At 39.6% G+C, this 144,179-nt stretch overlaps 1 protein-coding gene and 1 pseudogene across 2 annotated transcripts; both read left to right on the forward strand.

Annotated features, from left to right (window-relative positions):
* The first annotated feature begins 8,247 nt into the window (after positions 1–8,247).
* Positions 8,248–81,422, forward strand: RBBP7 (RB binding protein 7, chromatin remodeling factor). 2 transcript variants are annotated; one of them, XM_053707399.1, is made up of 12 exons: positions 8,248–8,456; positions 11,242–11,386; positions 15,782–15,927; positions 22,892–23,065; positions 23,172–23,287; positions 26,595–26,755; positions 37,763–37,889; positions 43,593–43,670; positions 43,772–43,848; positions 44,326–44,383; positions 80,884–80,994; positions 81,149–81,422. In XM_053707399.1, the coding sequence occupies exons 1-12, from the start codon at positions 8,441–8,443 to the stop codon at positions 81,215–81,217; spliced, it is 1,278 nt and encodes a 425-aa protein (XP_053563374.1). In that variant the 5' UTR covers positions 8,248–8,440; the 3' UTR covers positions 81,218–81,422. The 2 variants fall into 2 exon arrangements, with proteins under 2 accessions (XP_053563374.1, XP_053563375.1); XM_053707400.1 differs by having other exon boundaries at positions 8,249–8,456; positions 15,782–15,924.
* A 21,075-nt stretch (positions 81,423–102,497) lies between these two features.
* LOC128654852 (uncharacterized) lies at positions 102,498–102,616 on the forward strand (annotated as a pseudogene).
* The last annotated feature ends 41,563 nt before the right edge of the window (positions 102,617–144,179 follow it).

Raw genomic sequence — 144,179 nt, forward strand, 5'->3', positions numbered from 1 at the left:
AATTGGCATCATTTGAATTAAGGTATTGGATGAATTCCAGTAGCTTGGATGGACCTCCTGTCCAAATGAACAGGAGGTCATCGATGTATCTTTTGTACATTGTAATATGATCCCTGAAGGGATTTGAATCTCCAAAAACGTGACACGCCTCCCACCAACCCATACACAGGTTGGCGTAGGCTGGGGCAAATTTTGCCCCCATAGCAGTGCCACGTCTTTGGAGATAGAAAATTCCCTCAAATTGAAAAAAATTATGAGATAACAAAAAATCTAGAGTTTGGATCAAAAAAGTTTTAAGATTACTGTCATAGTTACTGAACCTATCCAACATATATGAGATGGCTTCTAGACCTTTTTTATGAGGAATGGCAGAATATAAACTCACTACATCTATTGTTAGCCATTCCGCTGTTTCAGTCCAGCATATCTCATTTAGACAGCTTAAGAGATGCTTGGTGTCTTTAAGATAGGACGGAAGACCATATACAATTGGCTGTAATAAGGATTCAACCCATGTCGATATATTTTCAAATAAAGATCCTATACCTGCCACGATTGGCCTTCCTTTCACCTCCTCCAAGGATTTATGTACCTTGGGGAGGTGATGGAATATAGGAGTAACTGGGTTTGAAACATAAAGATAGTCTGCAGTACCTTGGTCTAATATCCCAATCTCTAATCCATCATCCAACAACCACCCTTATCCGCTCTCTTGATTACAATATCTTCCCTGGATTTTAAATTATTGAGGGCTTTAAATTGTTTGTCATTTAGATTTTTATAGGGGTGTTTAGTTTCATTAGAGAGTATGATGAGATCTTCTTCGTGTGATCTATTAAAGGCACATGACCTGGCTAAGGAATCAGTGATATACGAAATTCCACTTAAATGCACACATGGAGGATATACACCAAAGTCCATATTCTACCCAACTAGGGATAGAGGCCCGTTCTTAGAAGCTTTTCATCACAGAATTGAAGAAGATCTCATCATACTCTCTAATGAATGTAATCAAGAGAGCGGATAAGGGTGGTTGTGTGGTGGTGCAGGATAGGCAGTCATACATAGAGGAGGCTTACAGACAGCTAAATGATACTGATGTCTATGAAATTCTTAGGCATAATCCCACAGAGAAATACAGACAACAGCTTGAATCACTGTTGGATGATGGATTAGAGATTGGGATATTAGACCAAGGTACTGCAGACTATCTTTATGTTTCAAACCCAGTTACTCCTATATTCCATCACCTCCCCAAGGTACATAAATCCTTGGAGGGGGTGAAAGGAAGGCCAATCGTGGCAGGTATAGGATCTTTATTTGAAAATATATCGACATGGGTTGAATCCTTATTACAGCCAATTGTATATGGTCTTCCGTCCTATCTTAAAGACACCAAGCATCTCTTAAGCTGTCTAAATGAGATATGCTGGACTGAAACAGCGGAATGGCTAACAATAGATGTAGTGAGTTTATATTCTGCCATTCCTCATAAAAAAGGTCTAGAAGCCATCTCATATATGTTGGATAGGTTCAGTAACTATGACAGTAATCTTAAAACTTTTTTGATCCAAACTCTAGATTTTTTGTTATCTCATAATTTTTTTCAATTTGAGGGAATTTTCTATCTCCAAAGACGTGGCACTGCTATGGGGGCAAAATTTGCCCCAGCCTATGCCAACCTGTATATGGGTTGGTGGGAGGCGTGCCACATCTTTGGAGATTCAAATCCCTTCAGGGATCATATTACAATGTACAAAAGATACATCGATGACCTCCTGTTCATTTGGACAGGAGGTCCATCCAAGCTACTGGAATTCATCCAATACCTTAATTCAAATGATGCCAATTTACAGTTTACATACCAGAATAGCAAGGAGTCTATTCCTTACTTAGACCTCTTATTAATAGGACAAACTGACACCCAACAGATAAAGACTACTATATACCGAAAACCAATTGCGGCAAATGCTATATTACACGGCCGCAGCAATCACCCAAAACATATGGGTTTTGGCATTGCCAAAGGACAATTCATAAGATTGAAACGGAATTGTACCGATAACAAAGTCTTTACCACAGAGAGTATAAAAATGAGAAAAGATTTACTAGAGAGAGGTTATCATGCAAAAACAGTTGATCAAGCTCTCCTAGAAGTTAATAGATTAGATAGAGAAACCCTCCTCCTTGACCATAAAATCTCAGCCCCAGTTGGTTTGTTTGGAAGTATGCATTGTGTGGGTGCTGGTTAGGGTCCCAGGAAGGGGGAGACCTTGTCGTGGTCCTGGGCTTGATCCTTTGGCGCCAAATGTAACTGACTTCCCCCAGTTTTGCTTTTAAACATTGCTGTGAATCTGCTAGTGAGTGCTGGGTTTTTTGTGTTTTGTGTTAATGATTGTAATGCTCCCCTGCGGACCTGACACCCAGGTTGCTCGGGGGTTAACTGCCTGGGTTGCTGGGAACTTTGCAGCTGTCTGTCAGTGTTCAGGGCTGTGGAGTTAACAGTGGCTTAGGATGTGTACCCAGTCCAGTCTGTGAGTGCGGTCCATTCCTGTGTTTTGTATTTACATAGGGGAGGTTACAAAAGCCTGTGTCACCCTGGGAGGTTCCCAGTTGGTTTGTTTGGAAGTATGCATTGTGTGGGTGCTGGTTAGGGTCCCAGGAAGGGGGAGACCTTGTCGTGGTCCTGGGCTTGATCCTTTGGCGCCAAATGTAACTGACTTCCCCCAGTTTTGCTTTTAAACATTGCTGTGAATCTGCTAGTGAGTGCTGGGTTTTTTGTGTTTTGTGTTAATGATTGTAATGCTCCCCTGCGGACCTGACACCCAGGTTGCTCGGGGGTTAACTGCCTGGGTTGCTGGGAACTTTGCAGCTGTCTGTCAGTGTTCAGGGCTGTGGAGTTAACAGTGGCTTAGGATGTGTACCCAGTCCAGTCTGTGAGTGCGGTCCATTCCTGTGTTTTGTATTTACATAGGGGAGGTTACAAAAGCCTGTGTCACCCTGGGAGGTTCCCAGTTGGTTTGTTTGGAAGTATGCATTGTGTGGGTGCTGGTTAGGGTCCCAGGAAGGGGGAGACCTTGTCGTGGTCCTGGGCTTGATCCTTTGGCGCCAAATGTAACTGACTTCCCCCAGTTTTGCTTTTAAACATTGCTGTGAATCTGCTAGTGAGTGCTGGGTTTTTTGTGTTTTGTGTTAATGATTGTAATGCTCCCCTGCGGACCTGACACCCAGGTTGCTCGGGGGTTAACTGCCTGGGTTGCTGGGAACTTTGCAGCTGTCTGTCAGTGTTCAGGGCTGTGGAGTTAACAGTGGCTTAGGATGTGTACCCAGTCCAGTCTGTGAGTGCGGTCCATTCCTGTGTTTTGCATAAAATCTCATCTAATAAGCAGAGTTTTGATAGCTCCAGAGCTACATTTGTAACCACATATAGTGCACAATTTAATGCAATATGTGATATTGTAAAAAAGCATCTTCCTATTCTGACTGCTGAAGATAGCCTTAAAGACCTTGTGCAAAAGGGATGTAATTTTGTTTCCCGTAGAGGTTACACAATAGGTAATGCGGTTTCCCCAAGTCTACTAAGAAATACACAATCAAGGGGTAATAGATGGTTAAATGTAAAAGGGCATTATAGGTGTCACTACAGCAATTGTATTGCCTGTGGTTTTACCAAAGTCACTAAGAACTTTCAATCATACACTACACAGAAGATCTATGATTTGGACACATACATCAACTGTCGCTCTGTTTTCGTAATCTATCTGATAGATTGAGTGGAGTGTAAGAAACAGTATATCGGGTGTACCTCTAGGGAGTGTAGGAACAGGATCAGGGAGCACCTTAAAAATATAGAGCATGGTATTGAATGCTCTGATCTTGCTAGACATTTTATACATGTCCATAATAAAATGGTGAACAGTCTAAAATGGCAAATTATAGATCATATCAAACCACATGTACGTGGTGGAGATAGGGTATCTAAACTTTCACACAAAGAGGCTTTCTGGATTTTCAAAATGAAAATCAGGACTCCTGATGGCTTTAACATAGTGGGAGATGTCATTAATTTCTGGAGACATTAATAAATAAATATTACACATATTACTTAATATTTTCTACTACGTTGGAACCATGTGGACACCTTTATACAAGTGGTAATATGCTATATACTGAGATGGCTACATAGGAGTAGTACCTAGTCCAAGCTTTCGGTATTATTTTTCTGTTATAAGTTATTTGGCTTTGAGTTACTTTGATTCACTTTAATTCATCTAATATATAGGCTAGTACAAGAATAGTAAAAATAGGGCTTGGATTAATGGAATATATGCATACACATTATCCTATGCCCCAACTTTTTATGTTACTCTATTGATAAGCTCATATATGCATAACAGATGCAAGATTTTTGAGGGAGTTTAAATAATACTCCTTAAAAGAGGATAAACAGTATTATGCAGTTATATTTTCATGTAGTTAATATCAATACATACACACACATCATAACTATTATCTCCTCTTAACTCTAAGTAGGGACTTTATAACAATTAAGACAACTCTTCGATAATAATTTGTTACTATAAGTATTCTTTTGGAAAATACAAGCTGAAGACAAGTCAATTGAATTTTTTTTACATATTTAGTCCAACATGTTAAGAAATATTGAGGATTTGACATTTTATGATTGAATAGTTATGCTTAATTGAGTTTGTGTGAAAATGTATATACAGGGAGTGCAGAATTATTAGGCAAGTTGTATTTTTGAGGATTCATTTTATTATTGACCAACAACCATGTTCTCAATGAACCCAAAAAACTCATTAATATCAAAGCTGAATAGTTTTGGAAGTAGTTTTTAGTTTATTTTTAGTTATAGCTATTTTAGGGGGATATCTGTGTGTGCAGGTGACTATTACTGTGCATAATTATTAGGCAACTTAACAAAAAACAAATATATACCCATTTCAATTATTTATTTTTACCAGTGAAACCAATATAACATCTCAACATTCACAAATATACATTTCTGACATTCAAAAACAAAACAAAAACAAATCAGTGACCAATATAGCCACCTTTCTTTGCAAGGACACTCAAAAGCCTGCCATCCATGGATTCTGTCAGTGTTTTGATCTGTTCACCATCAACATTGCGTGCAGCAGCAACCACAGCCTCCCAGACACTGTTCAGAGAGGTGTACTGTTTTCCCTCCTTGTAAATCTCACATTTGATGATGGACCACAGGTTCTCAATGGGGTTCAGATCAGGTGAACAAGGAGGCCATGTCATTAGATTTTCTTCTTTTATACCCTTTCTTGCCAGCCACGCTGTGGAGTACTTGGACGCGTGTGATGGAGCATTGTCCTGCATGAAAATCATGTTTTTCTTGAAGGATGCAGACTTCTTCCTGTACCACTGCTTGAAGAAGGTGTCTTCCAGAAACTGGCAGTAGGACTGGGAGTTGAGCTTGACTCCATCCTCAACCCGAAAAGGCCCCACAAGCTCATCTTTGATGATACCAGCCCAAACCAGTACTCCACCTCCACCTTGCTGGCGTCTGAGTCGGACTGGAGCTCTCTGCCCTTTACCAATCCAGCCACGGGCCCATCCATCTGGCCCATCAAGACTCACTCTCATTTCATCAGTCCATAAAGCCTTAGAAAAATCAGTCTTGAGATATTTCTTGGCCCAGTCTTGACGTTTCAGCTTGTGTGTCTTGTTCAGTGGTGGTCGTCTTTCAGCCTTTCTTACCTTGGCCATGTCTCTGAGTATTGCACACCTTGTGCTTTTGGGCACTCCAGTGATGTTGCAGCTCTGAAATATGGCCAAACTGGTGGCAAGTGGCATCTTGGCAGCTGCACGCTTGACTTTTCTCAGTTCATGGGCAGTTATTTTGCGCCTTGGTTTTTCCACACGCTTCTTGCGACCCTGTTGACTATTTTAATGAAACGCTTGATTGTTCGATGATCACGCTTCAGAAGCTTTGCAATTTTAAGAGTGCTGCATCCCTCTGCAAGATATCTCACTATTTTTGACTTTTCTGAGCCTGTCAAGTCCTTCTTTTGACCCATTTTGCCAAAGGAAAGGAAGTTGCCTAATAATTATCCACACCTGATATAGGGTGTTGATGTCATTAGACCACACCCCTTCTCATTACAGAGATGCACATCACCTAATATGCTTAATTGGTAGTAGGCTTTCGAGCCTATACAGCTTGGAGTAAGACAACATGCATAAAGAGGATGATGTGGTCAAAATACTCATTTGCCTAATAATTCTGCACTCACTGTATATATATATATATATATATATATATATATATTTCTGTCTGTTTATAATCAATATATTTTAATTGGGCATACTGAGTAATTTGATACCATTTTTCTAAATGAAAGGCTAACAATGGTGTGTCTGTCTTTAAATTCAATAGATGTTATAAGTCTGTCCCTTTAAAATTAGTACCTGGAGCCTACACACCTGATGACAAGGGTGGGTTTAAAAAGGCTTGCTTGTGAGGAGCAAAATATGTCCATGAATAAGGCTAATACTATTTGCTGAAACGCGTAGGACGATTTCTTTTTTTGTTCCAGGTTGCTGGGACTTTTTCTGTATTTTTACTTTTTTTACTTTGCACGGTTTTTCCAATAAATTTAAATTTTGAACTCATGCCTGGGAGGTTTGCTGGATTTCTTTTGCTATTCATGGTGGGAGTTGTAGCCCACAACAGACATACACAGTTGTCTATATTTATCTTGTGTTGTGGGTGCCAAGTGAAGTGATCATTCTGGAACTGTATAACAATGCCAAAAGTGACATTTATACAAGCAGTGCATAGTGGGAGTATACACTGGACTCGTCTTTATATTTATCTTTTGAGTGCCTATATAAAACACCAACTAGTTACACCTCTTAGATCCCTAAAAAAATGACAGCCCAAATTAATGGTTTACCTTAAACAAGGGAGGGCCACATGAAACTATCTTGGGGGCCCCATGTGGCCCCAGGGCCTGTAGTTTAAGACCACTGTTTTAGAGAGTTTAACTCATCATAACATTCTACTGTACATCCTATCTGTTCAATCTAAATTATACACAAGTGAGCCTTATTCTTCTCCAGATTTCATTTTACACTCTAATACATACCGGGCTTTGAGAACATAAAGGCTGATGCCCTGCTCCACATTTCACCACAGAGGACAACTTTTAAAAGAATCCACACTCATCGCAGCACCTAATAAGAATAACGTTCAGCTTTCTACTCTTACTCTTACATTGGAAAAGTCACAGAAAGCTAAACAAAACTATTGTCTTAATTTGATTAAAAAAAAGACAAACAATAATTGTATTTTTATACCAAAGACTCTGTGTAGACAAGTCTCTTGGGGTCATGACTATCCACTTTCTAGTGATGCTGAATCTTTTGGTTTTACAAAAAAAAAAAAAATAATGTCTTCAACTATGAAATTTAAAGGGCCATGGAACACAATTCTTTTCTTTCATGATTCAGATAGAACATACAATTTTAAACAACTTTCACATTTACTTCTATTATCTCATTTGGTTCATTCTCTTGATATCCTTGGTTGAAAAACATATCTAAATAGGTTCCGTAGCTGCTGATTGGTGGCTGCACATAGATGCCTCCTGTGATTGGCCCACCCATGTGCATTGATATTTCTTTAACAAAGGATACTTAAATTATGAAGCAAATGAGATAATAGAATTAAATTGGAAAGTTGTTTAAATTAAAATGGTATTCTCTATCTGAATCATGAAATTTTTTGGGTTTCATGTCCCTTTAGACATAATATGAAACATTTTAAATGATAAGCAATAAAAGTATATTCTATTTTAAATACAAAGTATTGTTCAACTGAATTACTAAAGGAAAAACCCAATCTGAAACAATGTTTCTAACAGCATATTAAATTCACTGCGCTGCAACAATGTCCTCAAGCGGGACTGCAGCAGAACTAATCTACCAAAACATGTGAAGATAAAACAGGAATCCTAATAGTGGCTAACGATAGATTTAAAACGTGTTTTTGTATTAATCAGAAGATATTATAGTACCAAAATAAATATTTTTTTATTAACTATGTAAAATATAGATATGTCTACCTTGACCAATTTTTGCCAAATTTAAAGATGGCCACTGCACCTTCAGCGTCCATATTTTCAGGCGTCCCTGCCATTGGATTCATTCAGTCTCCTACACTCAGGTTAGCCAGTAATGCTGCGCGCAGTACGCTTTTGCGTGTGAACGGTGACAGCAGCAGCGTGCCAGTGTTACAAGTAACTGCAACTTTGGCGGGGGATTCTTTGGCTGCGTCACTAGAGCTTTCTTATCCTCTGGCGCGCGGGAAGCTGTTTTAGTGACTGACACAGAGGGGACCGTGTCCCCGACTTCTTCAGCTATTGTTTTCACGTGAGCCCAGAAGATGGCGACAAAAGAGAGTAAGCGTGGGCTGTGGCTGGTGTATTATATTTTTTCAGACCTTGTGGCTCGGTGCCACTGGGTAGTGGGTTTTCTAGCGCAATATGACGTGAGAGGGAGGTAGAATGTATAGAAACACTGGTTCGTACAGTATAGGGCCCATGTGTTTAACGTTATCTTAGTGAGGCAAGGATGCTTTGATTTACAGATCTAGTCTCTGTTCTATGTTCTCTTCCTTGAAAGGCTAGTTGAGTTCAAGCTCATTTGCCTTATATGAAAGCAGCTAACGTTTGTATAAAATAAGTATTCATATGTTAGTTTTGCTACCCATCACTATAAACATAAGTGGTCAATTTTATTAGAATTCCATACTACAAAATAGACTGTAAAAGGTCATTAAGTTTGTGTGTGTGTATAATAACGTTTGTTCTCATCCCTTTTTAAAGGGACAGTATACACTCTTTTTCATATAACTGCATGTAACAGACACTACTATAAAGAATAAGATGCACAGATACTGATATAAAAATCCAGTATAAAATGGTTTAAAAACTTACTTAGAAGCTGTCAGTTTAGCTCTGTTGAAAAGGCAGTCGGAAAGCCCACTGCAAGTGGCAAATAAGACCCCCCCCTTCCTCTTCTTTTGCATATGAAAAGACCCTTTACACAAACAGGAGCAAGCTGGAGTAGGTAGCTGACGGTATTCAAATAAAACTTTAGGGCTTGGTTAGGAGTCTGAAAATCAGAGCAATGTTTAAAAATAAGCAAAATTATACATTTAAAAAAAAACAGAAAACTTTATGGGCTTTATAAATAGATCTACAAAACATTTATGCAAAGAAAAAATTAATGTATAATGGCCCTTTAAAGGACCAGTCAACACATTAGATTTGCATAATCAACAAATGCAAGATAACAAGACAATGCAATAGCACTTAGTCAGAACTTCAAATGAGTAGTAGATTTTTTTATAACAAATTTCAAAGTTATCTATATTTCCACTCCCCTTGTACCATGTGATAGCAATCAGCCAATCACAAATGCATATACGTATATTCTGTGAATTCTTGCACATGCTCAGTAGGATCTGGTGACTCAAACAGTGTAAATATAAAAGACACTGCACATTTTTTTTAATGGAAGTAAATTGGAAAGTTGTTTAAAATTACATGCTGTATCTAAATCATGAAAAATTAATGTAACCTGAGTGTCCCTTTAATGGTGCTTTAGACAGCCACAGTGACAGTTTTGGGATAGACAACAGAAGTCCAGTGACTGACCGAGAAATTGCTGGGGACAGTGACACAGGCTGCAACATCAGCTTCCAGGGATAATCCTAAATTACAGCGTCAGTAATACACAGGGAATAACTCATCACCTCACACACCTAAGCTTGCTGTGCATGAGGATTGAAGTTTCCATTAATAGGACAAGCATTGTCTCATCTGTGTCAATATCTGGCGCCTTCTCCCGGTTAAACGCTGCTCGGAGTAGTCTAATAACACAGAGGGGACAACGTGTGGTGCTCCAGGACCCCAAAATGTTAATGCACGTGCCTAGGAAAATTGAGGGCTGCCTTATGGGAAATGTAGTTTGGCGCGTAGACACAACATAAGGGGATGAGACTGGAGCCCTGCTTGCCCATCAAACTATTTAAATAGTACTGCCTGTCTGGCAAACAGAACTTAAAGGGATATGAAACCCATTTTGTTTTTTCTTTCTTTCATGATTTAAATAGTGCATGCAATTTTAAACTTTTCAATTTATTCCTATTAACTTTTCTTCGTTCACTTGGTATCTTTGTTTCAAAAGGCAGGAAGGTAAGCTTAGAAACCAGACAAATTTTGGTTCAGCACCCTGGGTAGTGCTTGCTGATTGGCTATATCTAAGTGTAACCAGCAAGTGTAACCCAGGGTACTGAACTTAAAATGGTCTGGCTCCTAAGATTACATTCCTGTTTTTTTTTTTTTTTTTCCAAATAGATACCAAGAGAACGAAGAAAAATAGTAGAAAATTATAAAGTTACTCACTGCAGTACAATTGCATAATTAACAAGTGCATAATAAAAATATTTAACACCTACTCTGAACTTCAAATAAGCAGTAGAATTGTTTCTCCTATATTATGTGCCCTTTATCATGTGACAGATATCAGCCAATCAGACTAGTATACGTATACCCTGTGAGCTTGTGCACATGCTCAGTAGGATCTTGTTCCCCAGAAAGTGTTAATATAAAGACTGCAAAATTTGATAGCGGAAGTAAATTGGAAAGTGTCTTGAAACTGCATGCTCTTTCTGAATCAAATGTTTATTTCGACTTGAGTGTCCCTTTTTAAAATTGCATGTTTTATCTGAATCGGGAAAATAAAAAGTTTGGTTTTCAAATCCCTTTAATGTCTCGGGCGAATAAAATTCACACAACCCTGTGCTTTACTTTACACCCCACTCCACCCTTTAAAAAACAATAAAAAATACTCTTTCTGGTGGAATAAGTCTTGTGATGGCAATATGATTTTAAAGGAAATTAATGCTATGTGACTAGATTTAAGTCCTTAGCTACACATGCGTCTGATTTTCCCAAGATGTTTCATTCAAAATATTCTGGGTTATACCTTTAGGCAATGTCATCCCTTAAATTGGAGATTTTACTAGTTAGTAGATAATTATTGGTACAGCAACGTGTAAGATGTACAGTGTAGCTTGTTTTTTTTTTTTTTATTATATATACATACTTTACATTAAGGGTTAAGTACAGACTATAACTTTACGGTTAATCATAACTATACTATTTCTCCAATTGTTAGTGTTTGAAGATACTGTTGAAGAGCGGGTCATCAATGAAGAGTACAAAATCTGGAAAAAGAATACTCCTTTTCTATATGACCTTGTGATGACACATGCTCTTGAGTGGCCAAGCCTTACAGTGCAGTGGCTCCCTGATGTTACCAGGTAAATTAGTTTGTTATGGTCTTGCCCAGTGAGGTTTGCTAGCAAAACACCAAACCCTTAGAACACCAAGCAATGCAGTGTTCTCCACAGAAATCTTTGCCAGCCGGGTTGGTATTATGAAGTAGCCGGGTGGGGGAAGTATATTTTCTAATATTATAGTTTGTAGTTATTTAAAGTTAATTGAACATTTTTGTAATACTGGCTAATTATTGCATAATATTGGCTAAAATTTTAGCTGGGTTGTAATTAAAATCAGCTGGGTGGTGTACCCTCTAAAAAGGTCCTGGAGTGAACACTGCAATGGTTTGATTACACTGCAAACCCAGTATAGTCACAGGTGGACAAAATTTAGTAGCTAAAGTTAAGAATATGAAAATATTTAATCCAACCCTTGATTGTGTAGGAAGTTTTTTTTTTTTTTTTTTTTTTTTTTAAATGTTTATACAGTTATTTTATAGCTTCTAAATTTCATATATACAGTACTTTGCAAAAGTCTTAGGCCGCCATTAGATTTGTTGTTTTAGCAATGGTATAATGACCATATATAATTTCTCAGATTCTTTATTAGAATACAACCAGAAAATAAAGGATATTTGTATGCCGTATTAAAAAAAAAAACTGAAGAAAATCAGAAAAACAGCTTCTATAGGCTAAAGTGACAAGTATTTAGTGTGACCTCCCCTTACATTTGAACAATAGCAGGAACCTGGCTCTCGTCAAACTAAATGGAACCCTAGTTAATGTCATTGCTAACACCTGTATTTGTCCTATTTCATGTGAAAATGACTGCTGTGAAAAAGGTCTATTACACCACGTTTGTGCAAGACGTGCTTGAGCATTACATACACGTGGTATGAGTTTAATTCATTGGAAGCTTGCTAATAAGACAAACTTTCAATCACATCATTCCATTTAAAATGCCAAAGATCACATAATTTGACAGACCTAAATCATTCTTTTGCATCAGCGAGGCCACTATCAATGGGAAATCAGCCAACAATTGGATACTCAAGATGTGGTATTCAAGTTATAAAGAAATTTGAAGAATCAGGAGAGATCTAGGACAAAAAGGACTGGAAAGGCAAGAAAACTTTCAAAATCTGATTAGAAGTTTCTCAGAATTTCTTCTTTGAGAGACCAGAAGAAATCCAGCAAGGACCTGGCTCACCATCTGGCAGCTTCATCAGGATGCCAAGTTGACCCTTCAGTCCGAAGAAGCTTGATCAAGAATGGCCTTTGTGGAAGGGTAGCAGCCAAGAAACTTCTTTTTATAGAAGGGAAACAGGGTAAAAATGCTAATATATGCTAAAGCTCACAAAGATTGGAATAAAGATCAGTGGAAAAGAGTATTATGAAGTGACAAATCAAAGGTTAAAATGTTTGGGTCCAATCGAACAAACCCTTTGAAAAGTCTCTTGAGTGTTTATCATCTTTGGTGTACTATATCAGACCAATATTACCAAACACTGTGCAGCTTGTAGGAGGAGGGGTTTCTGGATGCTTCATTTCATTGAATGCACCCAAACCTGCGTGAGGAACGGCTTAGTTATGCCCCAAATGTTGCAGATATTTGTTGACCCATGTTTTAATATTAATAAAGGTCTTTTATTATTGGAAGTGCTGGATGACTTGTTGTTTACATATGCACTCCAACCTCTCGGGGAGGGCGAATTGTGGCAACGCAACAATTTTAGGAGTTAAAAGGGACATTAAAGTAAAAATTCCATTCACCAAACTAAAAATGCTATTGTTTGCCTGCATTTCGTTAAATTTAAGTGTCTGTCTTTCATAATGCAGAAAGTCACACACTATCAAGATGAGTGTAACATCTAGTTTCTGTATTTTCAACAAAATTTGAGAAGTAATTGTTTTACCCTTGCAAACTTGCTAAACTGCATTTACACAGGGCTTGACAAACCCAAGCTCCATGGAACCACTTGTGATTTAAAATTACACCCTAACGTCCTGATTTAGAGTCCTCAAGACATCCATGAGTGCCCCTCACTTCCCTCCTGCTGCCACCAGCCGCACCTAAACTTTAGCTTGGTGCGGCTGGATCCTTTCTAGGCAGCTGTAAAATAGAAATCAACTTTTATTGGTTATATAATGTATGAGTGATATTATGTATGCAAAATTATCAGTTTCTCTGGTTTTACTATTTATAGGTAAGTGCTTATAGAATTAAAACAAATGTTCATTTTGCTCAAAATACTACAATTTCTCAATTCCAAATAAAAATATTTTCATTTACAGCATATATTTATATATCACTGCTGTGGTCACACTATCCTTTTGCAATATTACCTGTCAGATGGCAAAAACAGTACCTCCAAAAGTAATTGAAATCAAAATATAATTATTGACCATGCCAAGAGGTGAAAATAAGTTTTGAGTGAGGAAAACTGTTAAATTCTGGCTTTACTGGCAGAGGGATACAGTGAGCGTCAGGTTGCTTTCTTCTTTAATTTCAAAGAATGCAAATCATAAGGTCAAGCAACAGACTTTGTAAACAATAAAGCTACAGACTGGCAGAGGGCGACAATTACACTCCATTGCTGGGGATGACTGCCAACTAATTCAAATGTCACTTAATTGAAGAATGACCAAGTGATTTACAAAAAGAATGGCAGCTGGGATGAAGTGCACGTCAAAGATGGTTTGAAACAGGCTCATAGAGGCAGGGCTGAAGTTGTGCAAAGCTAGATAAAAGCCCTTCATCAATTAAAAGCAAAGAAGATTCAGGCTGAGGTTTGCAAAAGAACATAAGGATTGGACTGTAGAGTACTGGAGTAAGGTCATCTTCTCTAAGTCCAATTTTCAACTTTGCCATACACTTGGTCGTCTAATGGTTAGACTGAGACCTGTAGAGACCTAAAAGCCATTGTCTCTCACCCACTGTGAAATTTGGTGATGGATCAGTGATTTGGGGGTGCTTCAGCAAGGCTGGAATCGGGCAGATTTATCTTTTGTCAAGAACACATGAATAAAGCCACTTAAAAGGTTATTCTGGAAGAAAATGTGCTTCTTTCTGCTCTGACAATGTTCCCCCAACTCTGAGGATTGTTTTTTTTCCAGCAGGACAATGCCCCATGCCACAAAGCCAGGTCAATTAAGATGTGGATGGAGGACCACCAGATCAAGACTGTCATGGCCAGCCCAATCTCAAGACATGAATCCAATTGAAAACTTCTGGAATGTGATCAAGAGGAAGATACATGGTCACAAGCAATCAAACAAAGCTGAGCTGCTTGCTTTTTTCATTTTTTTAAAAAAAAAAAATTTTTCACCAGGAGTGGCATAAAGTCACTTAAAGGGACAGTCAAGTCCAAAAAAACCTTTCATTTTTCAAATAGGGCATGTCATTTTAAACAACTTTCCAATTTACTTTTATCAACAATTATGCTTTGTTCTCTTGGTATTCTAGTTGAAAGCAAACCTAGGAAGACTCATATGATTATTTCTAAGCCCTTGAAGCCCGCCTCTATTTTATTTACTTTTCACAGCAGGGGAGAGCAAGCTCATGTAGGCCATATAGATAGCATTGTGATCACGCCCGTGGCTAGTGGCAGACACTGCATTAATTGGCTAAAATGCAACTATATGCAAAATAACTAAGTCATGTGATTAGGGGCGGTCAGAAGATACTTAGATACCAGTTAGTCACAGAAGTAAAAAGTGTATTAATATAACAGTGTTGGTTTTGCAAAAAACTGGGGAATGGGTAATAAAGGGATTATCTATTTTTTTAAACAACAAAAATTCTGGTGTTGACTGTCCCTTTAACCAGTGAGAGACTAGTGGAGAAAATGCCCAAGACAAATGAAAGTTGTGATTAAAAATCAGGGTTATTCCACCAAATATTGATCGCTGAGCTCTTGCCAATTTAAAACATTAGTATTGTGTTAAAAATTAATATGAACTTTGTTTTCTTTGCATTATTCATAGTCTGAAAACACAGCATTTTGTTATTTTGACCAGTTGTCAATTTTCTGCAAATAAATTTACAATGTTACATAGAAAAGTCAAATTTCCTACTTGCCTGCTGCAATTTCTTATTTGACTGGGACTAGTGGAAATTTCAAGACAAATATTTTGTGGTGGGATGGCCAAAAGTTGCTGGCCCTCCTGTATTTTGTCCAAATTTGTCAAACTCTGATTTAGCATGCAATCGTGTTCAACTTATCTCGTCAGTTTAATTTTTTTTTATATCTGGTTTCCTAGACTGTCAAACTGTTTGCGTGATTATAGTGAATCCCCCTTTATTTTTATGTAGAAACTTCACTCTTTTAGATCTTACAAATTTGAGCTTGAAATTGCCATGAAGATTTTTTTTTTTTTCTGTGCAGGTATCTTATACTGCTTATAAACTTGAAATGTACTTATTTTTGTTCTTAGACCAGAGGGTAAGGACTATGCCCTGCACTGGCTTGTTCTAGGCACTCACACATCAGATGAACAGAATCACCTTGTTGTGGCTCGTGTACAGATTCCTAATGATGATGCCCAGTTTGATGCTTCACATTATGACAGTGAGAAAGGTGGTAGGTTTGACTTAATTTATCCTTTTAACCCTTTTTCTGCTAAGCCTTTTTTCACCCTGTTGCTGAACCAATCTTTATGTATGTTTTCTTCTATCTTTATTTCCTTTTTCTTCTTTCTATATCTACTTTTAAACCCTGTATGTAGTAAGTCAAATTTCATTGAGTGACCCACACAAATTAGGTGTTTTTTTTTTTTTTTTTGTGTGTGTCCCCCCCAGCAGATTCCGAATATGCCATTTATTTTATATACATACATAAAAAAATAAATAGTTGATCGTGCTGTGATCTGAGATGTTGCAGAAAATGCAGCACATCTGCAGAAAGAGCATGACACATGCAGGACCGGTTGGCGCTTTCACTTTGCAGCACTGTTCCACATCAGGCTTTTCTCTTCAAACAGTGATGTACTCTGGCTGCATTGTGTAAGTTTTCCTTAACAGTGCAGCCAGAGCCAGTACGGTTTTAAAAGAACAACCAAATATGGGGCAGCGTATTGATTGGGATTTTTTTTAACCTGCCCACTAGCCTTTCCTGGTCTGCAAAGCTGTGATTAATGAATGTAATATAGATTCAACACACTCATAGAAAAGTTCATCAAACTTTTACGTTTGTATGGGGTGCTCGCACGTCGGAGGCTTCTGCACACCTCTCATACATAAAGCAAGAAAACCAAAGAGGAGACGTCGGCACCGCCAATTCATCAAGGTATCATCTTTATTTACAGTAACATGAAGACAAAGCAGCAGCGACGTTTAGAGTCCATCTGACTCTTAATCATGCTATGGAATGCTACCATTCAATCCCTTATATAACACCTGTGTAACACTTAATTCACCTGTTCATTATATGAAAGCACATACATTTCATATTCCTCTCTCGCCACCTACTGGCTGTATATAATTATTGCTCAGTTTAAATGAACTTTTTTCCTTTTCACTTTTTAATCTTTTTTTTTTGTGGGGTTATTACTGAAATGGTAGTTTGGATTATGTACATAATATATAAACTCTATAAAATACTAAATAATTAAAAAAAACTCTAAATGCATATACAAAGTATCTAAAATATACTTATAAAAACAAATGTAGGTCATAATCCCTATTTAATCCTACTGTATGGAGAGTTTACTTTTTGTATCCACCAGACTTCTCTCCTTTTTTAGTAGCAATTCCCGATCACCACCCCTTCTTAATTTTGGAATGTGATCAATTACTTGAAACCTAAGTTGGCTCACTGTATGACCTGCCTCAATAAAATGGGCCGATACTGGGAGGGATTTGTCTTCACATCTAATAGATGATTTGTGGGCACTGATTCTATCTTTAATACGATTTATTGTTTCACCGACATAGCCCCGCCAACATGGGCATTTTAGTAGGTACACTACATATTCTGTATCACATGTGTACAAACCATTTACAGGTAACCCTCAGTTTACGCCGGGGTTAGGTTCCAGAAGGAATGGTTGTGAATCGAAACTGTTGTAAATTGAAACAGTTTATAATGTAAGTCAATGGGAAGTGAGGGAGAGAGGTTCCAGGCGCCTCTCAAAATTGTCATAAGTAACACCTAATACATTATTTTTGAAGTGAAAACTATTTTATTAGGTTTATAATGCTGTCTAGCATTTAATCACACAACACAGACTTCACTTGCATTTTTCTGCAAACAGTTCTTTCTATGCATTCCAATCTGGACTGAGTTATAGACAGGAAGATCTTGTTCCTTTGAAATCTGCTCAATAGCTCAGGTCTGGTTAAACGGATTAATTTCAGCTTGCTTAGCTTTGCTGCAACACAAGCGGACAGCTCCACCTACTGGCTATTTTAATAAATGCAGTGCTTCTCAATGCTTTTAAATAGCAGTCACATACCTGGAAAAAAAGGTTATTCTGAAACGGTGTAAATTGAACCGTTGCAAAACGAGGGCCACCTGTATATCGTTTTTTTCTTTCATTTATTTGTGCTACATGTTTGCCCTTGATCATAGAGTTGCACTGTGCACAATGTAGGCAGGGATATGATCCTTTTGTTGGAACTGGTTAAATAGTTAACTTTCTCTTCCTTCTTAGTGCCATTATCAGCCTTAACCAATATATCATGGTTTTTTTACCCTCTTATAGGCATGTATAGGGGGATCTTGAAATTCCCTAATGTTGGGATTGTATTTGTTTAACAAATACCAATTTTTTTTAATATTAGAGATTTTTTCACTATACATGCTATGTTCTGTTGTGAACACAATCTAATTCCCTTCTTTTTAATTGTATTTTTTTTGTAAACCTTGGTCTCTTATTTCAATAAGCACATCTTGTTTACAGTTTGTTATTAATGGGTTAGGGTAACCTCTTTTCTCAATTTTTTTTTAGCCATTTGTTCTAATCTTACTGACTAGATTTTTATCCTTTACGTTCCTTACTGTTCTGACAAATTGACTTCTAGGTATAGACTTAACTCGTTCAGGGTGGTAACTATCAAAATGTAGGAGGGTATTACGATCAGTGGGCTTATTAAATAGATCAATAATCAGGGCACCATCTTTCTTGTATACTACTGTATCTAAATAACTTACATGATTTTCAGAAAAAATTCAATGTGAATTTAAAAACTATTGGTGCTCTTGTTTAATTCATCCACAAATGTTTGCAATGTGGTCAATGGTGGTCAATGGGCCCCTCCATATGCCAAACTCATCGTCGATAAAACGAAGCCAGAGTTTACAGCTTGTTTGAAAAAGAGCATTAGTATATACATATCTTTTCTCAAATTGGCTGACTAATATGTTGGCGTATGAAGGGGCCACATTAGAGCCCATGGCCGTACCCTTTTTTTGAATGTAAAGTGTCCTGAAAAAGAAAATAATTCAAGTACAATACTATATTCAACAAATCCTCAATGATTTGACATTTGGGAATAGAAAAGTCAGTTTCTTGTTTTATCACATCCAATACTGATGCTATGCCAGCTTCATGGGGAATTGTTGTATATAGACTAACATCAAGTGTGAAGAGGATATCTAGTTCTTCACTTTGTATCCTACTTATTTGTTCAAGAAAATTGCCAGTATCTTTTAAATAAGATTTTTGAACTGCAGCCAGTGGATTTAGAATCTTATCTAGGAAGATGGCTATATATTAGAAAATGCTGAATCTGTACTGGCCACGATTGGCCGACCTGGGGGTGTGGGGGGGGGGGAGTGTATGTATATAGTGTGTGTGTATATGGTACATACACTGGCTGTACATGAACCTGTCCTCATGCACACCGAGTAAGGGTAACAAACACAGCAACACCAGCTTCTTAAAGACACTGCAGAAAAATTTTCACTAAAAAAAAAATCTCATCGCAGAAAATGAAAAAAAGTTCTGCCCCTGGGCACAGGTGTTGTATAAGGGATTGAATGGTAGTATTCCATAGCATGATTAAGAGTCAGATGGACTTGAAACGTCGCTGCTGCTTTGTCTTCATGTTACTATAAATAAAGATGATACCTTGATGAATTGGTGGTGCTGACGTCTCCTCTTTGGATTTCTTGAGAGAGAGATTTATCGCGGATGTGTGTTTAAACGATTAATCGCCCCGGTTTTAAAACCGCAAGAGTATGTGATTTTTAGCCATGCCCCTTTTGACGTACAGGAGGGCCGCCGACTTGTCATGCCCGCCTTGCGACATTGAGCCGACTTACTGGCGCTTACAGGCGGTGCGGTACTTATGATGTTAAATGGGGTGCTTATTGGGAGGGGGTTACAGTGGGAGCTGATGGGGCTTATGTTGATTACTCAGGTGGTGCTAATGGGGGTTACAGTGGAGCTGATGGGGCTGTGGCTGATGTGGGTTACAGTGAGGGGAGTGCGCACTGTGGTTGATGCGGGTTACAGGGAGGAGGGTGTGCTGGGATTAATGTGGGTTGGGGGCTGATGGTGGTAACATGCGGTGCTTATGATGTTAAAGGGGGTGGTTTATTGGGGGGTTACAGTGGGAGCTGGTGTGGCTTATGTAGGTTACAGAGGGGGCTTATGGGGGTTACCGGGGGTGCTGACGTGAATCACATTTTGATCGCCCCCCCATATCGACTTGTGTATATATGTGTGTGTGTATGTGTGTGTGTGTAGAGAGATATAGATATAGATAGATAATATAAAATGTTTTTCCACATTTTTACCTGTTATAATTTTGATAGACCAAGAGAAAATGACACATTTATTCATAAGGCATTTTAAAAGCTTAATGTATTTTTATTTATTTTTTCTCCAAATTTGCAATGAAATTTTCAACCGCTGCAATATATTATAAAACTTAAAATGCTTTATTCTCCAGTTAAAGGACAATTAGACTTGACATTTAAACATATAAAATGTTAAATGACTGTATACTGCAATGTTTCAAATGCAATAATTAATTTTGCTGCCCTTTGCTGTAAAATCTAAAAATTGTGCTTGTTTCACTTTCTCCCAGGGAGGTTTAGGTTTAATATTTTTAGGCTATTTGTGACATTTTGTTTACTTCCCCCTCCACTAAGATTCTCAGCAGTCGCGTTTGGAAAAAGTGAATTATCAGTTTTTGCATCAACAATCATGATAGAAGCATTCTTTGCAATAGTAACTTAAGTTGGAAGAGGGAAGAGATAAGTGCAGGCTTCCCTAGTCTGTCAACTTCACATGTGCAGCAAAGTTCATGCTATATCTGACTATTTGATTGGTTAGCAAGGATTTTATTTTGTTCTGGGGACAGGGAAATCAGTGAAATGAATAAACATAAAACAATATACTTTAACAAAATAAACTGCAGTTTTCATTGCAAAATTATTCTCAGATAGGAAGGTTCAAAATCGTGTAGTTTACAATTTGTTTTGTTTTTGTTTCTTGCTAGGCGTTTGCTTTTGCCACAAAGATCACCTGATTATACAGACAACATTCCTCTTTGAGAGGGGCTTGTCTACTAGAAAATAAACTTGTATTAGTGTGTCTAGATATACCAGATTTTATTGTACATATAATGTAGTACTGCTCCAAGACCACTATCATCTTAGATGGTTTTTAGCTGCTAAAGGAGCAGGTATTGAGGGGTTTGTAGAACCTCCACCCATCACGCTCGCTTGCAGCTACCGGTGCATCCTGGTTCAGCTCTCTATCACCACGTGCATATGTGGTGATATCACCGGCACTCTCATAAAGCCTGGGAGTGCTCCCTACTATGTGGGGGGTCCTCTGAAAATGGTAAATAAAAAGGTACCTGTTAAAGTGTTATCAAAATGCTGCATTAACCCCTTCAGTTTCGGTTGACAAAACTTTCAGTTTAACTCCCCTCAGAGGCTCTCTTAATTAGGAAGGTGCCTATCTGGCCTTTGTCTACGGCTGAATGCATCTGACAACGAGCATTAGTAGGTAAGTAAAAAAACAGGAACAAGGCACTTTTTATTTATTACGACATATATTTATATAAATTTATTTTATGCCTGGTTTACATTTTGTTAATGGTAGTTTACACTTTTGGGGTTTATCTAGGCTGCCACTTTCAGTGTACCTTGTAAAGTTGCCACCTTACATTTTTGATATGAATATGAGTTGTAGATTTGTTGGAGATTGTTTGCCAGTATCAACCTCTGTATTCTCCCCAGGGCCTTTAGAGTAAGTTATTGATTCATGGGTGTAGTGATTTGTATAGTACTTATTGTTGCAATTAATAGTTGACCTTTAATGTAGGTTGTGGCAGAATCTGTCTTTCTCGGACTAGTGGCTACAGTTTACAGAGCTGTCATGGCTCTCTCGGGTGTATGCTAAAGTACTCCTGCTAGTGCATGAGCGCGCCCCAGACATTGGAAACAAACGTGCACTATATGCACGCACACAAACTGTTTGACACCTGGCACAGCAATAAACCACCTAGCTTGCTGATAAGTGGAAGGGGGTAGATTGTTAAAGGGATTCCGAACCCAATTTTTTTTTCATGGTTCAGATAGAGCATGCGATTTGTAAGCAACTTTTTTTAATTTACTCCTATTATAAAAAAATCTTTCTTCATTCTCTTGGTAACTTTATTTGAAAAAGCAGGAATGTAAGCTTACAAGCCAGCCCATCTTTGGTACAGCACCTGGGTAGCGCTTGCTGATTGGTGGCTAAATGCAGCCACCAATCGGCAAGCGCTATCCAGGATTCTGAACCTAAAAAGGGACGGCTCGTAAGCTTTTATTTCTCAAACCAAGAGTAAATTAAAAAGTTGCTTAAAATTGCATGCTCCATCTGAATCGTGTGAGGAAATAAATTGGGTTCTGTGTCCGTTTAAGCTCGTGGCTCTACTTAAACTTAAGGAATTTTGCTATTCTTAATTTTGAAAAATTATTCAAAGGCACATTCACTTTTTTATGTATCGCCAGCTCATAATGCTCTGTAGCAAAAATTAAATCCACTTTAAAACTTTTAAAGTAAGTGTTTTTTACTTACGTTTTTGATTCTAATAGCTGGCTATGCTCGTTGATGGAAAGGTAAGTAAATGCTGCCTTTAAAAACCGTCATGGTGTTTGAATTCTGCAAAGTGGTGGTCTAAAGTAATTTTATTTACTTATTACTTATTTAGGGACTGAGATTTTTTTTGTGTGTACTATGATAAATGTAAATAGTTATTCCAGGATTCACTCTAGTGTGCATGTGGTGCATTTAAAACTTGCTCTGGTGCATGTCTGAGTGCTTACAATACCTCCATACTGACCTGTATGTGTTTTTGCATTGTCTTTGTATTATGTCTTTGTTGTTTATGCATCTAATTTTTAATGTTAAGTAACTCTTTTAGAATATAGTTAGTTAACACAGCAATTCACCATAATTTTTAAATAAATATTTTGGTCACATTAGAAGACTAAATATGAGTACAAATGGGTGCTGCACTGAATAATTTACTGGAGTGTAAACAGATTATCCTTTTCTTTCTGCAAAAAACCATCCTCTTTACACTATTCAATTTCATTTCAGAATTTGGGGGCTTCGGCTCAGTAAGTGGAAAAATTGAAACTGAAATAAAGATCAATCATGAGGGTGAGGTAAACAGAGCTAGATACATGCCACAAAATCCTTGTATTATTGCAACAAAAACTCCTTCCTCTGATGTGCTGGTATTTGATTACACCAAGCATCCATCTAAACCAGGTAAGTAAAACAACTAAGTGTTCGTCGTTTTAACTACAATGGGTGTCTTAATTTGTTAAACTATACTAGTGGGTTTTTTTTTTTGTCTCTTCTTTCTACTACCTAGACCCAAGTGGAGAGTGCAACCCTGACCTACGATTAAGAGGCCACCAAAAAGAGGGTTATGGTCTGTCCTGGAATTCTAATTTGAGTGGACATCTACTCAGTGCATCAGATGATCATGTAAGTAAGCTCTATCCTTGCCTCAATTTGCACTTAGAAAAAAACAAAACTAATTTTGTCCAAAAAAATAGCATAATGTCCTCAAGTGTTAGGGACCATACCAAATATTGATTATTTTGTACATTAATTGTACACATTTTGTGCAGAATTTTACAAATTGCATTATTCATTTAGAACATCCCAGTGTGTTTGGAGATGTCAGTGTGTATCAACCTTTTTTTTTTTTTTTTTTTTTTTTTTTTTTTTTTTCTTTTCAAATGTTCCCAAAGGCCTTCAGTGGGGTTGAGACTCAATGATTGTAGAGGGAAAGCCATATAAATTGGCATTCCTTGGACTTCAGATATGCACAGCTTCAATGTGTGTTACATAGAACCATTGTCCTGATGGAAAGTGAATCCTTTTCCACACAACTTAGTTCTGCAGGAGCATGCCATCCCTTCTGGCTTAGTGGTATTTTTTTTTTATTTTTTTTTTCAGTTTTAATTGATTTTGTGAAAGTTACCAAATGCAAAACATGGATCATATTCCCTGCAGCTTTTTTTTAATTGTGAGTTTTATGCAATGTGAAAATTGTACCATTTAGATTTGTCTATTAACAGGATGGCTTTACAGTCAATACTGTATTGCTTGGCCTATGCTAAATGTTTACAGTGTGGTTGTGTTTTTTTTTTTTTTTTTTTTTTTTTTTTTTTTCTCCTCTCCCCCTTAGACGTAGCGGTTTAAACACTGCTACTTTCACATAAAAACCACACTTTGCCAGCGTTTGCTTACTGGGGTAGGACATTCCTGGTTCAACTTGTCTTAAAGGGACACTAAACCCAAATTTTCTCTTGTGGTTCAGATAGAGCATGCACTATTAAGCAACTTTCTAATTTACTCGCATTTTCTTCTAAGCTTTTTTTTTTTTTTTTTTTTTTTTTTTTTTTTTTTTATTGGTGGATAAATTCATCCACCAATCAGCAAGAACAACCCAGGTTGTTCACCAAAAATGGGCCGGCATCTAAGCTTACATTCTTGCATTTCAAATAGATACCAAGATAATGAGGAAAAGTGTTAATAGGAGTAAATTAGAAAGTTTCTTAAAATTTTATGCTGTATCTGAATCGCGAAAGAAAAAATTTTGGTTAATTGTCTCTTTAAATTATGGTTGCATGTCATGTGTTCAATATTGATATCAGTTGGATTTACTGGTCTGATGCCTGATCTTAAGATTATTTTGGTTTCACAAAATCTCCTCGGATATTTAACATAGCTGCAATTTGGTTCTGGGAAACTTTTACACCACTTAGGACTTGCCCTAAAATTGCTTTACTAAACTCATTTGACATGCTTACAAAAGGTAATAAAACTAATGTCCTCCTTAGGCCCTAACTGAAGCACTAGCAGAACCATACTAATATAATATCAGGTGTTATTCGTTAAATCATTTATAATGCATATACAGCATAGTTTTAAACAACTTTACAATTTACTTCTCTAATTTGTTTTACTATCCTTTGTTGAAAAGCACACCTAGGTAGGCTCAGGAGCTTAGTTGTGCGAGAATACATTAACAAATCACTGCAATATTACATCATAAAAAATTACAAGTTAATGGTGTATAGTCTATTGAACCCTACTATATCTAAATGTGATTATAAAGATTTGTCAAGACTATTTTTCTAATGCATAATCTGATCTGTGTATATCCTTCAGTATATGGCATGATGTAGACTGATGACCTTATGCACACGCACAAAGTGTTGTTGTTTTTTTCTGCAGTGCTGAAACCTGGCCTGCAACTTTATAAATATATTGCTTAATCATTTGCAGTAGCTCATTTATGAACATCCCTAGCTGGCAAAGGTTGTAAACAATCTTCCTGAGGTGGTTGTTTTTTTGTTTATATTATAATTGTTATATTGTGTTTAATTGACGATTATGTAATGTATATATTAAATACCACAAAAAAAAACTTGTCACACTATAGTACTAGTCTTGTTTTTGTTCCACCAAATTTTTTGGCTGATTGGCCCAAACTAAAATGTGTTTTTTTTTTTTTTTTTTTGTTTTTTATTATAAAACCTTTAGCATTGCTGTTTACTTTTCTAGGTTGTTTATTTTATTTATATATTTTCAGCAATTGAATGTGATTCATGTGGCTTTAATCAGAGCTTGATGTTCCTGTGCCATTTCTTTTTTAACAAGACAATGTATACCTGTTTAGTAGCAGACACAAAGGACACAATTCTCCTAATGGTTTCTGGATTTGTGAGATTTTATAAGTAATCTTCCCAGTACTATGGAACCCGTCATAATTCTCTAAAGGCAGTTGAGAATAGTTTGTCTTGTAAAGTGTTCTCTGCATTTAAAGGGACAGTCTAGTCAAAATTAAACGTTCATGATTCAGATAGGGCGTGCAATTTTAAACAACCTTCCATTTTACATTTTTCAAATTTGCTTTGTTCCCTTGGTATTTTTTAAAGCTAATCCGAGCTAGGCTCAAATTGATTTCTAAACTGTTGAAAACTGCCTCTTAGCTCAGAGTATTTTGAAAGTTTTTTTTCACAGTTAGATAGTACTAGTTCATGTATGTCATATAGATAACATTGTGTTAACTCCCGTGGAGTTATTTAGCAGTCTGCACTAATTGGCTAAACTGCATGTCGGTCAAAAACAGATATAAGGGGGCAGTCTGTAGTCATAGATACAAGGTAATCGGAGGTAAAACATTAATATAACTGTTGGTTATGCAAAACTGGGGAATGGGTAATAAAGGTATTTATCTTTTTAAACAAATTCTTGTGTAGACTGTCCCTTAAGTGTGAAGGTGATGCACACGTTACAATATGACAAACAAATCATAATTTAAAAAGAACAAAATATGCAGTACAATTTTGTATTTAATTGCATTAAAGAATGTATCATGTTTGCAAAAATTGATTTTCTAGAAAAAATATTAAATTTGTGTTGCACTTTAGACCAAAAACACTAGTTACCCTACTAGAAAAACACATGCATACAAAGAGGCGATGTGTAAGATAAGATTGGCTGCATGATATTTTTTAAAATGGTCTTCCTGCTAGCTCAACAGTATTTCCATTTCCAGCTGCTATCGGTCTGGTTTTTCATTTCTGACCTGGCAAAGTTTTGATTACTGTAACATAGTTCAGTACACTAATTATGAAAATGATGTATTTATAACTTTGCCTCCAAAGTTTTGAAGTGTCAACTGATCTAATTTTACAGTGCCCTTTGCTAGTAAACCCTTCGCTTATGTATTGGTAAGCTAAGTTCACTTGTGGTTTTTTCTTGTATTTTTCTTTAGACTGTTTGCTTATGGGACATAAGTGCTGGACCAAAAGAAGGCAAAATAATAGATGCAAAGGCCATCTTTACAGGACATTCTGCTGTTGTTGAAGATGTAGCATGGCACCTTTTACATGAGTCCTTGTTTGGCTCTGTGGCAGATGACCAGAAACTTATGATGTAAGTAATACCAATACCAAGCAGCATGGCTTTTTTTTTTTTTTTTTTTTTTTTTTTTTTGTAGGTGGGCAGAGTGTACAAGTCCATTACTCCTAGGATTAAATTCCTGGCCACTAGATTTCCAAAAACAGAGTATTCCATCCCTCCCACCTTACTGATTGGCCAGTCTAAATCATTGCTTCTTATGAGGCAGGTGCTTTTTAAGATTCTTTGAGGGGTCCTCAGACTGATTTGAGGCCCATATTTTGTCCTTGGAGGGCTGCTACAGCAAGGCAGAGGAAAGAATGGAGTATAGGGTAGTGACACTATTGTTAATTAGGTCTGGACAAAAAGTAAAAACAATTGCGCTCACAACAGCACTCTTATCGAATATAAGACTGAATTTAATCACTTAAGAAATTATATACTCTCTAAGTGAACAAAAAACACTTTCAGAAAGACAATTTACAAAATATCGTACTTGTTTGTTCTGTACATAAACGCCAAGAAATATACTAATATAAGATAAAACGGCTACAAGGCATAATATACCTGTAGCTCAAATACAGCTAGAAGGCTACTTAGCCCGTTTGTAGGCGTAAGCTACAGTAACAAAGTATTTCCTCTTAGAATCAGAGAGTCTAATCCTTATCCACCTTTTATAGGATAGCCCTCCTTGCGTGCTAAAGTAAAGTCCTCCTTCTGTAAAGAAGGGGAATCCTTCCCTTTGAAGCTGTTCAACTATCTCTCTATTAGATCTTGTAGTGTTCCATTGTCTGATATGACAGTCATAGGGGAGTGAACAATATCTCCAACGTGGTCGGCAGCTTAGAGATCTTAACCAATCCAAACCACTGAGAAAACGGCCAACGTCTGCTCCCACAACAGGCTGTCGGGTATCTGGAAACGGAGGTATGCCACCAGTCCCGTAGGTGATTTGGAGTGTGCCAGATCTCACACGCAGCCAGCAACAATCGCCCCTGCCTAACAAAGCTGTGGAGATGTTGGGTAGGATAGCTCAACGCCTTCTCCCACCTCGGACTTAGTAAACAACGGTTCATACAGCGCCTCAGCATGAGCCAGATAGACTAGTATATCCTCCTTGGTATAAGGATAAAGTCAATGTACATTTCACCTTTTGAAAGGCTTCTTCTGGACGTAAACTCCTCCTTATAAAGGGGATCCAGGTGTATTGCCCTCCGGAAAAGTATGCTGGTGAATATAGGTTCCTTCTTAAAATGGGAAAACTTAAAGTGAAACCAAATATTAACATTGTTATATGTTGTATAACTATCTGGGCTTGAGACTAAAGTACAGAACACTTACAAATTTATTCCAAGAAAATTGTTTCTGACAAGAGGTCATAATTTAAGGTTGGAAGAAAGGAGTTTTAATCTCCTGCAACTGAAACATTTTTTCACTGTAAGAGCAATAAAATTGTGGAAATCATTACCAAAGGAGGTAGTGAATGCCAATACCATAGATACATTTAAAAAATAGTCTGGATAAATTTCTGTATATAAACAAAATTCATGGATATGATTGCTAGTATTAAATGGGTCACATTTTAATGGGGTTATTTAAGCTTAACTGGAGCTTATTGTAAGTATTTTAGATTTGTATAGGTTGAGCTCGATGGACTTCAGTCTTTTTTCAACCTGATCTACTATGTTTATTACAAAGTGCTACAGCAGTATTGAAAAAAATAAATAGAAAGAAGTTTGCTTTTTATAAAAAAAAATATTCTAAATAAATAAAACATCACTTGACAGCAATTAGACATTAAAGAAAAAGCATTGGTGTTTTACTTTTCTTTTTAGAAGAAAATGCCCAAGGTTTAATTTTTCATTTAGACCTATGGGACTGAGGGTGTCTAGATGAAAAATTCACCTACTCTCATATTGCAGAAGGATTATAGATCCCCACCTCTAATACCCAGTCTGACCCGATCTATGGCTATTACTTTAAAGTCATGAGGATTTAAATTGTGGGTTATTTTAAAGTGTCTTGCGATGTTTGTCTACTTTTTTTTTTTTTTTTCAAATTTTTTATTGTTACAAAAATAGGAATCTGACACAAAGATTTAAGTCAGTAATGAAGGAGGCACGCAGGCCTCTACAATTTAACAGATAAACTCTAAAAACAGTTAATATCTCACACATACCTTTTTATATACATACAGTAACATCTGATAATCTTAAGTAGTGATGATAGATGAGGGGGGAGGTGGGGGAATGGAGGGGGAAGACAGGGTAGGTAGGGTACTTGTCTGCTGGTGGTCCAGTTTTAGGAGTTGGCTACAACATTGGTTACCCAGGTAGTGTTGTTGAGCTAGAATAAGTCTGACCTGTCTAGCACTTGACATATACCTTTCTCCATTGTGTAGATCTATGCCATTAAATTTAGTATCATGGACCAGCTAGGTGAGGACGCGGTTTTCCACGCCTTTGCAATTGCCGCCTTAGTTGCAGTTAATAGATATATGGATAAGTAAGCCTGGTGTTTAGGAAGAGAATGTGTACCAAGGTGGAGAAGGGCATTGGGAGTCTTGGGGAGAGTTATACCTAGACCAAGTAAGGCACGGAAAAGGAGTTCCACAAAGGTATGATTTTAGGGCTTTCCCACCAAATATGTAGAGTATCACCTATCTGTCCACAGTCATCTACTTCTTTTATATGTCTCTCTAAGGTGTTCTACGTAGGTAAAACGTCACGCCCACTGGACGTTACTTGCTTCAACAAACTTGGGGTAATAAACTTGCAAGAGTATTAATGCATGACGGTTTCCCCCCTTATACCTATATATAACTGTGGGTTTTACTATTTAACATGAACCCGGTTACATTATGGTGACACTTGATTGCGGGCTGACGCAGGGGACCGTTGGGAGTTGTTTTACTCTATTATGCTTTCGGTTGCGACTCAGAATTTTGAGGGGGCACATTGTTGTTTTTTTTTGTTTTTTTTCTCAAGTCGGGTTTGTCCGACATTAGTAATACCCATGCGGTTTGTTTTCTGTGTATACACCGCCCACGAAGGACGGGACTTAATGTTCGCGCGCTTAAAGGAACGGTACACTGTAAAATTGTTTTTCCATAAATGTATTTTAAATGACTTGTTATACCAACTGCAGAGTATAAAATATTTGAGAAATTGCATTTTTGGGTTTGTGTATCTGAAGTAGCTGGTTTTGTGCTTTGAAACCACAGCCTATTACAATGGGTTGAGCTTCAGGTAATATCAGATCTCATTATGCTATCACTTTTATGTACACAGACTTGCTTCCTTATCTTATATTTGTCTGGAACACCAAAGCTCAATACATAGAGAGAACAATGGCAAATTATCATTTTATTACTTAACTATCATGCCCCCCCACTGAGGGTGTAATCTCTTCTGCTGGCTGTGTTTACTTAGGCTTGTCAATAGCGTATATGCCAGTATCAAAACTTTCAGTATAGGTTGGGAAACCACAAGCTAAATCAGCTATTTCAAATGCTGAAATATGAGTAAAGGAGCTACTTACAACCAATTTAATACACTCTAGCAGGTAAAAAGGATCATTGGGAATAATTTAAAGGGGAGAAAGTTTTTGGGTGAACTGTCCCTTTAAGTCGCGCGGTTCCGGCTTCCGATAGTGTACCTCGAGGCTCCGATGTTTTTTATCCTAAGTCCGCAAGTAATATCTATATCGCAAGCGGACGGGTTTGGACACGCAGTTCACAGAGGATTTCCTGTTGGTTGTGAGGAAGGTAGGAGCCACAGCAGAGCTGTGGCTAGGTGCAAGTGTCTTTTTAGAGTAATAACAGCTGTTTAATCATAAAAAGACTGAGGTAACCTAACGAAAGTATATAGGTTCTTGTCACAACTTCCCTAAATTTGTGTCAAGCGCTGCGCAATAAAAAACGTACCAGTTTAAATTTTAAAGACGCAGTACATCTTGTTCTTTAGTTTCTCTGTATCACGACCAATATTGCAATTTGTTCCTTTCTGTCATGGCTGACTTTGGACATTACTTGTTCTGTGTTTAGATGCCAATGTGGGAACCCCCTATTACTATTTGTCCCTCATGCACTGAGTTTTGCAATTTAAAGATCAAATTCTCTTTAATACTAGTATCTCTAAGGATGTTTCTCAGTCTGATGAGACTCTGGGTATGCCGCAACTTTCTCCCCAAGCGTCTCAACCTTTACCGCCCGCCCAAGCGACGCCATGTTCTTCCACTGCGTCCACTTCATTCACTCTGCAGGATATGGCTGCAGTTATGTCATCTACACTTAGAGGTCTTAGCTAAATTGCCAGTGTTACCAGGCAAACGTAGCAGAACAGAGGCCCACGTGGTCCCTGCGACTTCTGATGTTTTGATGGCTTTCTCCGATATACCCTATGGCGTAAATATCTTGGTGTGAATCAAAGGGCTACTCATGGAGTAAGATTAGGATTTTATCCTTTCTCCAGGAAGGATTGGAGAAAGGGTTGTCAGCAAGTTCCTTAAAGCGACAGATTTCTGCTTAATCTATTTTGCTACACAAAAGGTCTGGCAGATGTTCCTGATGTTCAATCTTTTTGTCAGGCTCTGACTAGAATCAGGCCTGTGTTTAGACCAATTGCTCCTCGGAGTTTGAATTTAGTTCTTCATGGGGTTCAGTTTGAACATATGCATTCCATAGATATTAAGCTGTTACCTTGGAAAGTTTTTTATTTTTGGTTGCTATTTCTTCTGCTCGCAGAGTTTCTGAGCTTTCAGCATTGCAGTGTGATTCTCATGATGTTTTTCATTCCGATAAGGTAGTGTTGCGTACCAAACCTGGTTTTCTTCCTAAGGTTGTTTCTAACAAGAATATTAATCAGGAAATTTGTTGTTCCTTCATTGTGTCCTAATCCTTCTAAGGAGCGTCTTTCACATAATTTGGACGTAGTCCGTTCCCTGAAGTTCTACTTGCAGGCGACTAAGGAATTTCGTCAATCATCTTCATTCTTGTCTTTTCTGGGAAACGTAGGGGTCAGAAAGCTACGGCTACCTCCTTTTTGGCTGAAGAGTATCATCCGTTTTGCATATGAGTCTGCTGGTTAGCAGCCTCCTGAACGAATTACAGCTCATTCACTAGGGCTGTGGCTTCCTCATGGGCGTTTAAAAATGATGCTTCTGTTGAACAGATTTGCAAGGCTGCAACTTGGTCGTCTTTGCCTCGTCAGAGGCTATTTTTGGGAGAAAGGTTCTTCAAGAAGTGGTGCCTTCTGTTTTAGGTTCCTGTCTTGTCCCTCCCTTTCATCCATGGCCTATAGCTTTGGTATTGTATCCCATAAGTAAGGATGAAATCCGTGGACTCGTCATATCTTGTAAAAGGAAATTTATGCTTACCTGATAAATTTTATTTCTTTTACGATATGACGAGTCCACGGCCCACCCTGTCATTTTCTAAGACAGGTATTTATTTTTCTTAAACTTCAGTCACCTCTGCACCTTGGCTTTTCCTTTCTCTTCCTAACTTTGTTCGAATGACTGGAGTGGGAGGGAAGGGAGGAGCTATATATACAGCTCTGCTGTGGTGCTCTTTGCCGCCTCCTGCTGACCAGTAGGTGATATCCCATAAGTAAGGATGAAAACGTGATGTCATATCGTAAAAGAAATAAATCTATCAGGTAAGCATAAATTTCCTTTATATTTTTAGCAGAGCCTTATTCTACTTATTACATTGTCTAATTTTGTGTTAGCAATACTTGTAGCCCCCCATTTGATGCACCAAAGGGTGTACTTTCCAAAAATGTGTACTTTATTTAATGTATCTTAATTTCCCAGGTGGCTACAGATGTCTGATTGCAGACATAACCCGGTAAAGTTATTTATTTATTTTTTTTAATTCTATTCTCTTTACAAAATAGATATTTTTAAAGGAATTGTAGCTTGAAAATATCCTCTTTATTGCAAAAATTAAGCTTCTTTGCAAAATAATACAGAAGTTTTGAAAGATGGAGAGCTGCGTAAAGAGGGTGTTTTTACTCTTCCACGCACGCGAAGACTGATTATAAAAATATATTTTTTTAAGATTGCATTCCTCTACCATTTATTAATTTGTAACCACATTATCCCGGTGATCATGGATTACAAATATAATATCGGTCTGTATTGTAAAAGGGAATGCAACATTTCTCAGCTAGGTGATCTCTGTGGTAATGCTGTTACCACAGTGAATCATTTACATTTATTTTTAGAACATGTATTTTGGGGGTCTCTAGGCAATTTTGATCTCTGTGCCTTTAAAGAACCCAAATCTTTTTTTTTTTTTTTTTTTTTAATACTGTACACCCCAAGACTTATACCATTAGAAAGGGCAGATGATTACCCTTCCAATGGTTGGTTTTGGAAAGGCATCAAAGCAGCATGCCTCCATCTCCCTATAACTGACAATTGTCAGTTTTAAATAAAGTTGCGCAGTGATGTCAATGCGCAAAATGTGAAGCCCCGACAATACCAGTCACTACACAGGCCAGGTCGCCGGGGTGGAAGTGGATGGAAGTCCCCAGAACTCCATGAAGGTGGGGGAGTGCTAGGGACGGCTCTGAGCAGTTGTCAGCACGTGAGAGGGAAACTTTGTGACGGCTCAGAACCGTTGGCATTCAAGGGGTTAATTGGGGCTAGAAAACTAGTTACGAGAGATCTTTCATAAGATCTGGTGGGTTTTTTTTCTTTCTTGATGTGACAATTTTAATTGCCACTCTTCAGAATTCCTAGAATTTTACAATTTTTGTGTAGAGGTTTAGACAAGTTTTCTGCTAGTTCTTTAAAGGGACATAATGCTCATATGCTAAATCACTTGAAACTGATGCAGTATAACTGTAAAAAGCTGACAGGAAAATATCACCTGAGCATCTCTATGTAAAAAAAGATTTTACCTCACAATCTCCTCAGCTTAGCAGAGTAAGTTATGTGTAAAAAGTTATACTCGGCTACTGCCCAGCTGCAGGTTAAAAAAAAATAAAATAAAAAAAAATGAACTGCAGTGCTGAGGTCATGAACTCTTATTGTGATCTCATGAGATTTGACTTAAAACTCATGAGATTTCATAGTAAACTTCCTTACACTAAATAGGGAATTAACATGAGTGTGCACGAAGCTCAATCCTTCGGCTGTCCCGGGACCGACATACTGATTTGCTACTTAGAAGTCCTTTACAATGGGATGTGGCTACTGAGGAACGTTTGAGGTAAAATATCACCTGAACATCTCTATGTAAAAAAGAGATATATTTTCTAGTCGGCTTTTTACAGCTATGCTGCATCACTTTCAAGTGTTTCAACATTTGGGTATTATGGCCCTTTAAGGGGTCAGATCTCAGCTCTCTGTTTTTGTTCCACAAAAAGATTGCTAAGTTTCCTGATCATAGTTTTGTTAAAGCTTTAAAGCAGGTTAAGAGCTGTTATAAAACATATTTCTCCTCCTTGGAACCTTAACTTGGTTGTAAAAGTTTTACAATCTAATTAATTTGAACCTGTGCAGCTTTCTTCTGATCCTCATCTAGTTTTCCATCAGGATAAGACTGTCTTGGGAACAAATTATTTTTTTTAACCATATTTTATTCAGACAATATTAGTGGGGATATTGTTGTTCCTCTTTTGTCTCAATCCTCAAAACTCTAAGGTAAGACTTTTGCATAATTTTGGATGCGGTTCATGCTCTAAAATGTTAATCTTCTAGCTAATAAGAAATTTAGACTTTCGTGTCTTCATTTCTCAGGGCAACTGAATGGTCAGAAGGCTTCAGCTGTTTAGCTTTGGGGTTAAGAGCTTAATTCAAAAAGCTTGGTGGCAGGGAAGTCTCCTCCAAAGCGTATTACAGTTCACTTTACCAGATCAGTTTCTACTTCTGGGCTTTTAAAAATGAAGCTTCTGTAGCACAAATTTGCAAGGAGGCAAAATAGTCATCCCTACATACTTTTACCACTTTTTTTTTTTTTTTTTGCTGCTTCTTTTGGCTTGAAAGTACTCTAGGCAGCAGTGGCTGTAAATTAGGTGCCTGCATTATTTTTTGTTTTTTTATACTGCCCTCATTACTCGTGGACTCTGCACCTTGGGTATTTTCCCAGGAGTATTAGACTTGTGGACTCTCACCACTTTACAAAAGAGAAAACAAAATTTGATTACCTAATTTGAGAGTCCACAAGGCCTGCCCAAATTTATTTGTAACATTTATGGCAGCAGTTCTAGATTTGCACCTCATTTCTATTTTATTTTTTTCCATTATTTCTCCTTCTCTGGTGTACTTCTGACTGGCTAATCAGTAGGGTGGGAGGGATGGAATAGCCTTGGAATTTTGGGAAATCTTTGCCTCCGTTGCCAGTAGTAATGGACTCGTGGACTCTCACCACCTTAAAATAAATGATTTTATCAGGTAAGGATACATTTTAATTTTGTTTAACTATATCTATTGGGTACTTTATAGAGCGTGAACTAATCACCCGTGAGGGTCTCAAGGCGCTAAGGGAAGGTAGATGGGAGGAAAGGGGGGAGGGGATGGGCGTTCAGTCGAAGAGCCAGGTTTTGAGGTCCTTTCTGAACTTTATAAGGGAGGTGGATTGTCTGAGGTGCAGCGGGAGGGTGTTCCATGTCTTTGCTGCTATGTGGGAGAAGGATCTTCCGCCCGCTGTGGCTTTGCTGATGCGGGGGATGACTGCGAGTGCTTGGTCGACCGAACGTAGTTGTCTGGCGGGGGTGTAGAAATTTACGCGGTGGTTTATGTATTCGGGTCTTATGTGGTGTAGGGCCTTGAAGGTGATTCTCTTGTTGATGGGGAGCCAGTGAAGGTTCCTTGGGTGTTCGGTGATGTGGCATTGGAGGGGGATGTTGAGGATGAGTCTGGCTGAGGCGTTCTGGATACGTTGGAGTTTGATGGTGGAGCCGGCGTAGAGTGCATTGCCATAGTCCAACCGGCTGATGACAAGGGCGTGGGTGACTGTTTTCCTGGTTTTGGTAGGGATCCACTTGAAGATTTTTCGTAGCAGGTGGAGGATGTGGAAACATGTTGAGGTGATGGCATTGATTTGTCGGTTCATGGAGAGTGATGAGTCCAGGATGAAGCCTAGATTTCGTGTGTGGTCGGTTGGGGTTGGAGGGTGACCGAGGGCTGTGGGCCACCAGGAGTCATCCCATGCGGATTTATTGGGTCCGAGGAGGAGGACTTCGGTTTTGTCTGTGTTCAGTTTGAGCCGGTTGTCATTCATCCAGGCGGCGACTGCTGTCAGGCCTTTGTGGTCGTTCTTTTTGGCGGTGGTGGGATCTCGGGTGAGTGAGATGATTATCTGGGTGTCGTAGCGTCGGACGATGGCTGCGAGAGGGGCCATGTAGATGTTGAAGAGGGTGGGGCTCAGCGAAGAGCCTTGCGGTACACCAGTTGACTGGTGTGGGTTTGGAGGAGAAGGGAGGGAGTCTGACTTTCTGGGTCCTGCCCGTGAGGAAGGAGGTGATCCATTCCAGGGCTTTGCTGCGTATGCCGGCGTCGGGTAGGCGGGTGCGGAGGGTGTTGTGGTCGACAGTGTCAAAGGCTGCTGAGAGGTCTAGGAGGATGAGGGCGGCAGTTTCACCTCGGTCGAGCATGGCGCGGATGTCGTCTGTGGTGGCGAGGAGGGCGGTCTCAGTGCTGGGGTTGCTTCTGAAGCCGGATTGGGAGTGGTCCAGGGTGTGGTTGGCCTCAATGTGGTTAAGTTGCGAGTTGATGGACTTCTCTATGACTTTGCCCGGGAAGGGGAGTAGAGAGATGGGGCGGTAGTTATTCGGGTCTGTGGGGTCTGCCGAGGTTTTCTTCAGCAGGGGTTTCAGTTCTGCGTGCTTCCAGACATCCGGGAAGGTGCCGGTTTTGATGGAGCAGTTGATGGTGTGGCAGAGTTCAGGGGCGATGGTGTCGCTTGCTTTGTTGAATATGTGATGAGGGCATGGGTCCGAGGGTGTGCCAGAGTGGATGGATTTCATGATTCTAAGGGTGTCTTCTGTGGTGAGGGGGCTCCAGATAGTCCGTGTGTGGTACGTGGTACAACACTTTATAAAATGTGACTGTTTACCAAAGCTTGATTATATACGATTGATAATATATACGATTGATAAAAGGACATCTGCTCTTTTGTACAAGTTGAATATGTATAAAAGACTTGAAATTAAACCATTATTTACAAAAAAAATTAAAGAAAATATTAAATCTTTGGATCTTTTTTTTTTTAAATAGATTTTTTTTAAGATCTCATTGGTATACTAAACTCTGCTTACTCACTGTTACAACCTGTCTAGTTGCACAAACTTTCTGGGATGGTAATCTGTAGTGTAATTGAAATTATGTATTGTGTACTTAACAGGCTTGATTTTAAAGATTTTCAGTACTTAAATGGGACATAAAACACAATTTTTTTTTTCTTTCATGATTTAGAAAGAGCATGCAATTTAAACAACTTTCCAATGTTTTATCTAATTTGCTTCATTTTCTTGATATCCTTTGTTGAAAAGCATATCTAAATAGGCTCAGAAGCTGCTAATTGTTTGCTGCACATAGATGCCTCGTGTGATTGGCTCAGCGTTGTGCATTGCTTTTCTTCAACAAAGGATACCGAAATAAGGCAATTTAGATAATAGAAGTAAATTGGAAAGTTGTTAAATTGTATTCTCTGTATCATGAGAGAAAAAATTGGGGTTTTGTGTCCCTTTAAGAACAAGTGAGTCGCTTGCAAAAGATGTGAACTTCTCAACCAGTGGTGTTCTCAATCCCAAGAGGTGCTTGGCTGGGAATTGCCTCAATCTGTAAACATCTAAAGAGATGTTTTGTGTTTTTTTGCGGTGGGGGTGGGGGTTTCGTACTGTTTGAATCATGAAACTTATTTTAAATCCTGTCTAAAGTATTTATGCAACTTTAGAAATGTATTAAGATAATGGTTGCATTTCCTGGTTCTTTAGTGAAGGCAGCCAATTAAGTGGTGATGTTTAAACTTTGTTTTTCTTATCTGCTTCTTGTATCTGCTTACATCTAATTTTGTAATCTTTATATTCTAAGATGGGACACCAGATCAAATACCACATCTAAACCAAGTCATTCAGTAGATGCTCACACAGCTGAAGTCAATTGCTTGTCCTTCAATCCATATAGCGAATTTATTCTTGCCACTGGTTCTGCTGATAAGGTTTGTCTTATTTTCCATAATAACTTGCTCATTCTTGACCATTTCAATAGTAGGATTTTCTTCTTAATACAGGAAGAGTCCACAGCTGCATTCCTTACTTGTAGGAAATACTGAACCTGGCCACCAGTAGGAGGCAAAGACACCCCAGCCAAAGGCTTAAATACCTTCCCCACTTCCCTCATCCCCCAGTCATTCTTTGCCTTTCTTCACAGGAGGTTGGCAGAGAAGTGTCCGAAGATTTTGGAGTAGTTCCTTATGGGGGGTAGTACCCTTCGAGATGGGTCTGGAGTTTTAAGTAGTCTTGTCAGCCTTTTAGTGAGAGCATTGATGAAAGTTAGTCTGGAGATGCAGGGAGAGTCTTTCTGTGAAACCATCCAGACTCATATTAACAGCTTCTAAGCAATCGGCGTTGACTAGTTTCACTGCCTGCTTTTCTTCACTTAAGTCAATGTCAGAAGCAACGCTACAGTCTGTCAAACTTAAAGGACCGTGTTTCTGTTCCACAGCATAGATTCCGGTAAGATTGTTTCAATTTTTACACATATTGCAAATGCTAGAAGAAAGGGTCGCAGTGTGGCTCCTTTTATCTATATGTAATCATGGGTTAATATCTCCTGAGGGGGATTATGAACAGTTGGGTTTAATCACATATGCTTTATATGATTTTATGCTGCTTTATGTGTAAGATGTTTATGGGCTCATAGGCTGAGATGGAACATATAGGTTTCACTTTAAAGATTGCGCAGCTTAAAAGCTTGGCGCGTTTTTTCCTCATAGCGGGGACGGTCCTGCATTGCGCACCATGTGACTGGAATGGTCCAGGCTTCCATTGACAGTTACTACCAGACAGGGAGTTTTATCTCTGTTCTGTCTGGGTCATAGGTGGAGAGTGCCCCAGCCATTGGGGGTATAAAAGTGCATTTTTTTTTTAGTTAAAATAAAGTTGTTTTTTTCTGTAGTCCTCTGCATATTTCACTTTAGCTATGGAGGATTGATTCATTAGAGGGTTCTCCCTCTATTTCAAAGAGTAATGCCTGTTTATATTGTGAGGTAGCTCTGGAATATCTGCTCTCTCAATTATGTTCCATATGCCTTTTTGAGAAGGGGATTATATCAAATAAGGTTGACATGTTTGTTACCACTGAGCCGCTCACCTCTGAGGAGTTCTCGTCCAGTGAGGTGCACACCCTACATGCATCTTTTTATACACCTGCAGCTTCAATCCTCCATCTGGAAGGGGGCCTTTTTTCACCAGACGTTACTGCGCAGTTTCATATGGCGGTGTCTACGGCCATTAGTGCTTTCCCTCTCATTGCTAAGTGCAAGTGAAAGGTTAAATCTTGCACTCCTGCCCAGGGGGCATCATGTAATTTGTCGGATATATCTGATCGGTTATCCAAGGATGAGGTTCTCTATGAAACTTTTAGGGTTGGAGTCTGCTGCCTAGAATTCTCTGCCTGTGGAGGATACAGTTTTTAGATTAAGGACATAACGTATATGCTTTCTACTAGAGGAGGTTTTGACTACATTAGAGGTTTCAAAGACCGAGCTGCCAGACAAACCTCTGGGTCTTAAATTTTGATGGCAATCATTAAGGATGAGTGGGACAGGATTAGATTCCTCTTCCCCGTCTGCCTTTTTAAGGATCCCGGTTCCGGGCTCTCTGAGGGTGGATTTTCTTTTTCTCATCCCTACTTGGTTGGCACTATTTTTACGCTTGCCACACGTAATACTAACCCGTGTGAGGATAGTTAGTCGTTCATAGAGCCGTAAGATATAAGGATGGAAACTCTGTTCAAGAGGGTGTTTCAACCTAGGGGATATTTTATTTTACTGGTGGCGCTTGTTGCTGGAGCAGCTACCTTTTTGGTGCATCTCCTTTTCGAATCTGATCGAGATGGAGGGTTCCCTCGACATTTTTCTGGAAAGAATTACTTCCTTCTGGGTTACTAATTCTTTTATCTGTGCTGTTATTACAGATTAATTAGCCTAAGGCTAAGACTTCAGGTTTTCTGTTCAGGCTAACAGATATAACGTTTAAGTCTAGTGTCTTTCCCTCTCCTTTAAGGGAAAGAGTTTGTTTGACTATCTCCGTGGTTTCAGGGGCCAAGGGTGCCTTTATACCGTAAAATAAGGGGAACATATCTAAGAGACAAAGTTCTTATTTTTGTTCCCTTTTAGTTCTGATAAAAGCCCAACGTCAGAGGCCTCCGCTAAGCCAGAGCAAACCAAGAGTTCTTGGAAGCCGGCTCAGTCCTGGAATAAACCCAAGCAGAGCAAGAAGCCTGCCGTGACTAAGTCCGCATGAAGGGGCAGCCCCCGGTCCTATTTTGGATCGTGTAGGGGGGCAGACTCGCTCTTTCAGAGGTTTGGTTCAGGGACGTGCAGGATCCTTGTAACCCTGAGCTATGACCTCCAGGACTTATGTTCAAATCTCATCCACCCAGGGGCAGAGTCATCCTCTAAACTTGTCTTCAAGACTAGAAAAGAGGGAAGCTTTTCTAGGGTGCGTAAGGGATCTGTCCTCCTTGGGAGTCATTGTCCCAGTACCTATCGCAGAGAGAGGTTTGGGATACTATTCAAACATTTTCGTGGTCCCAAAGGAGGAGGGAACTTTTAGTCCAGTTCCGGACCTAAAATGCTTAAATACATTTCTAAATGTCCCCTCGTCAAGATTCAGAATCTCTGAGAATATTTCTAACAGACGAGAAGTTGCGAGCTAGCTTCAACATGTCTTGCCCTCAAGACTTCCTTAAGGCTATCTGTGGCTCAATGTATGGAAGTGATTGGTCTCATGGTGTCCAGCATAGACATCGTTCTCTGACGGGTTCCACCTCTGCATGCTGAGGCAGTGAAACGGTGATCATGTGGATCTGTCAACAGATTTCTCTGGACAACCGGTCGAGAGAATCTCTCTTGGTGGCTCTGTCCGGATCACCTGTCCCAAGGGACATCCTTTCTAAGACCACCCTGGGTGACTGACTACGGATGCAAGTCTGAGGATGTGGTGCTGTTTGTGGCGCCAAGGCGGCGCAGGGTCTGGACGCAGGAGGAGAGCTCTTTCCCGTTCAACATTCTAGACCTTCGGGCAATATTCAATGCTCTGAATGCTTGGCCCCTACTGGGTTCATTGCAATTTATCTGATTCCAATCAGACAGTATAACTTTGGTGGCTTACATCAACCATCGGGGGGAACGAGAAGCTCCCTAGCAATGAGGGAAGTATCTCGGATTCTGGAGTGGGCGGAGACCCACAACTGTTTGCCGTCAGCGATTCACATTCTGGGTGTGGACATCCGGGAAGCGGATTTTCTTGGCAGACAAACCTTTCATCCGTGGGAATGGTCTCGCCATCCAGAAGTGTTTGCGGAGATATGCAACAGGGGGGGTGGGGGAAATGCCAGAGAGATCTCATGGCGTCCCGTCTCAATACCAAGCTACCCAGATATGGGTCGAGGTCCAGGGATCCTCAGGTGGCGCTAATAGATGCATTAGCGGTGCCTTGGAGGTTCAATCTAATTTCTCTTTTTCTGCCATTTCCTCTCTTCCTCCTTTCTCGAGTAGTGGCTTGAATCATACAGGAGCAGGCATCCGTGATACTGATTGCTCCATCGTGACCGTGAAGGATATGGTTCGGATCTAGTGGGGATGTCATCTCCTCCTTGGAGGTTACCTTGTCGCAGGGATCTGTGAAACAAGGCCTCTTCATCAAGATCTAGATTCTGAGGCTGACTGCGTGGAGATTGAACGCTTAGTCCTGGCCAAGAGAGGGGTTTATGAGAGTGTTAATGATACTCTCATTCAAGCTCGTAAGCCGGTTACACATCACATCTATCATAAGGTGTGGAAGACCTACTTATTCTGGTGTGAAGAGTGTGGTTTGTCCTGGCACAAAGTAAAGGTTGCCAGGATTCTTTCTTTTCTCCAGGATGGACTGGAGAAGGGCCTCTCGGCTAGTTATTTGAAGGGACAGATTTTTTTCCCTGTCTGTTTTACTGCACAAGAGGCTCGCTGAGCTTCCGGATGTACAGCCTTTTGTTAAGGTTCTGATTAGGATCAGGCCAGTGTTGACATCTAATGCTCTTCCTTGGAGTTTAATTCTTGTTCTTAAAGTTTGCAATAGACTTCGTTTGAGCCTATGCATGAAGTTGACATTGTTGTCTTTGAAGGTTCTTTTTCTACTAGCTATTGCTTCTGCGTGCAGAGTCTGAGATTGCTGCCTTGCAATGTGACCCTCCTTATCTGGTGTTCCATGCTGATAAGGCTGTTCTACGTACTAATTTAGGATTTCTTCCTAAGGTTGGGTTAAATCGCAACATCATTCAAGAATTTGCGGTTCCTTATGTCCTAATCCTTCATCGAAGGAACGTTTACTGCATAATCTGGATGTGGTTCGTGCCTTAAAGTTCTATCTTCAGGCTACAAAGGAATTTAGACAAACTTCTAATCTGTTTATCTATTCTGGGAAGCATAGGGGTCAGAGGACCTCTTCGACTTCCTTATCTTTTTGGTTGAGGAGAATCATCTGCTTAGCATAAGAGTCAGCGGGTCTTAAGCCTCCTCAGAGGATTACAGCTCATTCTACGAGAGCAGTGGCTTCCTCTTGGGCCTTCAAAAATGAGGCCTCTATGGATCAGATTTGTAAGGCAGCTACCTGGTCCTCCTTACATTTTCCAAATTTTACAAGTTTGTTTTTTGCTTCTGCCTTTGGGGGAGAGGTTTTGCAGGCTGTGGTGCCCTCAGATTGGGGGCCGCCTTTTTTTTTTTTTTTTTCCCCTACCGTTTAGCATTCAGTGTCCTCTGGAGCTTGGGTAAAATTTCCATCAAGTAAGGAATGCAGCTGTGGTCTCTCCCTGTATTAAGAAGGAAAAAAATAAATTATGCTTACCAGATAATTTCCTTTTCTTCCGTACAGGGAGAGTCCACAGCTCCTGTCCGTGTTCTCTGATGGCACCTTTTTTCACCCTCATATTTCTCCTACTGTTCCTTGTTCCCCTGGCAGAATAAGTGGGGGAGGTTATTTAAGCCTTAAACTGGGTTTTTTTTTTTTTGCCGCCTCCTGATGGCCAGGTACAGTATTCCCACAAGTAAGGAATGCAGCTGTGGACTCTCCCTGTACAGAAGGAAAGGAAATTATCTGGTAAGCATAATTTGTTTTTGATAGTGTTCCATTTTCATGTGTGTACTGGAAATCTGACTGGTTCTGGTGATTTTAGCATACTCCTGTCATTGCACACACTAAACTTTTCATAGCACAATACCTATAGTGGAGTTTTGTTCCATTTGTATTCAACTTAAAGGGACACTGAACCCAATTTTTTTCTATCATGATTCAGTTAGAGCATGCAACATTCCAATTTACTCCTATTAAATTTTCTTCATTCTCTTGGTATCTTAATTTGAAAAGCAAGAATGTAAGTTTAAATGCCGGCCCAATTTTGGTGAACAACCTGGGTTCTTGCTGATTGGTGGATAAATTCAACAACCAATAAACAAGTGCTGTATAGAGTGCTAAACCAAAACAATTGCTTAGATGCCTTTTTCAAATAGATAGCAAGAGAACAGAGAAAACCTAATAGGAGTAAATTAGAAAGTTGCTTAAAATTGCATGCTCGATCTGAATCACGAAAGAAGAAATTTGGGTTCAGTGTCCCTTTAATATTTTGTCCATGATACTAATTTTATGCTTTTTATTTTATCAAGACTGTAGCTCTGTGGGATCTCAGGAACTTAAAACTCAAACTTCATTCCTTTGAGTCACACAAGGATGAGATTTTTCAGGTTCGTGTTTTTTTTTTTTTTTTTTTGTTTTGTTTTCCTATGTAAAGAGACCCAATGTTACATTGTTTTATTTTGCAATATTTACTTTTCTCCAATAACAGGTTCACTGGTCTCCACATAATGAAACAATTCTTGCATCCAGCGGTACTGATCGCAGACTTAATGTTTGGGATTTGAGGTAATAAGTCTACATGGTTAACACCGCTAAGTGTGGTGTGTTTTTTTTTTTTTGGAATGGTTTGTTTAAGGATTCTGCTGTCTTCCTGTTGTATATTTGACTTTTTATTTTTGGCAGGTGTTGGTATTTTTCATAGGCTAAATTTAGAGCGCCAACAGATTCTGCAGAGCTAATTTTCTGTTTTACAGTGTTCTTTCATATAATTATCTTTTTTAGATTCTAACAAAAACAATGTATTATCTATTTTACATACTTGCTGACCTTTCCTGATAAAATATTGGATTATTGGAAACCCGAACATACATTTTTATAAAAACTGTAATACTTTAGAAAATGCAGTAGTTTCAATGAAACTAAAGAAAACAATACTAGTCTTTTCTCTTTGCTGTAAACCTTCAGCAGCTAAATGACAAATCTGAATTGTAAATATGATTGCTTAATTTTTTTTATTTTTTTTTAAATTCTCTCCCTTCCTAGTAAAATTGGCGAGGAGCAATCCGCAGAAGATGCAGAGGATGGACCACCTGAACTTTTAGTAAGATTGTATTCTTTATTGCTGAATGATTCTTGAGGAGACATGGAACCTAGATTGAATTTTTTTTTTTTTTTTTCCCTTCATGAGTCAGAGCATACAGTTTTCTAAACTATTTAATTTGCTTCCTTCTGTTGGTATTTAATAAAGCATACCTAGATAGGCTCAGAAGCAGTGATTGGTGGCTGCACATAAGCCCGTCTTGTCATTGACTCGATGTGTTAAGCTACCTCCCAGTAGTGCATTGCTGCTCCTTGAGTAAAGGATATCAAAAGAATGAAGCCTATTTGATAATATAAGTAAATTAGAAAGTTGTTTAAAATTAGATACTTTCTGAACCGTGTAAGAAAAATCTTGGGTTTAGTTTTTCCTTGATAAAAGATAATTAAATTGATGGGCTAAACTACAGTAGCATGGTTACTACTTTCTATTGTATTGCTTTTTCACCTGTTCTTGCAGCTCTCTGCAAAGCCAATCTTATTGTAACACCTTTCAGGTTCTGGTCAAGCTTCACATCTTAATACTGTGCAGCATAGGTATTCTTGCTCTTTAAAGGACCAGTCAACACATTAGATTTGCATAATCAACAAATGCAAGATAACAAGACAATGCAATAGCACTTAGTCTGAACTTCAAATGAGTAGTAGATTTTTTTTTTATTTTTTTTTTTATATATAACAAATTTCAGTTATGTATATTTCCTCTCCCCTTGTACCATGTGATAGCAATCGGCCAATCACAAATACATATACTTTTAGTCTGTGAATTCTTGCACATGCTCAGTAGGATCTGGTGACTCAAAACGTGTAAATATGACACTGCACTTTTTTTTTTTTTTAATGGAAGTAAATTGGAAAGTTGTTTAAAATTACATGCTGTACAATACCTCAGGAAGTAAAAAGATTTGAAACTTTGTGTCCCTTACAGGCCTGGTGGAAGATAGGCAGGTTACTAACCAGGGAATGCAGTGTGTCTGATTATATGCCATTTCTGGGAAATCCCCAAGTTCCTAGCGGGATTGCAATCGGCACGTTTCCAGTGATGTCCTACCTTAGGCCTTGACAATATTACTCAAATGATAGATAGAAATAGACAATGTGTTAAAACATTTGAGACTCTGAAAGGAGAGTTCAATCTCCTTAATAAATAATTCTTTGCATACTTACAAACAAGACATTTTATTCCTAAATTAGTAAGAGTTCGGCTGTAATTGGTCTCTTAGGAAACTGGCTTGTGATGGCAAATGGGTTTGTCAATTTCATTATCAACTTCTGAGCTCTAATAAGGGAGATCTGAATTTAGAACAGTTATCCTCTGCATGGAACCTAATGATAACCCAATTTATTATTAATGCAAGGAATATTCAGGCCTCTATTTAAAAAGTTACACAAATTACTTTATCCGCTACATGGAGGGAATCTCATATTAAAGGGACAGTCTACACCAGAATTTTTATTGTTTTAAAAGATAGATAATCCCTTTATAATCCATTCCCCAGTTTTGCATAACCAACACAGTTATAATAATATACTTTTAACCTCTGTGATTATCTTGTATCTAAGCCTCTGCAAACTGCCCCTTTCAGTTCTTTTGACAGACTTGCAGTTTAGCCAATCAGTCCCTGCTCCCAGATAACTTCACGTGCACAAGCACAGTTTTATCTATATGAAAAACACCCTCTAGTGGTGAAAAACTTAATGCATTCTGAAAAGAGGTGGCCTTCAAGGTCTAAAATTATCATATGAACCTCCTAGGTTAAGCTTTCAACTAAGAATACCAAGAGAACAAAGCAAAATTGGTGAAAGTAAATTGGAAAATTGTTAAACTTTCATGATTCAGATAGAGCATGTAATTTTAATTTTGGCCTAGACTGTCCCTTTAAGTTACTTTACAGGACTTATTTTACCCCGAAAAAGTTCTTATTCACATGATCTGGGAGTGTCATAAGATTAAACATTTCTGTCTTAAATTAGAATATTGGATTAATAAAGTACTAAAGATCTCCCCTCTGGGACTAACTTTGGCTCACATAGTTTTTCTATGGGAAGCCACAAAGATCTCCAGGTACATAATACAAAAGTTAATATGATTATTTTAGCAGCAAGATATTTAATTTCTTTCATGTAATTAGCAAGAGTCCATGAGCTAATGACGTATGGGATATACATTCCTACCAGGAGGGGCAAAGTTTCCCAAACCTTAAAATGCCTATAAATACACCCCTCACCACACCCACAATTCAGTTTTACAAACTTTGCCTCCCATGGAGGTGGTGAAGTAAGTTTGTGCTAGATTCTACGTTGATATGCGCTCCGCAGCAGGTTGGAGCCCGGTTTTCCTCTCAGCGTGCATTGAATGTCAGAGGGATGTGAGGCGAGTATTGCCTATTTTGAATGCAATTATCTCCTTCTACGGGGTCTATTTCATAGGTTCTCTGTTATCGGTCGTAGAGATTCATCTCTTACCTCCCTTTTCAGATCGACTATATACTCTTATATATATTTCGTTTCAGTACTGGTTTGGCTTTCTACAAACATGTAGATGAGTGTCCTGGGGTAAGTAAATCTTATTTTCTGTGACACTCTAAGCTATGGTTGGGCACTTTTTTAATAAAGTTCTAAATATATGTATTCAAACATTTTATTTGCCTTGACTCAGGATGTTCAACATTCCTTATTTTCAGACAGTCAGTTTCATATTTGGGATAATGCACTTGAATCAATTATTTTTCTTACCTTAAAAATTTGACTTTTTTCCCTGTGGGCTTTTAGGCTCGCGGGGGCTGAAAATGCTTCATTTTATTGCGTCATTCTTGGCGCGGACTTTTTTGGCGCAAAAAATCTTTTCTGTTTCCGGCGTCATACGTGTCGCCGGAAGTTGCGTCATTTTTTGACGTTCTTTTGCGCCAAAAATGTTGGCGTTCCGGACGTGGCGTCATTTTTGGCGCCAAAAGCATTTAGGCGCCAAATAATGTGGGCGTCTTATTTGTCGCTAAAAAAATATGGGCGTCTCTTTTGTCTCCACATTATTTAAGTCTCATTTTTCTTTGCTTCTGGTTGCTAGAAGCTTGTTCCTTGGCATTTTTTCCCATTCCTGAAACTGTCATTTAAGGAATTTGATCAATTTTGCTTTATATGTTTTTTTCTCTTACATATTGCAAGATGTCTCACGTTGCATCCGAGTCAGAAGATACTTCAGGAAAATCGCTGTCTGGTGCTGGAACTACCAAAGCTAAGTGTATCTGCTGTAAACTTTTGGTAGCTATTCCTCCAGCTGTTTGTATTAATTGTCATGACAAACTTGTTAATGCAGATAATATTTCCTTTAGTAATGTACCATTACCTGTTGCAGTTCCATCAACATCTAATGTTCAGAATGTTTCTGATAACATAAGAGATTTTGTTTCTGAATCCATCAAGAAGGCTATGTCTGTTATTCCTCCTTCTAGTAAACATAAAAAATCTTTTAAAACTTCTCTTTATACAGATGAATTTTTAAATGAACATCATCATTCTGATTCTAATGACTCTTCTGGTTCAGAGGATTCTGTCTCAGAGATTGATGCTGATAAATCTTCATATTTATTTAAAATGGAATTTATTCGTTCTTTACTTAAAGAAGTACTAATTGCTTTAGAAATTGAGGATTCTGGTCCTCTTGATACTAAATCTAAACGTTTAGATAAGGTCTTTAAATCTCCTGTGGTTATTCCAGAAGTTTTTCCTGTTCCTGGTGCTATTTCTGAAGTAATTTCCAGAGAATGGAATAATTTGGGTAATTCATTTACTCCTTCTAAACGTTTTAAGCAATTATATCCTGTGCCGTCTGACAGATAGAAATTTTGGGACAAAATCCCTAAAGTTGATGGGGCTATTTCTACCCTTGCTAAACGTACTACTATTCCTACGTCAGATGGTACTTCGTTTAAGGATCCTTTAGATAGGAAAATTGAATCCTTTCTAAGAAAAGCTTATCTGTGTTCAGGTAATCTTCTTAGACCTGCTATATCATTGGCTGATGTTGCTGCAGCTTAAACTTTTTGGTTGGAAACTTTAGCGCAACAAGTAACAGATCATGATTCTCATAATATTATTATTCTTCAACATGCTAATAATTATCTGTGATGCCATTTTTGATATTATCAGAGTTGATGTCAGGTTTATGTCTCTAGCTATTTTAGCTAGAAGAACTTTATGGCTTAAAACTTGGAATGCTGATATGTCTTCTAAATCGACTCTACTTTCCATTTCTTTCCAGGGTAACAAATTATTTGGTTCTCAGTTGGATTCTATTATCTCAACTGTTACTGGTGGGAAAGGATCTTTTTTACCACAGGATAGAAAATCTAAGGGTAAAAACAGGGCTAATAATCGTTTTCGTTTCAACAAAGAACAAAAGCCTGATCCTTCATCCTCAGGAGCAGTTTCAGTTTGGAAACAATCTCCAGTCTGGAATAAATCCAAGCCTTCTAGAAAAGCAAAGCCAGCTTCTAAGTCCACATGAAGGTGCGGCCCTCATTCCAGCTCAGCTGGTAGGGGGCAGGTTACGTTTTTTCAAAGAAATTTGGATCAATTCTGTTCACAATCTTTGGATTCAGAACATTGTTTCAGAAGGGTACAGAATTGGTTTCAAGATAAGACCTCCTGCAAAGAGATTTTTTCTTTCCCGTGTCCCAGTAAATCCAGTGAAAGCTCAAGCATTTCTGAAATGTGTTTCAGATCTAGAGTTGGCTGGAGTAATTATGCCAGTTCCAGTTCTGTAACAGGGGCTGGGGTTTTATTCAAATCTCTTCATTGTACCAAAGAAGGAGAATTCCTTCAGACCAGTTCTGGATCTAAAAATATTGAATCGTTATGTAAGGATACCAACGTTCAAAATGGTAACTGTAAGGACTATCTTGCCTTTTGTTCAGCAAGGGAATTATATGTCCACAATAGATTTACAGGATGCATATCTGCATATTCCGATTCATCCAGATCATTATCAGTTCCTGAGATTCTCTTTTCTGGACAAGCATTACCAGTTTGTGGCTCTGCCGTTTGGCCTAGCTACAGCTCCAAGAATTTTTACAAAGGTTCTCGGTGCCCTTCTGTCTGTAATCAGAGAACAGGGTATTGTGGTATTTCCTTATTTGGACGATATCTTGGTACTTGCTCAGTCTTTACATTTAGCAGAATCTCATACGAATCAACTTGTGTTGTTTCTTCAAGATCATGGTTGGAGGATCAATTCACTAAAAAGTTCATTGATTCCTCAGACAAGGGTAACCTTTCTGGGTTTCCAGATAGATTCAGTGTCCATGACTCTGTCTTTGACAGACAAGAGACGTCTAAAATTGATTTCAGCTTGTCGAAACCTTCAATCACAATCATTCCCTTCGGTAGCCTTATGCATGGAAATTCTAGGTCTTATGACTGCTGCATCGGACGCGATCCCCTTTGCTCGTTCTCACATGCGACCTCTTCAGCTCTGTATGCTGAATCAATGGTGCAGGGATTGCACAAAGATATCTCAATTAATATCTTTAAAACCGATTGTACGACACTCTAACGTGGTGGACAGATCACCATCGTTTAATTCAGGGGGCTTCTTTTGTTCTTTTGACCTGGACTGTAATTTCAACAGATGCAAGTCTTACAGGTTGGGGAGCTGTGTGGGGATCTCTGACGGCACAAGGAGTTTGGGAATCTCAGGAGGTGAGATTACCGATCAATATTTTGGAACTCCGTGCAATTTTCAGAGCTCTTCAGTCTTGGCCTCTTCTGAAGAGAGAATCGTTCATTTGTTTTCAGACAGACAATGTCACAACTGTGGCATACATCAATCATCAAGGAGGGACTCAGTCCTCTGGCTATGAAAGAAGTATCTCGAATTCTGGTTTGGGCGGAATCCAGCTCCTGTCTAATCTCTGCGGTTCATATCCCAGGTATAGACAATTGGGAAGCGGATTATCTCAGTCGCCAAACATTGCATCCGGGCGAATGGTCTCTTCACCCAGAGGTATTTCTTCAGATTGTTCAAATGTGGGAGCTTCCAGAAATAGATCTGATGGCGTCTCATCTAAACAAGAAACTTCCCAGGTATCTGTCCAGATCCCGGGATCCTCAGGCGGAAGCAGTGGATGCATTATCACTTCCTTGGAAGTATCATCCTGCCTATATCTTTCCGCCTCAAGTTCTTCTTCCAAGAGTAATCTCCAAGATTCTGAAGGAATACTCGTTTGTTCTGCTGGTAGCTCCGGCATGGCCTCACAGGTTTTGGTATGCGGATCTTGTCCGGATGGCCTCTTGCCATCCGTGGACTCTTCCGCTAAGACCAGACCTTCTGTCGCAAGGTCCTTTTTTCCATCAGGATCTCAAATCCTTAAATTTAAAGGTATGGAGATTGAACTCTTGATTCTTGGTCAAAGAGGTTTCTCTGACTCTGTGATTAATACTATGTTACAGGCTCGTAAATCTGTATCCAGAGAGATATATTATAGAGTCTGGAAGACTTATATTTCTTGGTGTCTTTCTCATCATTTTTCTTGGCATTCTCTTAGAATTCCGAGAATTTTACAGTTTCTTCAGGATGGTTTAGATAAGTTTATCCGCAAATTCTTTGAAAGGACAAATCTCTGCTCTTTCTGTTCTTTTTCACAGAAAGATTGCTAATCTTCCTGATATTCATTGTTTTGTACAAGCTTTGGTTCGTATAAAACCTGTCATTAAGTCAATTTCTCCTCCTTGGAGTTTGAATTTGGTTCTGGGGGCTCTTCAAGCTCCTCCTTTTGAACCCATGCATTCATTGGACATTAAATTACTTTCTTGGAAAGTTTTGTTCCTTTTGGCGATCTCTTCTGCCAGAAGAGTCTCTGAATTATCTGCTCTTTCTTGTGAGTCTCCTTTTCTTATTTTTCATCAGGATAAGGCGGTGTTGCGAACTTCTTTTGAATTTTTACCTAAGGTTGTGAATTCCAACAACATTAGTAGAGAAATTGTGGTTCCTTCATTATGTCCTAATCCTAAGAATTCTAAGGAGAAATCGTTGCATTCTTTGGATGTTAGAGCTTTGAAATATGTTGAAGCTACTAAGTCTTTCCGAAAGACTTCTAGTCTATTTGTCATCTTTTCCGGTTCTAGAAAAGGCCAGAAAGCTTCTGCCATTTCTTTGGCATCTTGGTTGAAATCTTTAATTCATCATGCCTATGACGAGTCGGGTAAAACTCTGCCTCAAAGGATTACAGCTCATTCTACTAGGTCAGTTTCTACTTCCTGGGCGTTTAGGAATGAAGCTTCGGTTGATCAGATTTGCAAAGCAGCAACTTGGTCCTCTTTGCATACTTTTACTAAATTCTACTATTTTGATGTATTTTCTTCTTCTGAAGCAGTTTTTGGTAGAAAAGTACTTCAGGCAGCGCTTTCAGTTTGAATCTTCTGTTTATGTTTTTCATTAAACTTTATTTTGGGTGTGGATTATTTTCAGCAGGAATTGGCTGTCTTTATTTTATCCCTCCCTCTCTAGTGACTCTTGCGTGGAAAGATCCACATCTTGGGTAGTCATTATCCCATACGTCACTAGCTCATGGACTCTTGCTCATTACATGAAAGAAAACATAATTTATGTAAGAACTTACCTGATAAATTCATTTCTTTCATATTAGCAAGAGTCCATGAGGCCCGCCCTTTTTTGTGGTGGTTATGATTTTTTTGTATAAAGCACAATTATTCCAATTCCTTATTTTATATGCTTTCGCACTTTTTTCTTATCACCCCACTTCTTGGCTATTCGTTAAACTGAATTGTGGGTGTGGTGAGGGGTGTATTTATAGGCATTTTAAGGTTTGGGAAACTTTGCCCCTCCTGGTAGGAATGTATATCCCATACGTCACTAGCTCATGGACTCTTGCTAATATGAAAGAAATGAATTTATCAGGTAAGTTCTTACATAAATTATGTTTTTATAAGAAATGGAAAGAAAGTGGGAGCCCCAGTATAATTGAGCTTAAAAATTGCTTAAAGAAACAGTGTATGCTGGAACAAAGAGATACTAATATGAATAAGGAATTAGATATTCAGCGTTTTTTTTTTTGTTTTTTTTTGTTTTTTTTAATGGTCAGTATTTATTAAAACTCTTCCGGTCATTGAGATAGAATATCTGATTTACCCATTCAGAGCTAGTGCTATTGAGGGTTTGGTAATCTACCTTGCTCAAGATTAAAACATTTTTTTGTTTGTTTTTGTTTTTTTTCTTCTTACCCTCCCTCTCTTTATTCCCCCAATTTTGGGGTCTCAGTTTCTCCTTGGGGGATGATATGTCTGGTTGGTAGGATCGGTCTAGAATTTCTTATCCTGGTGTTGGGTTCCTAATAAGAAATGTCCCCAACGTATGATTTGAGATTGAAGGATTGAACATACAGGGCCAGGGCTGGCATAGAGAATGGTTCATATGACATTATTCCGTTAGTGACAAGGCTATTTCCAGTGTTCAATTTTAAGATAAATCAGGCATTACTTAGGGAAGAGTATAGGTTTATTTGTTCACAATGTAATTCTTTTTCTATTTTCTTTTACTAAAACACTGGGCATTATTGAATACAAGAATGTAACTACATGGCTGACTTTTTTTTTTATTTTTGCTTAGGTTGTTTATGAAGAATGGTTAAATGAATCATTGTATAAGAGGGGTGGGTTTTTTTTGTGGGGGGGGGGGTTGGTCCTTGTTCTTGTTTTGCCTTGTTTTATCTTGAATTGTTCAGTTTTGATTTCAATTATGAAGATATATGTAAATTATCCATTTTCAGGTTCTTTGACACTGTCTAGTATGATAGACTATACATTAATATAAATGGTTAAGTGGTAAAAAAAATAAAAATAAAATTACATGCTGTATCTGAATCATGTAAATTTAATTTAACCTGAGTGTCCCTTTAACAGCAGTGTTAATTTTAACGGCAAATTTTGATTTAGTTTTAGTCTTTTGACTAAAATGCCATTTTAGTTTTAGTCAACTGAATCTCCAGTAGATTTTAGTCTACTAAATCTCCAGTAGATTTTAGTAGACTAAAATCTAAGGGGTTTAGTTAAAGTGTAATGCGTTATTTAAACATTTCTCTCTAATTTGCAAACTGATTATATACTCCAGGAGTAAACATAACACCTGTTATTATTTATGGTATTAAGGGTTAAACATGCAATACAGACACAGATTTATCCGTGGCGATATATAACGTCTTTATTAAACTTAGAATTAAATAAAACCAAGTTTCATAAACAAACAGAAGTGCAACTTTAAAATATAAAACTGTAAACTGTATTGGCTGTATTTCACATATTACCTAATATAAAAACTTAAGTTCTCTGTTAATAATTTAAACAAGTATCAAGTAACTCAGCATAACAAAAAGTTTCTGCAGTTTATGCTTATTTATATAGGAAGAATCAATCGATTGTTCAGATTCGAAAGATTTTCGGCAACGATATTGGCACTGCTCTAGAACTTCCAAACTCCTTATATACTCCTGGAGTAAAGGTTTATTAACCTGTTTTTTTTCTATGGTATTGTGGTTTGAACATGCAATACAGATTTAACATATTTAACTGTTGTGGTATATAACATGTCTTTATCTTAAAATTTAATAAAATTAAGTTTCATAAATTTTACAAAAGTAGTAATTGGATATGGATTGATTATAACACTTTGCATAAAATATTTTTGTCAGCTAATTTTGATTTAGTTTTAGTCAGTCTTTTGACTAAAATGACGTTTTAGTCGTATTTTAGTCATCAGAATTTCTTTAGTTTTATACTTTTTTTTTAGTCTAGTTTTAGTCGAGAAAATTAACACTGTTTAACAGCTGTGTATGCTCACAGATCAGTAGCAGTCAACGTTTTTTTAACATTTTGTACTGTGCACTTAATTTCCTTCCTAAGATAGGGAGAGTCCACGGCTTCATTCCTTACTGTTGGGAAACACAACACCTGGCCACCAGGAGGAGGCAAAGACACCCCAGCCAAAGGCTTAAATATCCCTCCCACTTCCTCATTACCCCAGTCATTATTTGCCTTTCGTTATGTTAGGAGGTGGCAGATTCGGAGAGTCCTGAAAAAGGGGTGTCTGCCCTTCGAGATAGGACTGGCGTTTTTAAGTAGTCATGTCAACCTCTGTCTGGAGATGCAGGGAAAGTTTTTCTGCGAAACCATCCAGACTACTGCTAACGGCTCCTAAGCAATCGGTATTAACGAGTTTCACTGCCTGCTTTCTTTCGCTCAAGTCCATGTCAGGAGCGCTGCTATAAGACTGTCACTTGAGAGGCTGTGTTCTGTTCCACAGCATGGATCCTGTAGGTAAGATAATTTCAATTTTTACACATAAAAGGCTTTAACAGGGTAACAGTGTGGCTCCTTTATACCTTGATAGGATCCAGGGTTAATATCCTCTGAAGGGGCTTAATTTAACAGTTGGGGTTAATAATTCAGTGTATTTATATGCTGCTTTGTGTGATTTTTTTTTTTTTTTTTTTTTTTTTTTTTTCCCGGGGCTGATAGACTGTCTTTGGCTGGAACAAACAGGTTTCACTTTCATTTTTGAAAGTGTTGCACAGCTCCTATTACTTGCTGTACTTGCAATAACACAATAGTGTGTCTTGCACTCCATGTGACCGGGTGTGGTCTATGTTCATTTCCTCCATTCCTGCTGACACTTGCACCTGAGGAGAGAGTTTCCTCTGTTAACTGTCTGGGTCTTAGGAGGTGGTTTGTGTCCCAGCCATTGGGAGTATAAAGGGGCAGTTTACTGTATTAATTTTTTTTTTTTTATTTGTGTCCTGTGGGTATAACCTGAGCTATGGAGGACTGACATGTTAGAAGGTACTCCTTCTGTACTAAATCATACCTGTTTATATTGTGAGGAGGCCGTGGTTTTCCCACCCACTCAATTATTTCTCTTGTAAGGTGTATCCAGTCCACGGATCATCCATTACTTGTGGAATATTCTCATTCCCAACAGGAAGTTGCAAGAGGACACCCACAGCAGAGCTGTAATATAGCTCCTCCCCTAACAGTCATAGCCAGTCATTCTCTTGCAACTCTCAACAAGCAAAGACGTTGTAGGAGAGAGTGGTTAAATATAGCTAGTTTATTTTCTTCAATCAAAAGTTTGTTATTTTTAAATAGTACCGGAGTTGTGCTATTTTATCTCAGGCAGTAAATAGAAGAAGAATCTGCCTGAGGTTTCTATGATCTTAGCAGGTTGTAACTAAGATCCATTGCTGTTCTCACATATGTCTGAGGGGATTACACAGATGAGGTAACTTCAGCGAGAGAATGGCGTGCAGTTTATTCTGCTATCAGGTATGTGCAGTTCTAATTTTTTCTAGAGATGGAAAACACTAGAAAATGCTGCTGATACCGGATTAATGTAAGTTAAGCCTGAATACAGTGATTTAATAACGACTGGTATGCTTACTCCCAGGGGTAATACCCTTATGATATTGCAATATAAAACGTTTGCTGGCATGTTTAATCGTTTTTTACATATGCTTTGGTGATAAAACTTTATTGGGGCCTAGTTTTTTCCACATGGCTGGCTTAAATTTTGACTAGAAACAGTTTCCTAGAGGCTTTCCACTGTTGTATTATAAAAGTTACAGTTGGTGCAGTTAAAATTACAAACTGTGACATCCAGCTTCCCTCAAAGGCCCTCTGAATGCTATAGGACATCTCTAAAGGGCCCAAAGGCTTTCCAAAGTCGTTTATTGGGGAAGGTAGGGCCACAGCTTGCTGTGGCAGTTGGTTGTGACTGTTAAACGTCTATTTCGTTTTTTTGATCCGTTTTTTGAACTAAGGGGTTAATCATCCATTTGCAAGTGGGTGCAATGCTCTGCTAGCCTATTACATACACTGTAAAAATTTCGTTTGATTTACTGCATTTTTTCACTGTTTTTCAAATTCTGACAAAATTTGTTTCTCTTAAAGGCACAGTACCATTTTTTATATTTGCTTGTTAACTTGATTTAAAGTGTTTTCCAAGCTTGCTATTCTCATTGCTAGTCTGTATAAACATGTCTGACATAGAAGAAACTCCTTGTTTATTATGTTTAAAAGCCATGGTGGAACCCCCTCTTAGAATGTGTACCAAATGTACCGATTTCATTTTATGCAATAAAGATCATTGTCTGTCTTTAAAAAATTTATCATCAGAGGAATCTGACGAGGGGGAAGTTATGCCGACTAACTTTCCCCACGTGTCAGACCCTTTGACTCCCGCTCAAATGGCGCCAAGTACATCTAGGGCGCCCATAGCGTTTACTTTACACGACATGGCGGCAGTCATGGATAATACACTGTCAGCGGTGTTAGCCAGACTACCTGAACTTAGAGGTAAGCGAGATAGCTCTGGGGTGAGACAAAATGCAGAGCATACTGACGCTTTAAGAGCTATGTCTGATACTGCCTCACAATATGCAGAAGCTGAGGAAAGAGAGCTTCAGTCAGTGGGTGATGTTAATGACTCAGGAAAGATACCTGATTCTAATATTTCTACATTTTAAATTTAAGCTTGAACACCTCCGCGTGTTTCTTAGGGAGGTTTTAGCTGCTCTGAATGACTGTGATACCATTGCAGTGCCAGAGAAATTGTGTAGACTGGATAAATACTTTGCAGTGCCGGTGTGTACTGATGTTTTTCCAAATACCTAAAAGGTTTACAGAAATTATTAATAAGGAATGGGATAGACCAGATGTGCCGTTCTCTTCCCCTCCTATTTTTAGAAAAATGTTTCCAATAGACGCCACCACACGGGACTTATGGCAGACAGTCCCTAAGGTGGAGGGAGCAGTTTCTACTCTAGTAAAGCGTACTATTATCCCTGTCGAGGACAGTTGTGCTTTTTTTAGATCCAATGGATAAAAAATTAGAGGTTACCTTAAGAAAATATTTATTCAACAAGGTGTTATCCTACAGCCCCTTGCATGCATTGCCCCTGTCACTGCTGCTGCGGCGTACTGGTTTGAGTCTCTGGAAGAGGCTTTACAGGTAGCAACTCCATTGGATGACATACTTGGCAAACTTAGAGCACTTAAGCTAGCCAATTCTTTTATTCTGATGCCATTGTTCATTTGAATAAACTAACGGCTAAGAATTCTGGTTTTGCTATACAGGCGCGCAGAGCGCTATGGCTTAGATCATGGTCAGCTGACGTGACTTCAGAATCTAAGCTACTTAACATTCCCTTCAAGGGGCAGACCCTATTCGGGCCTGGTTGAAGGAGATTATTGCTGATATCACTAGAGGAAAAGGTCATGTCCTTCCTCAGGACAGGTCCAAATCTAGGGCCAAACAGTCTAATTTTCGTGCTTTTCAAAACTTCAAGGCAGGTGCGGCATCAACTTCCTCTAATAATAAACAAGAGGGAACTTTTGCTCAATCCAAGACGGTCAGGAGCCCAAACCTGACCTGGAAAAAAGGTAAGCAGGTAAAAAAGCCTGCTGCTGCCTCTAAGACAGCATGAAGGAACGGCCCCCTATCCTGGAACGGATCTAGTAGGGGGGCAGACTTTCACTCTTCGCCCAGGCGTGGGCAAGAGATGTTCAGTATCCCTGGGCGTTGGAAATTATATCCCAGGGATATCTTCTGGACTTCAAAGCTTCCCCCCCAAAAGGGAGATTTCACCTTTCACAATTATCTGCACACCAGATAAAGAGAGGCATTCTTACACTGTGTACGAGACCACCTAGTTATGGGAGTGATCCATCCAGTTCCAAAGGAGGGACAGGGTTTTTACTCAAATCTGTTTGTGGTTCCCAAAAAAGAGAACCTTCAGACCAATTTTGGATCTAAAGATCTTAAACAAATTCCTCAAAGTTCCGTCGTTCAAGATGGAAACTATTCGTACCATCCTACCATTGATCCAGGAGGGTCAATAAATGACTAATAATAATAATAATGACTTTAGAGGATCTAAAGGATGCTTATCTTCACATTCCGATACACAAAGATCATTGTTTTCTCAGGTTTGCCTTTCAAGACAGGCATTACCAGTTGTAGCTCTTCCCTTGGGATTAGCTACAGCCCCAAGAATCTTTACAAAGGTTCTAGGGTCGCTTATGGCTGTCCTAAGGCCGCAGGGCATAGCAGTAGCCCCTTATTTAGTACTTCCACCTGATACAGGCATCAAACTTCCAAATTGCCAAGTCTCATACGGACATAGTACTGGCATTTCTGAGGTCGCATGGGTGGAAAGTGAACGAGGAAAAGAGTTCTCTATCCCCACTCACAAGAGTTTCCTTTCTAGGGACTCTGATAGATTCTGTAGCAATGAAAATTCACCTGATGGAGTCCAGGTTATCAAAGCTTCTAAATTCCTGCCGTGTTCTTCATTCCATTCCGCGCCCTTCGTGGTTCAGTGTATGGAAGTAATCGGCTTAATGGTAGCGGCAATGGACATAGTGCCGTTTGCACGCTTACATCTCTGAGCATGCATAGTTGCAGCGGTCTGTCAGTGGAACGGGGATTACACAGATTTGTCCCCTCAACTGAATCTGGACCAAGAGACCAGGGATTCTCTTCTCTGGTGGCTATCTCGGGTCCATCTGTCCAAAGGTATGACCTTTCGCAGGCCAGATTGGACAATTGTTACGACATATGCCAGCCTTCTAGGTTGGGGTGCAGTCTGGAACTCCCTGAAGGCTCGGGGATCATGGACTCAGGAGGAGTCTCTCCTTCCATTAAATATTCTGGAACTAAGAGCGATATTCAAGGCTCTTCAGGCTTGGCCTCGGTTAGCAACTCTGAGGTACATCAGATTTCAGTCAGACAACATCACGACTGTAGCTTACATCAACCATCAAGGGGGAACGAGAAGTTCCCTAGGGATGTTAGAAGTTTCAAAAATAATTCGCTGGGCAGAGATTCACTCTTGCCACCTATCAGCTATCCATATCCCAGGTGTAGAGCACTGGGAGGCGGATTTTCTAAGTCGTCTGACTTTTCATCCGGGAGAGTGGGAACTCCATCCGGAGGTATTTGCACAACTGATTCATTGTTGGGGCAAAACAGAACTGGATCTCATGGCGTCTCGCCAGAACACCAAGCTTCCGTGTTACGGATCCAGGTCCAGGGATCCCAAGGCGACACTGATAGATGCTCTAGCAGCGCCCTGGTCTTTCAACCTGACTTATGTGTTTCCACAGTTTCCTCTGCTCCCTCGACTGATTGCCAAGGTCAAGCAGGAGAGAGCATCAGTGATTCTGATAGCACCTGCGTGGCCACGCAGGACCTGGTATGCAGATCTAGTGGACATGTCATCCTTTCCACCATGGTCTCTGCCTCTGAAACAGTACCTTCTACTTCAGGGTCCTTTCAACCATCCAAATCTAATTCCTCTGAGGCTGACTGCCTGGAGATTGAACGCTTGATTTTATCAAAGCGTGGCTTCTCAGAGTCAGTTATTGATACCTTAAGACAGGCACGAAAGCCTGTCACCAGGAAAATTTACCATAAGGTATGGCGTAGATATCTTTATTGGTGTGAATCCAAGGGTTACTCATGGAGTAAGGTCAGGATTGCTAGGATATTATCTTTTCTCCAAGAAGGTTTGGAAAAAGGATTGTCAGCTAGTTGAGCGTCTGGCAGATGTTCCAGACGTTCAGGCATTTTGTCAGGCTTTAGTTAGAATCAAGCCTGTGTTTAAACCTGTTGCTCCACCATCTAGCTTAAACTTGGTTCTTCAAGGAGTTCCGTTTGAACCTCTTCATTCCATAGATATCAAGCTTTTATCTTGGAAAGTTCTTTTTTGGTAGCTATTTCCTCGGCTCGTAGAGTCTCTGAGCTATCTGCCTTACAATGTGATTCTCCTTATCTGATTTTTCATACGGATAAGGTAGTCCTGCGTACCAAACCTGGGTTCTTACCTAAGGTGGTATGTAACAAGAATATCAATCAAGAGATTGTTGTTCCATTCATGTGTTACACAATCTGGACGTGGTCTGTGCTTTAAAGTTTTACTTACAAGCTACTAAAGATTTTCGTCAAACATCTGCTTTGTTTGTTGTCTACTCTGGACAGAGGAGAGGTCAAAAGGCTTGGGCAACCTCTTTTTCTTTTTGACTAAGAAGCTTAATCCGCTTAGCCTATGAGACTGCTGGACAGCAGCCTCCTGAAAGGATTACAGCTCATTCCACTAGAGCTGTGGCTTCCACTTGGGCCTTTAAGAATGAGGCTTCTTTTGATCAGATTTGCAAGGCGACGACTTGGTCTTCGCTTCATATTTTTTCAAAATTTTACAAATTTGATACTTTTGCTTCTTCGGGGGCTATATTTGGGAGAGGGGTTTTACGGGCAGTGGTTCCTGCCTTGTCCCTCCCTTCATCCGTGTACTTTAGCTTTGGTATTGGTATCCCACAAGTAATGGATGATCCGTGGACTGGATACACCTTACAAGAGAAAACACAATTTATGCTTACCTGATAAATTTATTTCTCTTGTGGTGTATCCAGTCCACGGCCCGCCCTGTCATTTTAAGGCAGGTAATTTTTAAATTTAAACTACAGTAACCACTACACCCTATGGTTCCTCCTTTCTCGGCTTGTTTTCGGTCGAATGACTGGCTATGACAGTTAGGGGAGGAGCTATATTACAGCTCTGCTGTGGGTGTCCTCTTGCAACTTCCTGTTGGGAATGAGAATATCCCACAAGTAATGGATGATCCGTGGACTGGATACCCTACCCTTGCTACATTATCCATGCCACATGCAGTTTCCCATAGCACATCTAATCCTCCATCCGGAGGGGGCATTCTTTCTGCGGACTTTGCTGCACAATTACAAACAGCGGTGTCTGTGGCCCTCAGTGCATTACCTCGCTTTAACCCCTTAATGACCGGACCATTTTTCAATTTTCTTACCCTTAATGACAATGGCTATTTTTACATTTCTGCAGTGTTTGTGTTTAGCTGTAATTTTCCTCTTACTCATTTACTTTACCCACACATTATATACCGTTTTTCTCGCCATTAAATGGACTTTCTAAAGATACAATTATTTTCATCATATCTTATAATTTACTATAAAAAAAATATACAATATGAGGAAAAAATTGAAAAAAAAACACCTTTTCTAACTTTTACCCCCAAAATCTGTTACACATCTACAACCACCAAAATACACCCATTCTAAATAGTTTCTAAATTTTGTCCCGAGTTTAGAAATACCCAATGTTTACATGTTCTTTGCTTTTTTTGCAAGTTATAGGGCCATAAATACAAGTAGCACTTTGCTATTTCCAAACCACTTTTTTTTTTTCAAAATTAGCGCTAGTTACATTGGAACACTGATCTTTCAGGAATCCCTGAATATCCCTTGACATGTATATATTTATATTTAGAAGACATCCCAAAGCATTGATCTAGACCCATTTTGGTATATTTCATGCCACCATTTCACCGCCAAATGCGATCAAATAAAAAAAACTTGACTTTTTCACAATTTTTTTCACAAACTTTAGGTTTCTCGCTGAATTTATTTACAAACAACTTGTGCAATTATGGCATATTATGCCCAACCGTGAAGGGGTTAATTAGGGAGCTTTTAGGTTTAATTTTAGCTTCAGTGTAGTGTAGTAGACAACCCAAATTATTGATATAGGCCCATTTTGGTATTTCATGCCACCATTTCACCGCCAAATACGATCAAATAAAAACTTACATTTTTCACAATTTTAGGTTTCTCACTGAAATTATTTACAAACAGCTTGTGCAATTATGGCACAAATGGTTGTAAATGCTTCTCTGGGATCCCCTTTGTTCAGAAATAGCAGACATATATGGCTTTGGTGTTGCTTTTTGGTAATAATAAGGCCGTTAAATACTGCTGCGCACCACACTTGTAATATGCCCAGCAGTTAAGGGGTTAATTAGGTAGCTTGTGGTTTTAATTTTTAGCTTTAGTGTAGAGATCAGCCTCCCACCTGACACATCCCACCCCCTGATACCCCCCTCAAACAGCTCTCTTCCCTCCCCACCTCAATTGTCACCGCCATCTTAAGTACTGGCAGAAAGTCTGCCAGTACTGAAATAAAAATATATTTTATTTTTTGGCATACAGTCTGCAGTGATAGATTTCCCCCCCCCCCTTACCCCACAACCTCCCTGATCCCCCATACATCTTTCTAAACCTCCCCCTCTGTCTATTTGCCGCCATCTTGGGTACTGGCAGCTGTCTGCCTGTACCCAATTTGCCCCCCAAAATAGTTTATTTTTAACTTTTTAAATATAAAATATTTGTTTTCTGTAGTGTAGCTGGCCCCCCTAAATAATCTTCATCCCTCCCAGATCCCTTATTAAAGAACAGAGATGCCACTGCATGTAGATCCATCTTTTTTTTTTTTTTTTAAGTGGGCTGTTTATTTTGCGTGCGCGCGCACCCGTCCGCAACCGCGGCAAAGGCAGATAAAGCAGGATCGGTTAGTTAATGAAACTTTGTGGGATTATTTTGTAAAAGTAGCTCCCACCAACCAACTAATTTGTAAACATACATAGCCGATGCAGATGGGGCCACAGAGTGGCCCTTTCTGCATCGGTATGTAAAATGGGGGATTGTAGTGATGCCTCAATATTGAGGCATCCCTACAATCCCTTGTAAGCAGCTGGAAATGATCATGATTGCTTCCAGCACTTCAGACAACAGAGGACGTACCGGGTACGTCAACTGTCATTAAGGGGTTAACAAATGCAAGAGAAAGGTTAAACATAGCTCTCCTGACCCGGAGTCCTCTAAATATTTATCGGATTTAGCTATTATGTCCCAGTTAGCCGATGAATTAACCTCTAGCTTTTAGAGTGTGAACTTTCTGGGTCAGAGTCCTTAGCTTCTAAGCCTCCTGCTGCGGAGGAACTGTCCTTTAGATTTAAAATTGAGCACTTAAGTTTTTTATTAAAGGAGGTACTGTCTACGTTAGAGGTTCCAGAGGCCACGCTGCCTGAAGAACCTATTATTCCTGTCTTCGTAAACTGTCTAACTTAGGTAAGTTCCTTTGACTTTTCCTGTGTCGATTAAGATGGTGAACATTATTAAGAACGAATGGGAAAGAATTGGTGCTTTTCCCCCTCGTCTACTTTTTAAAAGTTGATCCTGGTCCCGGACTCTCAACTGGATTTGTGGGGCTCCATTCCTAAGGTGGATGGTGCCATCTCTATGCTTGCTAAACATGCTACTATACCTCTTGAGAATAGTTCTTTGTTCAGAGAGCCGATGGATAAGAAAATGGAAACCTTTCTTATGTTTCAACAGGCGGCTGCAGTTGCCGCATCAGCTACCTACTGGCGCGACTTTGTCGTAACTCAATGAGGTGGAGTCTCCCCGAGACAGAATTAAAGCTCTTAGAATTGCCAATTCTGTTATCTGTGATGCGAACATGCAAATTATTTGCCTAAATGCAAAGGCCTCCTTTCTCTTCCCTTCAAGGGAAAGATTTTATTTGGGTAGATAGATTCTTATAGATGGCGCAAGGGAAGGGTATAAACTGGTAAGTTTCAAAGGGGTTTCCTCAAATCCCCTAGAAAAGATCAATAGTAAGGAGTTAGGGTAGAAACACGCCAGCGCCTCTGAGGCTGAAATCCCCAAAAATGGATGTAATATAATTTCTTAAAATGGATACAATAAAATTTCTAAAAATATTTTATTAAATATAAATATAAAGAGTATTATCAAAATTGCAGGACAGAATAAAATGACATATGTTTTATCAAAATGCCCAAATCAAATAATGGTTGGCCAACCTTATGTAAAACAATTTATTCCATATAAATAGTTAGCTAGGATTAAATACATAACTAACATATAAAAGTCTCCCTGAGTAATGTGTTTATAGTACAACTAGAACAGTTTCCTTCTCAATATCGCAATGCGGGTTTAAGCACTCCGTGAGTGTATATCCTTAATATTTTTGTAAGCAGATAATGGGAGTATTTATAGTGGTATTTTCCCAACAGCTACAAACAATGATAGGTCTTTCCTCGAGCGTATAATTGCTCCTTGTACCTGTGGAGATAGTAAGCTTACAGTCTGGAGCAAGTAATCTTGCAATTTCCCAAAAAAAAGTACCTGGGTTTGGTAGACAAGTGCACTTGTTCCTAAGTTCTTTCGGTAGGTAGAATAACCTGGTCCGTTATTGGTTTGTGATTCTCGCCGGTTATGGAGCTGTCAGTTGTTGTTCGGCGTTCTCCCGCTGTGTGAACAGAGACCGCACCTTCTCCAGAAGGGGCTCTGATTGGTTCACTCCTTGGGGGTGTTGTCGCTCTCTCTAAATTGACGGCTCTGCGGCAGTAATCCCGTATCGGTCTGTGGGTCTCTGTATGGAGTTGTTAGCAACGCGTTTCCGCTGAACTTAATCAGCCTTTCTCAAGCTATCACTCCATGTTTTTACTGAGGTTTAAATATCCGGTTCATTACTCCCATTGGCTAATTCGTATCAGAGTTAATTTCATTGGTAAACTTATGTATAAACAGCATGAATAAATAGAATAAAATGAATAAAATATTTAGAAATCTAATTGGGCATTTTGATCATTAAAACATGTAAGCTAAGATTCTAATAAAGATATCTATAGGTTTTGCTTATAATCCGAGGATATGGGCCAAAATAAAGACAATTTTTTTTTGCATATTTCAGTATTTTAAAACTTCGGTTTTAGCAAGGGGTAAAAATTTATATGTACATAATTTAAGTATATAATGTTTTGTTTCATTTGTTTGTATATTGAAAAGGATCCCTTCATTCTTACTATTAATTTAGTAATAAGCATTCTTTGGGTTTTAATTCTATCATGGATATATAATCATTTTAAGTTCTTAAAATTAAAACATCGGATGGATGTGCAGATTTTTATTACAAAGGCTGGGGTTAGTAAATATTATAAATTACTATTTTACTGTTTATAACAAAGAATTTAAGAATTTAGAAAGCAATTTAGACTAAAGTCTAGGTTTAGGCCTTTTGGTTTTAGTGTTTGGAGTTCGAAAATCCACTTCGCCTCTTTCTGTAGAAGTATATTTGATAAGTTCCCACCTCTTTTTTTTTTTCTTATTTAGTTTAGTAATTGCTGTGAAGCTAAAAAATTTTAAGTTATTATTACAACACGTTCTAAAGTGTTTAGCTACCGGAAGATCTTTATTCCTCTCTTTTTCTGAATTTTCAATTGAGTTTAAATGTTCTCTTATTCTCTCTCTGACTGATCTTTCCGTCTCTCCTGTGTATTGTTTTCCACATTTTTTACACGTTATTAAGTAAATAACGTTAGTATCCACACATCTAATAGTTTCTTTAATTTTATATTCCATGTTCGTATTAGTAGATCTAAAAGTTTTTGTTTTATTCGCATATTTGCATGCCTTGCAAGTTATGCAAGGGTAGAACCCGTGTAATTTTTCTCCTAATACTCCTCTAGTAACCATACAGTTGTTTTGTTTGAAAGTGGGTGCCAGTTTGCTTTTTAGATTATTTGTCTTTTTATATATAAACTTTGGGGCCTCTGGCAGTCTTTCCCCTAAATGGGGGTCTGATTTTAAGATCTTCCAATGTGATTTTATTATTTTTTCTAATATTACCCTGTCTTCACTATACTGTGTTATGAAAGGCAGGAAAATTTCTTCATTCGGTGCATTAGTTGTTATAGGTTTTTTGGGTTTGTATTGTAATATATCTTTTCTATCTGTTTCTCTAACTTTCATTCTTTCAATCTCTATTTTCTCTTCTGAGTAGCCTCTATGTATGAACTTATTCTTTAGGATCTCAGACTGGATTTCAAAATCTTGTATTTCTTTACAATTCCTTTTTAAACGTAAGAATTGGCCTCTTGGGATATTCCCTTTCCATTTTTGGAGATGACAACTAGTTTTGTGGATGAAATTGTTCGCATCTACTTTAAAAAATGTTTTTGTTGTTAGAACCTTATTTTTTATGTTAATCTCCAAGTCTAGATAATGGACTGTTACTTTGCTAGTTTCTGATGTAAACTTTAAATTGAGATTATTCACATTCATACTTTCAAGATAGTCTTGTAGGTCCTCTGTACTCCCTTTCCATATAAAAAACAGATCTATACATCTCTTATAGATTGTTATTTCTGTATGGGCTTTGGTTTATGAACTGTTTCCCAATTTCCCATGAACAGATTTGCGTAGCTAGGGGCAAACTTTGTGCCCATAGCTGTGCCGCAAATATGTTCATAGTATTGGTCGTCATATAAAAAGAAATTGTGGGTTAAGATAAACCTTATACTGTCAAGGAGGAACTCTCTTTGTTCTTTCTTGATTAGAGGTTCATGTTTGAGAAACTGTTCAATTGCATTAATTCCATCCTCATGTCTTATTGATGTATAAAGAGATTGTACATCACATGTTACTAAAGTAAATTCATCTGACCATTCAAAATCTTCAAATAGTAATAGAAGACTTGTTGAGTCTCTGAGATAGGATTCTAACATAACATATTTTTGCAGATACTTATCGATATATGCTGACAGGTTTGCTGTGAGTGAATCTATCCCTGCTATAATAGGTCGACCAGGTGGTTTAGTTATGGATTTATGGATTTTGGGTACGGCATAAGAGTACTGGCATAATGGGGAATTGGGGAAGTAAAAAGTCGTATTCTTTATTATTCAAGATGCCTATTTCTTGGGCCTTATCCAGATGGTGTTTAAGAAACATCTTATATATTCCTGTCGGATTACACCTCAGTTTTTTATAGGTGTTCTCATCATTAAGTCATTTACCATATCTCTATAAATCTCTCTGTCTAAAATAACAATTCCCCCGCCCTTGTCTGCTGGCTTTATCACCACCTCTTTATTTGATTCTAATTCTTTGATTAGTGTTTTTTGTTTCAAAGACATGTTATGTTTGATTTTTTTTTTGTCTTGTTTAATTTTACTTATCTAATAAAAGTTTCTCAAATGCTTCTATGCAAGAACCTTTTTCTTGTTTTGGGTAGAAATTCGATTTTCTTTTAAATCCAGAGTGAATGTATTCACTAGTACTAGCAGTGCATGGATCATTATCTGATGGTGTTGGATTTGGGTTTCTTTCATATGGAGTTTTTAGAAAATATTTTTTTAGTGTCAGATCACGGATAAATTTGCTAGCATCTATGAATGACTCAAATTTATTCAATTTTTTCGTTGGTGCGAAAGATAACCCTTTATTCAGTATTTCTACATGTTTGGTTTCTAATTTTAATTTACTTAAATTGAATATGCCATTTTGTGTTATCTCATTCTTTTCACCTTTTGTACATGTCTGTATGTTCCTTCTGATTTTTCTCTGTGTCCCTCTTCCTCGTTTGCCTCTTCTTCTGAGAGGTTTCTTTTTCTTCGATTGCTGTGGTATTGTTGGCCCCCCCCCTAAAAAACGTTGTTCAGAATATTCTACTTGGCCTTGCTCCCTATTATGTGTTTTATCCTTTTCGGGTTCATTCTCTAGGGGTCTAAACCTATTGGAAGTGTGTATTCTCCACTCATTTTTCTCCCTTACATCTTCCATTTGTTTCCCTGTTTTGTAGGAGTTATCTAATTTCTGATAATCGTTTTTGTTTTTATAATAGTTTTGTTGGTAATGACTATTTCTAGGGGAGTTAAACGGAGTAAAGTTTCTTGTGTAATCAGAGTTTCTTCTATTATAATGATTATTTCTATAAGATACCTTCTGCCATTCTGGACGGAAATTTAATCTATTTTCTCTAGTTTTATCTTGTGCGCTCCTATAAGGGAGGTGGAAATCTTGTGTATCTCGGTTATTATGGCTGTAATTATGTGAAGCCCTTCTATCTTCCTCATACCCCCATTCTCTTTGGTCATGTTTGGTTCTTTCTTTCTCTGAATTCTGTTTATTTGTGTTCAAGCTTCCTTCTTTTGATGGAATTTGTTTAAGTTTCTGAGGGTTTTGTCTTTCTTTCCCTTCTCCATTTATGACTTATATAAGCATCACTATTGGGATTTTTTTCGTTATCCTCATAATCTAATCTATCTCTCTCAAATTTGTTGAGTTTGATTATTATGAGGCTGTCTTTTGTTTCTTTCATTAATTTCTTTAGTGTTTCTTCTCTTCTCTTATATTCATCTAAATCTTTAAATTCTAGAAGTTTGGATTCAAGATCATTAATTTCATTCCCTATTTTCAGGAGGAGTTCTTCCCTATAATCTTTAATTAATGACATCAATTTAGCAGAAGCCTCTTCAAGTATTTGATTCAAATGATTTTAAGAGAAAGTGGAATGAGTTTTAAACGAGCATTCTTTTTTAATTCTTAAGCCACAAGGGACCCTTTTTGCTCTTAAAGGGACAGTATACACTCATTTTCATATAACTGCATGTAATAGACACTACTATAAAGAATAATATGCACAGATACTGATATAAAAATCCAGTATAAAACTGTTTAAAAACTTACTTAGAAGCTGTCACTTTGGCTCTGTTGAAAAGGTAGCTGGAAAGCCCACTGCAAGTGGCAAATAAGACACTCCCCCCCTCCCCCTTCTTTTGCATATGAAAAGACCCTTTACACAAACAGGAGCAAGCTGGAGTAGGTAGTCGAGCGTATTCACATAAAGCTTTGGGGCTTGGTTAGGAGTCTGAAAATCAGAGCAATGTTATTTAAAAATAAGCAAAACTATACATTAATTAAAAAAAAAACTTTATGGGCTATATAAATAGATTATCTACAAAACATTTATGCAAAGAAAAAATGAGTGTATAATGTCCCTTTAAGTATTAAGTAACACAGTTCATAAACCAAAGCCCATACAGAAATAACATAATCATCTATAAGAGATTTATAGATGATCTTTTTTTTTTATATGGAAAGGGAGTACAGAGGACCTACAAGACTATCTTGAAAGTATGAATGTGAATAATCTCAATTTAAAGTTTACAGCAGAAACTAGCAAAGTAACAGTCAATTATCTAGACTTGGAGATTAACATAAAAAATAAGGTTCTAACAACAACGTTTTTTAAAGAAGTAGATGCGAACAATTTCATCCACGAAACTAGTTGTCATCTCCAAAAATGGAAAGGGAATATCCCAAGAGGCCAATTCTTACGTTTAAAAAGGAATTGTAAAGAAATACAAGATTTTGAAATCCAGTCTGAGATCCTAAAGAATAAGTTCATACATAGAGGCTACTCAGAAGAGAAAATAGAGATTGAAAGAATGAAAGTTAGAGAAACAGATAGAAAAGATATATTACAATACAAACCCAAAAAACCTATAACAACTTATGCACCGAATGAAGAAATTTTCCTGCCTTTCATAACACAGTATAGTGAAGACAGGGTAATATTAGAAAAAATAATAAAATCACATTGGAAGATCTTAAAATCAGACCCCCATTTAGGGGAAAGACTGCCAGAGGCCCCAAAGTTTATATATAAAAAGACAAATAATCTAAAAAGCAAACTGGCACCCACTTTCAAACAAAACAACTGTATGGTTACTAGAGGAGTATTAGGAGAAAAATTACACGGGTTCTACCCTTGCATAACTTGCAAGGCATGCAAATATGCGAATAAAACAAAAACTTTTAGATCTACTAATACGAACATGGAATATAAAATTAAAGAAACTATTAGATGTGTGGATACTAACGTTATTTACTTAATAACGTGTAAAAAATGTGGAAAACAATACACAGGAGAGACGGAAAGATCAGTCAGAGAGAGAATAAGAGAACATTTAAACTCAATTGAAAATTCAGAAAAAGAGAGGAATAAAGATCTTCCGGTAGCTAAACACTTTAGAACGTGTTGTAATAATAACTTAAAATTTTTTAGCTTCACAGCAATTACTAAACTAAATAAGAAAAAAAAAGAGGTGGGAACTTATCAAATATACTTCTACAGAAAGAGGCGAAGTGGATTTTCGAACTCCAAACACTAAAACCAAAAGGCCTAAACCTAGACTTTAGTCTAAATTGCTTTCTAAATTCTTAAATTCTTTGTTATAAACAGTAAAATAGTAATTTATAATATTTACTAACCCCAGCCTTTGTAATAAAAATCTGCACATCCATCCGATGTTTTAATTTTAAGAACTTAAAATGATTATATATCCATGATAGAATTAAAACCCAAAGAATGCTTATTACTAAATTATTGAATAGTAAGAATGAAGGGATCCTTTTCAATATACAAACAAATGAAACAAAAAATTATATACTTAAATTATGTACATATAAATTTTTACCCCTTGCTAAAACCGAAGTTTTAAAATACTGAAATATGCAAAAAAAAAAATTGTCTTTATTTTTGCCCATATCTCTTGCCCATATCCTCGGATTATAAGCAAAACCTATAGATATCTTTTTAGAATCTTAGCTTACATGTTTTAATGATCAAAATGCCCAATTAGATTTCTAAATATTTTATTCATTTCTCCAACATAGGTGTGTCCGGTCCACGGCGTCATCCTTACTTGTGGGATATTCTCTTCCCCAACAGGAAATGGCATAGAGCCCAGCAAAGCTGGTCACATGATCCCTCCTAGGCTCCGCCTTCCCCAGTCATTCTCTTTGCCGTTGCACAGGCAACATCTCCACGGAGATGGCTGAGTTTTTTGGTGTTTAAATGTAGTTTTTATTCTTCTATCAAGAGTTTATTTTAAAATAGTGCTGGTATGTACTATTTACTCTGAAACAGAAAAGAGATGAAGATTTCTGTTTGTAAGAGGAAAATGATTTTAGCAACCGTTACTAAAATCGATGGCTGTTTCCACACAGGACTGTTGAGAGGAATTAACTTCAGTTGGGGGAAACAGTGAGCAGACTTTGGCTGCTTGAGGTATGACACATTTCTAACAAGACTTGGTAATGCTGGAAGCTGTCATTTTCCCTATGGGATCCGGTAAGCCATTTTCTTAATTTTCAATATAAGAATAAAAGGGCTTTAAAGACTGGTAGACATTTTTCTGGGCCAAAACGATTACTTTATAAGCATATTTAATGGTTTATAACTTTGGAGAGTTATTTTAATCTTGGGAATTTTGTTAAAAAAACGGCAGGCACTGTATTGGACACCTTTTTCACTGGGGGCCTTTTCTAGTCATAGGCAGAGCCTCATTTTCGCGCCACTAATGCGCAGTTGTTTTTGAGAAGCAAGGCATGCAGATGCATGTGTGAGGAGCTCAGGTCCACTGAAAAAGCTTATTGAAGGTGTCATTTGGTATCGTATTCCGCTCTGGGCTTGGTTGGGTCTCAGCAAAGCAGATACCAGGGACTGTATAGGGGTTAAATGTAAAAACGGCTCCGGTTCCGTTATTTTAAGAGTTAAAGCTTTCAAATTTGGTGTGCAATACTTTTAAGGCTTTATGACACACTGGTGACATTTTGGTGAATTTTGAACATTTCTTTCATACTTTTGCGTATATTCAGTAAAAAAGTGTGTTCAGTTTAAAATTTAAAGAGACAGTAACGGTTTTATTTTAAAACGTTTTTTGTGCTTTGTTATCAAGTTTATGCCTATTAACATGTCTGAACTATCAGATAGACGATGTTCTGTATGTTCGGAAGCCAAGGTTCCTCTCCATTTAAATATGTGATGAATGTGACAAACAAAGTAGGGACAATGATGCCACTGATAGTAATGTTGCCCAAAATGATTCCTTAAGTGAGGGGAGTAAGCATGGTACTGCATCATCTCCTTCTATGTCTACACCAGTCTTGCCCACTCAGGAGGTCCCTAGTGCATCTAGTGCGCCAATCCTCCTTACTATGCAACAATTAACGGCTGTAATGGATAATTCTATTAAACATTTTAGCCAAAATGCCCACTTATCAGCGAAAGCGCGACTGCTCTGTTTTAGATACTGAAGAGCATGAGGGCGCTGATAATGGTTCTGTCATGCCCTTACACCAGTCTGAAGGGGCTAGGGAGGTTTTGTCTGAGGGAGAAATTTCAGATTCAGGAAAAATTTCTCAACAAGCTGAACCTGACGTTATTACATTTAAATTTAAATTGGAACATCTCCGCGCTCTGCTTAAGGAGGTGTTATCTACTCTGGATGATTGTGACAATTTGGTCATTCCAGAGAAATTATGTAAGATGGACAGGTTCCTAGAGGTCCCGGTGCCCCCGAAGCTTTTCCTATACCCAAGCGGGTGGCGGACATTGTAAATAAAGAATGGGAAAGGCCCGGCATACCTTTTTGTCCCTCCCCCTATATTTAAGAAATTATTTCCTATGGTCGACCCCAGGAAGGACTTATGGCAGACAGTCCCCAAGGTCGAGGGGGCGGTTTCTACTCTAAACAAACGCACCACTATCCCTATAGAAGATAGTTGTGCTTTCAAAGATCCTATGGATAAAAAATTAGAGGGTTTGCTTAAAAAGATGTTTGTTCAGCAAGGTTACCTTCTACAACCAATTTCATGCATTGTTCCTGTCACTACAGCAGCGTGTTTCTGGTTAGAGGAACTAGAAAAGTCGCTCAATCAAGCATCCTCTTATGAGGAGGTTATGGACAGAGTTCAAGCACTTAAGTTGGCTAACTCTTTTACCTTAGACGCCACTTTGCAATTAGCTAGATTAGCGGCGAAAAATTCAGGCTTTGCTATTGTGGCGCGCAGAGCGCTTTGGCTGAAGTCTTGGTCAGCGGATGTGTCCTCCAAGAACAGATTGCTTAACATCCCTTTCAAGGGGAAAACGCTGTTTGGCCCTGACTTGAAAGAGATTATTTCAGACATCACTGGAGGAAAGGGCCACGCCCTTCCTCAGGATAGGTCTTTTAAGGCTAAAAATAAAACACATTTTCGTCCCTTTCGTAGAAACGGACCAGCCTCAAATTCTACATCCTCTAAGCAAGAGGGTAATTCTTCTCAAACCAAGCCAGCCTGGAGACCGATGCAAGGCTGGAACAAAGGTAAGCAGGCCAAGAAGCCCGCTACCGCTACCAAGACAGCATGAGATGCTGGCCCCCGATCCGGGACCGGATCTGGTGGGGGGCAGACTCTCTCTCTTCGCTCAGGCTTGGGCGCTAGAAATAGTTTCTCAAGGTTATCTCCTGGAATTCAAGGAACTACCCCCAAGGGGAAGGTTCCACAGGTCTCAATTGTCTTCAGACCAAATAAAAAGACAGGCATTCTTACATTGTGTAGAAGACCTGTTGAAAATGGGAGTGATTCATCCTGTTCCATTAGGAGAACAAGGGATGGGGTTTTACTCCAATCTGTTCATAGTTCCCAAAAAAGAGGGAACATTCAGACCAATTTTAGATCTCAAGATCCTAAACAAGTTTCTCAAGGTCCCATCGTTCAAGATGGAAACCATTCGGACAATTCTTCCTACCATCCAGGAAGGTCAATTCATGACCACGGTGGATTTAAAGGATGCGTATCTACATATTCCTATCCACAAGGAACATCATCGGTTCCTAAGATTCGCCTTTCTGGACAAGCATTACCAGTTCGTGGCACTTCCATTCGGACTAGCCACTGCTCCAAGAATTTTCACAAAGGTACTAGGGTCCCTTCTAGCGGTGCTAAGGCCAAGGGGCATTGCAGTAGTACCCTACTTGGACGACATACTGATTCAAGCGTCGTCTCTGCCACAAGCAAAGGCTCATACGGACATTGTCCTAGCCTTTCTCAGATCTCACGGGTGGAAAGTGAACGTAGAAAAAAGTTCTCTATTCCCGTCAACAAGAGTTCCCTTCTTGGGAACAATAATAGACTCCTTGGAAATGAAGATTTTTCTGACAGAAGCCAGAAAATCAAAACTTCTAAGCTCTTGTCAAGTACTTCATTCTGTTCTTCTTCCTTCCATAGCGCAGTGCATGGAAGTAATAGGTTTGATGGTTGCGGCAATGGACATAGTTCCTTTTGCGCGAATTCATCTAAGACCATTACAACTGTGCATGCTCAGACAGTGGAATGGGGATTATACAGATTTGTCCCCGACGATCCAAGTAGATCAGAGGACCAGAGATTCACTCCGTTGGTGGCTGACCCTGGACAACCTGTCCCAAGGGATGAGCTTCAGAAGACCAGAGTGGGTCATTGTAACGACCGACGCCAGCCTGGTGGGCTGGGGCGCGGTCTGGAAACACCTGAAGGCTCAGGGTCTATGGTTTCGGGAAGAATCTCTTCTCCCGATAAACATTCTGGAACTGAGAGCGATATTCAATGCTCTCAAGGCTTGGCCTCAACTAGCAAAGGCCAAATTCATAAGATTTCAATCAGACAACATGACGACTGTTGCATATATCAACCATCAGGGGGGAACAAGGAGTTCCCTGGCGATGGAAGAAGTGACCAAAGTAATTCACTGGGCGGAGCTTCACTCCTGCCACTTGTCTGCTATCCACATCCCAGGAGTGGAAAATTGGGAAGCGGATTTTCTGAGTCGTCAGACTTTTCATCCGGGGGAGTGGGAACTCCATCCGGAAATCTTTGCCCAAATAACTCAATTATGGGGCATTCCAGACATGGATCTGATGGCGTCTCGTCAGAACTTCAAGGTTCCTTGCTACGGGTCCAGATCCAGGGATCCCAAGGCGACTCTAGTAGATGCACTAGTAGCGCCCTGGACCTTCAACCTAGCTTATGTGTTCCCACCGTTTCCTCTCATTCACAGGCTGGTAGCCAGGATCAATCAGGAGAGGGCTTCGGTGATCTTGATAGCTCCTGCGTGGCCACGCAGAACTTGGTATGCAGACCTGGTGAATATGTCATCGGCTCCACCATGGAAGCTACCTTTGAGACGGGACCTTCTTGTTCAAGGTCCGTTCGAACATCCGAATCTGGCATCACTCCAACTGACTGCTTGGAGATTGAACGCTTGATTTTATCAAAGCGTGGGTTCTCAGATTCTGTCATTGATACTCTTATTCAGGCTAGAAAGCCTGTAACTAGAAAAATTTACCATAAAGTATGGAAGAAATATATCTGTTGGTGCGAATCGAAAGGATTCCCATGGAACAGGGTAAAAATTCCTAAGATTCTGTCCTTTCTACAAGAGGGTTTGGAGAAAGGATTATCTGCAAGTTCTTTGAAGGGACAGATTTCTGCTTTATCTGTTTTACTTCACAAGAAGCTGGCGGCTGTGCCAGACGTTCAGGCTTTTGTTCAGGCTCTGGTTAGAATCAAGCCTGTTTACAAACCTTTGACTCCTCCTTGGAGTCTCAATTTAGTTCTTTCAGTTCTTCAAGGGGTTCCGTTTGAACCCTTACATTCCGTAGATATTAAGTTATTATCTTGGAAAGTTTTGTTTTTGGTTGCAATTTCTTCTGCTAGAAGAGTTTCAGAGTTATCTGCTCTGCAGTGTTCTCCTCCTTATCTGGTGTTCCATGCAGATAAGGTGGTTTTGCGTACTAAACCTGGTTTTCTTCCGAAAGTTGTTTCTAACAAAAATATTAACCAGGAGATAGTTGTGCCTTCTTTGTGCCCGAATCCAGTTTCAAAGAAGGAACGTTTGTTGCACAATTTGGATGTAGTTCGTGCTCTAAAATTCTATTTAGAGGCTACAAAGGATTTCAGACAAACATCTTCCTTGTTTGTTGTTTATTCTGGTAAAAGGAGAGGTCAAAAAGCAACTTCTACCTCTCTCTCTTTTTGGCTTAAAAGCATCATCAGATTGGCTTATGAGACTGCCGGACGGCAGCCTCCTGAAAGAATCACAGCTCATTCCACTAGGGCTGTGGCTTCCACATGGGCCTTCAAGAACGAGGCTTCTGTTGATCAGATATGTAAGGCAGCGACTTGGTCTTCACTGCACACTTTTACCAAATTTTACAAATTTGATACTTTTGCTTCTTCTGAGGCTATTTTTGGGAGAAAGGTTTTGCAAGCCGTGGTGCCTTCCATCTAGGTGACCTGATTTGCTCCCTCCCATCATCCGTGTCCTAAAGCTTTGGTATTGGTTCCCACAAGTAAGGATGACGCCGTGGACCGGACACACCTATGTTGGAGAAAACAGAATTTATGTTTACCTGATAAATTACTTTCTCCAACGGTGTGTCCGGTCCACGGCCCGCCCTGGTTTTTTAATCAGGTCTGATGATTTATTTTCTCTAACTACAGTCACCACGGTATCATGATTTCTCCTATGCAAATATTCCTCCTTTACGTCGGTCGAATGACTGGGGAAGGCGGAGCCTAGGAGGGATCATGTGACCAGCTTTGCTGGGCTCTTTGCCATTTCCTGTTGGGGAAGAGAATATCCCACAAGTAAGGATGACGCCGTGGACCGGACACACCGTTGGAGAAAGTAATTTATCAGGTAAACATAAATTCTGTTTTTATTCTATTTATTCATGCTGTTTATACATAAGTTTACCAATTAAATTAACTCTGATACGAATTAGCCAATGGGAGTAATGAACCGGATATTTAAACCTCAGTAAAAACATGGAGTGATAGCTTGAGAAAGGCTGATTAAGTTCATTGGAAACGCGTTGCTAACAACTCCATACATAGACCCACAGACCGATACGGGATTACTGCCGCAGAGCTGTCAATTTAGAGAGAGCGACAACACCCCCAAGGAGTGAACCAATCAGAGCCCCTTCTGGAGAAGGCGCGGTCTCTGTTCACACAGCGGGAGAACGCCGAACAACAACTGACGGCTCCATAACCGGCGAGAATCACAAACCAATAACGGACCAGGTTATTCTACCTACCGAAAGAACTTAGGAACAAGTGCACTTGTCTACCAAACCCAGGTACTTTTTTTTTTTTTTTGGAAATTGCAAGATTACTTGCTCCAGACTGTCAGCTTACTATCTCCACAGGTACAAGGAGCAATTATACGCTTGAGGAAAGACCTATCATTGTTTGTAGCTGTTCGGAAAATACCACTATAAATACTCACATTATCTGCTTACAAAAATATTAAGGATATACACTCACGGAGTGCTTAAACCCGCATTGCGATATTGAGAAGGAAACTGTTCTAGTTGTACTATAAACACATTACTCAGGGAGACTTTTATGTTAGTTATGTATTTAATCCTAGCTAACTATATTTATATGGATTAAATTGTTTTACATAAGGTTGGCCAACCATTATTTGATTTGGGCATTTTGATAAAACATATGTCATTTTATTCTGTCCTGCGATTTTGATAATACTCTTTATATTTATATTTAATAAAATATTTTTAGAAATTTTATTGTATCCATTTTAAGAAATTATATTACATCCATTTTTGGGGATTTCAGCCTCAACAGAGGCGCTGGTGTGTTTCTACCCTAACTCCTTACTAAAGATTTTATTTGGTCCAGGCCTGATTTTCGTTCTGCAAAATCCCATCGACAACAATCCTCCAAGCCCAAGCAACCCAAGAGTACTTGGAAGCCGGCTCAGTCCTGGAATAAATGCAAGCAGAATAAGAAGCCCACCGTAAACAAATTGGCATGAAGGGGTGGCCCTCGATCCGGGATCGTGTAGGGGGCAGACTGTCTTTTCAGATGCCTGGTTCAAGGACGTACAGGATCCGTGGGTCCTGGAGGTGGTATCTCAGGGATACAAGATGGGCTTCAAATCTCATCTGATAAGGGTCAGATTCCTTCTCTCGAATTTGTCTATCAGACCAGAAAAGAGTTATGCCTTTCTAGGGTGCATTCGGAATCCTCATTTAGGAGTTGTTGACCCGGTGCCTATCAAAGAAAAAGTTTTGGGACTTTATTCAAACCTTTTCGTGGTCCCAAAGGAGGGAACTTTCCTCCCAATTCTGGACCTAAAGTGCTTAAACAAATTTCTCAATGTCCCTTCCTTCAAGATGGAGAAAATAAGGTCAATCCTTCCTTTAATTCAGGTAGGCCAGTTTATGACTATAGATCTGAAGGACGCTTACCTTTATGTTCCAATCCACAGGGAACACTCAGTTCCTGAGGTTTGCACTCCTGGACCAGTACTTCCAATTCATTGCCCTTCCGTTTGGCCTAGCTACTGCTCCAAGCATATTTACGATGGTTCTGGGGGCTCTTCTAGCTATTGCCAGAATCAGGGTATTGCAGTAGCCCCATACTTGGACGATATTCTGGTGCAAGCACCATCCTTTCGTCTTACGGAAGAATTCTCGGAGTCCCTTAGTCTTCGATCACATGGATGGAAGATAAACTTGGAAAAGAGTTCTCTTCATCGAAGGAACGCTTGCTTCACAATTTGGATGTGGTTCGCGACTTGAAGTTCTATCTTCAGGCTAATAAGGAATTTAGACGATCTTCCTCTTTATCTATTTGGGGAAGCGTAAGGTGCATGAGGCTACTTTGACTTCCCTATCTTTTTGGTTAAGGCGTGTCATCCGCTTAGCTTACGATACAGCGGGACATCGTCCTCCGGAGAGGATAACGGCTCATTCCACTAGAGCAGTGGTTTCCTCTTGGGCCTTAAGAGGCCTCTATGGATCAGATTTGTAAGGTGGCTACCTGGTCCTCCTTGCATACTTTTCAAAATTTTACAAGTTTGATGTTTTTGCTTCGGCTGAAGCTGCTTTCGGGAGAACAGTTTTGCAGGTTTTGGTGCCCTCAGAATAGGGTCAGTCTCCATTTTTGTTCCCTCCCGTTATTCATTGTGTCCCCTGGAGCTTGGGTATAGTTTTCCCAACAGTAAGGAATGAAGCCGTGGACTCTCCCTATCTTGGGAAGGAAAACATAATTTATGCTTAACAAATCAATTCCTTTACTTCCGGATAGGGAGTGTCAACGGCCCCCGCCGTTTTTTTCTTGCCTGTGGGCGGGCCCTTATTTTATTCTTGGCACTATTTATACCCTAATGTTTCGTTTCCTTGTTCCCTCAGCAGATTGACTGGGGTAATGAGTGGGGGGGATATTTAAGACTGAGTGGGGTGTCTTTGCCTCCTCCTGGTGGCCAGGTGTTGTATTTCCCAAAAGTAAGAAATGAAGCCATGGACTCTCCCTATCCGGAAAGAAAGGAATTTATCTGGTAAGCATAAATTGTTTTTTTGCAGTGACTGCATTGCTTTGTTCCTGTAGCTTTTGTTAAATATAGCAAATGTATTTATTTTTAAGTTTTTAAAACCTGATCTGTATTGTCCTAACCACAACTTCTCACAACTTCTGTCACAGGTTGTGACTATACATGAGCAAATGGCAGTGCCCAATTTGAAAATATATAACATTTACCAATTGGCAATTAGAACAGAGCTGCAGACAAAGAAAAATACCATAATTAGTAACCATCCTTTTTTATCCATCAACTTAAAGGGACACTGTACCCAAAAATTTAATTTTGTAATTCAGTGAGCATGAAATTTTAAGCAAATTTCGAATTTACTCCTTTTTATCAAATTTTTATTAATTCTCTTGGTATCTTTATTTGAAATGCAAGAATGTAAGTTTAGATGCCGGCCCATTTTTGGTAAACAACCTGGGTTGTCCTTGCTTATTGGTGGATAAATTCATCCACCAAATAAAAAAGTGCTGTCCAGAGTACTGAAACCAAAAAAGCTTAGATGCCTTCTTTTTCAAATAATGATAGCAATAGAACGAAGAAAAATTGATAATAAGAGTAAATTAGAAAGTTGCTTAAAATTGCATGCTCTTTCTGAATTACAAAAGAAAAAATTTGGGTTCAGTGTCCCTTTAATGTTATTTAAGAGTATCTGGAAATGTTATATGTGGGGGGAAAAGCTGTAATTAGCTGATGTATAATAAGAACATTTTAAATACAGAATGTAGCATGCTTAATTTTAAATATCATTTTATGTTGATAAGCTTTAAAGGGAAAGTCTGCTTGAAAATGATTCCTTTATTACCCATTCCCAGTTTTGCAGAAGTTATATTTGATATACTGGTTTTTTTTTTAACCTCTGATTACCTTGTCTACTAAGCTCTTCCAAAGTTCATGGATAATTCATAAATGTATTAAGACGCCAAGGTGCACAAAATGGACAATGTTTCAGATCTCAGTCCTTACTGTACGGACATGACTGAGGTCCGAAACATTGTCCATTTTGTGCACCTTGGTGTCTTTATAAATTTATGAATTATCCATGAACTTTGAAAGAGAGTCCTGCTGTCTTTATGGACTTTGATTCTATGTTTTGGGACTGAGTGAGGAGTCTCTGACAGATTTGCACCCTTTTAATCTGTTGTGGTGTTCCTCCTACCTTGTGTCTAAGCCCTTATCCCAGTGCTTTTTTCAAACTTGCATTTTAGCCAGTTAGTGCTGGTTCATGCAAAATCCCACAGGAGTGAGCCCAATGCTATCTATATTGGAAACACATGAACTAGCACTGGTTGTGAAAAGCTAATAAAATGCAGGGATAAGAGGCGGCCTGCAGGGGCTTAAAACGGGCAGATGATTAGAGGTTATAGAATATTAATATATATTAATAATATAATTAATTAAAAGAATATTAATGTGTGTTTGTGCAAAGCTGGGGAATGGGTAGTACATGTGTTCTTTATCTCTTTAAACCATAACAAAAATCAAGTAGACCATTCCTTTTTAACACTTTATTGCATTTATAGTTGAGAACAAAACCTTTTGATTTTTAACAACTTATTTTTTCTCAGTTTATCCATGGTGGTCACACTGCAAAGATCTCAGACTTCAGCTGGAACCCTAATGAACCCTGGGTAATTTGTTCTGTGTCTGAAGATAACATCATGCAGATTTGGCAGATGGTGAGTATGAAAATGTGGAAATGATTAGATTAAATCAATTTTAGTTTTAAGAACTACTCATATAAGTGTCAAGAGAAGTCATAAGGCTCTTCATACTCATGATTATGAAAATAAGACTATTTGGCATCCTTGCTGAGTAAATTTATTTTTGCAGGCTGAAAATATTTACAACGATGAAGAACCTGACATACAACCTTCTGAGCTAGAAGCTCAAGGATCGTAGACTTTAACACTTCTCAGAATGCCTGATGCCGTTCACCTGTAGTGAAGTGGTTTCTGTGTCTAAATTATCGGATTATTTTGAGTACCACATGCATTTGACATTTTTTTTCCTCCTTGTATAACATTGTATTGTGTTCTTTGTATCAGAGAGTTGCTGCTTAAGTGGTTCGTGGAATAATACAAATAAAAAAAAATAGTCTACAGTGTCCTTATGTTTGTATATAACTGTATTTAAAGTTTATCCACATCAATGCACACCATGGTAAGCATAAAGCTTAGGGATGTGTAAAATATTGCAGATTCATAGGAAAATAAAGCAGTACTGTAAGAGTATTTTAAGAGGATAGTATTTTTTTTTCAATTTTTTTTCTTAAAGTATAATTGGAACAAATATTTAAAGGGACATTCCAGCCAAAATTGCAAGCCATCTGGATGCATTTCAGTTTTGAACAAAAGCATACATGTATTGGCAAAAATGCTTTTAATAAAAAGCTATAGCGGTTTCAAAAGTGTATTTAAAGGGATGTATACAACAATTTGCTTATAACCATGTAAAAAAATCCAGTATATAAAATCTTTAAAAAAAAACAAACAAAAAAAACCACCTTAGAAGCTCCAAATGTTGCACTGTGGATGAGGTTAAACTGGGACACCCACTGAAAGGGGCTGAGTGCAGACACTCCCCTGCATATGAAAAGACCCATTATACAAACAGAAGCAATCTGAAGTCTGTATACATCTAAAACTTAGGCGCTTGGTTTGGAGTCTTAAAATCAGCACAATGTTAATTAAAAAAAAAAAAGCAAAACTATACATTTTTACAAAAATACCCCTAGATGGGCTATATAAATGGATCATCTACAAAACATTTATGCAAAGAAAAATTTAGTGTATAATTCTCTTAAGTATGCACTGTGCACAAGCCTTTTAAACACAGCACTTGCAGAGAGCCTAAGCTGCTTGTATCATCTAGTCATGACTCGGTTTCATTGCCGACATGATACAAGCCCCACTGGTGTGCTGAGCAGCTGAAGTATTTCAAATGCTGGTGCACTGAGAGTAGTTGGGTCTGCTGCACATGCAGAGAATGTTTACACTAAATCAGTGATAACTTTTATAAGAAACCTTTTTACCAATGCATGTATTTTGCATATGTTTCTATTCATTCAATCTGCAGTAAAAGCCAACCTTCCAAATTTGATTTTATTTTGATCCAATTATTTAATTTCACCCACTTTTCGTACACCCGCCCTCCCCCCATATTGTTAAATAATAATTTTGATTGTTATGGGGTGTATCTAGATAAATTTTATTTTCTCCAACATTGGTGTGTCCGGTCCACGGCGTCATCCTTACTTGTGGGAATCTCTTCCCCAACAGGAAATGGCAAAAGAGTCCCAGCAAAGCTGGCCATAGAGTCCCTCCTAGGCTCCGCCCACCCCAGTCATTCTCTTTGCCGTTGCACAGGCAACATCTCCACGGAGATGGTTAAGAGTATGTGTGGTGTTTAGTTGTAGTTTTTTTTATTCTACTATCAAGAGTTTGTGATTTTAAAATAGTGCTGGTATGTACTATTTACTCTGAAACAGAAAGAGATGAAGAATTCTGTTTGTGAGAGGAAGATAATTTTAGCAGACAGTAACTAAAATCGTTTGCTGTTTCCACATAGGACTGTTGAGATGAAGTAACTTCAGTTGGGGGAAACAGTTAGCAGACTTTTCTGCTTAAGGTATGACTAGCCATATTTCTAACAAGACTGTGTAATGCTGGAAGGCTGTCATTTCCCCTCATGGGGACCGGTAAGCCATTTTCTTAGTCTCAAACAGAATAAAGGGCTTAATATGGGCTATAAAACTGGTAGACACTTTTATGGGCAAAATCGATTGCTTTATTTGGGCATTTTATACATGTTTATGCTGGTAATTCACACTTAGTGCCTGACGTTAAAAACGTTCCAAGTTTATGTGTTAGACACCTTTTCCAGTCAGGAAGGGCCTTCCCAGTTGTAGGCTGAGCCTCATTTTCGCGCCATTACTGCGCAGTTACTTTTGAGAGCAAGACATGCAGATGCATGTGTGAGGATCTGAAAGTAGTTGGAAAAGTTCCTAGAAGGCTTCATTTGGTATCGTATTCCCCCCTGGGTTTGGTAGAGTCGCAGCAAAGGTTGTAGCTGGGACTGTAGAGGGGTTAAAACTTTAACCGACTCCGGTTTCGTTATTTTAAGGGTTAAAGCTCTGAAAATTGGTGTGCAATACTTTGAATGCTTTAAGAAAATTTGGTAAATGAAAATTTGGTAAATTTTGAACAATTCCTTCATATTTTTTCACATATTCAGTAATCATCTCCTGTGTCTATACCAGTTTTGCCCACGCAGGAGGCCCCTAGTACTTCTAGCGCGCAAATGCTTATTACTATGCAACAATTGACGGCAGTAATGGATAACTCCATAGCAAATATTTTATCCAAAATGCCTGCATATCAGAGAGAGCGCGATTGCTCTGTTTTAAACACTGAGGAGCAAGAGGGCGCTGATGATGATTGCTCTGTCATACCCTCACACCAATCTGAAGGGGCCATGAGGGAGGTTTTGTCAGATGGGGAAATTTCAGATTCAGGAAAAATTTCTCAACAGGCTGAACCTGATGTTATGACATTTAAATTAGTGCATCTCCGCGCACTGCTTAAGGAGGTGTTATCTACTCTGGATGATTGTGACAACCTGGTCATTCCAGAAAAATTATGCAAGATGGACAAGTTCCTAGAGGTTCCGGTACACCCCGACGCTTTTCCTATACCCAAGCGGGTGGCGGACATAGTGAATAAGGAGTGGGAGAAGCCCGGCATACCTTTTTGTCCCCCCTCCTATATTTAAGAAATTATTTCCTATGGTCGACCCCAGAAAGGACTTATGGCAGACAGTCCCTAAGGTCGAGGGGGCAGTTTCTACACTAGCCAAGCGCACTACTATTCCTATCGAGGATAATTGTGCTTTCAAAGATCCTATGGATAAAAAATTGGAGGGTTTGCTTAAAAAGATTTTTGTACAGCAAGGTTACCTTCTGCAACCCATTTTGTGCATTGTTCCTGTCACTACAGCAGCGTGGTTCTGGTTCGAGGAACTAGAAAAGTCGCTCAGTAGAGAGACTCCATATGAGGAGGTTATGGACAGAGTTCACGCACTTAAGTTGGCTAATTCTTTTATTTTAGATGCCGCTTTGCAATTAGCTAGATTAGCGGCGAAAAATTCAGGGTTTGCAATTGTGGCGCGCAGAGCGCTTTGGCTAAAGTCTTGGTCAGCGGATGTATCATCCAAGACAAAATTGCTTAATATCCCCTTCTAGCTCAGAAGGTTGTATGTCAAACCAAATAAAGAGACAGGCATTCTTACATTGTGTAGAAGACCTGTTAAGGATGGGAGTGATACACCCAGTTCCAATGGCGGAACAAGGAATGGGATTTTACTCAAATCTGTTCGTAGTTCCCAAAAAAGAGGGAACCTTCAGACCAATTCTGGATTTAAAAATCCTAAACAAATTTCTCAGAGTACCATCGTTCAAAATGGAAACCATTCGAACGATTCTACCTACAATCCAGGAAGGTCAATTTATGACTACCGTGGATCTAAAGGATGCGTACCTACATATTCCTATCCACAAAGAAAATCATCAGTTCCTAAGGTTCGCCTTTCTGGACAAGCATTACCAGTTTGTGGCCCTCCCATTCGGATTAGCCACTGCTCCAAGGATTTTCACAAAGGTACTCGGGTCCCTTCTAGCGGTTCTAAGACCAAGGGGCATTGCAGTAGTACCATACCTGGACGACATTCTAATACAAGTGTCGTCCCTTTCAAAGGCAAAGGCTCATACAGACATTGTTCTGGTCTTTCTCAGATCTCACGGATGGAAGGTGAACATAGAAAAAAGTTCCCTGTCTCCGTCGACAAAAGTTTCTTTCTTGGGAACAATAGATTCTCTAGAAATGAGGATTTTCCTGACAGACGTCAGAAAGTCAAAACTTCTAAACGCTTGTCAAGTTCTTCATTCTATTCCATGTCCTTCTGTAGCTCAGTGCATGGAAGTGGTAGGATTGATGGTTGCAGCAATGGACATAGTTCCTTTTGCGCTAATTCATCTAAGACCATTACAACTGTGCATGCTGAAACAGTGGAATGGGGACTATACAGACTTGTCTCCAGTGATTCAAGTAGATCAGAAGACCAGAGACTCACTCCGTTGGTGGCTAACCCAGGATCACCTATCCCAGGGAATGAGCTTCCGCAGACCAGAGTGGGTCATCGTCACGACCGACGCCAGTCTAGTGGGCTGGGGCGCGGTCTGGGAATCCCTGAAAGCTCAGGGACTATGGTCTCGGGAAGAGTCTCTTCTCCCGATAAACATTCTGGAACTAAGAGCGATATTCAATGCTCTCAGGGCTTGGCCTCAGCTAGCAAAGGCCAGATTCATAAGATTCCAATCAGACAACATGACTGTTGCTTATATCAATCATCAGGGGGGAACAAGGAGTTCCCTGGCGATGAAAGTGACCAAAATAATACAATGGGTGGAGGATCACTCCTGCCACCTATCTGCGATCCACATCCCAGGAGTGGAAAACTGGGAGGCGGATTATCTGAGTCGTCAGACTTTCCATCCGGTGGAGTGGTAACTCCACCCGGAGATATTTGCCCAGTTGACCCAATTATGGGGCATTCCAGACATGGATCTGATGGCGTCTCGTCAGAACTTCAAGGTTCCTTGCTACGGGTCCAGATCCAGGGATCCCAAGGCGACTCTAGTGGATGCACTAGTAGTGCCTTGGACCTTCAACCTAGCTTATGTGTTTCCACCGTTCCCTCATTCCCAGGCTGGTAGCCAGGATCAAGCAGGAGAGGGCCTCGGTAATCTTGATAGCTCCTGCGTGGCCACGCAGGACTTGGTATGCAGACCTGGTGAATATGTCATCGGCTCCACCATGGAAGCTACCTTTGAGACAGGACCTTCTTGTACAGGGTCCATTCGAACATCCAAATCTTGTCTCCCTCCAGCTGACGGCTTGGAGATTGAACGCTTGATTCTATCAAAGCGTGGATTTTCAGATTCCGTGATAGATACTCTGGTTCAAGCCAGAAAACCGGTAACTAGAAAAATTTACCATAAAATATGGAAAAGATATATCTGCTGGTGTGAATCCAAAGGATTCCCATGGAATAAGATAAAAATTCCTAAGATCCTTTCCTTTCTACAAGAAGGTTTAGATAAAGGATTATCTGCGAGTTCTCTAAAGGGACAGATTTCTGTCTTACTACACAAACGACTGGCAGCTGTGCCAGATGTTCAAGCATTTGTTCAGGCTCTGGTTAGGATCAAGCCTGTTTACAGACCTTTGACTCCTCCCTGGAGTCTAAATCTAGTTCTTTCAGTTCTTCAAGGGGTTCCATTTGAACCTTTACATTCCGTAGATATTAAGTTGTTATCTTGGAAAGTTTGGGTTGCTATTTCTTCTGCTAGATGAGTTTGAGTTATCTGCTCTGCAGTGTACTCCGCCCTATTTGGTGTTCCATTCAGATAAGGTTGTTTTGCGTACTAAGCCTGGTTTTCTTCCAAAGGTTGTTTCTAACAAAAATATTAACCAGGAGATAGTTGTACCTTCTTTGTGTCCGAATCTGGTCTCAAAGAAGGAACGTTTGCTACACAATTTAGATGTAGTCCGTGCTCTAAAATTCTACTTAGAAGCTACAAAAGAGTTCAGACAAACATCTTCTCTGTCGTCTATTCTGGTAAAAGGAGAGGTCAAAAAGCAACTTCTACCTCTTCCCTTTTGGCTTAAAAGCATCATCAGATTGGCTTATGAGACTGCTTCTTTGGAGGCTATTTTTGGGAGAAAGGTTTTGCAAGCCGTGGTGCCTTCCGTTTAGGTAACCTGATTTGCTCCCTCCCTTCATCAGTGTCCTAAAGCTTTGGTATTGGTTCCCACAAGTAAGGATGACGCCGTGGACCGGACACACCAATGTTGGAGAAAACAGAATTTATGCTTACCTGATAAATTACTTTCTCCAACGGTGTGTCCGGTCCACGGCCCGCCCTGGTTTTTTAATCGGGTTTGATGAATTATTTTCTCTAACTACAGTCACCACGGCACCCTATGGTTTCTCCTATTTTTTCCTCCTGTCGGTCGAATGACTGGGGTGGGCGGAGCCTAGGAGGGACTATATGGCCAGCTTTGCTGGGACTCTTTGCCATTTCCTGTTGGAAGAGATATTCCCACAAGTAAGGATGACGCCGTGGACCGGACACACCGTTGGAGAAAGTAATTTATCAAGTAAACATAAATTCTGTTTTTTAGGCTCCTAGCTGCAAAAATCATTTCTCCAACATTGGTGTGTCCGGTCCACTGAGTCATCCATTACTTGTGGGATATTCTCCTCCCCTACAGGGAATGGCAAGGAGAGCACACAGCAAGAGCTGTCCATATAGCTCCGCCCCCCAGTCATTCTCCTTGCCGCTCTGACTAGCCATTTTCTAACAAGACTGTGTAATGCTGGAAGGCTGTCATTTTTTCCCTCATGGTGATCGGTAAGCCATCTTCTTAGACTTAGAAAGAATAAAGGGCTTATTATGGGCTATTAACTGGTGGACACTCTTAAGGGCTAAATTGATTGTTTAAGTATTTATTTGAAGTGGATTTCACTTATTATTTGGGGAACGTTTTTTATCGGTTACTATGCAACAATTGACGGCAGTAATGGATAACTCCATAGCAAATATTTTATCCAAAATGCCAGCATTTCAGAGAGAGCGCGATTGCTCTGTTTTAAACACTGTAGAGCAGGAGGGCGCTGATGATAATTTTTCTGTCATACCCTCACACCAGTCTGAAGTGGCAGTGATGGAGGGTTTCTCAGATGGAGAAATTTCTGATACAGGAAGAATTTCTCAGCAGGCAGAACCTGATGTTGTGACATTTAAATTTAAAGCAGAGCATCTCCGCGCATTACTTAAGGAGGTGCTATCTACTCTGGATGATTGTGACAATCTGGTCATCCCAGAAAACTTGTGCAAGATGGACAAGTTCCTAGAGGTCCCGGTACACCCTGATGCCTTTCCGATACCCAAACGGGTGGCGGACATAGTGAATAAGGAGTGGGAGAAGCCAGGCATACCTTTTTTGTCCCTCCTCCTATATTTAAGAAATTGTTCCCTATGGTCGACCCCAGGAAGGACATATGGCAAACAGTCCCTAAGGTCGAGGGGGCGGTTTCTACACTAGCCAAACGCACGACCATTCCCATTGAGGACAATTGTGCTTTCAAAGATCCTATGGATAAAAAATTGGAGGGTTTGCTTAAAAAGATTTTTGTACAGCAAGGTTACCTCCTTCAACCTATTTCGTGCATTATTCCTGTCACTACAGCGGCATGGTTCTGGTTCGAGGAACTGGAAAAGTCGCTTAGTAGGGAGACTCCGTATGAGGAAGTCATGGACAGAATTCACACACTTAAGTTAGTTAATTCCTTTATTTTAGACGCCGCTTTGCAGTTAGCGAGATTAGCGGCAAAAAATTCAGGGTTTGCAATTGTGGCGCGCAGAGCGCTCTGGCTAAAGTCTTGGTCGGCGGATGTATTTTCCAAGGCAAAATTGCTTAATATCCCTTTCAAAGGTAAGACCCTTTTTGGGCCAGAATTGAAAGACATTTCAGACATCACTGGGGGAAAGGGCCATGCCCTCCCACAGGATAGGCCTTTCAAGGCTAAGAATAAGTCCAATTTTCGTTCCTTTCGCAATTTCAGGAACTGAGCGGCTTCTAACTCGGCAGCCTCTAGACAAGAGGGTAACTCTTCCCAGACTAAACCAGCTTGGAAACCAATGCAAGGCTGGAATAAGGGTAAACAGGCCAAGAAGCCTGCTGCTGCTACCAAGACAGCATGAAGGGGTAGCCCCCGATCCGGGACCGGATCTAGTAGGGGACAGACTCTCTCTCTCTTTGCTCAGGCTTGGGCAAGAGATGTTCAGGATCCCTGGACACTAGAAATAGTCTCTCAGGGTTATCTTCTAGAATTCAAGGAACTACCCCCAAGGGGAAGGTTCCACATTTCTCACTTATCTTCAAACCAAATAAGTAGACAGGCATTCTTACATTGTGTAGAAGACCTGTTAAAGATGGGAGTGATACACCCAGTTCCAACTGTGGAACAAGGTCAGGGGTTTTTACTCAAATCTGTTTGTAGTTCCCAAAGAAGAGGGAACTTTCAGACCAAATCTGGATTTAAAAATTCTAAACAAATTTCTCAGAATTCCATCGTTCAATATGGAAACCATTCGAACAATTTTACCTACAATCCAGAAGGGTCAATATATGACTACCGTGGATTTAAAGGATGCGTATCTACATATTCCTATCCACAAAGATCATCATCAGTTCCTAAGGTTCGCCTTTCTGGACAAACATTATCAGTTCGTGGCTCTCCCATTCGGACTAGCCACTGCTCCCAGAATTTTCACAAAGGTGCTCGGGTCCCTTCTGGCGGTTCTAAGACCAAGGGGCATTGCAGTGGCACCTTATCTGGACGACATTCTAATTCAAGCGTCTCTTTCCAAGGCAAAGGCTCATACAGACATTGTTCTAGCCTTTCTCAGATCTCACGGGTGGAAGGTGAACGTAGAAAAGAGTTCCCTGTCTCCGTCGACAAGAGTTCCCTTTTTGGGAACAATAATAGATTCTTTTGAAATGAAGATCTTCCTGACAGAAGTCAAAGCTTCTAAACGCTTGTCAAGTTCTTCTCTCTATTCTGCAGCCTTCCATAGCTCAGTGCATGGAAGTAGTAGGGTTGATGGTTGCAGCAATGGACATAGTTCCTTTTGCTCGAATTCATCTAAGACCATTACAACTGTGCATGCTCCAGTAGACAGGATCACCTGTCTCAGGGAATGAGTTTCTGCAGACCAAAGTGGGTCATTGTTGCGACCGACGCCAGTCTATCAGGCTGGGGCACGGTCTGGGATTCCCTGAAAACTCAGGGTTTATGGTCTTGGGAAGAGTCTCTTCTCCCGATCAACATCCTGGAACTGAGAGCGATATTCAATGCTCTCCGGGCTTGGCCTCATCTAGCGAAGGCCGGATACATAAGATTCCAGTCAGATAACATGACTGTTTAACAAAGAGTAGCAAGAGCACTACACTGGTAGAATAGGAACGCTCAGTATATTACTTTAATATATACAGAGAATGTATTCAAGTTATTTACAAACAGCGTATCCTTTTCTATAATTATGTCTGGATACCGTGCATAAATTTATCAAATTTCTGTATTTTTAATAGGTATATACATATATACCTTTTGAGCTTGAGTGCTGGTGCATAATACGACACTAGTTACAAGTATAGTCTATATCATAGATGATAGAGACTGAAAGAATGCACCTAAGTAGCAGTTCAGTTCCTTATGGAGTTATTAGTATAAGTATGAAACTTAAACAGCCATTGTGAGCCAAAGGATTGAAAGGAAATTAAAACATAAAACTTTTATTAAATCAACATTCGATTAAAAATTTTTTGTGTAAGTGTGTGTACTTTAAAAACACATAGCAACTTTACTGAAGATAAAAAAGTGGCACTAAATATCAAGTGGATAGATTACCTCTATTTTGAAATATTCTTGGATTGTATAATCTATCCACTTGATATTTAGTGCCACTTTTTTATCTTCAATAAAGTTGCTATGTGTTTTTAAAGTACACTCACACAAAAAATTTTTAATCGAATGTTGATTTAATAAAAGTTTTATGTTTTAATTTCCTTTCAATCCTTTGGCTCACAATGGCTGTTTAAGTTTCATACTTATACTAATAACTCCATAAGGAACTGAAGTGCTACTTAGATGATAGAGACTGAAAGAATGCACCTATGATATAGACTGTACTCGTAACATGACGACTGTAGCTTACATCAACCATCAGGGAGGAACAAGGAGTTCCTTGGCGATGAGAGAGGTATCCAAGATCATCAAATGGGCGGAGGATCACTTCTGCCACCTATCTGCAATCCACATCCCAGGAGTAGACAACTGGGAGGCGGATTATCTGAGTCGTCAGATTTTCTATCCGGGGGAGTGGGAACTCCACCTGGAGGTGTTTTCCCAGTTGACTCAATTATGGGGCATTCCAGACATGGATCTGATGGCGTCTCGTCAGAACTTCAAGGTTCCTTGCTACGGGTCCAGATCCAGGTATCCCAATGCCACTCTAGTGGATGCATTAGTGGCGCCTTGGTCGTTCAACCTAGCTTATGAGTTTCCACCGTTCCCTCTCCTTCCCAGGCTTGTAGCCAGGATCAAACAGGAGAAGGCCTCTGTGATTCTGATAGCTCCTGCGTGGCCGTGCAGGACTTGGTATGCAGACCTGGTGAATATGTCATCGGCTCCACCATGGAAGCTACCTTTGAGACAGGATCTTCTAGTACAAGGTCCATTCGAACATCCAAATCTAATTTCTCTGCAGCTGACTGCTTGGAAATTGAACGTTTGATTTTATGTAAGCGTGGGTTTTCAGATTCAGTGATAGATACTCTGGTCCAAGCCAGAAAACCTGTGTCTATAAAGATTTACCATAAAATATGGAAAAGATATATCTGTTGGTGTGAATCCAAGGGATTCTCCTGGAGTAAGATTAAAATTCCTAAGATCCTCTCCTTTCTCCAAGAAGGTTTGGATAAGGGATTGTCAGCGAGTTCTCTAAAAGGACAGATTTCTGCTTTATCTGTCTTGTTATACAAACGACTGGCAGCTATGCCAGAGGTACAAGCTTTTGTACAGGCTTTGGTCAGAATCAAACCTGTTTACAGACCCTTGACTCCTCCTTGGAGTCTAAATTTAGTTCTTTCAGTTCTTCAGGGGGTTCCGTTTGAACCCTTACATTCCATAGATATCAAGTTGCTATCTTGGAAAGTTCTGTTTTTGGTTGCTATTTCTTCTGCTAGAAGAGTTTCTGAATTATCTGCTTTGCAGTGTGATCCACCCTATCTGGTGTTCCATTCAGATAAGGTTATTTTGCGTACCAAGCCTGGTTTTCTTCCTAAAGTTGATTCCAAGAAGAATATTAACCAGGAAATAGTTGTTCCTTCTCTGTGCCCGAATTCAGTTTCAAAGAAGGAACGTTTGTTACACAATTTAGATGTAGTCCGTGCTTTAACGTTCTATTTAGAAGCAACAAAGAATTTTAGACAAACCTCATCCTTGTTTGTCGTTTACTCTGGTAAGAGGAGAGGACAAAAAGCTATTGCTACCTCTCTTTCTGGCTGGAAAGCATTATCCGATTGGCTTATGAGACTGCCTGACGGCAGCCTCCTGAACGAATCACAGCTCACTCCACTAGGGCTGTGGCTTCCACATGGGCCTTCAAGAACGAGGCTTCTGTTAATCAGATATGTAAGGCAGCGACTTGGTCTTCTCTGCACACTTTTGCCAAATTTTACAAATGTGATATTTTTGCTTCTTCGGAGGCTGTTTTTGGGAGAAAGGGTTTTGCAAGCCGTGGTGCCTTCTGTTTAGGTAACCTGATTTGCTCCCTCCCTTCATCCGTGTCCTAAAGCTTTGGTATTGGTTCCCACAAGTAATGGATGACGCCGTGGACCGGACACACCAATGTTGGAGAAAACAGAATTTATGCTTACCTGATAAATTACTTTCTCCAACGGTGTGTCCGGTTCACGGCCCGCCCTGGTTTTTTAATCAGGTTTGAAAAATTTCTTTTTCTTTATACACTAGTCACCACGGCACCCTATAGTTTCTCCTTTTTCTCCTAACCGTCGGTCGAATGACTGGGGGGCGGAGCCAGAGGGGGAGCTATATGGACAGCTCTTGCTGTGTGCTCTCCTTGCCTTTCCCTGTAGGGGAGGAGAATATCCCACAAGTAATGGATGACGCTGTGGACCGGACACACCGTTGGAGAAAGTAATTTATCAGGTAAGCATAAATTCTGTTTTTACCATCATATAGGCCAATCACCTATTTGTGGCTTTTTCTTTTTGTTATCCAGTAGCCTACTTTGCAACAAGGTTAAGAAATGTTGGTATAAAAAATATATGTAATGTGCATCCGCTATTCTGCATTTTATATAAATCTACTGTTCCACTTTTATGTTTATTGGATTTATAAGACTAGTGTAACTGTATATGCGATTCCCTCCATGAGGACAATGTCTCTTCCACCTGTTAAAAAGGGACAGTTTACTCCAGAATTTGTATTGTTTAAAAAGATATAGATAATCCTTTATTACCCATTCCCCAGTTTTGCATAAACAGCACGGTTATGTTAAAGGGACATTAAACCCAATTTTTTTCTTTCATGATTCAGACAGAGAATACAATTTTAAACATTCCATTTTACTTCTATTTTCTAATTTGCTTCATTCGTTAGATATTCTTTGTTTAAGAAATAGCAATACACATGGGTGAGCCAATCACACAAGGCAAATATGCGCAGCCACCAATCAAGCCACTGAGCCTACCTAGATATGCTTTTCAGGAAAGAATATCAAGAGAATGCAGCAAATTAGATAAGTCATTTAGAAAGTTGTTTAAAATGGTATTCTCTATCTGAATGATGAAAGAAAAAATGTGGGTTTAATGTCCCTTTAATATATTTTTTAAATCTGTGATTACCTTATATCTAAACCTCTGCAGACTGTCCCCTAATTTCAGATATTTTTACAGACTTTCATTTTAGCTAATCAGTGCCCTCTTATAAGTAACTCCATGGAACCAATACCCTCTAGCTATGAAATACTGTCGAATGCATTGAGATAAGAGGCGGCCTTAGGAATTGGCTTATGAGCCTACCTACGTTTTTAGCTTTCAACTAAGAATACCAAGAGAACAAAACTGTCCCTTTGAAACTTTCATGATTTGGTTAGAGCATGCAATTCTAAACACATTTCCAATTTACTTCTGTTACCAAATCTGTTTAACCCCTTAATGACCACAATGTACCCTGTATGTCACTGGTCGTTAAGGGTTTTTTCAGGACATAATAGCACAAGTCTAGCAAGAACACACTATTAATGCCCTCCCTCCAGAAGGCTTTGTGGAATAGAGCAGTCTCCATGCTGGTGGCAAGACCACGCTACAAAACAATCAAGTCCTAAAAAAAGGCCAGCGACATACAGGGTACGTCGCTGGTCCTTAAGGAGTTAATTTATATTGGTATCTCTGAAGAGTAAAACTAGTAGGCTTATAAGAGCTCAGGAGTGTGCACGTGTCTTTAGCACTCTTAAAGGGAAAAGTATACTGTAAAATAGTTTTTCCCTTAATGTGTTTTACAATTGCGTTTTTTTTTTTTTACCACCAACTGCAGAGTAAAAAAATTATAAAAATTAGCTTTTTAAGGTTTATTTGTGTATATTAAAGCTCTGATTTTGTGTTTTGAAGCCACAACCTAATAAAATGGGTTGAGTTTGTAGGTATAATCAGACCTCATTACTGTATCACATTGTGTACATATATATACATTGTTACAGAAGCATTAGTTATTTTGTTGTGAAGAGCTTATTTCCCAGCAGCAATGCCTGAACCAGCCAAGCCAGCGCCTAAGAAGGGCTCCAAGAAAACCGTAACAAGTATCATTTCATAAAGAGTTAACTTTTTTTCAGCTTTTAGAAACTATTGTCTAATCACCTCTGGAGCCAGACTGCTAATTGATAAGATGAACTTGTAAACTTGTTATCTTAAGTACTGTAATCCTATTGTGGCCTGTCAAAGGACATTGCTCTCTATCTAACTGTGTGATGGGGGATTTTGTGCTTCCCCCCCCCCCCCCTGGGAGTGCCCTGTGTGCATGTAACCTTAATAAAAAGCAAGCTGGGCATCCCAGTCCTGAGTTCTTGTTTGACCCTCAATCGCAGCGTTGACTCGTTTTTGTGGGCAGAAGGGTATCCTAGCTGTACTGCAGCTAAGGGAGATTATTCTATATTTGCGAGACTCATATAGAATACTATGGAAAGCAGCTTCTCCCCTCTTTAGCAATAGGGATCCAGGCTACTAAGCGGTCCATCTCTCAGCGAGACTAAGGGTAACCGTAACATTTGGCGGCAGCGGTGGGATTTTCCTGGATTTCCTAGGAGAGGTACAGAACGGATGGAGAGCGCTAACGAAAAATTGAAGCGTACAACCCTAAAGGATTTACTTGAAAGCAGAGGGGGGTACGCCAGCAACCGGCCGAGGAGAGAGCTGATCGCAGAATTGACCGAACTGGATCAGAGCTTCACAATGGCGGAAACACCGACCACGATTAGTGACGAAAAAACCAGGATTGTTCGGGAAAGGCTCTCATTATACGGGCCGAACCCCTCCATGGAATTGGTACAGCAGTTGATGGCGGAGGCGGACGAGGATATACGAGAGACTCGAGCCCACGAACTCAACCTAGCGAACGCACACCGCAATGCTGAAGCCCCGCAGGTAATCATCCCTGTCGAAAATGCTGGGAGGCCCAAGATACCCTATGCAGCATTTCGACCCTTCCTAGAGAGCGAGACAGGGATTGATGAATATTTGGCGGACTTCGAAAGGCAATGTGCCCTGCACCAGATTCCCAACAGAGAGTGGCCCACGATATTGTCTGGGAAACTATCCGGGCGAGCCCTGGAAGCCTTTCGTACTCTGGGTGCTGAGGAAGTGACACAGTATGAGCTAGTTAAGGAGACACTGTTGCGACGGTACGCTGTAACTCCGGACACGTATCGCTGACAGTTTCGGGGCACGGAAAAGAAGCCTAACGATACCCATATGGAATGGGCGCACCGAATGCGGAGAGCGGCAAATCACTGGCTGAGCGGAAGTAAAGCGGTGACTGGTGAGGAAATTTTACAATTGTTTCTCTTAGAACATTTTTATAATGGCATGGAACAGCAAGGGAAGGAATGGCTGCGAGACAGGCGGCCTTCTACCTTAGAAGAAGCAGCCAAATTGGCCGATGAACATTATGACTCCCGTCTTCACGAACCCATGAACTACCGAGCTCCAGCACGGGTCGAACCCAGAGAGGTTTACCGTGCACCCCCTCGTGCTGAACTCCGAGCCCCGGTGCCCACAGGGCCCGTCCGACACTCAGGACCACACAATAACAGCTCTGAGCGTCCCAGACCGACTTGCCACCGATGCAAGCAACCAGGGCATTTCATGGCTAGCTGCCCCCTTAATACGCACCAGACACCCAGGAATTACAATTACCCCTCTGGGTCCTATCGTCCGGCCCGGGCCCTCTGTGTTAACCAAGAGGCCCCTATGGAGGGATATGTGGGGCCGCTTCACGAGGTGGACCCTGTATATGCTGCCTCAGATAACCGCCAGCACCATCTGCAGAAGGTATGGCTCGAGGGGCGATCTACAGAGGGATTGAGAGACACAGGGGCTACTATCACGCTGGTACAGAGTCATTTGGTGCCAGAGCACAAGCGATCCGGACAGACTGTGGCCGTTAGAGTGGCGGGGGGGGATGTGTACAAAATTCCAACAGCTCAAGTGCATCTTGATTGGGGAGCGGGAAAGGGGGCTGTGAACGTGGGCATAATGGATAATTTACCTGCCGAAGTACTACTGGGCAACGATTTGGGCCCCATGACTTCTGCCTATGCTCCAGTATGCAACAACGAGGCGGACCCAGTGACTACACGGGCCCAAGCCCGGATGGAGCGAGAGCTCTCACCAGTGCGGGAGACACAGGTAAGACCTACCCCGACCTTGCCTGACATGTTAGGCCCCATACCCTGGGACACCCCAGATGCTTTCGAGACAGAGTCTAAGACTGACCCGACTTTACAAAAGTACCGGGAACGAGCAGAGACCGGAGGGGGCGGGGCAGATAACGAAACATTCTTATGGGAAAAAGGGAAAATATACCGCTGGACAGAGAAAAGGGGACAGCGTAGGCGACAGCTGGTAGTGCCCCACAAATACCGTCAAGAAATCCTCAAGATAGGCCACGACATCCCCTTAGCAGGCCACCTAGCCGTAACCCGTACCCTACACCGCATTACTCACACGTTCTTTTGGCCAGGGGTGCACGCTGACGTTAGAACTTACTGTAACACCTGCGATGTGTGTCAACGAGTAGGAAGGCGAGGCGATCACCCTAAAGCCCATCTAGTAAATATGCCCATTGTAGAGGAACCCTTCAGCCGGGTTGCTATTGACCTAGTGGGACCACTGGCTACCCCTAGTCCCTCCGGTAAGCGCTACATTCTTACCGTAGTGGACTACGCTACCAGGTACCCAGAGGCTGTCGCCCTATCCAACATACAAGCGGATACGGTAGCAAATGCACTAGTACAGGTGTTCTCCCGGGTAGGATTTCCAAAAGAAATCCTATCCGACCGAGGCACCCAATTTACGGCTGAATTGACCCAACAACTCTGGCAGGTTTGCAAAATTAAGTCCCTCCTGAGCTCCCCATACCACCCCCAGACGAACGGGCTGTGTGAGAGGTTCAATGGGACCCTCAAGCAAATGCTCAAGACGTTCACTCAGGAATACCGAGACTGGGAACGCTTCCTGCCGCACCTCCTATTTGCTTATCGGGAGGTGCCCCAGGAAACGACAGGGTTCTCTCCCTTCGAGTTGCTCTACGGAAGAAAGGTACGGGGACCCCTAAACCTGATCCGGGAGCACTGGGAGGGAGAGATGGAGGCTGACGGTGTCCCCATTGTGCCATACGTGCTGGAACTCAGGGACCGAATGGAGCAATTAGCCAAATCCGTGCGGGCTAATCTCCAGTTGGCCCAGAGAAGACAGAAAGTATGGTACGATCGGGGGGCCCGAAAGAGAATCTTCACCATAGGACAAAAGGTGTTAGTACTTAAGCCGGTGAAGACAGACAAATTGCAGGCATCCTGGCAGGGTCCCTACCAGATCGTAGAGAAAAGGGGAGACACCACTTATGTGATAGCTAGCTGCCATGACAACAATCTTAGAAAGACATTCCATGTAAACATGCTCAAGGAATATTTTGAGCGACCAGAGAACGTGACGGCCGTATGTTGTTCCCCTCAGGAAGACCCCGACAGTCTACCCATTCCAGACCTCTTAGAAAAGAGTCTCCCCACAGGTATAGTGGCTCAGGTTCAGATAGGAGACCGACTTAGCCCCACTGAAAGGGAGCAGCTCAGCCAACTCCTCCAGTCCAAACACCTCACCTTCTCCCTGAAGCCAGGGTACACTACTTTAACCACCCACCAGGTAGATACTCCGGGACAAGCTCCCTTGCGCCAGGCTCCGTACCGAATCCCCGAAGCAGTTAGGACAGGAATGAAGAAGGAGATCGATGAGATGCTCCAGCTCAGGGTAATTGAGCCCTCCGATAGTCCCTGGGCCTCCCCAGTTGTCTTGGTGCCCAAGAAAGATGGGACCACCCGGTTCTGCGTAGACTATCGGAGGCTCAATGAAAAAACCGTGACTGACGCTTACCCTATGCCCAGGGTAGACGAGCTACTCGATCGTATAGCCAGGGGAAATTACCTGACCACTATTGACCTCTGCAAAGGTTACTGGCAGATTCCCCTGGCCCCGGAGGCTATCCCCAAGTCGGCATTCGTCACCCCATTCGGCTTATATCAGTTTAGGGTAATGCCGTTTGGGATGAAGAATGCCCCAGCTACATTCCAGCGCTTGGTGGATAGGCTCCTGGATGGCTTCCAGAGTTTTGCTTGCGCCTACCTGGACGACATAGCGATCCACAGTGAGTCCTGGGTGGACCACTTAGCTCATGTAGGAATGGTTCTGGATCAGATCCGGGCTGCTGGCCTGACTCTGAAGCCAGAAAAATGCCACTTTGGGATGGCCGAGGTACAGTACCTGGGTCACCGGGTGGGGTGTGGAAAGCAGCGACCAGAGCCGGCCAAAATAGAAGCTGTTGCCAATTGGCCCACCCCCATCACTAAGACTCAGGTCCTAGCCTTCCTGGGCACGGCAGGGTACTATAGACGGTTCGTACCAGACTACAGCACACTTGCCAAACCCCTGACTGACTTGACCAAGAAGAACTTACCTCGACAGGTCCTGTGGTCTCCCCACTGTGAAACGGCTTTCCAGGCTCTCAAAAATGCTCTAATTAACGCTCCTGTCTTGGCGGCCCCAGCCCTTAACAAACGTTTTATCGTCCATACAGATGCTTCCATGTTCGGGCTGGGAGCCGTCCTCAGCCAAGTAGGCGAAGATGGAGGGGAGCATCCAGTTGCCTACATCAGCCGGAAGCTCCTGCCCCGCGAAGTCAGCTATGCAGCGGTCGAAAAGGAGTGTTTGGCTTTGGTGTGGGCATTAAAGAAATTGACTCCCTATTTATATGGTCAGGAGTTCACCCTGGTCACCGACCATAACCCGTTGGTGTGGCTGAACCGGGTCTCTGGAGATAACGGCAGGCTATTACGTTGGAGCTTATCGTTGCAACCCTTCAATTTCACCATTACTTACAGACCTGGGAAACAGAATGGCAACGCCGACGGGTTGTCCAGACAAACCGACCTCATCCCCGCATAACCAGCGGTCTGGACAGCCTTAGTCTGCCCCGAAAAGGGGTCAGACCGTGTCTGCCAGAGTGTTCCACAGAAAGGGAGCACTGTTACAGAAGCATTAGTTATTTTGTTGTGAAGAGCTTATTTCCCAGCAGCAATGCCTGAACCAGCCAAGCCAGCGCCTAAGAAGGGCTCCAAGAAAACCGTAACAAGTATCATTTCATAAAGAGTTAACTTTTTTTCAGCTTTTAGAAACTATTGTCTAATCACCTCTGGAGCCAGACTGCTAATTGATAAGATGAACTTGTAAACTTGTTATCTTAAGTACTGTAATCCTATTGTGGCCTGTCAAAGGACATTGCTCTCTATCTAACTGTGTGATGGGGGATTTTGTGCTTTCCCCCCCCCCCCCCTGGGAGTGCCCTGTGTGCATGTAACCTTAATAAAAAGCAGGCTGGGCATCCCAGTCCTGAGTTCTTGTTTGACCCTCAATCGCAGCGTTGACTCGTTTTTGTGGGCAGAAGGGTATCCTAGCTGTACTGCAGCTAAGGGAGATTATTCTATATTTGCGAGACTCATATAGAATACTATGGAAAGCAGCTTCTCCCCTCTTTAGCAATAGGGATCCAGGCTACTAAGCGGTCCATCTCTCAGCGAGACTAAGGGTAACCGTAACATACATGTTTTGTTTTTTGACACGATGAGTCCACAGATTCAAGAGTTATTTTTAAAGTAGTGCAAGATTGTGCTGCTTTGTTCTAGGGTGTAGCCGTAGTCCATATCAGTCTCTTCAGTAGAGCTTTGGTGGCTTTAGAGCGATGGGGACTTGTGGGACATAATTCTCACTGCGCCTCCCATAGATTGTTTGCTGCCCTGTTTGTGAAAGTCCAAGGGAGAAAAAATGAGGGAGAGGACCTTGCAAGCCGAGTGAGCTGCCTTGCTGCCGGGCAGATTTTTAAGGTAAGTGCTAATTTTCATTTCTGGGGTTGTACGCAGAAAGATTGGCACTTTACTTCATATATGGACACGAAGACATTATCCCTAGGAGGGATAGGTCATAGGCAGTTTATGCAGGCACTGGGGACGTGGAAGTAGCCCTTATATTTAGGTTTGGGGCATACAGTTTTTGACACTATAAAACTACTCCCATATTTATACTTGGGGGCTGTTTGCAACTCCCTACGGCTTTAGTGTAGTCCAATCAGCCGACCAGGAGGTTACATTTGTCTGTGCTTTAGCCTGTTTGGTGCAATCCTACTCCCGACGACCTCATTTTCATATTCTAGCCGACCGGGAGCTCTTAGCAAAGACCACCATGATGATGGGGTTTGCACAGACTTCTCTGCGCACAGTGGGGAGGTAGTCTGGCTGGGCGAGCTGAGATGGAGAGGCAATGTGAGACATACAAGGGATCTTTAAGACCCATGATTGAACTGGATTCTAATCTAAGGTGTTAGCCGCCTGGGAAATTTATTTGGATACGCCCATGATGGGTCGAGCTAATCTACGCAGCATTCTGGCGCACTGTTCATAGCTCTTATCCGGTACGGAGCGATGGTGGGTCGTCTCTGCTGCGTTATGTCACGCAGCAGAGAGGCTTCACATTCCATTTCAAAGCCTTATTTAGGAAGGATATACCGGATGGGTATTATGTTAGTTCTCTGATTAGTTGGTTTCTCATCCGTTGGCAAACACCTCAGCTAGATTTAGCTGAGTTTTGGGGATGTTGGTGACTCAATTTGTAACTACGTTTCACATTGCACAAAAATAAAGCAGTTTATTTTAACTTTTTTAAAGACGCAATAACACAAGAATATTTGTTGATCTAGCTGTAAATACAACGGTACAGGAGGCCCTTCAACATGTGCTAACATTTTGGATGTTAATAAAATAGATATTAAGCAGAGTTAGGATGTTGCTCTTAACATTTAAAGGCACAGTAACTCTAGTTAGGATATTCAATTTATTTTTGATTAAAATATGAATAAAACATTCTTTATGCTGTAATAATGACCTTTCTATTCCTCGTGTATGGAGAAGATTTTACAGGTCAGTGATAATCTTCCTTTTCAGAGCCAACATTGTCTCAGATGCTGTTAAAAGATAAGGGGCATTATGACAATGTTCTATACATTCTGCAGCTTTCTCCTAAAATGTCTTAAAAACCTAGCGTCCATTCAACCAGTGCCCTGTGCTTCCTCCACGGCTCCTCCTGGAGTTGCCTTGCAAGACATTGCTTCCCTTTTTAACTAGACGGTCTCTAGTGCGTTGTCTGCTTTTCCCATGCTGCAGGGAGAACGCAAGAGGAAAAATAAACATTCAGTGAGCGAGGTTCCTGTCACGGTTGTTGCTATCTCAAGGTCCCCTCCTAGACTTGAGGAAGAGGATACTTCAGTAGCATCTGAGGATAAAATCTCAGTTTCTGACAGTATAATTCCGCCTGCTGATACTGAAGTTGTGAACACCTCCGTCTGTTACTGAAGGAGGTTTTAGCTTCTCAGGACGACAACGATACCATGTTGTCAATATTAGGTCGTACCAAGATCAATGCTAAGGAATGGAAGAGAATGTACCCTTTTTTCTTTTCTCCATTTCCTATGCTTAGAAGAGATTTTTACCCATAGCAGACTCTTCATGGAGTTCCGTCAGTCGGTCCCCAAGGTGGAAGGGACAATTTCCACGCTAACCGTGAGCCCTACTATTCCCCTAGAGGATAATTGTTCCTTTAAGGATCCTAGGGATAAGAGTTTTTAGAGGGTTTTTTTCAATAATGGCAACTTATGACTTATCTACCGTCAAACTGCCTTGAATGCACCAGATCCTGTCTGAATGCGGAAGTTAAGCAGGTCCAGGCTTGGTCAGTACCTGGATGGTAGACCGCCTGGGAACACCAGGTGCGGTAGGCTTATTATTGCCACTGTCGCTTATACGGCAGAATTCTGGTTCATACGTTGTCTGGTCCCATTAGAACAGACACTCTCTTCAAAGAAATCCAGGATAAAATAAAGGACTTTGTCGGTCATTTCCTTTCTTACAGATGTTTCCCTTCAAGTATTTAGCGGGAAGCTAAGATTTCAGGGTTACCATAGTGACACACGTTTTGGTTAAGATTACTTTTTAGTTCCTTTCAAGATTTCAAGGAAATCATTCTTCCTCTGAGCAGGAGGGAGGTTTTGGCTTTCAAGAATGTTTGGAGCCAGATAAGAGGCAAGGTGGCCTTACACTGGGTAGGAGACCTCTTCGACCTGGGAAAGAGTGAGTTCCTGTTCCGTTTTAAATTTTATTCTAATCTGGTAGTGGTTCCAGGGAACCTTCAGTACTATTTTAGATCTCTAAAATCTAATCAAATTTTAGATGTCAAAATTCTAATCAAATTCCTAAGTGTACTGTCGTCCTAGGTGGAAGCTATTCGTTCCAATTTTATTTTGATCCAGGAAGGTCATTTTATGAAGGCAGATTTAACGAACGCGTGCTTGCATTTTCACATTCTCAGACAAGCACTCCCAATTGTGGCTTGGTCCTTCGGCCTTGCCACAGCTTCCAGAATTTTCTAATAGGAGTCTGGGTTTGATGTTGGCGGTGCTCGGTTACAGGGCATTGCTGGGGCGCCCTTTCTGGAAGACAACCTAGTCCAGGCGCAATCTTTTCAAGCAAGATTCCATATGGAAATTTTGTTATCCTTTCAGTGATATCAAGCAGGAAGGTAAATTTGGTAAGGAGTTACTTAGTCACATGGACAAAGGTAACCTTGGGAACCATATTAGATTCCCTATAAATGAAGTTTTTTCCTGAAGGAAGTCGGGAAATTAAAAACTTTTTTTGATTCTAGTCTTCTCCTCGGCCATTAGTGGCTCAGTGCATGGAGGTATCGGGCTGATGGTAGCGACATGGGACATCATCCCGTTTTGCTCGGTTTCTTCTCAGACCTCGGCAGGTTATCATGCTCAGGCTATGGAACGGAGATTATACGAATTTGTCTCCTCGAAGAGCAGGAGACGAGGGTTTTCTTAAGGGTGGTTGTCTCTGGATCATTCTTTCCAAGGAACCTGCTTTTGCAGACCATCTTGGCTGTCTGTGATAACCGATACCAACCTTCTAGAATGGGGAACAGTCTATGGTCCCCTAAAGGCTCAGGGAATTTTGGACTCTGCTCCAGAATGATTATAGGAAGACCACACTCTGAGTGCGATCTTCAATGCTATTCTGGCCTGACCCCAGTTAGTTTCGGTCCAGTTTATCTAGTTTCAGTGGGACACATGTCTTCAGCTCATCAGAGAGGAATGAGTGATAACAGAGGTATCCAGGATAATTCAGTGGGCAGAGGCCCATTCTCGATGTCTGTCGTCGATCCACATCCCAGGGGTGGACTTCATGATCAGATAGACCTTTCAGCCGGGGGCGTGGGTACTCCATCCAGAAGTGTTTTTTCAGCTTGATTCTCAAAGGTCAGCCGGAATTGGATCTCATGGCATATTGGCAGAAGGCCAATCTTCCAAGGTACTGGTGGAGGTCCAGGGACCCTCAGGTGGTACTGTTAGACGCCTTGGCGGTACTTTGGACTTTCAGTCTAGCTTACCTATTTCCCCAGTTTGCGAAGGTGTTGGTGATCCTCATTGCACCGGCTTGGACTTGCAGGATTTGGTATGCAGATCTGGTGGACATATCATCTCTGCCACTGTGGAGACTTCCGTTGAGGAAGGACCTTCTAATTCAAGGGCCCTTCCTTTACCCAAATCTAGTTTCTCTGAAGCTGACTGCTTGGAGATTGAACGCTTAATTTTATCCAAGCGGGGTTTTTCTGACTCGGTCATAGAGACCATGATTCAGGCTGGTAAGCCTGTAACTAGAAAGATTTATCATAAGATATGGCATACATATTTCTATTGGTGTGAATCCAAGGGCTACTCATGGAGTAGAGTCAGGATTCCTAGACTTTTGTCTTTGCTCCAAGAGGGTTTGGAGAAAGGATTATCGAAAATCTCCCTTATAGGTCAAATCTCTGCCTTATCTATTTTGTTACACAAATGTCTGGCAGATGTTCCAGATGTACAATTATTTTGTCAGGCCTGTGCTCAAACGAGTTACTCCTCCATGGAGTTTTAATTTAGTTCTCAAGGGGCTTCGTTTGAGCCTATGCATTCCTTAGATATTAAGTTGTTATTTTGGAAACTTTTATTCCTTGCTATTTCTTCTGCTCGGAGAGTGTCAGAACTCTCGGCATTACAGTATTCGTCTCCTTATCTTATTTTACATTCAGATAAGGTAGTTTTACATACTAAATTAGGATTTCTTCCTAAGGTTGTTTTCTGATCGGAACATTAATCTGGAGATTGTGGTTCCTTCGTTGTGTCCTAATCCTCCTTCTTAGAAGGAAAGACTTCTGCACAATTTGGACATGGTCTGTGCTTTTAAGGTTTTACTTACAGGCGACTAAGGACTTTCGTCAGTCTTCTTCTTTGTGGTTTTCTCAGGAAAACGTAAGGTACAGAAAGCTATGGCAACTTCTCTTTATTTTTGGATGAAGAGTATTATACGTTTAGCATATAAGACTGCTGGACAGCAGCCTCCGGAGAGAGTTATGGCTCATTCCACAAGGGCTGTCGCTTCCTCATGGGCATTCAAAAAAATGACGCTCCTGTGGAACAGATTGGCAAGGCTACAACTTCGTCCTCTCTTAACACTTTTTTTAAATTCTACAAATTTTACACTTTTGCCTTGGCTGAGGCTACTTTTGGGAGAAAGATTCTTCAAGCAGTGGTGCCTTCCTGTTTAAGTTCCCTGTCTTGTCCCTCCCGTATCATCTGTGTACTCTAGCTTGGGTATTGAATTCCATTAGTAATTAAGATGATCCGTGGACTCATCGTGTCATAAAAAAGAAAATGTATGCTTACCTGATAAATGTATTTCTTTTTTTACACGATGAGTCCACGGCCTGCCCTGTTCTTGTAAGACAGGTATTGGGTTATTTTAAACTTCAGACACCTCTGCACCTTGGTTTTTCCTTCCTTTCTTTCCATAACTTTGGTCGAATGACTCAAGTGGGAGGGAAGGGAGGAGCTATTTAACAGCTCTGCTGTGGTGCTCTTTGCTGCCTCCTGCTGACCAGGAGGTGAATATCCCATTAGTAATTAAGATGATCTGTGGACTCATCGTGTCAAAAAAAGAAATACATTTATCAGGTAAGCATAAATTTTCTCTATTTTATCTGTCCATAAAACAATCGCCAGTACTTGGAGAGAACAATGGAAAATCAACATTGTATTACCTTATCTCTGCTATATCCCACTGGGAGTGTAATTTCCACTGCTGGCTGTGTTTACAAAGCATAGCTGTAGCTTGGCCCTGCGGCCACAAACTTTCAGAAGAGGTAGGGATACCATATGCTAAATCAACTATTTCAAATGCCCATATAAGGGTAAAGGAGCTACTTGTAAACAATTTAATACACTCCAGCAGGTAAAGTGGATTGTGGGGAAAAATTTTTTTTAAAGGGGTGACATTTTGTGAGTAAACTGTCACTTTTACAACATTATTTGTAGCTGTTATACAATGCTGCAAAACTGCTGGCAGATTGCTAAATACACACATCTGAGCTCTGATGAGCCTTACCTAGTCAATAAGAACAAAGCAAATTTGATAACAGAAGTAAATGGAAAGTTGTTTAAAATTGCATGCCCTACCTGAATCATGAAAGTTTAATTTAGTCTCAACTGTCCCTTTTTAAAGTTTAAATTCAAATATATTTTTTTTTCCTTCAAATTTCTCTTTGAGGGCAAAAAGCAAATACAGTGCAGAGTGAAAATAAATTTGGTAATTATATTGCTCAACTTTTCTCCCCCAGTTTTAATGATATGGGTCTCTCATGGACCTTTTAGAGTGATATAACCAAAAGCCAGGGGTTAACTTTTAACACATAAACAAATAAAACACAGAATGACAAAATATAAAAAGTGCATCTTTTAAAGGACCAGTCAACACAGTAGATTTGCATAATCAACAAATGCATGATAACAAGACAATGCAATAGCACTTAGTCTGAACTTCAAATGAATAGTAGATTTCTTTTCTGACAATTTTAAGTTGTCTTTTTCCACTCCCCTGTACCAAGTGACAGCCATTCGCAAATGCATACACACTTATTCTTGCACATGCTCAGTATGAACAGGTGACTCAAAGTTTAAATATAAAAAGAATGTGCACATTTTATTAATGGAAGTAAATTGGAAAGTTGTTTAAAATTGCATGCTATTTGGCTTATGAAGATGCATGCTCCAGAACTATTCACACTTATGCTCAACTCGCAAGAAATTATTAGGTATATTTAGGACTACTCTTTGAGGGCCTGAGAGAGTGTCAATATATCTGTGCAGGCTTTAACATGGCTTGTTATATTTATTTAGACCTATTTTAGATCTGTATGCTGATGAGTGATATATGTACATTTTCTTTTACTGCAGAACGTGTGCCAACAATATAGCAAGTCTCCATTGGTGCAAATTTCCCATTTTATTGCTATAGAAAAATCTTTGCTTTTCTTTCGGCCACCGGCTAGTAGGGAGACTTACCATACATCCTATTGACATTTAGGAGCCACTGCTCCATGGTTACAGGAGCCTCCATTCCATTTAAAAAAAGAAAAAAAGGTATCCCCCTAGGGCCCCCCCACAAATCCCCACAGGAAACACACAAAAGTAATTATGCACAATATGGAAGTGGCGTTATCGGTCAATAATTGTATTAGGTGCAACGTTGGAACTTATATAGCTACCAAGGTATATCTGGAAATGACAAGCATTCAAACATGGAATTACATGTTGCGGAGCATAGATTAAAATATTGACAGTGTTAGGCACATTAAATTATTTAAAGTAAGCCCATATACATAAATAAGCTGAGCTGGAACACCATTAGCATATACAACAGTCAAGAGCCCGGAGTTCTGCATTGCTGCTATGTTTTTGTCTGGTGTTTCAGGCGTAAAGGAGATCTTAGTATAGGTACCTTATGAGTCTCACTGAGGTTGTCTCTGAATTGAGCAGGGCAGTATACAGGGAGTGCAGAATTATTAGGCAAATGAGTATTTTGACCACATCATCCTCTTTATGCATGTTGTCTTACTCCAAGCTGTATAGGCTCGAAAGCCTACTACCAATTAAGCATATTAGGTGATGTGCATCTCTGTAATGAGAAGGGGTGTGGTCTAATGACATCAACACCCTATATCAGGTGTGCATAATTATTAGGCAACTTCCTTTCCTTTGGCAAAATGGGTCAAAAGAAGGACTTGACAGGCTCAGAAAAGTCAAAAATAGTGAGATATCTTGCAGAGGGATGCAGCACTCTTAAAATTGCAAAGCTTCTGAAGCGTAATCATCGAACAATCAAGCGTTTCATTCAAAATAGTCAACAGGGTCGCAAGAAGCGTGTGGAAAAACCAAGGCGCAAAATAACTGCCCATGAACTGAGAAAAGTCAAGCGTGCAGCTGCCAAGATGCCACTTGCCACCAGTTTGGCCATATTTCAGAGCTGCAACATCACTGGAGTGCCCAAAAGCACAAGGTGTGCAATACTCAGAGACATGGCCAAGGTAAGAAAGGCTGAAAGACGACCACCACTGAACAAGACACACAAGCTGAAACGTCAAGACTGGGCCAAGAAATATCTCAAGACTGATTTTTCTAAGGTTTTATGGACTGATGAAATGAGAGTGAGTCTTGATGGGCCAGATGGATGGGCCCGTGGCTGGATTGGTAAAGGGCAGAGAGCTCCAGTCCGACTCAGACGCCAGCAAGGTGGAGGTGGAGTACTGGTTTGGGCTGGTATCATCAAAGATGAGCTGGTGGGGCCTTTTCGGGTTGAGGATGGAGTCAAGCTCAACTCCCAGTCCTACTGCCAGTTTCTGGAAGACACCTTCTTCAAGCAGTGGTACAGGAAGAAGTCTGCATCCTTCAAGAAAAACATGATTTTCATGCAGGACAATGCTCCATCACACGCGTCCAAGTACTCCACAGCGTGGCTGGCAAGAAAGGGTATAAAAGAAGAAAATCTAATGACATGGCCTCCTTGTTCACCTGATCTGAACCCCATTGAGAACCTGTGGTCCATCATCAAATGTGAGATTTACAAGGAGGGAAAACAGTACACCTCTCTGAACAGTGTCTGGGAGGCTGTGGTTGCTGCTGCATGCAATGTTGATGGTGAACAGATCAAAACACTGACAGAATCCATGGATGGCAGGCTTTTGAGTGTCCTTGCAAAGAAAGGTGGCTATATTGGTCACTGATTTGTTTTTGTTTTGTTTTTGAATGTCAGAAATGTATATTTGTGAATGTTGAGATGTTATATTGGTTTCACTGGTAAAAATAAATAATTGAAATGGGTATATATTTGTTTTTTGTTAAGTTGCCTAATAATTATGCACAGTAATAGTCATCTGCACACACAGATATCCCCCTAAAATAGCTATAACTAAAAACTACTTCCAAAACTATTCAGCTTTGATATTAATGAGTTTTTTTGGGTTCATTGAGAACATGGTTGTTGTTCAATAATAAAATTAATCCTCAAAAATACAACTTGCCTAATAATTCTGCACTCCCTGTAGAGTGGAGACTGTCTCTGGTAGGCAACTGTAATGGGCATAAATATCAAGCGTTGTTACGGACCTGTGATGCGTGCGCTTCAATCGCTACCACGTGAGGGCACCCCTCCCCCTGGACCCACATGGGGCAGTGACCAGGGTATAGAGTTTCTTTGTCTGTTGAGGCTTGCTTAGTATGCCGGAGAGGTCTTGGAGCGTTGCTTTAGATGGGCCTTTCAGTGATTTTTTGCATGCGAGCTGCCCAACGTCTCAGAGGACACCATGTTATGAATCAGAGAAGGATTTAGGAGCACTGAGTCTGTTTACAAGTTAAAATACTTTATTGAAATTGTGATAATTCACACAGGGTCCAGTGACCCCCGGGGTAAAACTTGAGTGAACATAAAGTTCACTTAAAAACAGTTCCTCTTACTCCCATTGGTCTAAAGGCACACACCTAATATTTAAACCAATCGTAAAACAAATAGTATTTGCTACCCCCCCCCCCCTCTTTAGAGCGCTATTCAAATTACACAATACCAACACTATTAACCATTAAACCAACCTGTTTTTGCTACACATTTAGAATCATAGTGGCAACCTACAGTAAACAGGGAAGCTTTTCTACGTAATGCACATCCATCAATTATTGTCGCATTTATATCTGCAGATCTCTTGTAGTACTGCTGTGTGCTATATGTTGCATCTCCTCATATAGAATATTGTGCTGTATGCTAAGTTCCTTATTGTGTGGACTAGTCATTTTTAACTATACATACAAATACATTCTCCCGTATATGCCCCTCATGAGAGTATTCTATAATAGGTACTCTAGTCTGGTGTATTAACAACCCATTACTTGGATTTTTAAAACGAAGGGGCATGTATGTGTAAAGAAAGGGAAAGGTAAAGGAACTTCTTAGGGCTGGGTCTTTTTAACAAGGGAAAAAGGACCTAAGCTGAACTAAACTAGGATATGCTAAACAGATCTATACTGGACTTTCAAACTCAGATAAACTGAGCTGAAGTGATGCGAGATCAAATTTACAGGTTCTCCTAGACTAAATTAAATTGAACTGGGCTTAACCATGATAAATTAGTGGAAGTTACTGTTAGAAGGCAATATGGGAGGACAATAAAGGTAAAAGGGAAGTGAAGGGTAAGACTTTGATAATTCAAAAGTGAGGTCTGGGGCAAATGTGTGTGTGTGTATATGTATGTATGTATGTGTATATATATATATATATATATATATATATATATATATATATAAACGTAAAGGTAATCTTAGTTACCAGAAGTTAATTAAATCAAATTCAGAGTTGAGGCCCACTGGTATTCTCGTTTTGAGTTTGAATATCCAGAAGGCATCCCTTTCTGCCAATTTTCTGGCCCTATTCTCCCCTTGTTTTACCGGGAGAATCCTCTCAATGATACTCCACTTAAAACTACCCACATCTTTATTATGGAGAAATGTTTGTTTAGGGTTGTGGTAAGTGTGCCTGACCTAATATTGGCTAAATGTTCTTTAATTCTTACACGTGCTTCCCTTGTTCTAAGACCAACATACTGAAGTCCACATTGGCTACAAGAGATTACATACACAATGTATGTTGAGCGGCAGTTTAGACACGAGTTGATATGAAATCTTTCCCCTGTAGCTAGGGATTCAAAACTGTCACCTATTTGTGTCTTGGCACATGCCACACACATAATATAGTTGCAGCGGTATATCCCATTGAACCTAAGCCAGGAAGAGGTATTCCCCCCTGGTCTCAGTTTTCAATTTTGTGGGGGCTATCATATTACCTACTGTTCTCCCCCTTTTGTAAGCGACTCTTATTCCATTTCTTACTGTGTTCTGTAGCCCATCATCCGCTAATAAAAGAGGGAAATGGTTCCTCACTATATTACAATCTCTGAATATTTTTTTGAGTACTCAGTGATAAATACAACTTTATTGCTTTCCCTGTTTTCAGACTTCTGTGTATTATCCCTATCAAGTGATTTAACCACTCGTCTCGCTCTGACGATGGTCTGTGACTTATAACCTCTCTCCTTCAGTCTCTCAGTTAACTCATTGGCCTGTTTCTCATACTCTCCTTCAACCGTACAGTTTCTTTTGAGACGTATGAATTGGCCTTTTGCCACACCTTTAAAAACCCTCTGTGGGTTGCAACTGGATGCATGAAGGAGAGAGTTACCTGAGATGGACTTACGGAAGACCTTAGTTTCTATACATTTGCCTGCAGTTCCTCTTAATGTAATATCCAGAAAGTTTCTCAAATTCATGAGATTCCGAAGTAAAACTAATGCCCACATCATTCATATTTAGCAGCTGGACAAAATCTTCCATTGCACCATGTTATGGTTGTTTAGCTGCTGAAAATACCCAAACTATTGAATATTGGGTTGTACGGCTTCCCCGGGCCCTAGGGATAGGCTGGCCCCCAAGATCTTAGTTTGCTGTATTACCAGTGGTTTCGGTTGTGCTGCCAATGCTTTATTTCTTTCCTAAGACATGGTGAGTCCACGTCGTCATTCCAATTACTAGTGGGATATTCACTACTGGCCAGCAGGAGGAGGCAAAGAGCACCCCAGCAAAGCTATTAAGTGTCACTTTCCTTACCCATAATCCCCAGTCATTCTCTTTGTCAACGGAGGATGTGTAAAGTTGTTGTCTGAAGATTTTTATTCCTTTAATGGGTTCTTTTCCTTGCAAGCAAGGATTGGGGTTTAGCCGTGTCCATGTCAATGTCTTGAGTAAGAGTAGTGGTGGCTTTTAAGCAGTTAGAAAGTGGTTAGGTTGTCCTTGCTTTGTTTTCTAATATGATTGCTACCCTAGTTATAGAAAATCAGAGTTGGTTACTCTGCTCTTTCCTTTTCTACAGGTCTCTGTAAGGAGTATGTGTCCTTTCACGCCTTGTAAGCTGTCTCCCTGCCCGACAGCTGGATTTGCAAGTATATGTGCCTTTGTCTTCTAGGTATGGGTAACTTGCACTTGGTAAAATCATTGCTACATTATTTTGGGTCATGTAATCCTTGGTATAGGATTTTTTTGGGGTAGTGTGCAATTGTTTGTATGCTAATGAATTGGGGTGGGTCTCCTATATGTATTTAAGCCAGTACTCTCATTGTTTGAACAGAAGCCTGATGAAACAGACAGCAGTCTGAGAAACGCGTTGCTTATTTGTTTTAAATATCTAGTGTCATATTGTAGACACTCTGATTTTTATATTTGCCATTAAATTGTGCTTTTATTACTTCATTCTGAGAGTCTGAGCTTATTTCGGTCCTGTTGGACAAAGGAGTTACCAGCAATCTGGCAGTAACAGTGAGCTGGGACACTGTGAGACCCCAGTCTGCTTGATTTAGCACAACTGAGTGCTGTTCTATTTGTGAGTACCATTTTGACTATTGCATTATTTGTTTGCTCTTACTATATCACACTAGGAGGCGCCTTTGTTTTTGTGATTCATTTCACAGAGAATATTTGTATCAACATACTGATATATCCTCCTCTGATGAGGATCTCTCTGACTCGGAAGATCCTACTTCAGACATTGACACTGATAAATCTTATCTTTTTAAGATTGAGTATATTCGTACTTTGTTAAAAGAAGTGTTAATAACTTTGGATATTGAGGAGTCTGATCCTCTTGATAATAAATCCAGTAAATGTTTAAATTCTATCTTTAAACCTCTTGTGACTACTCCCTGAGGTTTTTCCTGTTCCTGATGCTATTTCTGATGTGATTGCTAAGGAATGGTCTAAGCCTGGTACTTCTTTTATTCCTTCTTCAAGGTTTAAAAAGTTGTATCCTTTGCCAGTGGCTAAATTAAAGTTTTGGGAAAAAGTCGCTAAGGTTGATGGGGCTATTTCTACTCTTGCTAAACGCACTACTATTCCTATGGAAGATAGTACCTCTTTTAAGGATCTTTTAGATAGAAAGATTGAATCTTATTTAAGGAAAGCTTATTTGCGTTCTGGCTATATGCTCAGACCTGCCATTTCTATGGCTGATGTTGCGGCTGCATCAACTTTTTGGTTGGATAGCTAAACGCAATGGGAAAAAGACTGATTTGCATAGCATTGTTCATTTGCTTCAACATGCTAATCATTTTATCTTTGATATCATCAATATTAATGTTAAAGCTATGTATTTGGCTATTTTAGCTAGAAGAGCATTATGGCTCAATAGGTTACTATCTCTATCATTCCAGGGTAATAAAATTGGAAGCCATCCTCGAGTTGGAATAAATCCAAGCCTTATAAGAAACCAAATCCAGCCCCCAAGACTGCATGAAGGTGCGGCCCTCGATCCAGTTCTGCTGGTGAGGGGCAGATTGAAATTATTTCAAGACGTTTGGGCAGGTTCCGTTCAGAATCATTGGATTCAGAATATTGTCTCTCAGGGGTATCGAATAGGTTTCAGAATAAGACCTCCTGTGAGAAGATTTGTTCTCTCTCACGTTCCAACAAATCCTGTGAAAGCTCAGGCCTTTCTGAAGTGTGTTTCAGATCTAGAGCTTTCAGGAATAATTGTACCAGTTCCAATTGTGGAACAGGGTCCTGGTTTTTATTCAAATCTATTCATTGTCCCGAAGTAGGAAAATTCTTTCAGACCAGTTCTGGATCTGAAGATTTTGAATCATTTCCCAACTTTCAAGATGGTGACTATAAGGACTATTCTTCCTTTAGTTCAGCAAGGTCATTACATGTCCTCAATAGACTTACAGGATGCGTATCTTCACATTCTGATTCACACAGACCACTATCTGTTTCTGAGATTCTCTTTTCTAGACAAACATTACCAATTTGTTGCTCTTCCATTTGGCCTAGCAACAGCTCCACGAATCTTTTCCAAGGTTCTCGGTGCCCTTCTATCTGTAATCAGAGAGCAGGGTATTGCAGTGTTTCCTTATTTAGACAATATCTTGATACTAGCTCAGTCTTTACATTTAGCAGAATCTCACACTAGTGTTGTTTCTTCAAAGACATGGTTGGAGGATCAATTTACCAAAGAGTTTCTTGATTCCTCAGACAAGGGTCACCTTTTTAGGTTTCCAGATAGATTCAGTGTCCATGACTATGTCTTTGACAAGAGACAAATGAAATTGGTTTCTGCCTGTCGAAACCTTCAGTCTTGATCATTCCCTTCAGTGGCTATGTGCATGGAAGTGTTAGGTCTCATGACTGCAGCATCGGATGCGATCCTCTTTGCTTGTTTTCATATGAGACCTCTGCAGCTTTGCATGCTGAATCAATGGAGCAGGGAGTATACTCGGATATCACAGTTGATATACTTAAATCCTAACATTCAACGCTCTCTGTCCTGGTGGTTGGACCATCATTGGATTCTTCAAGGGGCCACTTTTATTCATCCTTTCTGGACTGTGATTTCAACAGATGCACGTCTCACAGGTTGGGGAGCTGTGTGGGGGTCTCTGACAGCACAAGGAGTTTGGAATCCTCAAGAGGCTAGGTTACCAATCAATATTTTGGAACTCTGTGCTATTTTCAGGGCTCTTCAGGCTTGGTCTCTGTTAAGAGAGAATCATTCATTAGTTTTCAGACAGACAATATCACAACTGTGGTATATGTCAATCATCAAGGGGGGACTTGCAGTCCTTTAGCGATGAAAGAAGTATCTCAAATATTTTCTTGGGCGGAATCCAACTCCTGTCTAATTTCTGCGATACACATCCTAGGTGTAGACAATTGGGAAGCGGATTATCTCAGTCGTCAGTCTTTACATCCAGGCGAGTGGTCTCTCCATCCAGATGTATTTTGTCATATTGTACAGATGTGGGGTCTCCCCGAAATAGATCTGATGGCTTCCCAGGTACCTTTCCAGGTCCAGAGATCCCCAGGCGGAGATGGTGGATGCATTAGCAGTTCCTTGGTTTTACCAACCTGCTTACATTTTTCCGCCTCTAGTACTTCTTCCAAGGGTGATCTCCAAGATCATATTGGAACAATCGCATGTGTTTCTGATAGCACCAGCATGGCCTCACAGGTTTTGGTATCCGGATGTCCAGTTGCCAACCTTGGCCACTTCCTTTAAGGACAGATCTTCTGTCTCAAGGGCTGTTTTTCCATCAGGATCTCAAATCGCTAAATTTGAAGGTATGGAAATTGAACGCTTAGTGCTTAGTCATAGAGGTCTCTCTGACTCCATGATTGAAACTATGCTACAGGCTCGTAAGTCTGTTTCAAGGAAGATTTAGTATCGCGTTTGGAAAACCTATATTTCATGGTGTTTTTCTCATAAATTCTCTTGGCATTCTTTTAGGATTCCTAGAATTTTACAGTTTCTTCAGGATGGTTTGGATAAAGGTTGTTAGATATGCCAGGGCCAGGTTCTAAGATAGTGGTGGAAAGGGCACATACAATTGGGGCCAGGTATAATATTAGCAATATTAGGCGGGGTAGACCGGTTATAGCAAAGTTATTAAAGTAGAGATAATAGCATATTACAGGAAAAAGAGAGAACTAAAGATTGGAGATGATAGGATTCTGATTTTTCTAAATTTTTCAATTGAAACAGCATCTCATCGTAAAGAAATGACGCCAATATGTTCATTATTGATACAAAAGTGTTTGAAAGCGTTCCTTACATACCCAGCTAAAATTAAAGTACAAATAGAGGATGAATGGAAAATTTTAAGTAATTTAGAATCAGCTAAGGAATTTTTAAATAAACTCGGGTAGTAGTAGTAAGAATTCTGTCAATTATATATATATATATTTTTTATTTATTTTTAATGTTAGAAAAATTAAAAGAATTTTATCTACCTGTTGGTATAAGAAGAAGTGGCGCTGAGTTGGGATTGCTCCTCCCGACAGGGATGGGGGGCGGGTGTTGTTTTGTTTCTTTTCTTTTTCCCCCACAGTGATTTAATAAAGTTGATTATATTTCATGGTTGTTTAAAACTGGGTTTGTGGTATCTTTTTATGTGGCTTAATGGATAAGTGTAACCTGATATCCTGGAATATTACAGGTATCACCTCACCTATAAAAATGAAAATGATATTAAAGCGTCTAAAAACACATATAGGAAACGTATATAAATCAAAAGGAAATTGCTAAACTTATAGGGCCAGTAAACTTAAAAAATAATGTTATATAATTCTGCACATAGTGCAGAATTATATAACATATTAGCAGCAGCTTTATAAAACCTAATATTCCCTGTGAATTATAAAAAAATACTGTTTTCCAAACCCGCTATCTGTGCTCTTCTGAGCGGGTCTGCTTTTTACACAGAGCGCATCTGGCCAGCTGTCTAGTCACAGCCCAGCCCGGCCCGACCGCGCCATTACACTCAGTGCAGCTCGCTCCTGCTCTGTCTGACAGCGGGAGTGAGCTGCACTGAGTGTAATGGCGCGGTCGGGCTGGGCTGTGACTAGACAGCTAGCCAGATGCGCTCTGTGTAAAAAACAGACCCGCTCAGAAGAGTACAGAGAGCGGGTCTGGAAAACAGTATTTTATTATAAAAATTCACAGGGAATATTAGGTTTTACAAAGCTGCTGCTAATATAATGTTATATAATTTTGCACTATGTGCAGAATTATATAACATTATTTTTTAGGTTTACTGGCCCTTTAAGTCAGATTGTGGTGGTAATTGCAACGTCATGTACTAAAAGGAAAAAAGGTGTGGCTATCTTATTTCATAAAAAGTTAAAAAAAAAACAGGATTTTATCACAAACTATTGACCCAGGAGAAAGATTTATTATAATACAAATACATTTAATGGATCAAAAATATATATTGTGTAATGTATATGGACCTAATAGGTCAGATAAAGAGTTTTGGAATAAACTCCAAAGGAATCTGTTAGAATATGCAGACTATAGATTAATTATAGCGGGGGATTTGAATATGATTGCCCAATACCCCAATTGGTCGATTAAAAAAGGGGAATAATATGGGCGTTACAGTAAGAAAAGATGTATTGAGCTTTAAGAAATTTAGAAAGGCTTTGAATATTAAAGACGTGTGGCGTGTGCAAAATCCTGATAAGTAGGTATATACGTGTGAATTGAAAACTTATTGTACTCTGTCTAGAATAGATTATTTTTTAATAAATGAGAAAATGCTAGGTCAAGGGGTGACTACAGATATATTCCCCATTTTTCTTTCTGACCATGCACCCATTAAACTGACTCTCCCCATGAATAAAAGATATAATAATACAACAAGTTATATTTTTCCTAAATATCTATACTCTAATTCTAAATTTCAAATTTGGCTAAAGGCAAAATGGGTAGAATTTGAGAAGCTGAATGAAAAAGTCGGTTCAAAAGCAAGAAACGTATTGGGAAGGCTCAAAAACAATATTGAGGGGAACAATTAAGGCATATGTTATCGAGGTTAAAAGGAAGAATAATCAGAGGAATACTCCATTATCAAACCAGGAAGTTAATCCTTATAATATATATTTAAGGGAATCTGGAGGAACTGGGAAAGGTATATGGCAGCTAAATCAGAAAGGGAAGCATATATCAGGCAGAGAACAGCGTCTGAGATGCAAAGAATAAATGCAAAGTTCTATAGATTTGGAAGTAAAACGAACTATGTTGGCACATATGGTGAAGAGAGATAAGGGTGTAAATGTAATTAAAGCCATAAAAGTTCAAGACAAAAGAGTGACACAAAATGAGGAGATATTAGCAGAATTGTATAAATATTTTAAAGACATATATAAGATATATATAAGAGGGAGGAGTTAGATACTAAAGAGAAAACAGCATTCTGGTTAAAATGTAAGTTACCCCAGGTGTCACCAGATAAATTGGCACAACTTAATAGGCCGATTGAGGTATCTGAAATTGTTAAAGCCATTAAAGGGGCAGCATTAAATAAGTCAGCTAGGCCTGATTTTCTCCCCACAGAGTATTATAATTTTCTAATAGATCATATTGTGAAAACACTGCATATTTTATTTAACGAGTATTATATTAAAGGAACTATGTCTAAGAATTTCACTAACTCCCTGATTTCATTAATTATTAAAAAAGACAAGGACCCGGAAAAACTTAGCTCATATCGTCCAATATCATTGCTAAATGTCGACTATAAGTTGTTAGCAAGTATTGTAGCAAATAGATGAAAACCTATTCTAAATGAGTTAATCCACAAAGATCAAACAGGGTTCATGGCAGGGACAACGTCATTTACTAATTTTCTAAAGGTATTTTTAACATTAGATTATTATTGGAATAGATTCGAGAATCCAGATCAGGAGACTGATAGAGCAATTTTGGCCGTAGATGCAGAAAAAGCCTTTGATTATGTGCATAGAGATCATCTGTTTGAATCATTAATACAGTTTGGCCTCAAAGGTGCATTCTTTACTTATATTTATTCATTATATAACAACCCTCTCTCATCTTTAATAGCAAATGGGTTGGTCTCAGACTTTTAATTTAGACAGAGGGACAAGACAAGGCTGCCCAATCTCTCCGCTTCTTTTTAATTTAGTTATTGAATCTTTAGCTGTTATGCTAAGGACATATATACCTGGGATTATATTAGGATATAAGGAGCTTCACCTGGCTTTATATGCAGATGAGGAGAAGTATTTTCAAAAATGTTAGCTCCTTTTCAGGTTACAAAATTAATATGGAAAAAGTCGGAAATTTTGTGGATTAATAAGAATCTCTACTCCCCAGATACTCTGCCTTTTAAGATAAATATGAACTATATTAAATATTTGTGAATTAATATGGTATATGTCCAGAAAAATGGTATGATCTTAATTATAAGCTTCTTCTCACCCAGAGAGATTTAAAGAGCTGGGAATCTCTTCCCTTGTCAATATATGGTAATATGATTATTAGAAAAATGATAGTTTTCCCGAAAATATTGTATTTTATGCAAAATATATAATTGTTTCTCAAAAATATTAATTTAAAATTAATTAATAAGACTATTCTAGGATTCCTGTGGGGTAAAAAGAAGGCAAATATTGCATTATTTACATTATCTCAAAGAAAAGAGTTTATAGGTTTTAATTTGCCAAATATTCAAAGATATAACTGGGTATGTTTGGCAAAACTCATTCCAGACTGGCTAACAGAGTGTAAGCACTTTGTAGTACATGAGCTTAAATCTAGTATTTTGAAGGGGATTGAAATAAAAGCATTGATCCATGTAAAGCCTACAAATTTCCCCGGACAGATTAAAAAAATCATTACATTTAAAAACCCAATTTCGGCTTGGCAAAAAATGTGTAAAGTGTTAGGAATTAAGTATGGGTTTTCACCTTTCTTAACCATTACATGCAACCCTGAATTTATTGGAGGTATAGAATCTAAAGTCTTCCAAAAATGGAAGGAGGGTTGGAATTAGTAATCTGGTAATAGACTTGACACAGGGTATAGTTAAATCATTTGAGTCACTCAGGCAAGAATTTGATATCCTGCACAAAAGATTTTTTTGCGTACCTGCAAATCAAGCATTATATTGAATCATTCAAGATAGTATATCAAGATTTAAATATTGTATGGGGACCAATAATCAAGGGATGTACCCTGTTCAGGGCAGAGTTTTACTCTATTTCATTCTGGTACGGGTTAGTCATGAAAAGAGAGGGGATAAATATTTTGGATAAGCTCACGCTAAAATGGATAAAAGATTGTAGTTCAATTAATAGTCTAATAATTCAGAAAAGTGTACAGAGGGCTTGGAAAGCAACTCCATATATTTCATGGCGCGAATCTCGTCTTAAACGTTTAAATAGAACATATATTACACCCAGTTGATTAGCCAGCTGAGGGGGAGTTAGAAATAAGAATGCTGCGTGTCACAGATGTAATTTCCCCGCAGCTAATTTGATGCACTGTATTTGGTATTGTCCCAAGGTAAGGGAACTTTGGTTTAAAATGGAATTCTGGCTATCTAAGACGATTGGACAGTATATTTATCTACAAAAACAAGATGTTATCTTCCTAATAGAAGGTAAATGGGAGAATGTTGGCTCTAAATTTATTAATATTGTAATTATGTGTGGGAGAAAACATAATTTATGTAAGAACTTACCTGATAAATTAATTTCTTTCATATTGGCAAGAGTCCATGAGCTAGTGATGTATGGGATATACAATCCTACCAGGAGGGGCAAAGTTTTCCAAACCTCAAAATGCCTATAAATACACCCCTCACCACACCCACAATTCAGTTTGATGAATAGCCAAGTAGTGGGGTGATAAAGAAAGGAGTAAAAAGCATCAACAAAGGAATCTGGAAATAATTGTGCTTTATACAAAAAAAATCATAACCACCAAAAAAAAGGGTGGGCATCATGGACTCTTGCCAATATGAAAGAAATTAATTTATCAGTTAAGTTCTTACATAAATTATGTTTTCTTTCATGTAATTGGCAAGAGTCAATAAGCTAGTGACGTATGGGATATCAAATACTCAAGATGTGGAACTCCACGCAAGAGTCACTAGAGAGGGAGGGATAAAAATAAACAACAGCCATATGCTGAAAAATTAATCCACAACCCAAAATATAAGTTATTCTCATGAAGAAAAGAAAAACTTAAAACATCAGCAGAAGAATCAAACTGAAACAGCTGCCTGACTTTTCTACCAAAAACTGCTTCTGAAGAAGCAAATACATCAAAACAGTAGAATTTAGTAAATGTATGCAAAGAGGACCAAGTTGCTGCTTTGCAAATCTGATCAACTGAAGCTTCATTCTTAAAAGCCCATGAAGTGGAGACTGATCTAGTAGAATGAGCTGTAATTTTCTGAGGCGGGGCCTGACCCCGACTAAATAAGCTTGAAGAATCAAAAGCTTTAACCAAGAAGCCAAGGAAATAGCAGAAGCCTTCTGACCTTTTCCTAGAACCAGAGAATATAACAAATAGACTAGAAGTCTTTCTGAAATCTTTAGTAGCTTCAACATATTTCAAAGCTCTCACCACATCCAAAGAATGTAAGGATTTTTCCAAAGAATTCTTAGGATTAGGACACAAGGAAGGGACAACAATTTCTCTACTAATGTTGTTAGAATTCACAACCTTAGGTAAGAACTTAAATGAAGTCCGCAAAACCGCCTTATCCTGATGAAAAATCAGAAAAGGAGATTCACAAGAAAGAGCAGAAAGCTCAGAAACTCTTCTAGCAGTAGAGATGGCCAAAAGAAACAACACTTTCCAAGAAAGTAGTTTAATGTCCAAAGAGTGCATAGGCTCAAATGGAGGAGCCTGTAACACCATCAAAACCAAATTAAGACTCCAAGGAGGAGAAATTGATTTAATGACAGGCTTAATACGAACTAAAGCCTGTACAAAACAGTGAATATCAGGAAGAGTAGCAATCTTTATGTGAAATAAAACAGAGAGCAGAGATTTGTCCCTTCAAAGTACTTGCAGACAAACCTTTATCCAAACCATCCTGAAGAAACTGTAAAATTCTAGGAATTCTAAAAGAATGTGAAGAGAATTTATGAGAAGAACACTATGAAATGTAAGTCTTCCAAACTCGATAATAAATCTTCCTAGAGACAGATTTACGAGCTTGTAACATAGTATTAATTACCGAGTCAGAGAAACATCTATGACTTAGCACTAAGCGTTCAATTTCCATACCTTCAAATTTAATGATTTGAGATCCTGATGGACAAACGGACCTTGAGGCAGTAGATCCGGCCTTAACGGAAGTGGCCAAGGTTGGCAACCGGACATCCGAACAAGATCCGCATACCAAAACCTGTGGGGCCATGCTGGAGCCACCAGCAACACAAATGATTGTTCCATGATGATTTTGGAGATCACTCTTGGAAGAAGAACTAGAGATGGGAAGATATAAGCAGGTTGATAACACCAAGGAAGTGTCAGCGCATCCACTGCTTCTGCCTGAGAATCTCTGGACCTGGACAGGTATCTGGGAAGTTTCTTGTTTAAATGAGAAGCCATGAGATCTATTTCTGGAAGACCCCACATCTGAACAATCTGAGAAAACACATCCGGATGGAGAGACCACTCCCCTGGATGTAAAGTCTGATGGCTGAGATAATCCGCCTCCCAATTGAGTCCCACCCTGATGATTGACATATGCCACCGTTGTAATATTGTCTGTCTGAAAACAAATGAACGGTTCTCTCTTCAACAGAGGCCAAAACTGAAGAGCTCTGAGAATTGCACGGAGTTCTAAAATATTGATTGGTAATCTCGCCTCTTGAGATTTCCAAACCCCTTGTGCTGTCAGAGATCCCCAGACAGCTTCCCAACCTGAAAGACTCGCATCTGTTATGATCACAGTCCAGGTTGGCCGAACAAAAGAGGCCCCTTGAACTAAACGCTGGTGATTTAACCACCACGTCAGAGAGTGTCGAACATTGGGATTTAAGGATATTAATTGTGATATCTTTGTATAATCCCGGCACCATTGATTCAGCATACAAAGCTGACGAGGTCTCATGTGAAAACGAGCAAAAGGAATTGGGTCCGATGCTGCAGTCATGAGGTCTAAAACTTCCATGCACATAGCCACTGAAAGGAATGACTGAGACTGAAGGTGCAGACATGCTGCAACCAATTTCAAACGTCTCTTGTCTGTTAGAGACAGAGTCATGGACACTGAATCTATCTGGAAACCTAAAAAGGTGACCCTTGTCTGAGGAATCAAGAAACTTTTTGGTAAATTGATCCTCCAACAATGTTTTTGAAGAAACAACACTAGTTGATTAGTGTGAGATTCTGCAGAACGTAAAGACTGAGCTAGTACCAAGATATCGTCCAAATAAGGAAACACCGCAATACCCTGTTCTCTGATTACAGAGAGAAGGGCACCCAGGACCTTTGAAAATATTCTTGGAGCTGTTGCTAGGCCAAATGGAAGAGCAGCAAATTAGTAATGCTTGTCTAGAAAAGAGAATCTCAGGAACTGATAATGTTCTGGATGAATCGGAATATGAAGGTAAACATCCTGCAAGTCTATTGTAGACATATAATGTCCTTGCTGAACAAAAGGCAGAATAGTCCTTATAGTCACCATCTTGAAAGTTGGTACTCTTACATAACGATTCAAAATTTTCATATCCAGAACTGGTCTGAATTAATTTTCTTTCTTTGGGACAATGAATAGATTTGAATAAAACCCCAGACCTTGTTCCTGAAAAGGAACCGGCATGATTACCCCTGAAACCTCCAGGTCTGAAACACTCTTCAGGAATGCCTGAGCTTTTACTGGATTTACTGGGATGCGTGAGAGAAAAAAAGCTTGAATTTATTACAATTTGAGGAAGGCTTCCAATTGGAAACAGTTTCCTTGGGGGGAGGATTAGGTTTTTGTTCCTTATTTTGACGAAAGGAACGAAAATGATTAGAAGCCTTGGATTTACCCTTAGGTTTTTTATCCTGAGGCAAAAAAACTCCCTTCCCCCCAGGAACAGTTGAAATAAAAGAATCCAAATGAGAACCAAATAAATTAATACCTTGGAAACAAAGAGATAGTAATCGAGACTTAGATGTCATATCAGCATTCCAAGATTTAAGCCACAAAGCTCTTCTAGTTAAAATAGCTAAAGACATGGATCTAACATCAATTTTGATAATATAAAAAATTGCATCACAAATAAAATGATTAGCATGTTGTAGTAAACGAACAATGCTATATAAGTCAGAATCCAATTCTTGCTGCGCTAAATTCTCCAACCAAAAAGTTGAAGCAGCTGCAACATCAGCCAAAGAAATTGCAGGCCTAAGAAGATGACCTGAATATAAATAGGCTTTCCTTAGATAAGATTCAAGCTTCCTATCTAAAGGATCTTTAAAGGAAATACTATCTTCCATAAAAATAGTGGTTCGTTTAGCAAGAGTAGAAATAGCCCCATCAACTTTGGGGATCTTTTCCCAAAACTCTATTGAAATTGCTGGTAAAGGATACAATTTTCTAAACCTTGCAGAATTCCATTCCTTATAAATCATATCACAAATAGCATCAGGAATAGGAAAAACCTCTGGAGTAAACCACAGGAGGTTTAAAAACAGAATTTAAACGTTTACTGGTTTTAATATCAAGAGGACTAGCTTCCACAATATCCAAAGTAATTAACACTTCTTTTAACAAAGAACGCATATACTCCATTTTAAATAAATAATTAGATTTGTCAGTGTCAATATCAGAGGAAGGATCTTCTGAATCAGATAGATCCTCATCAGAGGTGGATTATTCATTATGCTGTTGGTTATTTGAAATTTCATCAACTTTATGAGACGTTTTAAAAGACCTCTTACGCTTATTAGAAGGTGGAAATGCAGACAAAGCCTTCTGAATAGAATTAGTAACAAATTATTTAAAATTCATAGGTATATCATGTACATTAGAAGTTGAAGGAACTGCAACCAGCAATGTACTATTACTGATGGACACACTATCTACATGTAAAAGTTTATCATGGCAACTAATACAAATGACATTAGGAGAAATAATATCCACAATTTTACAACAAATGCACTTAGCTTTGGTAGAACCGATATCAGGCAGCAAAGTTCCAACAGATACTTCTGAGGCAGGATCAGATTGAGACATCTTGCAGAATGTAAAAGAAAAAAACAACATATAAAGCAAAATTATCAATTTCCTTATATGACAGTTTCAGGAATGGGAAAAAATGCAAATAGCATAGCCCTCTGACATAGAAAAAGGCAAGAGGTAAAGCAATGGGGCAAATAAATAATGAAAAAAAGTTTGTCGCCAAGTATGACGCACAACGTAAAACAATTTTTTTTGGCGCCAACCATGTCTGGAAATGACACACGCGTCACTAATGACGCAACCCTGTGTGAAACCTCTGCGTCAATTACGACGCCGGAAATGACGAACTTGCATCAACAGACGTGCCTTTCGTGCCAAAAAATCCACATATAGCAGATAGCCAAACTAGTACTGAAACAGTTATCAGTAGAAGTAATGGTATATGAGAGTATATCGTTGATCTGAAAAGGGAGGTAGGAGATGAATGTCTACGACCAATAACAGAGAACCTATGAAAAAGACCCCCGTTAGGAAAATCATTGCATTCAATAGGTGATACTCTCCACGTCCCTCTGACATTCGCTGTACTCTGAGAGGAATCGAGCTTCAAAATGCTGAGAAGCGCATGTCAACGTAGAAATCTTAGCACAAACTTTCTTCACCAGCTCCATAGGAGGCAAAGTTTGTAAAACTGAATTGTGGGTGTGGTGAGGGGTGTATTAATAGGCATTTTGAGGTTTGGGAAACTTTGCCCCTCCTGGTAGGATTGTATATCCCATACGTCACTAGCTCATAGACTCTTGCCAATTACATGAAAGAAATATAATCTTCTCCACATGGAAATCAAAAAAAAAAAACGAGTTTCACACAACTGCTAAATACTATCAAAGCAAAATTTATTTTAGAACACTTGGATTATATGTTAAATGCAGAATTAGACATCAAGAATTTTTTTTGGAAGTGGGGCTGCTATATAAAGATTATGTGGGTAAAGAACTAAACCAATCAGGTCGCAGACTGCTTCTTAACTTTTCTCTTTCGCGCCGAACGAAGCTTCAAAGTTATCAATAATCCGATTGTCTTCGACACACAATAGACGCGAAATTTTACGGCTTGGTTTTTAGTACATTCATGTAACGAAGTGCCATCCGCATGGTGCGAATGCCGGCGGGTTATTTCGATACGGTCTGTGCGAAAAAATTGACGCCTTAGTACATGGCGCCCTATGCCTGTAAATGTACAAAAGCAATATATATATTCATTTGTTAATACTTTATATGTGCAGAATGCCATGTTAAGGGGGGATCTTATACAGATTTAAGTTTTTTTTCTGGCTTTTTTCCTCTTCTAACCCCCCCCCCCCCATCCCTCTCATATAGTTCAACAGTTGGGAGGAGCATGGGTAATAGACCTGACCTAATATGCATAATATTTAAAGTATATAGCTTTTTTGGATTTAAGGTACTTTTAGTTTTGGTTTATTAGTTGTTAAATGATAACTTTTATAGGATATTCTCTATTTTTCTGAGAGTTTTCTGAAACAATATGATCTAAGTAAGATTATGTTAACTATTAAAAATGTAAAATTAAGTATTATTTGTAGGCTTTACATCTGTTTGTTCAAAAGGGAGGGAAGAAAAATTAGAAAAGGGAAGAAAGGTGCAAATAGTTGAAGAAAAACAAAGAAAAATAAGATTTTTTTTTATGTTAATTGGGGTTCCAGGAGAAGTATTGTTATGTTTCATTTGTTTCTAATAAATAATAAAAAGTTATGGGGGAAAGCTATATCTGAGCTGCGTCTCGGAAACTAAAATGTTAATGTGGGCTGTGCTCCCAAAACTTGCTTTTTTTTTTTACTTTTCTTTTTTTTTTTTTTTTGCTATTTCTCTTTTGATGATTGTGATTCTGTTGGTGCCCTTTCCTTTCTAAACAATAAAAAGATTATTTAAAAAAAAAAAAACTTATGCAAATTGAATTTTTTTTTATTTGAAACTGGAAATAGCAAAGTGCTACTTGTACTTATTGCCCTATAACTTGCAAAAAAAAGTAAAGAACATGTAAACATTGGGTATTTCTAAACTCAGGACACAATTTAGAAACTATTTAGCTTGGGTGTTTTTTGGTGATTGTAGATGTGAAACAGATTTTGGGGGTCAAAGTTAGAAAAGGTGTTTTGTTTTTTTAATTTTTTTCATATTTTATATTTTTTTATAGTAAATTATAAGATATGATGAAAATGGTATCTTTAGAAAGTCAATTTAATGGCGAGAAAAACTGTATATAATGTGTGGGTATAGTAAATGAGTAAGAGGAAAATTACAGCTAAACACAAACACTGCAGAAATGTAAAAATAGCCCTGGTCCTTAAGGGTAAGAATTTGAAAAATGTCCTTGTCCTTAAGCGGTTAAAAACTTACTTTGAATCTAAAGAATCTCTAGAAGCCTCTTGCATTCACTCTTTGATGATTCTTGAAGAGAAATGCAATTTAGACTTTCGAGATTCAGGTGTGAAGAAGCATGGCTCAATATGATTTGACTCACTGTTTGTAATTAATATTGTTAATGTATCAAAAACATCTTAATAAAAATGATTTAAACATAACAACTTACTTAGAACCTTCCAATTTAGCACTGTTGATGAGATTAGCCTGGGACACCAACTGAAAGGGGCTGATAGCAGACCCCCACATCTCCCCTGCATATGAAAAGCCACATTATACAAACAGAAGTAGTCTGAAGTCTGTATACATCAGTATGCATCTAAAACGTTGGGGCTTGGTTGGGAGTCTGAAAATCAGCAGAATGTTATTTAGAAATAAGCAAAACTATACATTTTTACAAAAACACGCCCAGATAGGTTATATAAATGGATCTACTAAACATTTATGCAAAGAAAAATCTAGCGTGCAATGCCCCTTTAAATGTTATAAAGTGTATTAATATAACAATGTTGGTTGTTCCAAGGTGGGGAATGGTTAGTAAAGGCGTTATCTATCTTTTTAAAAAATAACAATTTTGGTGTTGTGTCCCTTTAATTAAACGTATCTGTAATACAGTGTACAGCATTCTGCTTCTGTTATCCAGTCAGCTACTATTTTAACTAAACAGGCTAAATTTTGGTACTTTGTGCACAAGTGCTAATCCTCATTATTTTTTATTATATTTATTTTTTACCACATACAAATGATAATTTGTTGTTTTTTTATCTTAATGACAATGTCTTGTATAGGATACATATTTTTGGGGAAGACAATTTTAAAGTGCGACTTCAGGGTACATCCAAAATATAGATCCTACCATTGATTAATATTTTAGATATTTTAATAGAAGGTTTACCACTGAATCCTTATTCTTAAAACCAACATATTAGAACATATTTGTAGGTTTTTGTGTTTCAGTAGTAGATCATGAAATAATCCTGTTTTAATCTCCTTTATTAATTCAGATTCCTTCCATATCTTTCCTTCAGTGAATAAGAGACACAATTAAATTGATAGAAAAGTCAAAATTAAACTTGCATGATTCAGATAGAGCATGTCATTTTAATACCTTTTAAATTCACTTCTATTTTAAAAAATGATTTATTCTCTTGGTATCCCTTGTTCAAGAAGAATACACACATCGACTAGTGGGAGCTAGCTGCTGATTGGTGCCTGCACACATTTGACTCTTGTGATTTATTGACTAACTAGATGTGTTCAGCAAGCTGCCAGTAGTGCAATGCTGTTCCTTCAGTAATGGATAACAAGAGATTGAAGCATATTTGGAAAGTTGTTTGAAATTGTATGTTCTATCTGAATCATGAAAGAAAATCTTGGGGTTTCCTGTCCCTTTTAAATAGAAGCATTTTTGTAATATGTTTCCATTAACGTAAATAGTAAGTTTTACTGTATTTCAGTAGCATATGCTCATGGGGGCCTGTGCACTGTATTCAAACATCAAACCTTCTGGTCCAGCTGTGGATTTGACACAAATGAAGTCTTTACTGATGCGATACACACCACCGTGGTGTTGGATACAGATGCATGGGCCCTCTGCTTATGTGCGTATGTTGCTTAAAACCAGTAATAACATTTTTAGTTTTGAATAGAAGAATATTTGCAATATTCTTCCATTACTAAAAATGCTTCTAGTAAAAGTTTAAGCAAAGTTTAAAACTAACCGCCCGCACGAAGTATAACAAAAAAACTAACCTCCCGCACGAAGTATTAACAAACACCTAAACCGCCAACCCCAACATTGCAAATTAATAAAGTAATTAAGCCCTAATCCGCAAATTAAACAACAAAAATAACATAATTTAAATATTAACCCCTAAACCGCCAACCCACCACATCACAATAAACCTAATTAACCTATTAACCCCTTAACCCACCAAAGTCCCACATTGCAATAAACCTAATTAACCTATTAACTCCTAAACCGCCAAACCCCCACATCACAATAAACCTAATTAACCTATTAACTCCTAAACCGCCAACCCCCCCACAACGCAAATAACTATTTTAATTTAACTAAGCCCCCTAACCCCAATACTACGTTACAATTTAAATAATAAAACCTAACATTAAATTACAAATAAATTAATCTAAAATAACAAAAAATAAAAAATTTCAGCTCTTTTGCTGCCCGTAAAAGAGCATGCAGTTATTTTACAAGCCCTTAAAAACCCTAACCTAAAAAATAAAAAAATTAATAAAAAAAAGCCTAAAACTAAGCCCCAAATATTTACTCAATGTTCCTGAAGTCCGACGGAGAAGGTCTTCTTGCAGGCGGCTCCATCATCTTCTATCTTCATCTGGAGCGAAGGCGGGGCAGAGCGGAGGTGCAAAGCCGGCTTCCCCGATACACGGATCCTCAGCGGCAGTCCTCAAGGCAGTTCTCAGAAGCAGTCCTCAAGGCAGCTCTCAGCGGCGGTCCTCACACACTTAAGATTAAATGCAAGGGTAATAAGGATGTATCTTTCGGAATTTTTCTATTTCTGTTATCGGATGAATATGTTGTGTGATTTTTCTTACAACCTCAATAAAAATATGTAAAAAAAAAAAAAAAAAATTAAATGCAAGGTACCCCATATTTATTGGGGTACCTTACATTCCTATTGGCTGAAATTTTTAAATCAGCCAATAGGATGAGAGCTACTGAAATCTTATTGACTGATTTGAAAAGCCAATAGGGTTTCAGTAGCTCTAATCCTATTGGCTGATTTAAAAATTTCAGCTAATAGGAATGCAAGGTACCCTAAATGGATTGTGGTACCTTTCATTAAATTTTTAGTATACGCCGGAGATCGGATGAAGAGGAGCCTCCACACCGCTGAGGATCGCCGCCGCTAAGGACCACTGCTCTGGATCCATGTATCGGAGAAGACCGCTTAGCACCTTCGCTCAGCGCCTCCTTCGCACAAGATGAAGATAGAAGATGATGGAGCCATCTGGACCTTCTGTGCCGCACTTCAGGAAAAGTGAGTTCCTATTTGGGGCTTAGTCTTAGGATTTTTTTATTTTTTTATTTATTTTGAAGAATAGGGATTTAATGGGCTGTAAAAGAGCTGACTGCCCTTTTAAGGGCAGTAAAAGAGCGGAATGCCCATACATGCCCCTTTAGGGGCAATGGGTAGGTTAAGTTTCTTTTAGTGTTACGTTTTTTTATTTTGGGGGGGTTTACTGTTAGGAGGTAATTGGTAATTCTTGTAAGTTAAAGAGCTGTTTAACTTAGGGCAATGCCCTACAAAAGGCCCTATTGGTAGTTTAGTATTAGATTAGGGGGTGTTTTTTTATTTTTATAGTGGTATTAGTTTAGGTTTACATTTTTTATTTTGGATATTTTTGTTTATTTTTTTCTGTAATTCTACATTATTATTTTTTTAGTAAAATTAGCTTGGGGGTTTGTATTTTTTAAACATTGACTGCCAACTGAGCAGACTTATCGCCTAGTATATAATAAAGACAAAAAACATAATTTATGTAAGAACTTACCTAAAGGCAAGAGTCCATGAGCTAGTGACATATGGGATATACTAGCCTACCAGGAGGGGCAAAGTTTCCCAAACCTCAAAATGCCTATAAATACACCCCTCACCACACCCACAATTCAATTTAACCAATAGCCAAGCAGTGGGGTGATAAAGAAAGGAGTAGAAAGCATCAACAAAGGAAATTTGGAAATAATTGTGCTTTATATAAAAAAATCATAATCACCATAAAAAGGGGTGGGCCTCATGGACTCTTGCCAATATGAAAGAAATTAATTTATCAGGTAAGTTCTTACATAAATTATGTTTTCTTTCATGTCCATTAGCTAGTGACATATGGGATATCAATACCCAAGATGTGGATCTTCCACTCAAGAGTCACTAGAGAGGGAGGGAATAAAAATAAAAACAGCCATATTCTGCTGAAAAAAATTAATCCACAACCCAAAAAAATAAGTTTATTTTCATTTTTGAAAGAAAAAAACTTAAATCAAAAGCAGAAGAATCAAACTGAAACAGCTGCCTGAAGAACTTTTCTACCAAAAACTGCTTCCAAAGAAGCAAATACATCAAAACGGTAGAATTTAGTAAATGTATGCAAAGAGGACCAAGTTGCCGCTTTGCAAATCTGATCAACTGAAGCTTCATTCTTAAAAGCCCATGAAGTGGAGACCGATCTAGTAGAATGAGCTGTAATTCTCTGAGGCGAGGCCTGACCCGACTCCAAATAAGCTTGATGAATTAAAAGTTTCAACCAAGAAGCCAAGGAAATAGCAGAAGCCTTCTGACCTTTCCTAGGACCAGAAAATAAAATAAATAGACTGGAAGTCTTCCTGAAATCTTTAGTAGCTTCCACATAATATTTCAAAGCTCTTACCACATCCAAAGAATCCAAAGAAAAGGATCTCTCCAAAGAATTATTAGGATTAGGACATAAGGAAGGGACAACAATTTCTCTACTAATGTTGTTAGAATTCACAACCTTAGGTAAAAATTGAAAAGAAGTCCGCAAAACTGCCTTATCCTGATGAAAAATCAGAAAAGGAGATTCACAAAAAAGAGCAGATAATTTGGAAACTCTTCTAGCAGAAGAGATGGCCAAAAGAAACAACACTTTCCAAGAAAGTAGTTTAATGTCTAAAGAATGCATAGGTTCAAATGGAGGAGCCTGTAAAGCCTTCAGAACCAAATTAAGACTCCAAGGAGGAGAAATTGACTTAATGACAGGCTTAATATGAATTAAAGCCTGTACAAAACAGTGTATATCAGGAAGTATAGCAATCTTTCTGTGAAATAAAACAGAAAGAGCGGAGATTTGTCCTTTCAAGGAACTTGCAGACAAACCCTTATCCAAACTATCCTGAAGAAACTGTAAAATTCTAGGAATTCTAAAAGAATGCCAGGAGAATTTATGAGAAGAACAGCATGAAATGTAAGTCTTCCAAACTCTATAATAAATCTTTCTAGAGACAGATTTACAAGCTTGTAACATAGTATTAATCACTGAGTCAGAGAAACCTCTATGACTTAGAACTAAGCGTTCAATTTCTATACCTTCAAATTTAATGATTTGAGATCCTGATGGAAAAACGGACCTTGAGATAGTAGGTCCTGCCGTAAAGGAAATGGCCAAGGTGGGCAACTGGACATCTGAACCAGATCCGCATACCAAATCCTGTGTGGCCATGCTGGAGCCACCAGAAACACAAAAGACTGTTCCATGATGATTTTGGAGATCACTCTTGGAAGGAGAACTAGAGGCGGGAAGATGTAAGCAGGATGATAACACCAAGGAAGTGTCAGCGCATCCACTGCTTCCGTCTGAACATCCCTGGACCTGGACAGGTATCTGGGAAGTTTCTTGTTTAGATGAGAGGCCATGAGATCTATCTCTGGAAGACCCCACATCTGAATAATCTGAGAAAACACATCTGGATGGAGAGACCACTCCCTTGGATGTAAAGTCTGGCGGCTGAGATAATCCGCCTCCCAATTGTCTACACCTGGAATATGCACCACAGAGATTAGACAGGAGCTGGATTCCGCCCAAGCAAGTATCCGAGATACTTCTTTCATAGCTTGGGGACTGTGAGTCCCACCCTGATGATTGACATAAGCCACAGTTGTGATAGTGTCTGACTGAAAACAAATGAACGGTTCTCTCTTTAGCAGAGGCCAGAACTGAAGAGCCCTGAGAGTGATTTTGGAGATCACTCTTGGAAGGAGAACTAGAGGCGGGAAGATGTAAGCAGGATGATAACACCAAGGAAGTGTCAGCGCATCCACTGCTTCCGTCTGAACATCCCTGGACCTGGACAGGTATCTGGGAAGTTTCTTGTTTAGATGAGAGGCCATGAGATCTATCTCTGGAAGACCCCACATCTGAATAATCTGAGAAAACACATCTGGATGGAGAGACCACTCCCTTGGATGTAAAGTCTGGCGGCTGAGATAATCCGCCTCCCAATTGTCTACACCTGGAATATGCACCACAGAGATTAGACAGGAGCTGGATTCCGCCCAAGCAAGTATCCGAGATACTTCTTTCATAGCTTGGGGACTGTGAGTCCCACCCTGATGATTGACATAAGCCACAGTTGTGATAGTGTCTGACTGAAAACAAATGAACGGTTCTCTCTTTAGCAGAGGCCAGAACTGAAGAGCCCTGAGAATTGCACGGAGTTCTAAAATATTTATTGGTAATCTCGCCTCTTGAGATTTCCAAACCCCTTGTGCTGTCAGAGATCCCCAAACAGCTCTCCAACCTGAAAGACTTGCATCTGTTGAGATCACAGTCCAGGTTGGCGAACAAAAGAAGCCCCTTGAATCAAACAATGGTGATCTATCCACCATGTCAGAGAGTGTTGTACATTGGGATTCAAGGATATTAATTGTGATATCTTTGTATAATCCCTGCACCATTGATTCAGCATACAAAGCTGTAGAGGTCTCATGTGAAAATGAGCAAAGGGGATCGCGTCCGATGCTGCAGTCATGAGACCTAAAACTTCCATGCACATAGCCACTGAAGGGAATGAATGAGACTGAAGGTGCTGGCATGCTGCAACCAATTTTAAACGTCTCTTGTCTGTTAGAGACAAAGTCATGGACACTGAATCTATCTGGAAGCCTCAAAAGGTGACCCTTGTCTGAGGAATCAAGAAACTTTTTGGTAAATTGATCCTCCAACCATGTTTCCGAAGAAACAACACTAGTTGATTCGTGTGAGATTCTGCAGTACGTAAAGACTGAGCTAGTACCAAGATATCGTCCAAATAAGGAAACACCGCAATACCCTGTTCTCTGATTACAGCTAGTAGGGCACCCAGAACCTTTGAAAAGATTCTTGAAGCTGTTGCTAGGCCAAATGGAAGAGCAACAAATTGGTAATGCTTGTCTAGAAAAGAGAATCTCAGAAACTGATAGTGTTCTGGATGAATCGGAATATGAAGGTATGCATCCTGCAAGTCTATTGTGGACATATAATGTCCTCGCTGAACAAAAGGCAGCATAGTCCTTATAGTCACCATCTTGAAAGTTGGTACTCTTACATAACGGATCAAAATTTTCAGATCCAGAACTGGTCTGAATAAATTTTCTTTCTTTGGTACAATGAATAGGTTTGAATAAAACCCCAAACTTTGTTCCTGAGGAGGAACTGGCATGATTACCCCTGAAGACTCAAGGTCTGAAACACACTTCAGAAAAGCCTTAGCTTTTACTGGATTTACAGGGATACGTGAGAGAAAATATCTTCTCACGGGAGGTCTTACTCTGAATCCTATTCGATACCCTTGAGAGACAATGCTCTGAATCCAATGATTTTGGACAGATTTTATCCAAAAATCCTTGAAAAACCTTAATCTGCCCCCTGCCAGCTGAGCTGGAATGAGGGCCGCACCTTCATGCGGACTTAGGGGCTGACTTTGATTTCCTAAATGGCTTGGATTTATTCCAATTTGAGGAAGGCTTCCAATTGGAAGCAGATTCCTTGGGGGGAGGATTGAGTTTTTGTTCCTTATTCTGATGAAAGGAACAAAAACGGTTAGAAGCCTTAGATTTACCTTTAGGTTTTTTATCCTGAGGCAGAAAAATTCCTTTTCCCCCAGTGATAGTTGAAATAATAGAATCCAACTGAGAACCAAATAAATTATTACCTTGGAAAGAAAGAGATAGTAATCTAGATTTAGATGTCATATCAGCATTCCAAGATTCAACCCCCAGTCATTCGACCGAAGGGAAAGGGAGAAAAAAAAAAAGGGAGTAACACAAGGTGTAGAGGTGCCTGAGGTTAAGTAAAAAAACCGTCTTGAAATTAAAGGGCAGGGCTGTGGACTCACCATATACGGAAAGAAATAGATCAGGTAAGCATAAATCCTGTTTTCTTTCCTAAGATATGACGAGTCCATGGTTTCATTAATTACTGTTGGGAATCAATATCCAAGCTAGAGGACACAGATGAATAGGGAGGGACAAGACAAGTAGACCTAAACAGAAGGCAGCACCGCTTGAAACCTTTCTCCCAAAAGATGCAAATTTGAAAAATTTGAAATAAAGACCAAGTTGCAGCCTTGCAAAACCACTCCACAGAAGCTTCATCTGTGAAAATCCAAGAAGAAGAGGCAGCCCTCATGTAATGAGCCACAACTCTCTCAGGAGACTATAGCCCACAGTCTGAAAAACAAAAACAAAATAAACTTCTCAACCAGAGAAAAGAGAAGTAGCTTTCTGATACAGATAAAAAATATTAAGCATGCACAACATACAAATTGTGCACGCATGTTCCTCAACATGTAAGAATGAGGACACAGAGAGGGAACAACAAATTCCCAAACAAAATTTCCACTTAAGATAAATAACCGCCTTATCCGAAATAAGATAAGACGAATTATACTGCAAAGCCGAGAGTACCTAAACTCTCCGAGCAGAAGATATAGCCAAAAAGAAAAACTTCCAAGATAAAAATGATTAAAATCTATGGAATGCCGGTGTCCGGACGGCAGCCATGACGGGCTGAAAAAATAGAAGCTCCTAATGTTTTAAGGGATAATCCGTCGATTAACTGTACATTAGCTGTAATTCTACCATTTGAATGATCTAAATCTGATTCCAGAAGTGCTGCTGCACACACAGATACCAAGATTGTGGAAATCATCTTAACTGAAGCTAATCTGGACGGAGACGAAGTGTCGGCCTACTAATATCGACCCTAATATTCCCTCCCGGTTGGAGCTGACTCTGTCAACCTTCTATATACAATGGAGGAGAACTACGAGATTTTGCACCTAATGCTAATGGATATTGCCCACAAGATGGATATTCAATTTAGCGACCTTTCCGAGACACTGGGATGTACTGCTCAGATGACAGAAGTCGAGCAGCCTGCTAGCCCGAGATTTGCTATCGATCCACCACGCACTGAGCAATTAGAATCAGCGCAATTAACAATACCCCGGAGAGTGAAGGCGGGAGCGAGTCTGAATGTACCGGCAGGATCTAAGAACACAGGCAAGACACCATTTTCAGACAGATTACCCCCTCCAGGCAAAGCTACACAGTCATCCGCAGTATCTACCCTAAGCTCTGGAGAGGAGCGGCACATTGCTAGACGGAGCACAGTATTGCCACAAACCAGCCCGTCTCTCCTTCTATCTCTGGCATCTCATTGGTGATCTGTGATTGTACGCCACAACTGGATTATAGATCCACTGTATCCATCCTCGTTCTCTGACACCGAGCTGGTAATTCCACCCACAACCCTAACGGGAGCTGTACTTAGCTTCCCAAACCGAAGGCTCCGCTCAGTCCTTCTCAATTTGCAGGTCGTTCAGTTCGAAGTTTCATGCGGACTTAGGACCGGAATTGGCTGACTATACTCTCTCTGGGGTCCTATAAATTCCAGGGGTTTAAGCGGATCACTGACTGGGTTATGTAGATTTTGTACACTTTATAGGTTTGGCGTTAATTAAGTTTAAGCTATGGTTTCATATGTGATAAGTAATGTCTCACTACATTTATTTCTATGCCCTTATTCCACCACCTCAGTGCACCCTTTCAATACTTCGGAATAACCAGCATTATAACTTCAGTGTCCTGAGGTTTTTAGCACTATATAGCTCTATTTATGTCTTTCACAGAGTAAGAGACCTGGACATTCCCCCGCTGAGAACTCCCAGTATAACTGGAGCGCTGACTCATTATTCTCTGTGTTATATGCTATTATGAGAGTCATGCTCCTACCCTTCAACTGCTAAGTACCTCTCATTGTATGTTCATTACACTTTGCTGTTTTATGATACACCTTGGACCCTAAAATATTTAAAAGATTTAACTTAGTAAATGTGAACTGCAGCTTAACAAAGCTATCTAGAATGTATCTCCCAAAGTTCAATTTAGTATGTATATCTTATTTGAGCTGAGCTGTTTACAGATGGTTTTTTTCTATAGTTATGCCTAGAAATATTTATTTAAATGTCCAAATGCAGATACATTACGCTTTGCTATACTTTGGTGCACCTGGGACCCTAAAAGATTCAATTTAGTGACTGTACGCTATTGTTTAACAACGTTGTCTAGAATATGTTCTCTAAAGTTCAATTTTTGTACGTATATCTTATATGGGTTGTGATGTTCACGGAGGGTTGCAATACAATGTACCTGTTTTCACTTTTGTATATTGTTCTATAGAGATAGCACCATATACGTAGCTCCCTTTAATGGCTATTATAGACTACACGTAGTGTACAGGGCAGCTGAACATGTTATATGATATTTACTTAGAGAGGTACTTGCTGCAGCAGCCTTAATAGTATTTTTGAAAGCGTGATACAATTTCTCACGCACTTGAAGCTAAACAGGATATTTATTCTTATCTTTATATTTGTTAGTTCCGACTGTTATGATTTTAAATTACTGCTCTTTCAATTTATTGGTTGTATGACATTTATATAATGGTTATGGTTGTACTATATCCTAAGTCACTTACTATTTCTGCAGAATCCTTCACATTTTATATGGGCAGAGTGTTACTAAAACAAAAAACAAACAAAACAAAAACAAAAACAAAAAAAAAACGGGCACAGTGTATGCTCATGTGTCACAAGCCTCTTTTGAAGGTCCTATTTACTATAGTATAGCCCGTACATACTAAGTAACGCTCGCCCAGAGTTATACCTGTTGGCTGGCATTCCATCACACTCACAGACACATAGTTTACCTCCCCAAAATATTGTGATACCCAATAAAGCCCTTAGGATCATATTCTACATAGTTACTCATTGATCACTATAAGCTCCATCATAGCTACTCTTTAATCTGGTGGTCCAATAGGGCCATCTTCTGTCATCCCCCACAGGTTTAATCCCTAACTCTATATAGTAGATCCTTATGAGCCCTCCCTTGGTTACAGGAGTCTTCTTTTTTATTACTCAATTTCTCAATATATCTTGCTCCATGGATCATTAGCACCATACCATTTAAAACCTCCTGGACACGCCTCCACCCCCTCCTTACTTTTTTAATCATTAATATATACGCTCTAGATCAATAACTCATATATTAAGCGGTGCTTACCCGCTGATTGTTATTGACTATTTTGACATTTCCCCCCCCCCTTACCATATACTCATTTATTTCTTTGAAGCTCACAAAGAGCTGCCCATCTGACTACCAGCTTTATTTTACATTCATAGATCATTTGGCCTATAAATTGGCCCCTACCTAGTCAGTCTATCCTGCTATTATATTGTAAAATCAAGGTTTCATTAGCCTACCTATTGTTTATTTTATAATTCTTGAAATATTGTGCCCAATTCTACTTGTATTTTCTTTGTTGTTAAAAGGCGATCAATTTTTTATGTTTGATGTACAAAACCTCAATAAAAATTATTTAAAAAAAAAATAATAAAAAAAAAAAATCTATGGAATGCCATGGCTCAAACTAAGCCTGCTGCAAAACCTTAAAACCAAGGTTACAACTCAAAGAGGAGCAACAGACTTAAACACAGGCCTGATACTAACCAGGGTCTGACAAAAAGATTACATGTCTGGCACATCCGCCAGACACCTGTGTAAAAAAGGATAACGCAGAAATATGACCCTTCAGAAAACTGACTAACAAACCATCCTCCAGACCTTCCCGGAGAAAAAGCAAAAACCCCCAGGAATCCTCACCCTACTTCTAAGAGTAGTCCTGGGATTCACACCAATCAGGGAATTTACGCCATACCTTATGGTAAAAATTACCAGTAATAGGGTTGCGAGCCTGAATCATGGTCTCAATGACCGATTTAAAAAAAAAAAAAAAACACGCTTAGACAGAACTAAGCATTCAATCTCCGAAACCACCACCAATGTGGAAGAAATACATCTCCGCTAGGTCTGTAATACCAGATCCTGCGAGACTATGCCGGAACTATTCAAATACCAATGCACATTCCCATTTGATACGAGCCATGGCTCGTGGAAGGGGAACAAACTGAGAAACAGGGACGTCAGACTGTTAAATACCCCGACAGTTCTGTGGGATTTCAGAGTAGCCTGCTGATCTCTTGACCTTTAACATAACTTGGCAAACTGCCCATTTGAGGGTTAACCTGGAGAACATCTCCAGGAGAAGCGCCCACTCCCCAGGACGAAAAATCTGACTGCTCAAGAAGCCCGCTCCTGGTATTCACTCCTAAAATGTGAATAGTGAATAAACGAATGTGAGCATCCGCCCACCAAACAATCCACGGCAACCATAGCGAAGGAACTCCAGATTCCTCCCAGGTGGTTAATGTAAACCACTGAGATGAAATTGTTCAACTAGAACCTGAAAAACTGGTTAAGACAACTGAGGCCAAACCATCAGAGCATTGAAGATCGCTCTCAACTCCAAGATGGTTATGGGAAGAGCAGACTCCTCTCAAATCCATAGTCACCCACCCAACAGGCTAGCGACCAAGGTCACTATTACTCAGGAAGGTCTCTGGAAGCATGTGCCCCGAGACAGATGCTCCTGAGAAAACCAAGAATGCAGGCCACAATCCCGCTACCTCTCGTAAGCTAAGAAAACGATCTATCACTAATTCCACTCTCTGATCCACAGGGAAGAATCTCATGTTGACAGATCTAGATCTATCCTCCGACACAGAGCCACAAGATCCCCGGTCCACTATCTGAACATGCATAACAGCAGACACTCAGATGGAATCGAGCAAAGGAATGATTATCCAATAAAACCACCATCAGACTAATTACCTCCATACATTGAACCACTAAATGGCCAAACAAAAGAGGACCGAAAGAAACAAGAGAAAAGAATCCTCTATTTTATGACCTCTGACAAAAATATTATCAGAGATAGGGAAACTAAGATGGTCCCTAAGAAAACTACCTCTGTAGCTGGAACAAGAGAACTCATTTTCAGATTCACTTCCCATCCGTGGGAATGAGATAAGACAACAAGATCTCTGAATGAGAGTTTGTTTGTTGAAAAGATGGTGCCTTAACCATAATGACGTCCAGGAAGGACGCCACAGCAATTCCCGGAAACCTAATCACTGCCAAGATAGCCCCCACTGCCAAGATAGCCGAGAGTACCTAAACTCTCCGAGCAGAAGATATAGCCAAAAAGAAAAACTTCCAAGATAAAAATGATTAAAATCTATGGAATGCCGGTGTCCGGACGGCAGCCATGACGGGCTGAAAAAATAGAAGCTCCTAATGTTTTAAGGGATAATCCGTCGATTAACTGTACATTACCTGTAATTCTACCATTTGAATGATCTAAATCTGATTCCAGAAGTGCTGCTGCACACACAGATACCAAGATTGTGGAAATCATCTTAACTGAAGCTAATCTGGACGGAGACGAAGTGTCGGCCTACTAATATCGACCCTAATATTCCCTCCCGGTTGGAGCTGACTCTGTCAACCTTCTATATACAATGGAGGAGAACTACGAGATTTTGCACCTAATGCTAATGGATATTGCCCACAAGATGGATATTCAATTTAGCGACCTTTCCGAGACACTGGGATGTACTGCTCAGATGACAGAAGTCGAGCAGCCTGCTAGCCCGAGATTTGCTATCGATCCACCACGCACTGAGCAATTAGAATCAGCGCAATTAACAATACCGCGGAGAGTGAAGGCGGGAGCGAGTCTGAATCTACCTGCAGGATCTAAGAACACAGGCAAGACACCATTTTCAGACAGATTACCCCCTCCAGGCAAAGCTACACAGTCATCCGCAGTATCTACCCTAAGCTCTGGAGAGGAGCGGCACATTGCTAGACGGAGCACAGTATTGCCACAAACCAGCCCATCTCTCCGCCCGGTTGGGGAAACTCTCCTTCTATCTCTGGCATCTCATTGGTGATCTGTGATTGTACGCCACAACTGGATTATAGATCCACTGTATCCATCCTCGTTCTCTGACACCGAGCTGGTAATTCCACCCACAACCCTAACGGGAGCTGTACTTAGCTTCCCAAACCGAAGGCTCCGCTCAGTCCTTCTCAATTTGCAGGTCGTTCAGTTCGAAGTTTCATGCGGACTTAGGACCAGAATTGGCTGACTATACTCTCTCTGGGGTCCTATAAATTCCAGGGGTTTAAGCGGATCACTGACTGGGTTATGTAGATTTTGTACACTTTATAGGTTTGGCGTTAATTAAGTTTAAGCTATGGTTTCATATGTGATAAGTAATGTCTCACTACATTTATTTCTATGCCCTTATTCCACCACCTCAGTGCACCCTTTCAATACTTCGGAATAACCAGCATTATAACTTCAGTGTCCTGAGGTTTTTAGCACTATATAGCTCTATTTATGTCTTTCACAGAGTAAGAGACCTGGACATTCCCCCGCTGAGAACTCCCAGTATAACTGGAGCGCTGACTCATTATTCTCTGTGTTATATGCTATTATGAGAGTCATGCTCCTACCCTTCAACTGCTAAGTACCTCTCATTGTATGTTCATTACACTTTGCTGTTTTATGATACACCTTGGACCCTAAAATATTTAAAAGATTTAACTTAGTAAATGTGAACTGCAGCTTAACAAAGCTATCTAGAATGTATCTCCCAAAGTTCAATTTAGTATGTATATCTTATTTGAGCTGAGCTGTTTACAGATGGTTTTCTCTATAGTTATGCCTAGAAATATTTATTTAAATGTCCAAATGCAGATACATTATGCTTTGCTATACTTTGGTGCACCTGGGACCCTAAAAGATTCAATTTAGTGACTGTACGCTATTGTTTAACAACGTTGTCTAGAATATGTTCTCTAAAGTTCAATTTTTGTACGTATATCTTATATGGGTTGTGATGTTCACGGAGGGTTGCAATACAATGTACCTGTTTTCACTTTTGTATATTGTTCTATAGAGATAGCACCATATACGTAGCTCCCTTTAATGGCTATTATAGACTACACGTAGTGTACAGGGCAGCTGAACATGTTATATGATATTTACTTAGAGAGGTACTTGCTGCAGCAGCCTTAATAGTATTTTTGAAAGCGTGATACAATTTCTCACGCACTTGAAGCTAAACAGGATATTTATTCTTATCTTTATATTTGTTAGTTCCGACTGTTATGATTTTAAATTACTGCTCTTTCAATTTATTGGTTGTATGACATTTATATAATGGTTATGATTGTACTATATCCTAAGTCACTTACTATTTCTGCAGAATCCTTCACATTTTATATGGGCAGAGTGTTACTAAAACAAAAAACAAAAAAAACAAAAACAAAAACAAAAAAAAACGGGCACAGTGTATGCTCATGTGTCACAAGCCTCTTTTGAAGGTCCTATTTACTATAGTATAGCCCGTACATACTAAGTAACGCTCGCCCAGAGTTATACCTGTTGGCTGGCATTCCATCACACTCACAGACACATAGTTTACCTCCCCAAAATATTGTGATACCCAATAAAGCCCTTAGGATCATATTCTACATAGTTACTCATTGATCACTATAAGCTCCATCATAGCTACTCTTTAATCTGGTGGTCCAATAGGGCCATCTTCTGTCATCCCCCACAGGTTTAATCCCTAACTCTATATAGTAGATCCTTATGAGCCCTCCCTTGGTTACAGGAGTCTTCTTTTTTATTACTCAATTTCTCAATTGGATCAAAATACCATACCATTTAAAACCTCCTGGACACGCCTCCACCCCCTCCTTACTTTTTTTTAATCATTAATATATACGCTCTAGATCAATAACTCATATATTAAGCGGTGCTTACCCGCTGATTGTTATTGACTATTTTGAAATCCCCCCCCCCCTTACCATATACTCATTTATTTATTTGAAGCTCACAAAGAGCTGCCCATCTGACTACCAGCTTTATTTTACATTCATAGATCATTTGGCCTATAAATTGGCCCCTACCTAGTCAGTCTATCCTGCTATTATATTGTAAAATCGAGGTTTCATTAGCCTACCTATTGTTTATTTTATAATTCTTGAAATATTGTGCTCAATTCTACTTGTATTTTCTTTGTTGTTAAAAGGCGATCAATGTTTTATGTTTGATGTACAAAACATCAATAAAAATTATTTAAAAAAAAAAAATCTATGGAATGCCATGGCTCAAACTAAGCCTGCTGCAAAACCTTAAAACCAAGGTTACAACTCAAAGAGGAGCAACAGACTTAAACACAGGCCTGATACTAACCAGGGTCTGACAAAAAGATTACATGTCTGGCACATCCGCCAGACACCTGTGTAAAAAAGGATAACGCAGAAATATGACCCTTCAGAAAACTGACTAACAAACCATCCTCCAGACCTTCCCGGAGAAAAAGCAAAAACCCCCAGGAATCCTCACCCTACTTCTAAGAGTAGTCCTGGGATTCACACCAATCAGGGAATTTACGCCATACCTTATGGTAAAAATTACCAGTAATAGGGTTGCAAGCCTGAATCATGGTCTCAATGACCGATTTAAAAAAAAAAAAAAAAAAACACGCTTAGACAGAACTAAGCATTCAATCTCCGAAACCACCACCAATGTGGAAGAAATACATCTCCGCTAGGTCTGTAATACCAGATCCTGCGAGACTATGCCGGAACTATTCAAATACCAATGCACATTCCCATTTGATACGAGCCATGACTCGTGGAAGGGGAACAAACTGAGAAACAGGGACGTCAGACTGTTAAATACCCCGACAGTTCTGTGGGATTTCAGAGTAGCCTGCTGATCTCTTGACCTTTAACATAACTTGGCAAACTGCCCATTTGAGGGTTAACCTGGAGAACATCTCCAGGAGAAGCGCCCACTCCCCAGGACGAAAAATCTGACTGCTCAAGAAGCCCGCTCCTGGTATTCACTCCTAAAATGTGAATAGTGAATAAACGAATGTGAGCATCCGCCCACCAAACAATCCACGGCAACCATAGCGAA

Source organism: Bombina bombina, chromosome 3, assembly GCF_027579735.1.
Source record: "Bombina bombina isolate aBomBom1 chromosome 3, aBomBom1.pri, whole genome shotgun sequence".
NCBI classification, from domain to species: Eukaryota; Metazoa; Chordata; class Amphibia; order Anura; family Bombinatoridae; genus Bombina; species Bombina bombina.

Coding starts and splice junctions, on each gene's coding strand:
- RBBP7 (XM_053707399.1), top strand. Junction 37,890..43,592: donor CCACTGGTTCTGCTGATAAG/GTTTGTCTTATT, acceptor TATTTTATCAAG/ACTGTAGCTCTGTGGGATCT. Junction 80,995..81,148: donor TCATGCAGATTTGGCAGATG/GTGAGTATGAAA, acceptor TTATTTTTGCAG/GCTGAAAATATTTACAACGA.